General features: G+C 39.9%; 7 protein-coding genes and 2 non-coding genes across 15 annotated transcripts; 3 read left to right on the top strand and 6 right to left on the bottom strand.

Annotated features, from left to right (window-relative positions):
* The first annotated feature begins 10,027 nt into the window (after window positions 1-10,027).
* kiss2 (kisspeptin 2) lies at window positions 10,028-13,985 on the top strand. Of its 3 annotated transcripts, XM_044107531.1 has the most exons (3): window positions 10,028-10,343; window positions 11,737-12,094; window positions 13,637-13,985. In XM_044107531.1, exons 2-3 carry the CDS (start codon window positions 11,983-11,985, stop codon window positions 13,885-13,887), a joined length of 363 nt encoding a protein of 120 aa, XP_043963466.1. In that variant the 5' UTR covers window positions 10,028-10,343; window positions 11,737-11,982; the 3' UTR covers window positions 13,888-13,985. The 3 variants fall into 3 exon arrangements, 1 of the variants encoding a protein (XP_043963466.1); XR_006369724.1 differs by lacking the exons at window positions 10,028-10,343; window positions 11,737-12,094 and adding an exon at window positions 13,364-13,492 and having other exon boundaries at window positions 13,637-13,728; XR_006369725.1 differs by lacking the exons at window positions 10,028-10,343; window positions 11,737-12,094 and adding an exon at window positions 13,364-13,478 and having other exon boundaries at window positions 13,637-13,727.
* A 1,253-nt stretch (window positions 13,986-15,238) lies between these two features.
* On the bottom strand, window positions 15,239-23,269 carry ldhba (lactate dehydrogenase Ba). The gene is made up of 8 exons (XM_044107530.1): window positions 23,112-23,269; window positions 18,725-18,861; window positions 18,520-18,637; window positions 18,263-18,436; window positions 17,991-18,164; window positions 17,803-17,920; window positions 16,915-17,038; window positions 15,239-15,999 (listed from the first exon to the last, which is right to left on the bottom strand). The coding sequence occupies exons 2-8, from the start codon at window positions 18,851-18,853 to the stop codon at window positions 15,832-15,834; spliced, it is 1,005 nt and encodes a 334-aa protein (XP_043963465.1). The 5' UTR covers window positions 18,854-18,861; window positions 23,112-23,269; the 3' UTR covers window positions 15,239-15,831.
* A 12,310-nt stretch (window positions 23,270-35,579) lies between these two features.
* On the bottom strand, window positions 35,580-42,651 carry slc25a3a (solute carrier family 25 member 3a). Of its 4 annotated transcripts, none has more exons than XM_044107528.1 (8): window positions 42,317-42,651; window positions 41,743-41,899; window positions 41,027-41,151; window positions 38,276-38,455; window positions 37,368-37,549; window positions 36,758-36,930; window positions 36,338-36,448; window positions 35,580-36,015 (listed from the first exon to the last, which is right to left on the bottom strand). In XM_044107528.1, the coding sequence occupies exons 2-8, from the start codon at window positions 41,882-41,884 to the stop codon at window positions 35,855-35,857; spliced, it is 1,074 nt and encodes a 357-aa protein (XP_043963463.1). In that variant the 5' UTR covers window positions 41,885-41,899; window positions 42,317-42,651; the 3' UTR covers window positions 35,580-35,854. The 4 variants fall into 4 exon arrangements, with proteins under 4 accessions (XP_043963463.1, XP_043963461.1, XP_043963462.1 ...); XM_044107526.1 differs by lacking the exon at window positions 41,027-41,151 and adding an exon at window positions 38,834-38,958 and having other exon boundaries at window positions 42,317-42,448; XM_044107527.1 differs by lacking the exons at window positions 41,027-41,151; window positions 42,317-42,651 and adding exons at window positions 38,834-38,958; window positions 42,036-42,300.
* LOC122826829 lies at window positions 36,104-36,302 on the bottom strand. The gene has a single exon (XR_006369878.1). It is a non-coding gene; the product is annotated as a small nucleolar RNA SNORA53 (small nucleolar RNA).
* LOC122826828 lies at window positions 37,112-37,310 on the bottom strand. The gene has a single exon (XR_006369877.1). It is a non-coding gene; the product is annotated as a small nucleolar RNA SNORA53 (small nucleolar RNA).
* A 1,303-nt stretch (window positions 42,652-43,954) lies between the features above and the next one.
* Window positions 43,955-69,314, bottom strand: tmpoa (thymopoietin a). Of its 2 annotated transcripts, none has more exons than XM_044107525.1 (6): window positions 68,933-69,314; window positions 56,328-56,445; window positions 52,236-52,370; window positions 51,339-51,463; window positions 47,957-48,051; window positions 43,955-45,183 (listed from the first exon to the last, which is right to left on the bottom strand). In XM_044107525.1, the coding sequence occupies exons 1-6, from the start codon at window positions 69,173-69,175 to the stop codon at window positions 44,784-44,786; spliced, it is 1,116 nt and encodes a 371-aa protein (XP_043963460.1). In that variant the 5' UTR covers window positions 69,176-69,314; the 3' UTR covers window positions 43,955-44,783. The 2 variants fall into 2 exon arrangements, with proteins under 2 accessions (XP_043963460.1, XP_043963459.1); XM_044107524.1 differs by having other exon boundaries at window positions 51,339-51,466; window positions 68,933-69,313.
* Window positions 69,315-70,577: 1,263 nt separating this feature from the next.
* On the top strand, window positions 70,578-86,163 carry LOC122826137 (serine/threonine kinase receptor associated protein). The gene is made up of 9 exons (XM_044107661.1): window positions 70,578-71,029; window positions 72,610-72,745; window positions 74,083-74,164; window positions 79,360-79,432; window positions 80,819-80,918; window positions 81,078-81,215; window positions 81,605-81,741; window positions 84,166-84,315; window positions 85,434-86,163. Exons 1-9 carry the CDS (start codon window positions 70,918-70,920, stop codon window positions 85,493-85,495), a joined length of 990 nt encoding a protein of 329 aa, XP_043963596.1. The 5' UTR covers window positions 70,578-70,917; the 3' UTR covers window positions 85,496-86,163.
* Window positions 86,164-89,668: 3,505 nt separating this feature from the next.
* On the top strand, window positions 89,669-111,491 carry gys2 (glycogen synthase 2). The gene is made up of 16 exons (XM_044108650.1): window positions 89,669-90,031; window positions 92,747-92,928; window positions 94,345-94,536; window positions 94,674-94,859; window positions 99,741-99,885; window positions 101,859-101,976; window positions 102,129-102,249; window positions 102,343-102,449; window positions 102,606-102,665; window positions 102,746-102,824; window positions 104,471-104,584; window positions 105,660-105,786; window positions 108,443-108,538; window positions 108,620-108,783; window positions 110,047-110,127; window positions 110,351-111,491. Exons 1-16 carry the CDS (start codon window positions 89,908-89,910, stop codon window positions 110,570-110,572), a joined length of 2,118 nt encoding a protein of 705 aa, XP_043964585.1. The 5' UTR covers window positions 89,669-89,907; the 3' UTR covers window positions 110,573-111,491.
* Window positions 111,492-111,619: 128 nt separating this feature from the next.
* spx (spexin hormone) lies at window positions 111,620-114,865 on the bottom strand. Its single transcript, XM_044108651.1, has 6 exons — window positions 114,320-114,865; window positions 113,913-113,996; window positions 113,743-113,800; window positions 112,167-112,229; window positions 111,902-111,988; window positions 111,620-111,757 (listed from the first exon to the last, which is right to left on the bottom strand). Exons 1-6 carry the CDS (start codon window positions 114,338-114,340, stop codon window positions 111,702-111,704), a joined length of 369 nt encoding a protein of 122 aa, XP_043964586.1. The 5' UTR covers window positions 114,341-114,865; the 3' UTR covers window positions 111,620-111,701.
* Between the last annotated feature and the right edge of the window lie 5,153 nt (window positions 114,866-120,018).

Below are 120,018 nucleotides of genomic sequence, written 5' to 3'. Positions count from 1 at the left end.
GTCTTTCTGCATGGAGTTTGCATGTTCTCCCTGCGCATGGTGGGTTCTCTCCGGGTTCTCCGGCTTCCTCCCACAGTCCAAAAACATGACTGTCAGGTTAATTGGTCTCTCTAAATTCTCCCTAGGTGTGAGTGTGTGTGTGTGAATAGTTGTGTGTCTTGTATGTCTCTGTGTTGCCCTGCGACAGACTGGTGACCTGTCCAGGGTGACCCCGCCTCTCGCCCGGAACGCAGCTGGAGAGGAACCAGCAACCCTCCTGACCCCATTAGGGACAAAGGGTGAACAGAAAATGGATGGATGGATGGATGAACATGCTTGATTAATATATCTTAAGTGTATTATTTTTGTGATCAAATTACATTTAAAATATACTTAGAATGTATTTTAAGTATGTGAGCATTACATATTTTATGTATTAATAGCATGATCACAGTATGCTAAAATTGCACTTTTGGTTTACCATAATTCCTAAAGAAGTACACTTCTTAGTTACTTAATGTGTTTTATTATTTTTCTTTGTCACTTTGTACTTTACATGCTTCATTCACACTACAGTACTGCAAAGACATCAGGCTACCAGAACACAGAAGGATCAATTACAACACACTTTCTGGCTGAAAAAACTTACATTGTGTGTTCAATATATTATCATTTTGGTAACATTTATTTGATGGGGTGTGCATAAGATTGACATAACACTTGTCATCCAACTTTTAAAGCAATTTCTCATTAAAAGTGTCATTATTTACTGAATGAAACTCATGACACCTGTTGGTATCTTCCTATTAGGTGTCATGTTTATGACAGTATCATGTCAGTCTTATGCACACCCTCTCAAATAAAATCTTAGCCACATTTATCAAGAGTACATTGCTAATATATTATCACAGAATTATACAAATTGTCAATACATTCAAAGTTTACAGATAATATTCTTATCAAAATTAGCACAATAAAACAATAGGTACACTTTAGAGGAAATGTGAAAAATATTTTATTCCCATTCACTGGACCACTGCACTTTACAGAAACCTACAAAAAAAGTATAAAACAATAGAGCAATTAAACAGAGGAAGCACTTGTATTTTAAAGAGTACAAAAAAAAACAGCAAAGAAAAATGTAAGACTTATAATTATAAGACATTGTGGACTTGCTATGTATGTGGCATCATGAGAACTGATGATGATTGGGACCGGATGCCTGGAGTGAAAAAACATTTCTGGGTGTCTTCTTTGAAGTGGAAAAAATAGTCAGCAATATCATAAAATCAGTTGATGCTGGCATTAACTATGAAGCTGTTTTAAGTCTGGACTGAAGGGAAACAATCTATCTTGAAATCGTTCCATCCATGATCTGAACATTCTGATCATTGCAGGGTGGTGAGGGGGGCTGGTGGTGCCCATCTCCATCAGTCATCAGATGAGAGACGAGGTTCACTCTGGACAGGTCACCAGTCCATCACAGGGCCCTGAAGGCTAACAATGAATAAAATGTATGTGTCATGTTAGGCTCTATTCTTCTCACCCACATGCAGAAACACAAGACGGAGTACCCGAAATCAGTAAGAGAAGTTTATTGAAAAACAACGGTGAAATCTGGGTCGGGGAACCAAAGGTGAAAACGGCCGGGTCTGGTTCACTGGAGTGGATGAGAGAAGTGATGAGTTCAGGGGCGGTTGGAATTTGAGATTGAGAGTGAAGGAACGTTCTTACTGGATTAGGTGATGATCTGCGCCTGGGAGGTTTCGGTGGTACCGGGGTGGAGGAAAGTGATGGAGGGTTTGCTGCAGGAGACCAGGAGGTGCACGGCGTTGGAGGGCGACCAGCGGGTATTTTCCGTGGCGTCACAAGGGCAATGATATTGTGGAGGCAGCCGGAGGTTCAGGGTTCAACGGATAGTCCTCAGAGTTCTTTACGGGTCACCTGGGGAGGAGACGCACAAGAAATTACTCGGAGAGTTCACTAGGAGGAAAACACAGGGAAACGCACGATGACCTGGTGTACCATATCTGGCTAACACTCTGGCAAAAAAGTGTTGGCTGCTCCCTCCTCTTAAACTCCACCAGATGAGCTGATTGATTACAGGTGCGCAGGTAATACTGCTGCCGGTGGTCACGCCCTCCAGTCTCCACCTCATGGCGACCTCTGGTGGAGGAAAAAAAAGAAAACAGCAAAACCCAACAAAACATCCCGGATCCCAACAGTACCCCCCCCTCAACGACCGCCACCTGGCGGTCCAACAGAAGAAGAGCAAGAGGCATGAAAATCAGAAATCAAAAAGGGATCCAAAATAAAAGAACCGGACACCCAAGAACGGTCCTCCGGGCCGTAACCGTCCCAATCAACGAGGTATTGCCAGCCCCTACCCCGCCGACGGGAGGCCACGACCCGGCGAACCCCGTAAGCCGGGTGCCCATCAACGTCACGGGGGGGAGGAGGGGGCCCGGCAGGAGGGCACAAAGCGCTGGTCTGGACTGGCTTGATCTGTGAGACATGGAAGGTGGGATGTACACGAAGAGAAGCAGGCAAACGGAGACGGACGGCAGATGGACTGATGACAGATTCGATTTCATATGGACCAATAAAACGGGGAGACAGTTTCTTGGACATGGCTTTCAGGGGAATATCCCTGGAAGAAAGCCAAACTTTCTGTCCAGGTGTGTAGTCAGGGGCTGGTCGTCTCTTGCGATCTGCAAAGCGCCGATTCTGGTCAGCGGTGCGGTGGAGAGCGGAAATGGTTTTATCCCAGAAGGCTCTGCAACGACTGATGTGATGACGAACGGATGTGACAGTGATTTCCTTTTCATCAGACGGCAGCAGGGGGGCTGGTAACCGAGGGAAACTTCAAAAGGGGACAGACCTGTGGCAGCCGAGACATGTGAATTATGTGCATATTCAGCCCATGGCAGATACCGAGACCAATCGGATGGGTTAGTGGAAGTTAAACACCTGAGGGTAGATTCGAGTTCCTGATTCAGTCGTTCTGTCTGACTGAGGATGGTAACCGGATGTGAGTGAGACCTTAGCTTCTAGAGCCAAACAGAAATGCCTCCAAACCTGGGAGATGAACTGTGGGCCTCGGTCTGACAGGATTTCCTGCGGGATACCGTGAAGTCTGAAAACATGTTTAACCATAAGTTGAACTGTATGGAAGGCGGAGGGGAGTTTTCTGAGGGGTATGAGGTGACAGGACTTAGAAAAATGGTCGACAATAGTTAGGATAGTGGTCATTCCTTTGGATGGAGGTAACCCAGTGACAAAATCTAAGGCGATATGCGACCATGGGCGTTTGGGAATGGGTAAAGGTTGTAACAGAACAGAGGGGGGCTGATGGGAGGACTTACTGCATGCACAGATGGAAGAGGCAGTAACGTAATCCTTAACGTCTTTGTGCAACGATGGCCACCAGAAGCGACGGGAGACCAGAGCTATAGTACGACTAACCCCAGGATGAGCGGAGAATTTGGATGAATGTAACCAATGGATGACACGTGGGCAATGATATTGTGGTGGCAGCCGGAGGTTCAGGGGTTCAACGGATAGTAGTGATATTACGTGATGAGCCGAGGCTTCGAGGCGTGTGTCGAGTAATGAAGGGGGCGTTTCCGTAAAGCGCGTATCGAAGCTTGCTTCATTTAGGGGAGGAGCCGAAAACAATGACGTCCGAGGCCTCGCTGCCCGGCTGTACCACGTGACTGCTTCGGGAAATGGCTCAGATTTTGTCGCGCGGTTTGACAGCTTTATAACCCCCACAGGCTCCATTCAAAATGTGGGTTGTTGTAGGCGAGTTGCGGTCAGATGAGAGAGTGGATAGAGTTTTTTTTTATTTTTTATTTTTTTATTAATTTTTGATTTGATATGATACAAAGAACAAAGAAGAAAACTGTGCCACCACACACATAAAAAAAACCCCAAAACAAGACAAAAAAAAAAAAAAAAAAAAAAAAAAAGCACAAAAAACACACAACAAAATACCCCACATGAACAAGAAACAAGGTGTCAATCTTCACCTCCAGTCCACATCACCCCTTAGCCATCAAGAGAGGAAAAACAAAAGCAGGCAAGAATAAATAGAGCTACAAAACAAAACAAAACAAAAAATAAAAAACTGAAATCCTAGGAACTAAGCAGAAAAGACTCAAGGGGACCCCAAAGTGTCAAAAATGTGTCTGATTTGTGGTTAAGATCATGGGTCAGCTTTTCCAAAGGAAGGATAACAGATATCTGTGTGAGCCACATATTTACTGTGGGAACAGAAGGAGAAGTCCATTGTAACAAAATACATTTCTTGGCAAGAAATCGAAGAATTGTAAATAAGGATTTAGAATGTGCATCCAAATGATTGGGGGAAACATTTAGAAGATAAAACAAAGGAGACAAAGAAAAGCGAACGCCCAAAACCTTTTCAGTCACCAAATGTACGTCCCTCCAAAAGGTCCTTAATAAATCATATGACCAGAATAGATGGAGAAAAGTACCTCTATGCCTCAAACATTTGCAGCACAGATTGGAACGGTCGGGGAACATTCTCTGAAGACGAACAGGGGTATAGTAAGATCTATAGAAAAGTTTGAAATTCTGTTCTTGTATAGAAATAGAAGTGCATTGAGGAAAAACTCCATTACAAATCTTAAACCAATCTAAAGGACTAAATTTCATCTCCAGATCACGCTCCCACAACCGCTTCACAGAGTCAAAGCTTGATGGTACAGAGCTGAGTAACAATGCATAGAATTTGGAAATCAGACCTTTGGGAGAATTAGTTGAAACCAGAACATTTTCTAAGTCTGTCAGTTCCCTACGGAATGCATTGGACTGAAATAATGAATCCATAAAATGCCGAATTTGGAGATATTTGTAAAAATCTTTCTGAGGAATGTTGCTCTTGTCCCTGATTTGGTTAAACGATTTGATAGCACCGGAAATCAACAGATCAGAGAAATCATTCAGACCAGAACAGGACCAGTTCAATAGGCCAATACTTCTAATAGAAATTGGTAGGTCTGGGTTTAAAGTCAGGGGGGATCTAATTGAGATAAAGGGGGGAATATTCAAGTATTTCCTTATGTCTTGCCAAGCTAACAAAGTACTATGAACTATCATGTTTTCCTTCAAAGAATCCAATTGATCTAAGTTATTGATAAAAGGGAGAGAACTTAACCTTCTAGGACAGCATGATAGAGATTCAAGGCTCCACCATAAGCAGGTGTCTCTACTAGAAAACCAGTCTGACATAATTTTCAGCTGAGCAGACCAGTAGTAAAACTGTAAGTTGGGTAGAGATAAACCTCCTAACTGCTTGGGTTTAGTAAGAGTGGAGAACCTAATTCGTTGATGCTTATTGTTCCAAATAAAACGAGAAATATGACAATTAAGGGATTTAAAAAATGTAAGGGACAAGTAGCAAGGAAGGTTTTGAAAAAGGTAGTTTAAGCGAGGGAGAATATTCATTTTTATTGTATTAACCCTACCAAAAAGTGATATAGGTAAAGTGGACCATTTCAACAGATCGTTCTTAATGTTCTGAACTAGGGGGGAGTAGTTTGATGAAAATAAGTCTTTCAGATCAGGGGTAATAAAGATGCCCAAGTACTTGAAACCTCTTTTACATGTATGAAAAATAGGTTGTAGCTCCATATCTAGAGGGATATTGAAAGGAGAAGCGACAGATTTGCCTAAATTAACCTTATAGCCTGAAAGAGCACCAAATTTATCTATGGAGCTAAGTACAGCTGGGACCGAATTATTTGGGTTTTTCAGGTATAGAAGGACATCATCCGCAAAAAGAGAGATCACATGGTGATCTTCACCAATCCTAATTCCAGATATGTCTGGGTTAGATCTAATAGCCACGGCTAAAGGTTCAATAAACAACGTGAACAGCAAAGGAGACAAAGGGCAACCCTGTCTACAACCCCGCTGAACAGAAAAACCGTCTGACAGCAAACCGTTAGTATTTACCCTGGCTACTGGATTGGAGTAGAAGGCTTTAATCATGTTAATAAAATTAGGGCCCATGCCAAATTTCTGTAAAACTAGGAATAAAAATGGCCATTCTACCCGATCAAAGGCCTAGATAAGCAAAGCAGGGTCTTTATGGTGGATAGAGTTTTGATAGTTTGGATAGCAGAGTTTGGATAATGGTTATTTAGTTTGGGACAGTTAGTTTGGTGTTTGGAGAGTTTAGGAGAGAGATAGATAGATAGGAGATTTAGGAGCGCGAAGACAGGATAGGAGTAGGATGGAGCCAGCGAGAGGTAAGGTGAACTGAACATTTGCAGATGCATTAGGTTTGCTTATGAGGAACTGTATTTTTCAATGTTTCTTATTTTCTGTAAAGGTGAGGTGTTTATTGTGCACCAAGGATTTGGGGTACAATAATAACACCTCATCCATGCTAAGACACTACCGTGCCTTGCATGAGAATAGGGAGGAAACTGGAGCTTCACCCAGCCAAGGTATTTCATTACTATACTATATACTATACTATAATCATCGGTCACTGTACCCCAATCTGTACAAACTTGCACTTATTTATTTATGCACCCCGGCATTATCTGTGCCATGTGAGCGTGTCTTTTCAAAGGCTGGAGAAGTAGTGTCAAAAAAGAGAAATCGTTTGAAACATAAAACTGTGGAGAAATTGTTGTTTCTTAATAAAAATGAATGAAATCATCCAAGTTACACAAGCATTAGCCTATTCACTACCCCCTCCCTAGTTCCACAAGCACTTTCACTGTCCTCTGCCTGATTAAGCTCATGCCATTTTTCTAGAGTCACAGAAAAACATTATTACACAACATGCCATATCACATGACACTATTTTGGGAATAATTACACACAGAGAATACATTCAATAAATATTTTATTGTTCAAACAATATTTTATTGTACACATATGTACACTTTTTGTGAAGTCATTCCCAAGACCCATAATAGACAAAAATTCAATGCATCACATGTGTTAAGATACAGCGGGCTGTGATTGTACACCTGGCCAGTAGGTGGTGTCGTGTGCACATGAAGCCTCAAGAAATGAACCCTTTCTCGAACCAATTGGCTCAAGTGGCTTCAAGCCTCATGAGGCTTCATCTCACCATCACTAACGGATAGTCCTCAGAGTTCTTTACGGGTCACCTGGGGAGGAGACGCACAAGAAATTACTCGGAGAGTTCACTAGGAGGAAAACACAGGGAAACGCACGATGACCTGGTGTACCATATCTGGCTAACACTCTGGCAAAGAAGTGTTGGCTGCTCCCTCCTCTTAAACTCCACCAGATGAGCTGATAGAAAAAGGTGCGCAGGTAATACTGCTGCCGGTGGTCACGCCCTCCAGTCTCCACCTCATGGCGACCTCTGGTGGAGGAAAAAAAAGAAAACAGCAAAACCCAACAAAACTCCCCGGATCCCAACAGTATGAAAGAGAAATGATAGATTAACAAGGGGAATAAATTCTGTCCAATTATTTTTTAAATCAAATCATGTTTACTAATATGTAAAACACTTAGTACTTAGTGTACGTAAAAAGTACTTCTGCAAATGTATGTTTGAAATATACTACAGTGTTTTTTTTCACCTGGGTCGATCAGTGCAGTTGTTGACTCTCGATCAGTATCTTAACCTCCAGTCCTCCGGTGTCTTGCAGCGTTTAGTTGTTTGAACATGCCTGCTTCAATATTAGCTGATTAAGCAAAACATTCTAGAGCTGGACTGCATGCTAGTGAGGCAATTTTACCATTTAGTTCAGATGTTTAGGCCCAGGGACACACTGAAAAATTGCAGGACTCTGTAATGCATTTTGAGACCACAGTTCTAGATGAAGATCTAGATAAAAAAAAATTAAAAAAATGTTGGTGCAAAAGTGAATAACTTGAAGAAACTGTCAAAAACAATTAACAAAAAAAAGTAGCAAATTTGTTAATCTTAGTAGAGTTTGAAGAAACAGTTTTGCCAAAATATCAAAATAGGGTACTTAAGTTTTCAAGTTAGGCCACTTTGCTGTTTCCATTGCCAAATATATGGTAAATGAAAACACAAGTCAAAGATATGGTGAAGATCACAAGATAGAAGAGTACAAAGAAGTACAAAAGAAATGTTGCAGCTGTGGAGAGTAACATTGGGTCAGACATGGGGTTGTGAGTTGAGGAAGAAAGCAAACGAAATTATACAGATTAAAAAGATCAACTTTTCATAAAGAAGATGTGCACCATAATATGTCTGCATGTAATTATGTTGTTGGCTTGTTGTTTTTCGAGCATGTTAAGATTACTGTTGTTATTGCGCAACATCTGCCCCCCCTTCTTTCTCGACTCTCTACTTCCTCTTCTGAGAGGTGAGATGTGCTACCAGCTCTCCATCTAACAGATGAATTGAGTTTCCTAAATCTGCTGGGATTTACCCTGTCCAGAACTGAAGTAAACTGTGTTTAAAGTTGGCATCGAGAAACGATTCGCCTGGTTTCTGACGACCTCCATCCAGGTGTCCCACCCTTCTCCCCCCTGTGAATTAGCCAGACTGAGCAGCCTGCAGCCAACTAGTTTCACAGAGCTCACCTGTTAGCGGTCGCTCCTTCTCTTTTATTACAACTTGCTCTTGTTACTGAACCAGGTTGGATTTAGTGACCCAGATGAGTCTCAAGGATGTTGTTTTACTTATAGTTTTGGGCTAAAAGCAACCTATAAAACATTTTCTACTTTTCTTCTCCAGAATCAAACATCCTAGCTATCTTACAACCATCAAAGAACTTTCAGGTGACTCATTAATTGAATGCCCACAACATCTTTTAGATTTTCTTTATGCTAAATATTTTATTAAAGCCTATTTTTCCCTAATGCCGACACTGAGAACTAAAGAGGGAACCTTTGGGAGAGACAGACGGAGTATCGCCCAGAACTGGCCTGATGATGAAGAAGGTGTTGCAACTGGAGGAGGTTGATAAACGAAGGCAGGGGTCTCTGTTGGTCTGATGAGCTTTTGTCTCTGCATGGATGGTGAGGTCACACAAGACTTGGGTGCTGGCAGGAAGGAAGGTATCAGTTCTTCTTCTTTGCCTTTGTTCTTTACCTTGGTCTTCATCTTCGTCTTGGGGTCTGAACCCAGCTGATGAGAGAAGTGTGATTGGAAGCCACATGTTGCGGGGCAGACGGGTTGGTCCCCATGAACAGGACAGTCTTCGGCTCTGTGGCCCCGGCTCTTCTTCAGCTATAGAGTTCTTTGTCCATCTCCATCTTGACTCAAAGCTGCCTGGAGGATCTAATCAAAGGTTCCTCTTTTGCTCTCACCTTTTATAGTGTTTATCCAGCCTTTTGGTGCATTTGCATTGGCCAGCACTGATGCTGTGCTTATTTCATTGGCTGACTGCTTATGTCCATTGCCTGCACAACCTTTTCTCTGAAACATTTATGTTGTTTCACAACCCGTTTCCAAATAAGGCGCCGACCATCGCTGCTCTCCTGTTAGTTCCCATTTTTTCCCTAACTTTTCACCTTCCATCTACCTTGAACACAACATCAATGATCTTTAATTGCAGTTACACCTTTTACACCATTTCAAGTTCAATGTCACAATCACATTTATAACTTCTTTAGCTTCTCTGATTTATCATTCATTTATAATTTTATGATAACCATAACTTTTTAATTACTCTTATTTAAAATGAGTTATTAGATGTTTTCTGTAAAGAAACCAAGAATAATCCATTATTGTAATTATTTGACACCAAAGTTACAGTTACTTGTTTTACTTGTAAGAGTACCCACTAATGTAAGTGTAAATATTATTATAAGTAAACCAATATTAATATAAGTATTTTACTTTGAATCTTATCCAATTACTCAAAATGTTTAGATTTCATTCTTTAAAACATTCATGCTTTGAAATAATAATAGTCTCAACTATTTTTATAAATCTGCAAGCTGGAAACTTACTTCCTCTTTTTCCAGGAAACCTTCTCTTCCTGTCTCATGACTCTCTCTGTCTGACTATGATTTCTTATGATTAGATAGAAAAAAGAAAAAGAATTAAAGCAAAGTTTGCAGGAGACAAAAACAACACACACATAACCAGATTGATTTTATTGAAGTTTAAGTCTACTGTTGGGTCTAGATGTCACTTGAGCGATTCATTTCAAAGATAACTTTATTTATTGTTACTGTTAAACTAAAATCCAGGATGGGGAAGTGGGATGATCTCAGATTTTCTTGACACACCTTCCACGAGGTCAGACCTTTCACATGTTGGGAGTCCATCACCCTCTGCAGTTCTGCGTCGTCATTGCCTGGAAAGAGAAGAGGTTCTTCTGGGATGTGAAGATGCAGATTCTTCATCCTCAGCTGTCACAAAGGTAGTCATCAAAACTCCACTTCTCTTGACACTGTGGTACAAAAAATATCTTTTGCTTTTCTTGTTCATATGTGTTATTTTATACTGCTATCATGCTCAAAAGAAATAAATACAAATAAAATAAATTAATTAAATAATATTTTGTTGAGGGTCTGCACAGTGGCGCATTGGTAGAGCTGTTGCCTTGCAGCAAGAAGGTCCTGGGTTCGATTCCCGGCCCGGGATCTTTCTGCATGGAGTTTGCATGTTCTCCCTGTGCATGGTGGGTTCTCTCCGGGTTCTCCGGCTTCCTCCCACAGTCCAAAAACATGACTGTCAGGTTAACTGGTCTCTCTAAATTCTCCCTAGGTGTGAGTGTGTGTGTGAATGGTTGTGTGTCCTGTGTGTTTTCTGTGTTGCCCTGCGACAGACTGGCGACCTGTCCAGGGTGACCCCCACCTCTCGCCCAGGACGCAGCTGGAGAGGCACCAGCAACCCTCCCGACCCCATTAGGGAAGAAGGGTGTACAGAAAATGGATGGATGGATGGATATTTTGTTGACTATTCTTTGTAAATTCTTAACTATTTAAATCCTTTTTCCTACTAGACCTGACAAAAAGCTGCAGATCTGACCAGACTAAAGAATTCAAATCAAATGGTGACATTTGTTGAGTTGTACTGTCTTGGTCCTGAGGTGTTTGAGGTTCTTTGTGTATTCAGCCCCCTCCATGTTCATCACTGTCTACCTGTTTGTCTTCTTTTCCAGCTCAAAAACCTGCAGCTTGTCAGCATCATTCTCAGTATTTAAGCCTTTCTGTTTCTGCTGGGTTCTCCTGTTTCATGGCTCATTGCTGGTCAGCTACCATTTGTGAAATGCATCCCCACAGCATGATGCTGCCACAACCACATTTGACTGGACAAATGGTGTTTTCAGAATGATTATTTTGCTGCCACGTGTTGTTTTTTCATGTAATCCATAAATTTCAGATTTGCTCTCCTCTATAAAGGACACATGCTTCTGTGTATTGGCATAAACTGGCAAAAGGACATTGTGTGAATTTCTAGCTACAGTTTAAACAAAAAGCCAGATTTGGGGAGTACATAACTAATAGTTGTGCTGTGGCACAATGTTAACACAACTGTGTGCTTCACTCTAGAAAACTGACTAAACTTAGTTTTATAAAAGTTGTCCTAATTTGAATATGCTCACTTTGAGTTAAAGCAGTAAAAGGCCCAACAGGGTCAAACTGCTTTTTGCTTTGAATATATTCACAGCTGTTTACATTTCTCCCATGACAGAAAATTTTGTCCCACATTTTAAAAAGTTTAATTGAAAATCTTTTGTTTTTTAGAATTGGTTTTCACAATGTAAATCTAAACATTGTCTTTTTAAGAAAAATTTCCTTTTTTTTTAGCAATATCAGCATGAAGTGAGCAGCGCTGTGAGTTGTCAACATTTCCAAGAAGAGCTGATGAATGATGCATCTGAGTACTTGCAACAGCAGCAGACAGGTCTGCTGTGATTGGCTGTGAGCTTCAGGAACAAAAGGTCACCTGGTGGAGACACCAAAACTGGGTTGAATGCACGAAACACATTAGTTTCCATTGCACGGGTATAAATTAGAGTTTGGACTCAGTGAGAGCGACTGGCTTGTGGAAAGATGCGCCTGGTGGTCCTTGCTGTGGTGTGCTTGCTGTTTGTTGCAGATGATGATGGGAGTGTGGGAGCAGCTCCATTTGGACTTGATGCTGTACAGAAAACTCATGGAACAGGTGGGCTACCTGACAAAATCCATTTCATTTTAAACAGATGTATCTAGCTACAGCTTGACAAACTGCGCATGCACACGTTTTTACAGTGCACATTTTTGCTTCTTTTAATTCTTAGATTTTGAAGTTGCTAAATGTCCAGGAACATATCTTTGTGATAAACCTTCTATTTAAGACAGAATTTCTGCCTTAAATACAAGTCAGAAATGATAGCTTAAAATTTTGCATATAATTATTGTCATTACCCTGAAATAACCAATGCTTATTTGCAGGTGACTAGACTTTTCTTTGCGACTTTTGTCTTCAGATCTACTTGCATTGCTAATTTGAATTAGTTTGACTAAACTGACAGATTTTGACAGTGAAGAGAAAATATAGCTGTCCAGTAACATCAAAATGCTCAGGAAATATGAAAGGAGTGTGTATATATATTTCTGACAAGAAGAAAGGGAAAACAGCTATTTGTTAATAGTTACTGCTTTTACATTGTTATCATCACTGGTGATGCCTCTATACTTAAAAGACGAAGAAGAAGAAGAAGAAAGTGTCACTGTGAAGACTGATATGGATGGGATGAGATTCAAAAACAACCGTCCTGTTAATTCCAACATATGAACTGGACAAAAGGACAGATTACTTTTCAACAGTACAGTTGTATTTAAAGATATTTGAAATTAAAGACAGACCATGTGAGACAAGATATATGAGATAAAAAAAAAATCTAAAGAGTATAAAATTTGGAGAGTTTGGAATTATAAGACAGGAAAAGAGATGTGAATATAATCTTGGTGTGGCTCACCACAAAAAGCCATTTTACTTGAGCATGCTGCCATGGTAGAACTTTAAAATATAATATCAAAAATCGGTACAAAGTACTCACACCTCTTTACTTTTTTTTAGATTTTGCCCAGCCCTATTATTCATCGATCTCAGAAAGGTTTTTGAAATAAATTATAGAAAATAGTCCATAAGAAAAACACATTGTCATGTATTTTTGTAAATGCGTCGACAATGTATCCACCATGGATACAGGTATAAATAAATACTCTATGCTACTCTTAAACTCAGGTCAATCTGCTCCCCACTGACCATCCTTAGGATGTTTCTACTGCCTGGTCAGAGTTTGTTTAAGATACAGTCACATTTTTTTTCAAAGTCTCACAGTCCTTTTCATGTTCCACAGCAAGAACCGTGGAACATTGAATCCACATGTTCCCCTGGCAACACACATAAGGGTGTCAACAAAACAACAACTGGTTTGTTTATGTACGTATAAAAAGTTTCTGTCCCAAACAGATAAGATTGTTTAAATACTTATATTACAAAATGTGGACAAGTTAAACATTGTCTAGCTGGGACAAAACCAACCAACCAACCAACCAACCAGGTGACCTTAATTCTGTATGTGCTACTTTGGTTATTTAAAAGATTTATTTAAAAAAATATCACTTAATCATTTAAATTCATATGTAAACAGTCTTAAGTATGTAAGGATGTAGTGTCTGGTGTGGGAGGTCATTTTTATTTTTGGTGTTCTCCTCTCAGCCTTCAGGAGAAGACGTGCAGGTGACTTCCTGGCAGAAGATCCCAACCTGTGTCTCTCCCTGAGGCAGGATGAGGAGCAACAGCAGCTCCTGTGCAACGACCGCCGCAGTAAATTCAACTACAACCCATTTGGCCTCCGATTTGGGAAACGTTACAACAACTATGTGTTCAGAAGAGCTGTGAAAAGAGCCAGAACAAGAGGCTTTTTACCGCTGTCCCTTTTCTCCCGAGAGCTGGAGGTGTCCACCTAAAGAAATGTTGTGTCTTCAGGCAAGAAGTTGTGAAATTTGTGTCCGGAAGTCACAAATTAAAAATCTTACCTGTAATAAAAATGTTTCCTTGAATGAAAGTTTGATACCATTTTGTAATCTACATTCATTTTCAGACCTAATATGAAACTAGTATGTAAACAAGTACAAGTAGTGGAACTGAGAAAACAAAAGGTGATGTATGCTATTGTTTGCTGGAATAAAAATCTGACTGAGTTCATAGGACAGATGTCTAACACTATTTACCATGTTAAACCTAGTAAACACACATTTACCATCAAAAGTGATGGAAAGTTGAAATCAAGCTATCAAGTTTTTTCATCTGACAGGTAATCATACAGCTCCTCCTTCTAAAATAAAGCTGCCCACAGTGGTGACATCCACTTCACAAGGAGGAAAAACATCTGATCCTTTCTATCCCATATTAATGGTGTCATATAATTAGGTCATTAGCAGGACTTGAGTGAATGAGAAGAAAATTCAGTCCTTTGACTCGGGTGTGTTGACACGGTACACCAGCACTGATTTAACTGAATAGTGAGCAAGAATTTACTACCTCAAAGAATCCACCAGATGGCAGTGCAGTGCATAGTGGTGATCATCCAGCATCTGAATAGTGAGGACCTTTTTAGCAAATCACTTACCTTTAAGACTAGTTTCACAATGATGTACTTTTTAATTCTGAGTACTTTCATTATTAAGTACTGGTGGTCTTATTAGTACATTTCTGGATCATCTACTTATTATGAGTAACTTTACTGAATTTTTAACCAAAAATTCAGCAGACATCTGCAGTTTTGTTAGTTCATCCATCCATCCATCCATTTTCTGTTCACCCTTGTCCCTAATGGGGTCAGGAGGGTGGCTGGTGCCTCTCCAGCTACATTCTGGGCGAGAGGCGGGGTCACCCTGGACAGGTTGCCAGTCTGTTGCAGTTGTTAGTTTATAAGTTCTATTTTTTCAGAAACTGATCTGAAAAAGCTTGTTTTGTAATTATTTTATTTGGATTATTTTCCTAAAAAATTCCAAATTCAAGATCTGTTCAATATGATCTAAAGCATATTGAACAGAAATAAAAATTTGACCTACAAGTCAGTCTTCTGTAGTCTCCAAGCGGCTGTGAAACTTGTCATTGCAGCCAGCATTGCAGGTCGCATTGCAGCCAGCATTGCAGGTCGCATTGCAGCTAGCATTGCAGCAGCTAGCATTTTATCAGGCAGTTTATCTGGAGGAAGAAAACAAGATTGTTCCTAAAGGAACAGGCAGAGAAAGCTGCAGTTCAAACACACCTGGTTTGTTGGACCAGATAGAACAAGAAAAGAAGCAGACATTGTTCTTTGTGACCAAATTTATTATTCCAACATATCATTACACAGCAGTTTTCTGAGCGGCCTCTCCAGCAGATGGTTTCCAAGCACTAACATTCCCAGGTGACTGTTGCCAGTGGCAACCTGTGAACTTACAGTTTGGTTTAATGATAAGGCCAGAGCATCACTGGATGCTGTTGGAGTTCCTAAGATCTTGGATTTTTCAAGTGAGTTTGAACTCTCTATGGAGAGTGCAGCTAAAGGAACCAACTAAAGCCAGTAGGAACAACAGAAATGAATCCCTACTGAGAAACCGGAGAGAAGTCAGCTTCTATCTTCCAACACAAACACAGAAGAAGCAACCAACAAGTTGTTTGGAACGAGCATCTTACTTTAGGAATCATACCAGAGGATTTTAGAGCAAAAAGACAGGAGACAGGTTGTAACAGAATGCTGGACAGAAGTTTAAATTCTTCCTGAGAGCTGTGTGTGTGACAGCTCTAAACACACCGGTAGCTTCCTACAGTAAGAGAGAGAAAGTCTGAGAACAGGACAACAGAGGAGGAGTGCTGGGAGACACCAGGGTTCTCTGCACTGCGGGGGTCTACCAGGGGGGTGTTCACAGGTCCTTCAGGTCCTTCTGGATGCCCCACAGTGTGTCGGCGCTCTTCTTCAGCTGGGAAACCTCTGCGTCTGTCAGGGTCATGTTAACCACGCTGCCGACGCCGCTGCCGTTCAGGACGCAGGGCAGGGACAGGAAGACCTCGCCGTCGATGCCGTACATGCCCTGGAACACAGTGAGAAGGAAAACAGTCAGGCCCCAAACCTCACACTTTCACTTCTCAGCCATTCTCAGTTTACCTACAGCTGGATCCAAGGAAGCTAGAATATGATTGGAGAGTTTAAGAACGTATTTATTACATGGATCCAATCCACAGCTGGACATGCTTCAGTTCATTTTGGTGATTCTTGCTTACTAAAAAAACTCATTCAGTTTCTCTGCAAGTTAAAATATTACATCAGATCAACAAACACGGGCCTACTGTACCATACAGTATCTGCACTCAGTACTTTGACTAGGCTCGTTTTTATCACTGCAGACATACAACATGCTAAGCATGGGGTTAGCCAGTGGTTCTGCTGAGGTTCAGGAAGTCCAGGTTGCCATGGCAGCTGAAGACCATTGGATCTATGGGGGTTTAGGCCAGGCAAGTTTCATGTGGTTAACATGATGATGATTATCGCTGGCAGTGTGGGTCGGTACCAAAAGTTCTGTTAGGAAAGGAAGCATGAAGGCTGTAGATTGTTCTGGACCAGAAGCTCCAGCAGCTGGGATCCTCCTGCTTCTAACACTGTAACCCATGTCCTGGGTGTGTGTGTGTGTGTGTGTGTGTGTGGGTGTGTGTGCCCACTGCTAGTGAACCTGACTGAACTTTGCTTCACAATCTTATCAAGGCTACAGTTATTTCTTAGCTTCTATTAAATGTTCTTCTTTCATTCTACTTTGAATAAACAGCCTTAGGTAAAAGTGTTGTGTGAACAACCAGATACTTAAAAAAACAAAAGACACCAAGAAATATTCTAATCTTATTAGAACCTGAATTTTGGGTTTCTGTTCGCCAGAATGACCACAGATAACAGGAAAAACATGTGAATTTGAACATGATTTGTGTGATGCTCAGTGTGTGAGAACATGGCTGACCTTCACCATGGTGGAGACGGGGTGGACGCGGCTCAGGTTCTTCACGATGCTCTCAGTCAGGTCGGCCACGCTGAAGCCAATGGCCCAGTTGGTGTAACCCTTCAGCTTGATCACTTCATAGGCACTGGAACAGAGTGTGTCCTGTTAACACCAGCCCTCAGTAAGGAAGCATCAGTAAGGACCGTTTCTCCAACACACACACACACACACACACACACACACACACACACACACCCGGGCAGCGACTAATGATTCATTTAGTAATTCATAATTCTAACAAATAATCAGATAAATTGACATATTCTGCATATTTTGCTTTTATACACTTAAGACCATTTTATACAATGTTAATGCATAAGAAAATGAAGACAATTCAATTCACCTTTTAGTAAGAAAATGAACATTACTTAAATGCAATAACAGCATTTATTTAGCATTTGATCTTTTGCAGAGGATGAATCTGGAGCTAACAACATGTGAAGAGCTCAGTAGGGCTGATCAGGGGATTATTTTTTCAATAAGCAGATTAATATATTAACATATTCTTAATGAATCTGTCTCTACAACCCTCAACAGGTGATACTTGCAGCAACAGTACCAGTGTCTCAAGTTCTGCTCCCCCAGGACTCATCTGTAATTAGAAAGCCACTTCCACCTCAGCACACCAAGTCACTGTTCATGTTCCTAATTATGTTCCCTTCATGTTCCCTTCATGTTCCCTACATGTTCCCTACATGTTCCCTACATGTTCCCTTCATGTTCCCTTCATGTTCCCTACATGTTCCCTTCATGTTCCCTTCATGTTCCCTACATGTTCCCTTCATGTTCCCTTCATGTTCCCTTCATGTTCCCAGCTGACAGGAGGAAAAGAACACTGATCGGACCAACCTGTCCACCACAGCCTTATGTGTTGCCTTCCACTGCTCCTTGTCTGCATCGGTGCCGATCTCAGGGTTCAGCTTCTGCAGGTTGACTCCTGCGACGTTTGCACCGCTCCACACAGGAACTGTGATGCAGCACATCAGGTCAGTTTGGCTTCAGTGTGTGGAGAGCAGCTGCAGCAGAGCGACACTCACCACTGGTGTCTCCGTGCTCCCCCAGCACCCAGCCGTTGAAGGAGCTGGCGTGGATGCCGAGGCGTTCGGCCATCATGTGACGGAAGCGAGCGGAGTCCAGGTTGGTGCCGCTGCCAATGATGCGGTGCTTTGGCAGACCGCTCAGCTTCCAGGTCACATAGGTCAGCACATCAACTGGAATTTAAAAGGATAAGACAGAAAAATAAGGGGGACAGAGTGAATACAGCAGGGCTCCATGGAAACTTGTTGCTCTGACACAAAGTTGTTCTCACCAGGGTTTGAAACAACCAGGATTGTACAGTTGGGGCTGTACTTTACAATCTGTGGGATGATGGCCTTGAAGACATTGACGTTCCTTTGGACCAGATTGAGGCGGCTCTCACCCTCCTGCTGTCGAACGCCAGCCGTCACCACCACCAGACGGGAGTTTGCAGTCACAGCGTAGTCTGACAGGAGAGACAGAAGCAGACCTGTTAGCGCTCATCTGGAGAGAGGCGGACACCAGAGTGATCTCAGTGCAGCCGCTCACCTTTATCAGCAACCACCTTGGCTGTCTTCAGGAACAGCAGGCCGTGTTGCAGGTCCATCATCTCTCCTTTCAGTCGGTCCTCCATCACATCCACTAGAGCCAGCTCGTCACACAGGTCCTGGCCACAAACGGACAAAAAAAAAAAAAAAAAAAGGATGAGCCAACATTAGCAGTTCCTTGTTCACATGCAGGGGGAGGGTCTTACCCGCAGCAGGATGCTAACGGCACACGCCATGCCGACCTGGCCCACGCCAACCACGGTCACCTTGTTCCTGGGAGGCTCAGCGGAGGAGCTGGCCAGTGGGGTGATCAACTTCTGCAGGACTGAGGACATTCTTGATGCTGAAGAGACACAGGTCACACGTCCAATGAGACAACTTTACCCAGTTTGTAAAAACCAACACTTCATGTCATCCATAATCCGCCGTTCTTTCAGTTAAAGATTCTCTGGTATCTTCACTGATGTCTTCCTACGTCTCAGACGAGGTAATGTCCTCCCTCCTGACCACAGAGCTGCAGTGCAGGGCTGAGCAGCATGCAGCTATGATACCTTTAACACTTCATACATTTATAATCCAGATATGATTAAAATTAGGGCTGAGCAATATAAATATAACCCTTTCATATCACTTGATCATTATTTATTTGTTTTTTTTTATTTGTTTTAAATATCTGAAATACTGCCAAACTGGTAACAGTTTCCTCTCTAGCTTGCTGTTGCTCAACAGGTTGTTGCTAGGTAACCAATAAGTGAGCTCAACTGGCTGTGAGAGGTTGAGCAGCTAAAACCTTCCCTCTGCTGACAACACCCAGAATGCCATGAAGTTTCAAATCACATTTTAATGAAATTACACATAGTTCCTAAAAGTCTAAGTGTCGGAAGTGATCTGCTCTATCTTAGTAGGCAAGTGCAGCCAAAGCATAGCAGACCCAAAAAAAAAAAAAAGAAAAAGTATGTTGACACTCCTGACCAACGTGTGAGAGAAATATACACAAACAAAATCACTGCTGTCCAGATCGAAAACACAACAGACGATGTTGCGCACGATTTAGAATCATAAAAGAATCATAATTCTGGTGTTGACAACCCATGAGGACGGCTTACGAAAGAAAAGGACAACAAAATAACATCAGAACTAATTCTTGTACTTTATATCTAATGGTTAACGACTGATCACAGAAAATAAGCATTTAAACTAAACAGACCTTGTGAGCTGACGTCCAGGAGGGGCTATGCTGGTTGCAGCAGTAAGTTAGTTTTAACACTGGTGTCTAACTCTTTGAGAAACTTTACTGAGATCTGGTCACCTCAGTGAAAGTCTCTGCTGAAGCCTTCATGCTGTTTCATTCACAGTTGGACACCAAGCAGGCGCCTGGGGCCAGATCAAAATACATCCTGGACAACAGCTGAATGCTGGGAAATGGGCCACATCAAGGCTGTTAGAGAACATTTCTCTAATTACCATCAATCTTCCACTTCAAACCTCAGCTGACCACAGGAAGCAGGGGATACATTATGAGCTGGCCTGGCTATTTCGATGCTGTTCGCTAGATTCAAATCTTGCTTCACAGCTCTGTCTGGGCTTTCTCCCATTGACTTTGATACCCCCCGATAAAATTTCTACTGGGCCAATCAGCGAACACAAAAAGTTTTGAACTCTGACAATTTTCTGCTGTTTTACAATTGTAATGTGCCTGTAGTTTTAGTGATGGCAGCAGAAAAAGTGAACAAAGCCGTTCAGTCCATGTTGATCACACTTCCAAATATTGAATTCATATTATCAGCCACCTTATTTGGATCAACTCTTCTGTCTTTGCTGGGGCGAATGGTTGTTTACACCACAGGCAGTTTCCAGAGTTTTATAGCGTCAAACTGAGCAAATGTTAGCCACTGACTATAAAGCTTGAAGAGAGTCCACACTTTCAGAAAACAACTGTTTCTCAACAGCTGAGAGTCCAGACTGTCTGGACAAAGTGAAGTGTAGAACAGGATCATTCTGAGGCAGAGACAGGAAGAAACAGACACCATGAGGCTGAAAGTATGTCAAGTCTGCAAAGGTTACAGATCTGCTTCAGCAGAAACATCTGAGTTTTAGAATGTAGCTCTAAAGCTATCTGAAGAAATGTCCAACTGATTCTAGACAAACAATTCTATCAAAAATCACAATTCCTATTCCTGGGAATTCTGAATTGATACAAATGCTCAAAAGTCTATTATAAAATGCATTTAAGTTGCTGCTCCTATTTTCGAGTATGCTGCAATATTGCATTATGTGTCCACTCACACACCAGGTGATTGATTCTTTGATATTATTTCACTTAAGAAAAAGGCAGACAGCTAAACTAACATAATAGATAGAATAGATTGTCTGTTTGTATAAATGGCTTAAGATAATTTAACTCCCACAATTTAATGTAAACAGGATCTCTACAGCGTTTGGTTTCTGAATTAAAAATTAGTACTTAGGGATGTGCTGTAGTGGCGTAGGGGTTAAGCACAACCCACATAAGGAGGCCTTAGTCCTCAACGCGGCTGTCACAGGTTCGATTCCTTACAGGTCTTCCCCCTTCTCTCATTACTCACTTTCCTGTCAATTAACTATCAAATAAAGGCCACTAGAGCCAATTAAACCTTTAAAAAAGTGACTGCACTGTCAGCCAGGTAAAGCTCTATGGATGACTGAGCAGAAAGTTTGCGATCCTGATGCAGGGCTTAGTTGCTTAGTTGTTATTATTCCAGTTCTTTAAATTACTGCAGAAAAAGTCAAACCTCAACTGCATCGAAAAGTCAAAGTGTGTGACAACATTAACGGTGACAATGTTTCTTATTTCTGCATTTTGCAGTTCTAACCCCATCAATAAACTGAGTCTCTGTCATCACTCTCGCTCTCTTGGGCAATATTCTGTACTACACTGCAAAATCAACACTGCTAGAACACTTTTGTTTCAACATGGATCAACAAGTTTTGCAATAAAAGTCAAAGGGTCATCCAACAGCAGGCTGGGTTCAGAAATAAAACTGTTAAGAGAATCAAATCCACCACAGCAAATGTGCTTTAATAGAAGACCCATGTTAAATCTAAAAAAAAATCAGTAAAAAAAAAAAAACTACAATAATTTAAACCACAAATGACATCCAAACTTCCTAAACATCTTTTGGTCACTCACGGGATTTACATATTCTGCACATAGGGAGTAAAGATATCAGTGTGAAAATCTTACTACTCCTATTAAAAAATGAAAAAATATTTTTATTGCTGTTAAACTCAGACAGCATTATTACAGTTACAATACATTTCTTCTAAGCAAAATAAAGATGAAGTGGCTTTTTCCCCCCTGGCAGTTCACAGCAACTAGCTGGAGGGGAGCAGTCTGTGTCGGGTTCTGCAGGATTTTCTACTCAACCTTCGGTCAGATTCCCACTCAGGGAAGATGTGCCACAGTCTGTGTTAGTTGGGTCAGCATGCAGGGCGAGACAGCGCAATAATCTGTTGGTGTGAGATGAGATGAGGTGAAGAGCAGCGTCTGCATGTGTATGAGGAGAATCGAGGTCACAGCCAAACAAACATGCTTGACTTTTTTTATTGTCGGCTGTAGATGTGGGTGAACTGCTAATGGGCCCATGCATACTTGGCAGAACAATGAGAATCTGGTTTTGATCGCTTTAAAGGGAAAAAAGTAAACATGATGCAAAAGAAAACTTCATAGCTACAAGACTCATTCAGGTCCTCAGTCCTGATACAGTTAAGCCCATGGTCTAAAATATTCTGCATGTTAGCTCAGGTAGCTAACTGGCATGTCAAAGTCAAATGAACAGTGGCCCTCAGGGGAGTAAGTGCCATGTCCATACAGGGACACAAACCTCTGTGTGTCCTTGGCTGTGCAGCTCCATGCCTGTCTGACAATAGCCTGTAGGAGACAAAGGCCTGCTTTAATCTTCTGAACCTCGGGTTCATGTTACATAAGCAGTCCTTGTATCACTGTAAAACTATCTCTGTGAGCGCCAGTAGCCTGCTGAACATTTGGACTTGTTTCAAGGCAGACATGTTGGTTCTGCTGCCTTGAGATGTGGAACTTCAGAGGACGCCGGACCCGAGTCCTTCCGTTGACCTTCATCCTGAACCGAAACGGGTTACTAACAAAATGGAGGCTCCAATCATACAAACAAACTATGTATTTTGTAGGCTGCGCTAGTTGTATTATTCCTAGGTCATAATAGTCACTGTCAACTAAATAAACGTAAAACTAATTGAACTGTATTCTACAGAGTTCAAATGTTAAACAGTATTTCCGCTTTAAGTTTTTAAAAGTAAAGCAATTCTATTTCTTCTGTTTCAAGCTGACATGATGAGTTAGCATCTCTTAATTACGTTCAAAGCCCGAAGAAGTGCCGATAAAAACTCATTGACTAGCTGTAGTCTGCCATTCACTGTGACCCAACATGCTGTCTTCCTGTCGGAGGAGCATCCATTGCTGCTGCTGCCTTCAGCACGCATGACAGAGCCGCGGCCCACACACTGACTATTAGCAGCAAGGTAGCTATAAATCACAAAAAACAGAATTTGAAAGAACAACATGTTGCAAACACTCACAGATTTCAAGAAAAAAGCTGATATCAGAAACCGTGTGAAGTCTGTTGGAGCGACGAGACGGCCAGCTAAAGTGAGGCTGAACGACCTGAAGTAGGAAGAGAAGAAGGGAGGAGAAGGATGGGGCAGGGCTCCGGCGGAGGAAGGCAGGGCTCCAGCGGAAGGAGGCAGGGCTCCGGCGGAGGAAGGCAGGGCTCCAGCGGAAGGAGGCAGGGCTCCGGCGGAGGGGCTGAACAGGATGTCCGGACTGTGGTAGTTACATCACCGGATCACTTTGTCACAAGGTTTAGATTTTTCATTCTCCTTTCGTAATAAACGCTTTTATTTAAAAACTGCATTTTGCTTTTCCTTGTTTTGTGTTGACTATTTAAATTATTTTCATGTTCTGAAACACTGAAGTGTGACAAACATCCAAAACAAATAAGGATATCAGGAGAGGGCAAATACGTTTTCACATAGAATACGACAGACCATAATTATCTTAATTTATGTAAAATTCTTCTTTGTGTAATCATCTGGAGAGGTTCCACAGTCATCCCCAGAACAGAACTGGAACCAAACCAGAACAGAACCAGCCTTCTTTATCAGGCTGTTGAACCTTTTTAAGTCCCTGGTTCTGATGCTGCTGGCCCAACAGATGACAGCAGAAGAGATGATGCTCAAAAACAGACTGATAGTCCAGTGGATCCAGGCTTATTGCAGTTCAGTGTTTGCAGATTTATTTGTGGAATGTGACCCCAATTTCTTTGTGGACAATTTGTTTATTTGCAGAAATGCAACTCAGGAAACTGAAATACCTGAGTGCAGCACTACTAGACATGCTGATGGCTGGCATCTACATAGCAGTCAATCCAGGAGGGACATGCATTTTTCCTTGGTGCTAATTTATTATCTCCATGAGCAGAGATAAGGAAGACTGTGTAGATATTAGTGCTAAGACAGCTTGTACTGTCCATATTAATGCAAAGTATATTTGGTGTTTGAACTGTTAACATAGGCAGTTACAAACACCTTCAGTATTTGGGGATTTTAACTTTTCACAGAGAGCTGTGGTCTCTAATCCCTATGGATAAGCAGGGCTCCACATGAATTTTGCAAGTTGTATCAAAGCTGTTCTGATGATGCTGTTCTAGTTGTATGTTTAGGGTCCTTGTTCTGTAGAAAGGTCAACCATAACCCCAATCTCTAGACTTCTGAAACAACTAAAATGTTTGTCCTCCAGTTTATCCCATGGGTTTGGGAGGCAGGACTCCCACCTACTAAATGTAAATGGGTTCTAACCCATTTATCTTGGTAGTGACAGTCCAACATACAAGACTGATGTACTGTTATGTTTCAGAGAAGATTGAATGGAAGTAGTGGTGTGAATAAAAACAGTATTTGAGATCCCACAAAGGGAAAATCTTTTGTAGGAACAAAAAGTTTTTAAGTGTTAAAAACAATAACTCAAAAACAAGTTTAATAATAACAATAATAATAATGCGCTATCTTCACAACACGTGACTATTGTTGACAGCCAGTGAACAATGAATAAAGGTCTCCATGCAAGGTTTGCTTTTTTAACTAAAGATCTTAAACAGATTTTTTTTCTTTGTAACTAAAATACAACAGAAGGGAATATAATAATCTATATTAACGGTACACTCAAAAGGTTTTTGTAATTGAATTATAACAGAGAGGAAAATACTTTACTATTACACTTATCTAAAAGCTGTACTCAAAATGATGTACTGTTCCACATTTGATGAATCAAAGAAAAAACAGCAACATGTCAAAGTGTCTCCTAAACACAAAAATACTTACAAAGATGAAACTTTCGAAAGTACAAAGTGCATTAAGTGCATTCAGAGTGATCATGAGCCGTTTGCCTTCTCCTAACTGACCACATTCTTGCTGACAAAGTTGAGGAGAAATATAAATTAAAGACAGTTTGGTCATGTTTCCGCAAATACAAAATAGCAAAGATCGTTTGTAATACAGATTCCGACTGGTCTCATTGAGCAGATACTGTGATGGACTGGCGACCTGTCCAGGGGGACCCTGCCTCTCCCATTGACCGCTGGAGGTAGGCAACAGCTACCCCCAGGACCCCACCAGGGAGAGCGTGTAAGATAATGGATGGATGAACTAATCAGATATTCACTACATGAAAAGGAGAGGAGAGGAGAGGAGCATCCTAACCCGTTTTTTTTAACAGCCGTTAGAACAGAAAAAAAAGAACACATCCACTTCCGTTCCACAACCTTCATTTCCTAGCAACGGCGGAGTGATATTGAGCCCCTCCGCAACCACGTCAAACTGTGACACCACTAGTAAATAACACACACAACGAAACACAAAACAGTATCAATTTACCTCGACTATTCCATCAAAATGGCCTGTGTGCCATTTTGTTGGACAATCACAGTGCCAAGATATACCCTACTTTAGATATGAAAATATCTAAAAACAATATAAACTGTATATTAAGAAAGTATGTACATATAAAATAAAATCAAACAGAAACCTAAAGATCTGTCAGATTTTTAAATAGAGAATAAATAAATGCAGATTATTTTCTTTTGCATGATCATTGCACAGCTTTATAGAGCTCACATGCAGGGACCTGAAGAGGACATGTGATTTATTGTATATTATTATAACTACTTCATGGATTATTATTATTATTATTATTATTATTATTATTATTATTATTATTATTATTATTATTATTATTATTATTATTATTATTATTATTATCAATAATAATATTATTGATTATATTAATAATATAATGTTATTATATTATTAATAATATCATTTCTCAAACAACTATGTCTAAAGAAACGTTTTATGGTCATGGAAAATAATTTCATCTCTTTAAAAAGGGTCAAATTATTGGGATTTAACAACCAGGGGAGACATCTAAAGGGATTACAGAAACTACCAACAAAGTGTTGAGTACTGTCCAACTCATTATTAAAAACTGTAAGAAAATAATCTTCTTTGAGTCAAAAATGTGTTTAGAAAAAGTTGCTGAATGATCGTGACTGATGATGGCAGAAGCTTATGGAAACAATATCAGAGTGAATGAGTGTTGTAATCAAAGCTAAAGAGATTCCAAAACAATAATTTCCTATAATCTTTTCTCTGGGGGAAAATTTCTTTTTTGGACAGGTAGTGTTTATCAGAATGGCTGAAAAAGAAAGGAATCAAAGTGTTGCAATGATCTGGGTAAAGTCCAGACTTTGACCTTGCTTGTGCTGAGGTGGGACAGTCAGAAAGAAAAACAGGTTCAAGTTTGTGGATTGTTTCGCTACATGAGAGACAGAAACACAACTACTCAAAGTTGCTAAAGGAATCATTTGGCCTGCAAAGTTTCCTGCAAAATTATGAGACAGATGTTTTTTGTTGTGAATTGGCACTATATAAATAAACTGAATTGAATTGAATGTATGGTGAATAAGTGTCTTAGTTATTATTTGAAATTCTACAATCTGACCCTGAACTAGAAAAAGCAGTGCTAAAAAATTAATGAGTTATGAAAAGTTAAAATAAATGGGCTGTAAATAAGGTACGGTTTCTTACAGTGGTGTTTCAGGTCAAATATTGCAATAGTCCAGTAGTACAGTAGATACCTAATCACAGGAATGTGTTAGTGTCTCGTCTTGACAGAACTGGGTTTGGCCTTTCACCTGCAGACAAAGTAGGTTTTTACTCAACCTTCTTCTTGCTCTTCTTTGTTTTAATGGCGGTTGGCAAACAGCGGTAAGAAGCATTAAAGCCACAAACAGGTACGGGGTGTTGACCACAAAACGGCAAAAAGAAAAAACAAGATCCTACTCTATAATATACACTGCCTTAGGAAGCAAAAGCTATCACAGTAAATTAGATTTCTTGAGTCTTTCTACAATAATTGAACAATCTCTAGTTTTAGTTTCATATTGCTAAGATTTTGATTTTGTATCAAGTAATTTCTCTCCACCTGGTAATTCCTGCTATGCAAATCTCTCATCTTATCCACAATCACATTTCCCTTTCTGATATTTCCGTATTCAGAATCATGTTCTACATTGCTCTATGCTGTTTAGAAAAGCCTATCTGGGGACACGTGCTGCAAATGAGCTTATGTTACAAGCACCGCAGGCATGGGACAGCTGCTTCATTCAGTTTCTCTACTTTAATGTGCGTCTGTCCCTGTCCAATAAACTTAATAAATAAACTTCTATTAAGTACACTGTGTTCAATTCTTAGTCGTGAAATAATGATCTTTTCTCTCCGGTTCCTTTCTGTTCTCCTCATTTCCCAGATCACAGACCGCCTATTTTACATTTTGTCAACACAGATGTTGTGTGGGTGCGTAGCTTCAGAAGAAATAACATCAGAGGCATGATTGTGTGCTTGTATTGTAAACAGTAATACAATTATATATGGGAATATTACTCTTCACTAAGTACAAGGTTAGTCAACTGATCTTTGCTCAGTCTGAAAGGTCACAAGAAGCTGCTTTGATTTGTACAGCAGTATGTTAAGCAGAGCGCCTTAGCAATATTTGACAGTATTGCTAAGGGTTGTTGTTGCAAAAGTGTTGCTTAATCTTTTTATGCTTTCTTCCCTCCTCATCTGCTCATTATTGTAATTAAGAATTTGTTCTTTATGGCTCACCTGATTAAATAAAAGTTAAATAAATAAAACATGACCTGATTGTGTAAAGAGGAACCTGGATCACACAGAACAAATTTATAATATGACTGGAAGTTACTGCAAAAAATCTGGCTCATCAGTGACTGTGAAGCTGACAGTCAGGAAAAGGAGCTAATGCATCTATCTGTTTTTGACACAGCTATCAGAGAGTTCTATTCTGGTTAAACAAGTTCTATGTTTACACAGTCATCCATTGTTCTGTCACAGCAACAATATGTCACCTTCAGGTCCATCACTAGTAAGACGGAATACAATTAAGAAAACGGGAAAAAAAAAAAAAAAAAAAAACAGCGAAAGAAGAAATTTTGTTTCAGTAAAAAAAAAATGGAATCACGTCAAAAAAATGCATAGATGAACTGTTAACCAGTGTATGGAATTTTTTTAAAGGGTATGTATTATGCATTTTCTAGGCACATAGTACAATAAGATAACTATGTTACCTTCAGTTGTTATAAAAATGTTCTCTATATGAAATAAAACTAAACATATTTCACTTCATAATTTAACGCCTTGACATTGGTCCTCTGTCTCCTGCTCTTTCTGCAACTCCACCTTCAGGATATCATCACAACATGGCTCCTCTTACTTGGAGAGGGGTACTTGCATGGTTATGGTTGCTGTGGTTGATTGTAGCAACCATGGTATGGCGGCACACAGAGGTGCAGCAGCTTCTTGAGCTCCCTCAATTAAGCCTTATTGTAAAACCTATGAGGCTGATGTAGGCACTAGTTCAGTGCTAAATTCACAGCTAATGCACAGCTCAACTGAACTGATGGCCATCAAAGACAGTTTGGTTATTATTATATCACCAAAGCTGAAATTTGGACTTAGTAGACACAGCAGGTTCTGTCTGAGGACAATGGACTGCCAATCTGTGCACAGATTGGCAGGTCTTCAGAGAGGCTACTATATATGAGGGAGCGATGGACCTGAAGGAATACACGTCCTCTGTTCTGGGCTTCATCTCTAAGTGTGCAGATAACTACCAGGACAATATTCTGTTACAAAAACTAGAAAAATGCTGAGGTGAGAGCTCTGCTTATCGGTAGGGACGCCTACAGGAGGAACTGCTCCACCTCTGATGTCATCTCGTCGGTGGTCCACACAGCCCTCACTCACACGTCACAAACAATGATGAGTCCAAATACAGACAGGAGGTGTAACACCTAGTGCAGTGGTATAAAGACAATAACCTCTGCATCAATGTGTGTGTGTATATATATATATATATCAGTCAGATTTTTAATAAACATAAATTATTTTAACTTTAACTTATTTATTTAATTTAAAAATATGACATTAATTTAGACTACATAACTGCCATTGATGGCAGCCACGTGACTTGTAATGCAAAAAAGTGCTTCCATTACAGTTCTGCACAATACATCTATTTCAATATGGCTGATGTAACTTTTTATTAAAAAAAGAGTTTTTCTAAATTGTTGTGTTTCCATTAAGCTGATTTATTTTCTAATTTCAATTTGTGCAATTCTATAGGTAATGGAAATGCAATCACAGAAGCAGCTACAAGAATAGATAAAGCAGGCTGGATTCTTCAAGTTTTGCAGTAAGATGCTGAATATCGTCTATACGTCTTGCTGAAAGCCTCATCTATTCTGCCATCATTTGTTGGGGCAACAGCATCAGAGCCAAGAACTCAATGATAAACAAGGCTGGTTATGTTCTGGGGACTACTGTATGCAATTTCTAATATAGTATCTATCCACCTATTATCCTTCACGCTCATCCCTACTTGGGTCGCCAGGGGTGCTGCTGCCCATGGTGAATGGCTGAAAGGCAGGGTCACCCTGGACAAGTCGCCAGTCTATGGCAGTACGAAGTGTTTTCTATTTTGAATATTTCACTGAAGATGGTGGTGCAAAGAAAGATTTTACATAAAATAAAGATAAACCTGAGCATCCTCTTCATGAGACTGTCATACTACCAGTGAGTATGAGGCAATTGCAAGTTTGTGTCATCATAGAGGACAACCTCTATGAAAGAACTCTGCTGTAGCTTTATTATTGTAAATTTCATTTCATCATCATTAACCCTTCTGCTTCTTCAGTTCTACAATCAAAGTTTGACATTATTTCATGTTTTTTTTATGCACAAAACTTTACACATGCATACATTCCAATTTAGCTTGTTCTGTTTTCTCAAAATTGCCAAAAGATTATAGCATGTGTCAATTTTATCTTGGTTGAATAAAGTTTAAGGAAGGGAAGAAGTTGTTCTATTCATCCCTCTCCCTCTTGGATGGGATGTTAAAGCCAAGCGACTGAGACATCCTGAACTATTATTTGACCACAGAGGAGGTCCTTGTCTGTTTGGCGCCCTGAGCCAACAACTTGCTAACCTCTCCTGTTCTACCCATGTGTAGACTGGCTGGATGAACTCCCATGCCCCCTCCAGGACCCTGCTGATGGTGTAGAGCTGGTCTAGTGTTCCATGACCAAGATGAAAACTACATTGCTGTGTGTAAATCCGAGGTTTAACTATCTGGAGGACCTTCCTCTCTAGAACCCCTGAAAAAAATCCTACCCCGTAGTTGAAATGCACTCAGTGGTCCCCCTTTTCGAAGTATTCTGACCACATTTTGAGTTGAAGTCAGCATCCCATCCCCATTACAGTATAAACATTTTTGGTGGTGCATCGCTTCTCCTCACGAGACGGTGGATCAGAATCACCTCGAAGCGGAACCAAAGTCATTCTCCATGACGTCTCCAAACTCGTCCTGCCTCAGCAATCACCCGAGCTGCATGCCGTTTGAACTGCTGGTATTCATCATCTGCTTCCACAGTCTCACATACCAGAAAGACCCAATGGGACTCCTTCTTCAGCTTGACAACATACCATATCGTCAGTGGTGGAAGCAACTCATCACACAGCACATGCCCTCTCTTTACATGCTGTTGCAAATCAGATGAGACAACAAAGTTGATCATCAAACTGAAACCTAGCGGGAGCCGTGCTGTGGTGGCGTAGCGGACAGCGCAACCCACGTTTGGAGGCCTTGAGTCCTCGACACCGCCGTCGCGGGTTCGATTCCTGGACCCGACTGACATTTGCCGCATGTCTCCCCCCGTCTTCTTCCCCCTTTCCTGTTGGCCTACTGTCAGATAAGGGACACTAGAGCCCACAAAAAGACCCCCTGGAGGGGAAAAAAAACCCCCTGAAACCTAGCGCATCCTGGTACAAAGAAGACATATGGATACCCTTATGCTTGAACTTAGTGATGAGAACAGAAGTCCAATAACAGAACACCATTCAGCATCAGATCAGTGGGTCCATTCTTCCCAACCACACACCTTGTAACAGTTATGTAACAGTTATACTGCTTAGTTCCTTGTTATGAATAGGTATCACCACAAGGGGGCGCCTATTCCCTTTTCTTTGGTTGTAAGAGTGACAGAGTAAGAACTAGTCTCCTACGTGTACGTAGAGATTATGAGTGACAATAAAGAAGAGGTGTGGAAAACTTTAACAGTGCGTCGTGGCTAACCCCATTACTAACTCCTCCAGTCTCCCACCGCACCGTCACAATTGGCGCCCGAACAGGGACCTCCAGGTCTCACTTTCATAGTACACATGAGAGTTGAAGTTCCCCAGCAGAACAAGGAAGTTCACAGGAGGGGCACTCTTTAGCACCCCCTGCAAGACTCCAATAGGTATAGGTAGTCTGTACTGCTGTTTTGCAAATAAGCACAAACAACAGTGAGAATCCATCCCTCCACATGTAGAGAGAGGGATGCTACCTGTCAGGTTTAAACACCTATTAAAACAGATTAAACAAACACAAGAAAGACAAAAGAGTTAGATTCTTTTGTACTCATGAGGAGAGCAGACAGAGATGTGTTTACAGTTACATTCTCCTACCGCTCTGAAAACATATTTGTCCTCTCCTCTCTTTTTATTGCTTTCAGGATCCCTATCTCAAAGAGTGCTTCAACTCTAAAGTGTGGGGAAAACACTTCATCACATAGTTGCAGCACAAGTGTCAATCACTAACACAAACACATGGTATCTAAATACTAGATTTTTCTAGTATTTTTATTTTTTTCTAGTATTTTTCTGTTCCAGACACAGGGTAAAACAGAGCAAGCTGTACATCTTCATGGCGACAGTTTTATAGCGATCTAACAGGTCAAGGAGGCAGAGGTTTCTGCTGAGCGATAAACCCTGTTGAACACGATTGTCACTGCTTTTCTTCAGAGTCCTTCTTGAGGAAAGAAATAGAGTAATTCAACAACACAGAAATATTCTTTAGGCTAAGATGAAAAAAAAAACAATAAAGGTATATAAGACAAGAACATTATATAGGTAAAACTATAAAGCTACATGAAGCAACAAATATTTGATAATAATATATACAATTTACCTAACACCACCCTCTAATTCAGTGGGGTGAACACAAGATTCATTCAGCAAGATGGGGGCAGAAGGTATCCCCCAGTCTGCATCTCTCACTAGAGACAACTCCAGAGTCCCTGGTGAGAGATGCAGAGTCCAGAAGGAAAGTGTCCAACCCCTTGAACAAGGAGACTTGTTCCAGTGCATTGAGGTGAGTTTGACTATTTCTAGCCTAAACCTCACACACTAACTCAAGCTCCTTCCCCATCAGAGGTGACATTCTATGACCCAAGAGACAGCTTCTATGGCCAAGTATCAGAACACCAAGGTTCCAGCCATCGACCACCACCCATCCCACATTGCACCTGTACCCTTTAGCTGGGAACTTGAGTGCAGTTTTTTGATGAGTATCTGTAAAAAAGACCTTAAATTAAAAATAGTAAATTGTGTAGTTATTTAAAGAAAAAATACCAATCTTTTATTTATGCATCCATAGTTTGTTTTCTATGGATGCACAAAGATAACATTTTCAGACACTTTAATTTGCAAAGTTATAATTCAACACAATAATGCAGTCTCATTTACAAATACAGAATATTTATGAATGGAGCCTGTGCTCATACTACATCAGATTTACATATTTTCAGAAATTATGTGAGAAGTGTTGATCAGCATGTTTCTAAACCTTCCAACCAAATGAAACTTTGGTTACATTTAGATTCTTTGGAGAGAAAGCTAAGTAATTCAGAACTGGCATCATGTTTCAGACTGAATTTTAGTTAGCTTGTTTCTGTTTCATGCATAATGTAGAAGAGTATGATGCAGATGTTCCAGCTCCAGTTTCCTCTAGTGAACACATTCAGCAGATGGCCATTTGCTGGCCAAATGGCAGAATAGCCAATGGCCATTCTGCCTTTTTGAGTCCATTTGTTCTAATAAAGCATGGAGTTTGATCATCAACAACCATTCAATGTCATATTGTTTTTCCAGAAGGCTTCTGCTTGGTGTGTGCCAATTGGTCTGCTGATGGGATGGGAGTGAAGGGTCATGGGAAATGGAGTCAATTTCCATGTTCCACTGTTTGGGAGATCACAGTGTCATCGCTGTCTGATTGAATAAAACATCAGCAATGAGAGATATAAAAAGGTTTCCAGGAGCTACTGTCTGCACATGCTGTCATTTAAAGCTCTGTTCTCTGTTATTTTGCTATTTTGTGTGATAGTGTGTGAAGCTAAGGTTTCATCGCAGGTCTGACGATCCTTTGGGTGAACTTGTTAGGACCGAGCTTCCTTTTGATTACTAACCAGTTGTTGTTTTTCATTTTGGGAATGTCTGCTGTTGGACACAGATGGAGGTCAGGTTTCATATCTGCTGGGACATATTCAGAGTTTTCTGCTCCGATGGCTCAATCATCTGTGTTTCTGGATGTTTATTTATGAACATTGATTATCAGTGAGCCATTCAATTTAAATCTCTCCTTATGTTCAAACATAAAGCATTTTTTTAGATTCAGTCTTTGTCTTCCCATTAAGTGAAATAAGTCTAGTGATTTGAGCGAGCTGGCAACCCCTGGTTCCCTACACACCAACTAAGGTCAACTAGTTCCTTAAGTTGGTTAGCGGACTTGGAGAAAGGGTTTGACAAGTTGAGAAATACTACCCCAAGGTGGAGGAGTTGTCTTCAGTCACGAGTTTGTCCTCATTCAGTCTTGTTTAGAAATGAGAGAAAAATGGAGCGGGAGATTTTTAAGACAAACTGGTGCTATTCTGTCCTTTCACAGGTGTGCTGGACTGCGTTAGACAGATAGCAAACAAAAAACTCCAAACATTAAGCTGTCTGAGCTTTAATTTTTGTAAAACTGAAAAAAAGCATAAAATAAAATTATAAATGAACAGTTTGCACGTCTCCAGTACAGACATTGCTACATGAAAAACAGAATTTTAACATGTAGTGCCACGAAGACTAGACACGTTTAACAAGATTAAAGATGACACAAAAGCGTAAATAGCATATAAACTTATGTCAAACAACATTTGAGCACAATGACACTACTTACGGACAAAGTTACTTGAGGCTTGAAACAAACTGTTGCTCTACCACATTGCAGGCCGAAAACGTTAGACTGAATTTTAATGAAAACTAACCTAACTTAAATCCTCAACTAGTGGGTAGTAAAAGAACAGAAAATAGGATACTAAGAAATCTTCTTAGTACTACAACACAGGAGCGACATCTACAGTGAAGCTGATGCTGTACCAATCTGTGGTGGTGAAGAGAGAGCCGAGTCAAAAGGTACTGGTGAATCTACATTCCTAGCCCCAATCTGTGAAATCACAAAACCTAAAATGAATTTTCTCTGCATGGTGTCTGATCTCACCCTTAAAAATAGGTTGAGAAACTTGGTCATCCACGAGGGAGTCAGACTTGAGCTGCCACTTCTCCACATCAAGAGGTGCCAGTTGAGTTTAAGATGCCTGCTGAATGTGGTGTTCTAGGCTATCTCCCTGGGACAAGGTCCAGAGGAAGACCCAGGACAAGTTGGAGGGACTGTTTGTCGGCTGGCCTGAGAAGGCCTTGGATTCCCCCAGAGGAGCTGGAACAAGTGGCTGGAGAGAAGGAAGTCTGGGTCTCGTCACCTAGACAGATTCCTGCTCCCCAACATTTCCCGGATAAGCTGAAGAAAATGGCTCCTTCAGTGACATCCCTTCACTCATCCGCAAAAGTCACTATATCCAATACTCAGCTGTCCGTCTACTTATCCACTCACTCCAGGGACTACATTACCCATTTTAACTGGCTCGCCATTTATCACCACCCAATATAAAATATGATTCACCTACAAAGCCCTAAATAACTTTGGCCTCTCATATCTCATTAACCTCCTTCAACATCACTCTTAATTCTCACTGATTTGTTCCTCTGGACCAGGGGTCTCAAACTCCAGGCCTCGAAGGCCGCAGTCCTGCAGTTTTTAAATGTGCCAGAGGTACAAAACGGAATTAAGGTAATTAAATGGCTTAATTATCTCCACCTTGTGTAGATCAGTTCTCCAAAGCCTTAATTATTCTATTCAGGTGTGATGCAGCAGAGGCACATCTAAAAGTTGCAGGACTGCGGCCCTCGAGGACTGGAGTTTGAGACCCCTGAATTAGTGCCTCTGTGGTATTTACAAATTTATTTGGTCACACATTGCAGTATTTTTGGACAAATTTTTTAGGCTGCAATTTACAGCAGGATGTTTTGCTGCTTTTTCAGAGTGGAATATCAACTTATTAATTAGCATTTGTCATATTTACACATCAAAGACTCTTTTCATAGAAACACTGAGATGCAAATAAGTAATTTTTTTAATTTAAAACATTTGGCAAGGATGACTAACAGTAAATTGCACCCTCCTTCAACTCTTTTACTAAATGGAGTCAGAGAACATTGCAATCATTTTCCAGGGAAATTTTATTAGAACTCCCACATATTTATTCTAAGACAGGGATCAATAAAACCATACAGGTGTTTGTATAGAGGAATATTTACTGTCAAAACATTCAGCAAGAAGCAGCCTTCACTTCTTCTCCAGGTTGCTCAGGGAGAGAAGGAATGGTCCCCTGCTCAATGTGTAGCCAAGAACAGGACAAACTGCAGTGTGTTGTGGAAATTTCAGATGAAGACTGCAGGGCTGTGAGGGGACGATGAAGGGAGACTGGAGGAGAGTGTCACTCTGTGAGGCCAAGCTTCTTCTTCAAGGACTCTGGCATCTCTGGAGGAGGTGGGCGGGGTAAACGGAAGTACACCTTCACAGAGTCATAAATGAACCACTGCAGGGCTGTCAGAGTACCAATCATGATGATACGGGCAACCAGACCTTTCCATACACCTGCAAGAGACAGATATACATCAGAAGATTGGAACATCACAGAACCTGGTCAAAACTGTTCTAAGGCCAGACCTCATTGAACTAACTGGTTGTCTGACCCCCAGACTAGCTGCACTGGGAGTTCCTGTCTGATGACCAGGTTGCCAGTGCAGCAGGTGGGCTGGGGAACAGGTGGACTGCTCTCACACGCCAATGACTCAAGCACCTCCAACTGTACAGCCAGAAAGCTGCTGAGGAGCTCTGCTCACAGAGCAGCGCCCTCCAGAGGTGGATCTAAGGAGCGTGTTGAAAGGTTGGACTGCCAGCTCATGTTGATACAAACCTTTAGGTCCCAGCCTCTTGAGGACCTGAACAGCTGTGCTGCCTTTCTCCTTGTTCAGCACAGACACCACAGAGTCAGCAGGATGTGACACAATGGCACAAAACACACCAGCTGCAACAAGAATAGAGGTCAGAAGAGCATGAGTGGCAGCTAAGCAACATCTACATCATTGTGAAGCTCTTGTTCAGAAACAATGTGCTCTACAGATTTAGTAATGTTTGTAGAAATCCTTTCAATGTGCAGCTCTACAGCAAGTACTTCAAGCAATGCACCTACTGTTTAGTACTCTGATTACAGTTAACTGAAAGCAGCACAAACCAATCACTTCTTACAGAAGCTTTAGCTATAAAGAGTATGATCAAACTATGAGAGCTGTAGAGCACTGACTTGTTCACATGCTTGAGATGATGGGACACTCACCAATGTAGCCGGCCACAAAGGTGACGACGAGTTGCTCAGATTTGCTGCACTCGCTGCGAGGTTTGGGAACAACATACTTGTAAAGTAGCTCTACAGTACGCTCGAAGCAGGCAAACTTCATCATGGTGTAGGGGATCTGCCTCATCCACAGGGGCACCACACCCTTATAAAACCTGTCCAGATATCAAACATCAGGTTTACTGGTGAGCACTAAGAAAATACTGAAATCACAGCCAACTTTTCCATAACCCTAAAGTTTATTTTAGTACGAGTCCCAATTGAAGCACAAGTATGAGAACATTTAGTTTCATCACAATTTTATGATTCAACTGTAAATCTGTAAATATATTGATAACTATCCGTCCCCCAGACTAGCTGCACTGGGAGTTCCTGTCTGATGACCAGGTTGCCAGTGCAGCAGGTGGGCTGGGGAACAGGTGGACTGCTCTCACACGCCAATGACTCAAGCACCTCCAACTGTACAGCCAGAAAGCTGCTGAGGAGCTCTGCTCACAGAGCAGCGCCCTCCAGAGGTGGATCTAAGGAGCGTGCTGTGACCACATATTCCAACTGAAGAAGTGTTCTCACCAAAGAAAAGGTGTGTACTTACGCCCAAAGTCCTTCCTCTGCAAACATCTTAGGGACGCCCTGTCTGAGGGTGTTGGCGTAGCCGGGCTGAGTCTGGATTCGCACCTTCACAGCCTCCATGGGAGCCAGAGCAATGTCAGCAAAGAACTCTGCACTAGCTGAAGCAGCCAGGTACAGTGATGTCCTCCACAGGTAGGTATTTTCCTGGTTGGTGAGACCACAACATGACACTATGATCAACTTCAGCTGTATGTTTAAAGCCAAGGACCAGTAAAATGTTTGTCGATCCCCATAATTAAGATTAGAGAGGTTATCCCAGACTCGGGGATAACCTGTGGAGAGAGTTAACATCAACCCCTTTTCACATTAAATGAAATCAAGGTGCATATATCTGCACTATAGGCAGGGTGTTCGGATAAATATATTAACAAGTGATTGGCTGAGCTTGCTTTCTTAACAGTGGCCACCTTACTTATTTTAGTAATTGAGTAATCAATTATTCCGCTGATTAATAAAGTAATCATATAAAAAACTTTATAAAATAAAATACTGGTAACTACTGCCATAGCAGAAGTATTAATACTGCACCAGTCCATTTAAGGATGCCCCGAAAAATGTCAAAAACCCACACATGTCCAGGGAAAAGATGACGCTTGGTCACAATATGTTATGCTATTAGCACTCATCAACAACTTATTGGCAGAAGTGAGTGTTGCAAAAAAATAAGTGTCTGGCCAAAACACATGGCGCTAAATAATAAAACAAGCTAGTGAAGCTTCGAGGCCGATCATTTGCCTCAAGGATTTAATAATGGAGGTATTCGAATCATTCAATGAATCGTCACAACCTTAGTATCTGGGAAGGGGACGTGAAAGGTTGTGTGAAGGGAGCAGATGTCAGAACTGTGAGCTCCATCTGCGCTGAACTCACCTCCCCCAACAAGTCGCTGTAGAAAATCTTGAAGACCTCATAGAAGCCAAATTTGCACAGTCCCTGCATGGAGTAGCCAATGAAAGTAGGGGCCCAGCCCTTTGCTAGACCTCTCACACCATCCTCCCTGATAGTCACTGCAAAACCATTGCCGATGCTCTTGTATTTATCTGGATTCACCTAAGGAGAAGAAGATACACAGTGATCACCAAGGCAAAATAGGGAGGAAAGGTTTGAAAATCATTATGAAGTACTTCTATTTTGGAACCTGCAGTCACAGGCAAGTGTTGCTGTGAAGTCCCACATGCCTTGAGCTGTCCCACCATGTCTTACTGAGATAAATTTGTTTGTCAAGGATGAAAACTGCCAATTATAGTGACACATTGATAAAACCAGTGCAATTTAATCCTAAAATCATTGTTCTGTCAGCTTTTATATAAATCCGACTTGCATTCTGAAGTGAGTAGGGTCTCTTGCATCTCAAAGTAATGCTTACATTACTGAACACTTGGAGAAGTCGTTCACTTCCCGATAGTTAGCTTTTGTTCCCATACACACCTGCATACGGCACTTGACAAGGTCGAGGGGCACCACTGCGGTGTGTGTGATGCCGCAGCTCAGGATACCACCAAAGCCGCACAGGGCATAGTACTTGGAGGAGCCAAACTCGCAGCTGACACCCTCTGTGGTACAAGGGAGGGACACGACACACATGCAGCATGCCAGGTCACATGCAATGCAGGAAAAATAATCACAAGATATACAGGGTTATGATGGAAGAGTCACAGCAGCTGGGAAACTGAAACCATCCCTAATCATTGCTTCCATCAATGGCATGAGTTCAGTGCTAGGACTCTTCCAGCATAAACTCTGCCACCAACATGCAAATGTGTATTAGGATCACTCAAAAGAAGATTAAAAAAAAACATAAATCACTTTACAGAATCAACCACCATGGAAATTCAACAACATTGTTCTTTAAATTGATTCAGTCTTTGTTTGCCAACTTAAAATGTAGCCGTCGTTTTCTTCCCAGACAAACTGAACAGGTCCATCAAAAGAGCAATGTGTAGTTTTTAGTTCACTGAAAATCTTTTAGTTCACTGAGAACTAAAAACTGCTGCTTCATTAAAATGTTTTTTGTAGATTTAGCTGCATCACCACGTTAGGACATTAGCTAAACTCTTCAGTTATTCATTTACATGAATTCCACACAGTAATAGAAATGAAAAATGCATTTTGGTTCATTTGGCCTACTCAGACCTCAGGAAGGTTATCCAGAAGACCAGCTATTCAGTATGAGACATTAAAGCCTCTTACGGTATTAGAAAATTAAGGTGAAGACAAGCAGAGAAATGTGTCCAATTATATCAAACTTTGCTCTGTATTTAACAAGTCATAAAACACATTTGAGCAGTCAAATATCTCCAGCAATGACTTTGGAAAGCAAAAATGCCTAGACTGTACGCTTGGAATAGATTTTTGTTGTTGTAGTTATACCTTTTAGCAGCACAAATGTCTAAACAGTGACCAGTCCCACCATTTTGGATGTCGAAATTACAACGGGTGTACTGTCCCACTTGTCAAATTTTTTGCATGCTTCTAACCTGTGCACTTGAACCCTGATGTGCATGTCGAGTGAGTCCACACTTCATAGAGGGGCGCAAGGTGCATTTGAGTATTGGGAAAGAGCCACACCAGTCAATGTCACAGCTCTTTTATGTCCAGAGAATTTCTTGCAAACACTGGATAAATCACCCATCAGCAAATCACAGTAGTGAAATTGGCAGCACTAAAAACAGTAGGATTTAGACAAACTTAACACAAACACTAATTATAGTCCCTATGAATCTTTAGTTTTCCAATAACAGGTACATTAAATTGTCATATTTTCTGTCGACATTTTTTTAACTCAAAAACAACAGACTGCTGAAGGACTGCTCTACCCCAGACTTAAGATTTTCTGTGGGAAACTTTCCAGCAAGAAGGTCTTTGTTTTGAATCTCAATCTAGGCTCTTTTTGCATTAAGTTTCCATGTTTCCCCTTTTGTTCTTGGGTTCTCTATCGATTTTAAGCAGTTCTCTCTGAATTCCATGCTTGGGCATGAACATGTGCATGCATCATTGTGTGTCAGTGTTGGCCTGAGATGGACTGGAGATCTGTCCAGGATGCACCCTGCATCTCACAAGGCAAAGCGTCTCACCACAAGGATACCAAGCATAAAAAACAAAAGAGACAGTATGGAGTTCCAACATCAAGTGAGAATCACTAAAGCATAAGCAAATATACCAGTGAGGGGAATACATTTAAATAATTTAATTTAGGCGTTAAATGACATAGTAGTTCACTGAAAAAACCCCACCTGCATGACATGTAGGGAAAAGTCTCAGTCGGGCCTCTCTTTTTACCAGAAGAAAATCTAGTGGGCCATCTCATACCAACATTGTAAGGTTTGTTTTTATTTTTTACAAGTGTAATTATCTCCACTTTCAAAACATACTTCAGTGACAAACTGTGGAAATTCCCACACTTTCTACACGGGTCAGCTCCACTCACCCCTGCAGTGCAACAAAGGGTTTTATGGAATCATGCAGCGATATTGTCACGTCAACAAAATGTGATCAAAATTAAAACAAAAACAACCTCCACCATGCAGATTGATGCTTATTAACAGAAAGGAGGAGGACTGGCGGGGATGAAGTTACATTCAAAAGAAAAAAAAAAAAAAAGATCGAGCCACTGCAACAGACCTGCATTCTGCATTTGACCAGGTCGAGGGGAACAACAGCTGTGTGTGTGGTGCCACAGCTCAGAATCCCACCAAAACCACACAGGATAAAATACTTCTGAGAGCCGAACTCACAACTGTCTCCCTCTGAAGAAACAAAGGTGAGGTATTACAAATGGAGCACTTCTGCTCAGAAAGGGGAAACAAAGCAGAATTCAATACACCTGATTAAGTGTATGGGACACACTGATGAGGATGCTGTATATTTACCCTTGTCATCTGCTACAGTACTTGAAATTTTAACATTGGAAATGAAACTTGTCACCAAAATATTACAAGCTGTGACACGATTTATAGAAAAACTGTTTGTACTATACTGAACACTAAAGGTCAAATGCATTTAAGGTCCTGTTCCAGATAAATAATTACTATTCCAGTTCTTCACAAAAATGTTGTAAAGTTCATGTCCAGTAAATTATGAGTAATCTGCAACCCCTAGTCATTTGTCCTTCGTTGTCCTCGGCATGCAGCCTGGCCACAGTAGAGGCCTGATAGCAAATTGCTCCAACAATTAAACGTTTTCGTATTTTAAGGCTAGTATTCTGCTAAGAAGTTTGGCATTAGATAATCAGTAAATAAAGAAACCATTATTAGACTACATAGTAAACTATGTCTTGTCAGGGAGAATATATAGCTGGCGTGGCTACAGTTAGCTCTGCTGCTAACGAGCCGGTTTACCGTCTGCTGTTGCAGCTGCTGCCAGTCTGCGAGGCCGTTGTCCATTGAGGCTCTGTTGAGGTTCTTCCACTTTCTGGAGGCTGAACAGAGGGGCGCTGAATGGGTTGGCTCTTGCCAGCTGTGTCAGAGAAGTCGGGTACATGGTGGCGGAGCTACGCTACAGAGATCAAAATGCACACCATTAGCTTATGCTAACTAGTAATCTAATCCTTCACCGACAAACAAAAGCAAGGGATACAAAGTCATTGAGACATGAAGTGTACATCAGACCAAACAATGCAGCGTATACGTACTGGGATGTTGTCTTAAATGGATATAACGTCGGGTTGTCTGCAAATTTATACCGGCCTGTCTTTTCCTCATTCAGGCCAAGACTGAAACACTGCTAAACGATACGCTAAGCTAACTCAATGGAGCTGACCAAGGTTATAGTCCCCTTTTACCCTCCCCCCTCTCACACATACACACACATAATTCGAATACACTAAGCAGCAAACACAGATTTTATTCTTCCCGTAACAAGTACTGATGTTCTATGTAACTTAAGGGATTTATAACATGTAAATAAACTTACTTTCAGTGTCTCAAGATGGCGCCTCCGCTTTTCCGCAGCCGGCTGCTCGGAGAGACTTGATGACCTCGCGGTAAATCAATTTGTTCTTTCATGACGTCATCAACCCACCTGGGCGTGAACGCTCTCTTCTTTGTCCAGTAGGACAACGGTACATATATGTCCTTCATAATATTTGGACAAATCACAGGACAGCGCTGACAGAATTAGGGCGGTTCTTCTGGCGACCTCAGAATGACTTTCAAACGGATTGGCTTTGCACTTTGGCTTATGTCCCAGCAAAGTTAGTCTCTTATCATCCAGGAAAAATATGCAAAAAAAAAAAAAAAAAAAAAAAACATGCCATAAAAATTGGGGGTGTCCTGAATCTTTATCGGTTATTCAAATAAAAAAAATAGTCACACGCACACACAAAAGCACATTCATATGTATACCATATGTAAAATGGTTGGGGTCACACTGCCACCCACTGGGGATCTGACAAAACAAGGCTACCTGTCGAGGGCAACAAGAATCGCCAAGGTCCCCTCTCTCCGCTGTCATTGATTGTCCTCTATCCTATTGGTGGGCAGAGGCGTGCTCGTCTGCACAGGAAGTGCACTTTGACAGTGAAGTTGGTGTGCAGCGACCAGGTGAGAGTGTCTGCTATGTAGACCCTGAGGAACATTAGGTGTGTGACAATCTCCACAACAGTGTTCTGGATGTTGAACAGGGTGTGGACATGGCGTTTTCTCTTGAAGTTGATCACCAGTTCTTTGGTTTTTCCCACATTCAAAAGCAAGTTGCTGTTGCACCATTATACAAAAACGTTTTACCTCCTCTGAAGTGAAGGGGGAAAGATGGAGGTGATGAGACCTTTGACCACCATTTCATGACTTGTCTGCATTTCAAGAGTTAGTGTTGATTATGTGTGCAAGTGCTACTGAGCCCCCTCTCATATTTGACTCCTGTCCTCAAATATGTTTACAGATCTATGCCTGTTTTCCTAAATAAATTGTAATATTAATTTTATGTCATCTTTAAGTTTGTGTACAAACATCTTTGAAAATATGGCAATGCAAGATAGTTTTGAATGACATCTGTAAACAAAATTGTGTTTAACAGCAGTGAAGAAACTTTTAATGGTATGTTATGATGTAGACTTATCAGACCAAAAATGTACATAAGTCAACATTAATTTCAAACATTGAGTCAATATAAAATCAACACAAATATGCATGCAGATCCACATTCAGATGATGGTTGAATCAACATTGATATGTCAGTTATATACCCAATGTTGATTCAACATGCAAGTCACCGACCACTTTCAGTATCGTTTTAATGTCAAGCTTCAATATGGATCCAGTGTTTCTGCCCAACTTTGTTTCAATGTTGATTCACTCATTTTCCTATCTGGGTTGTTTTTGTTCTGCAAACTTGTTGAGAGGTTGAATTCTACTTTAGGTCAAGTATCTCTTATCTTGTTTAATCCGTTGTAAAATGTTCTGATGGTGCATTCATACCTTTCCCTGTTGTAACAACATTGTAGATGTTGTTACTAAAAACAGAAAGCTGATGTCTGTAGAAACAACAAAACAAATCCAAAACATCAAGTGATAAATGCAACAATTTCCAACAGGAGGAGGATCAAAAATTGCATAATGAGCAAACTGAAACACTAAAGTTTATTTAGAGAGAAATATGACTACATAAGAATAAAATAAAAGGAATTCAATTATGTTTTACAAGAAACCTCAAGAAAATATAATCAAGAATTGAACTTTTAAAAGCCTCTGGATTTTGTTTACAAGCCATCCTCTCATCAACAAAGATTGTCCAAGTACAAAAAAACTAAGCTTTACCTTTAAGCCTGAGAAGGCTAATGGATGAGAAAAACATTTCATTACAAAAGTAACACCAAACTGATGATGTTAAGATGACTTTTTTAAACATCTTCAGGAGAAAGTTCTTCTTGTTTATTCTTTTAAAAATGATCAGTGGGTAATTCTGGTAGAAATACAGGGTCAAAAATAGACCAACACAACAAGAGAAGAGTCAATCCTTTCACAGCTGCTCAAAGTAATCTTTTGGGGCAAACATCACTTCTTACACCTTTACTTGAGACTGATTAGGGAAGAAAGACACTTCCTTAAAAAATAGAATTTGACGTCAGGTAATCTTGAGGTAAGAAAAACTGGCTACACTGCAGATTCACACCTTAAAAATAAAGTAGGGGGCATGCTGTGGTGGCGCAGAGGGTTAACACGCCCCACGTTTGGAAGCCTCAGTCCTCGACGCGGACATCGCGGGTTGGACACCCGGTCCCGACAACCTTTGTCTTCCACCTTCTCCTCACCCTCTTTCTTGTTTGCCTACTGTCGGAAAAATACGAGCCACTAGCGCCGCAAAAACACTTCGGAGAAAAAATAAAATAATACAGTAGAGGCATTGACAGAGACTATGCCCCTCCAAACTATATATGCACTCTTCATGGTGTTCCACTTGCAACTGATTTTGAGTCTGAGGCTTGAAATGGGCTGACAGAGTTGGTCTCCATGGCCAGGTAAACAAAAATCACAAATGTGGCCAAAACAGCGAACAGGGCCACCTTTTTCCATAAAGTCATGCTGTGAGATACTGCTCTGGTTGGGCCTGCAGATGGAGCTGTAGCAGAAAGCTTGGAGGAGGAGGAACTAGAGGAGCTAAAAGATGTGAAGGAGGTAGAGAGATTCAAACTGGACACTCTGTTGACTACATGGCTCCCTGTGTAGGAGTAGCTGCTAGTCTTTGTGGTTTTTGGAGACAGACAGGAATTCTCATCACTCCATAAGTCACTGGAGATTAGTGGGCGTCCAGCTGCTCCTCGGATGGGCTTCCGGCAGCTGGCGCTGTGAAAAATAGAGATCAGAGTCAAGATTGTCATAAAAAAAAACATGAAGCAGGCCTAATAGAGTGTTGGTTGGAGCTATACTATAACTCTCTCTACTTAAAGGTGTAACTAAGATTACACCTGTATCAAGAAGAATTAGATCAGCTGACATGTGATAACAAAAATTATAATAGTAAAATGAAAATCAATAATATATTAACCTCTGACTGCTTTGCTGTTATTGGTTCAAAGTCCCAAAACTAAAATAAATGTGTAAAGGGAACTGGGTCTATGTGCCTCACTTTGGCATATTTGTAGCAGAGCAGAGAAGCAAAGACGAAGACCTGAGTGAACAACTTTTCTTTCACCAACATGTTGTGCTGATGTTTCTTAGCTAGCCCTGCTCAGACAGGCGATGACAGGATGCTTAGACGGAAATGGCTCCAAATCTCACAGACATACAGCTTTCAGTTCATAACCAAATCAAGTCGCTTATTTGTACATTTCAGCAACAGGCCAATTCAAAGTGCTCAACACAGTCAGTGGATCCAGGTAAACTTATGTCTCATTGAAAAGTGATTTCATTAACAATAATGAAATCATAAACCACATATAGATATTCAATCATTAATCAAGCCACACAGACACATATAACGTCCATCAAAAACAAAAACAGACAGAACAACAACAAAAAGACAATAAAAATAAAATTTTCATCCACTGCTATCTTAACTAAAGCACCAACAATTCCACAAATTAACCCTAAAACCAAACTGAGCTTTGAACAGGATTGGTCAAAGTCTGAATGATGCAGTTTACAGATCGGGTTAACCTATTTTGTACATAAGGTTTTCAAACATAGCAGCACAGGTTGGTACGCTGACATTTACAATAATCTGACTGGCACTACTCCATCGCTGTCCCTTCAGCAGCATCCTCATGCCATCATTGACCTGGAGATTATACATGCTGCTTTTTCTGCAATGCCGCCACAGCTGGCCAGTAAACAGTGGAGTAAAATATGATTTAAAGAATGCAGTTTTGACATGGAATGAGCATACAGAGAACTTTCAAAGAAGCATATTAGCGCGTCACAATGTCACATTGACAAATTTTGCTGAGCGATTAATTGTCTCAAAAATTATTGCGATAAACAATAATATTGTTTGAAGATCTTTTTACACTGTTTTAATGGAAATGACATAATAATGCAAGTGATTTCCTGCCAAAGATGGATGCACTTTATTTTCAAAAGAACATTTAACACTGGAGCTGATGAAATAAACAAAATGACCAAAAACAAAATGGATTCTCAGTCTCCATCAACAAAAATGTACTTGAATAAAAACACCAGAGTGTAAATAAATACTGGATTTAACCCAAAGAGTGCAGATTGTGAAGTCTGTAAATCATATTGCCCTTCAGTAATCATTAGATTTAAGTAGAGAAGATGGAACATCGACTACCTGATGCAATAGTTCACACTACATGTTAGTTCACACCTACATTTTCCCCTTAAGACAATCTTAGAACTTTGATCGTTCTAATATTGTCGCTTGTGATTTTATAACAGATCATCCTGTAGTGTGTGGTGTGTTACGGTAGATTGTCAGCCGCTCCATCTAAATCAGAGGTTTTCCCCAACTGGGAGCTTAACGCAGCCTGTTGAATGTGACAGGTAGCCAATCAGAAAGCACGGATTCTTTCTGACAGGAAATAACAGAGGGGAATCCCAAACAGCTGACACAGCACAACTGGAAGTCCAGCAGACATTGGAGATGATATGTGGAAACAACATTAATGTTTATAAAACATTTCGTACAAAGAATACTGAAATGATGAAGGGAGGAGTTGGAGCAAAATTGCTACACAGTTGATGAACCCGGTAACTTTTCAGCTGTTCTTCGTTAACGTGACATAAATAGGTTCTAATGATTTTCATTCAGTCAGGACGTTACACTGACACTAGAACCACATGCACTGCAGGTAGATTGTAGTAAATCATTGATTAATGCCTGGTTTTAAAATGAGTTCACTGGACTTGTAGCCATTATTTTGTGCCCATTGTTGGCACCACATGGCACGATGGAACCCGATCGAATCGTAATACCTAGGATTTCTGTCGGCTATCGTGTGATCTCTCATGTTTTGAAAATGGGCCGACAGATCTAAGATGGTGTAGTGTGAACTGGACATTACACTGAGGAAATGAGGAATGGAAGGTCAGTGGAGAGCAGTGGAGTTGAGCCTTTTTTCACTTAGTGTCATCAACAGAAAGAGAAAAAGGCTGGAAGAGACGATAAAGCCGATAATTTATATGACGTCGATAGTTTTAATTTATCGTACTATTAATTGATTTATTGTTTATCGTGACAGGCCTACTTGTACATATTACATACAAAACTGACCGTAAATGTAAATATATCTATGTGTTGGTGAGACACATAGATCATTACATTCTGGTACTCTTTTGTTTGTAGTTGCTATTTTTGATTCTTAAATAATATTGATAAGGTGTATGTAAACGAGTTAGCTTAATATTACTGAAGTATTTTGCATTGACCATTTATAGTTGAATGTGTGCATTTAGAAAGCAGAACTTGAGGCTGGACCTCGCGTGGTGAAACGTGGAAGTGTAGCTGTGATCTACAAAGAGGTAATTGTTGTCTGGGGTGCATGCACACAGTTTTATAAGTCTTGAGTTATTTGGTGGTTGGCCAATTTCAGTTTTGGAAGTATAGACACAAAGCATAGCGAACATGAAATGCTTTAGAAATGAGACCTCTGGTTACCCAATTCCAGTTGGACTGTTTATATTAGGAAAAAGCTCCTTCAGAACATCTTTCTCCACTCCTAGCGTCTGATCATTGGCAGTAATTTTCTCAACCTGCACAGAGAGAGAGCAAAATTAATTTGAACAGTAAATGTCAGCAGGTTTTATGACTGTCACATCTGTCTCTACAGTCACATTGGCACACAGCAGAGTTCTAACAATACACAATTATCATGGTTTGGTACATATCCCTGCTTTAAAGTCATAGCTTGATAAACTTTATTGTATGCTGTAATCAAGAAAAAATAAATAAATAAATGATCAATTTATTTTTACTTTGACAACAATAAAATGTTTTTTAATTTCTGAATTCCATTTCCTTTTGTGTCTTTTCAAACCCCAGTTGGTTGTAGCAGATGGCTGTTTTTACTGTGCCAGATTCTGGTTCTGCTGGAAGTTTCTTCATTTTAAAGAGTCGCTTTTCCTCTCCACTGTCGCTACATGCATTTTTGGTATGAGGGATTGTTGTAAAGTCAACAACACAATGCAAGTGATTGTCACTACATGCTGGTCCAGGGTAAGTGAATGCTGCAGGTTAATGGCTCCATGCTCTACTGGGTTTCATTAGAAAGAAACATTTTAATCTACTTTCAATACTCAACTGAGTTTAATAACTGAGTTTGATAACTAGGACTAGTTGGGATGTATCTGAATTTTAATGATTTTTTTAGACATACACACTTTGTCATTCAGTTGTACATTTATAATGTACATATTGAGCAAACTTTCATTGCAAGGCCCTAATAATAAAGTAAATAAGTAATGATAAAAAGCAGCAATATAAACATACAAAAAAAGACTAATAGGAGTTCAGTAGTGTTATTGCATTAGGGATGAAGCTGTCGCGTAATCTGGTTGTTCTGTGTTTGAAGCTGCTGAAACTTTTCCCAGAGGGCACCAGGGAGAGACCATGGTGAGGACGGAAGGGTCTTTGTGATTAGCCCAGCCCTGGACAGGCAGCGACTGTGAGCAGTGTTAAGGATGGAAGGAAGCTCAGTACCAATAATTTTCTTAGCTGTCCTCAGCGCTCTCTCCATGTGTTACATGCTCCAAACTCTACAGAGATGCTGATGGGCAGTTTGTTCTCTACTGTCCCTCTGTAGAAAGAGGTGAGGATGGGAGGGGTGAGGTTTGATCTACTTATCTGACGATAAAAAGGAGAAAAAGTGCAGACGTTGCTGAGCTTTCTTCACCAGACCAGAGGTTTGGAGGGACCAGGTCAAAGTGTCCTGGTCCCTGCGGCATCACTGATGAAGGGAGGATGTGTGACTTGATTGATTTTTCCTGAAACTCAACAAAACAAAATAAAATAAAAAATGTGGTTGACACACTGACCACATGTGTTGTATGTGGTCAGTGTCTGTCTGTCAGGAAATGTGATCCAGATCCACCAGGTATGGAAAAATAATAGATATAAAGCTTTGTTCTCAGACAAGTGGTTAGATATGTTGTATGTGCTCTGAATTAAAGGAACAGTATTATATCAAATTTAGTTATCAGAGTTTTATATTATGTTGTAATGTTTATCTCATCAAAAACACACCTGGACTGTTGCTTTGTTTACTTCATACACATTTAAGAAATCCTTGAATCTCCCATGGCAACTATTCAGTGGTTTCTAACCGCTTGATCTCATAAAGCATCAGCTGTTTCCACAAAGCTCTTCCTTGAAGCTGCAGTCTTCAGCCAAGCATCCACCTCCCAGTCTTGAGGAGCTCAGTGGGGGAGCTCCTCAAACGGCAGCAGAAATTAAACGCCTATTTGAACTTGGTCTGCTGAGCTCATCATAGAAACTATTTCTCAATACTATGCTCTAAGAATGGTTGTAAATGGCATAATGTAGGAGCATTGTTGTGATGACAAGCTGAAGGCAGAGTGTCAGAAATAGTCCAGGTGCTTCATAAAGAGACAGAGCCTCAGCCCTGGCTCCAGAGAAGTTTAACAGGGGAGGGCATAGGCACGGCTGACTCTGTGGGCAGGTAACCCCCCCCCCAATGCCCGCCCATGCTGCTGGGCCTGCAGAGCTTCAATTTCAAGGCGTCAAATCACAAAGTCAAATTTCTTCCAAGTCATGTTTGATATACACAGTATTTTTATGACAGGTGAAAGTAACTGTTTCAAAATTACCACTTGATTGTGCTATAAAATTACACTCTGTGCCTTGAAAATACATAATGTTGAAGCTTTAAAACAATGTAAAATCCAAAAAGAATTACAGAAAGGTCCTGCAGAGACAACCAGCTCCTACTCCACAGCTAAGCTCACATTAGTAGAAATAGCCAAAGATTTTCATTTGCTCGTCATTCCTCAAGGTCTCAACCCAATAGCTGTACTTTCACTGAGTGAGCAGAAGAGGAGCCTTTCATGTGTGAGATACAACTTCACCTTGCTTTCTATCTCGATAGGTTATTTTCCTTCAAATCAGTGAGTAAAGCTAAAACACAGGAAATGTAAGGAATCTCAATTAAGAGGGCAAGGACGGAGAGAAGGAACAAAGAAAACTGGTGTGTGAGCACCTCGTATGAGTGTGGCAAGAGTTAATTCACATAATGTTTTTTAATCAAGTCAGTTACCCTAAAGGTTGACATAGAGCTGGGTGAGGCTGATCTCCAGCTTAAAAGAGGAAAGAATTTGCTTCCTTTCATAGCGTCGAAGGAATGTAATGAAAAGCAGCTGCTGTTTCCTTTCCGTCTGCTGCACTCACTGCCCATCAGCCTCACGGACATGAAGAACATTTTCTGTTCAATGATCATTACTAAATAAGTAAATCAGAGAAAACTCCTGCTGACTGGAGGCAGACATGTTGCTTGCCTGCTGTCAGGAGTTTCTGTGTTTTATGGCTTATTGAAGGTTTTAGTAACATAAATCGAAAACTATACAGAGGATCTCAAAGGTCTCCACACCCTGTGAAATACCAGGTTGCTATGGAAACATGCCTGATAATGTCAAAGCATTTTTCCACAACTGTGCTATGCATTCTATCCCTGACTGCTCTTGTAAAAAATAAATATACTAAGCATATACAATTTTAGAATACTTCTGCTTACTTGAAGCCAGACTCATCAGATTTAGGAACATATTTTCAAGAGGCCTGGGTAGCATTTGTCAAAGTTGGGTCTGTGTTGTGATGCAAGACTGTCATGAAAAGATCAGATGCAGGTTGCATAAAAACAAAAAAACAAACAAATCAGATTTGGGCCACTTCAGGCTGCAGTGTGAATATAGCCTAAGACACCAGTCGGCAGCACTGGAGAAAGCAGGACTTTTGAGTTAACATAGATCTTCCCTGGTACAGCAGCTGTTCGGTTAAGCACTGTCAGATTTCTGAACCATCTTCTTACCGCCTTGTTCTGGCTGCTTCTGCTGCTGGTATGACTGCTAGCTGGGGACTTCCCTCTGCTCCTCACTTGTGTCTCCACCACTGGAACTGGTTCAGGTTCAATCACAGGTTCTGGTACTGCCATCACTACTGTAATGCACAATAAAGTCCATTACAACTGACCCACAACTTTGCGACAGACAAGATTTAGATCTGTGTCAGTCTTCCACAGGCCCAATTTGATTTGATTTATATTATTTGACTTCTAAAGGCAGACTCAGTCTGACTGTACAGAACCACTAGACATGACTCAGGCTATAACAACAAAGCCAATTGTCACGGTTACTGTGATTGTGAACGTTTTCTTCTTTTGATTTTGAAGTATGGATCCAACTAGGAATATCCCAATTGGGATTTTGTCCCTTCCGTCCAAATCCTTTCATTTTGAGTATCAACCGACACAGAGTCCCAATCCGATAATTCAAAATTACCTTTAGAAAATTAGGTAGCGCGAAGAAAGAGATACAGTAGGTCCCTTATTTTTTTGTTTTATTCTTTGCCTACTCTTGAAATACAAACCCATGCGTCCCTGCCTCCCACGTCCATCAGTACTACTGATATAACTACTGTTATGTTCCCATTTGTGTTGAGAATAAATATTCATATACATCCAATCCCTGATCAGGATGTAATGCCCGATTCCAATGAAGTCTGAAACTACGCGATCATGCCTGATTTCAGGTCACATAATCAAATCAAAGCATCTTTAGATTCAACAAATCATTACGATTTTGTGCCTGAATAGAGATCTTCATTCTGAAAAGGGAAGCCACTAGAAGGCCCTCAGAAGTGAGAACATGCAAATTTACAAAAATGCTGTGATCCATAATTCATATACAAAGAGTTCATATGTTTATACCGTCCTCTGTGTCGCTGTAGATTTCAGACTCAGAGTTGCCATTGTGGTTGACCTGTATTTCTGTGGGAAACGGCTGTGCAGGACCGTCATCCAAGAACTTCTGCAGCTTCTTCTGATACAGTTTACGGGTTGAGTCTGGATAGAACAACATGGAGAGAAACACATGGTAAAACCAGGATTGCCCTATAGAGGCTACACAAAGATGGTTTTCAGCAGAAAAACAAGTCAGAGCTCCAAGGGGCTCTATTAAAGCATGTTCAATGTTAAATGGACATAGTCAAAGTCTGGGGCTCTCATTTGCAAAGTTTGCGTATGCACAAAATGGGGTCTAAAACTTGCGAACGTCGTTTCCAAGGAAACATTCTGATTTATAAATACACGTATATATGCCTGTACAAGTTGGCGGTCAGTTTGGCATACACCGAGTTCGAAAGTAAAACTAAGGTGGACAACAAAAAGTTTAACCCTCTAGCAGCCTAAAGGGAAAGCTCAGGAGGAACGCAGCAGATGTCTGATAGCGGGGGTGGGGTGTGAGGCAGGGGGGTTTAGTACTGATAGACCAGATTCATTTATTCTCCCTCCAAACAGCACAAGACCAATGTATCTAAAAAGGGACAATATCCTGTAAAATCAACTTTTCTGAGCTTTACATCATGTTATAATGTTATTCCCTCATCATAAACACAGCTGGAATGTTGCCACCAGAACCACATCGATTCTGTTCAAATACAGCTGGGTTTCCTGACAAACATCTCCTAATAGACCTGTCACGATAACAATTAAACTTAATTGACTTTAAAGTTAATTAAACTTAATTGACTTAAGTACTGTGTCAATAAGCAATGAATAGATTTTTTGTCTCAATAAACAATGAATTGTTTAATTTCAACTCCACAGAAATTAACTAATTCCAGAGTTCTGTAACCCGTCAACAAAATCAATGAAAAGTAACTAAAAGTATCCTTAAAGGACAAATTTAGAAAAATCAAAGGGCTTATTTAATACTTTGAGGACATATTTTCTATTCGGCCACAAAATCAACAAAAAGAGAATGATCTTTTAAGCTGCAAGACCATTTTTAAGACGCCAGTACATAGATTTTAAGTGGGCATGTCGCCACAGCATTTCTACTATTAAAAAAAACAAAAACACAAAAGACATAAAATCACTCACCATCGAGTGGTTGCCAGAAAACATGCAATGTAATCTTTCGTCTGTATTAATTAGTAGTGATATTACGTGATGAGCCGAGGCTTCGAGGCGTGTCGAGTAATGAAGGGGGCGTTTCCATAAAGCGCGTATCGAAGCTTGCTTCATTTAGGGGAGGAGCCGAAAACGATGACGTCCGAGGCCTCGCTGCCCGGCTGTACCACGTTACTGCTTCGGGAAATGGCTCAGATTTTGTAGCGGGATTTGACAGCTTTATAAACCTCACAGGCTCCATTCAAAATGTGGGTTGTTTTAGGCGAGTTGCGGTCAGTTGAGAGAGTGGATAGAGTTTTGATAGTTTGGATAGCAGAGTTTGGATAATGGTTATTTAGTTTGAGACAGTTAGTTTGGTGTTTGGAGAGTTTAGGAGAGAGATAGATAGATAGGAGATTTAGGAGTATGAGGACAGGATAGGAGTAGGATGGAGCCAGCGAGAAAGAGGAGGATTTCCCCTATATGGGAACATTTCGATTTGATAAGCCCTAACAAGGTAAGGTGAACTGAACATTTGCAGATGCATTAGGTTTGCTTATGAGGAACTGTATTTTTCACTGTTTATTATTTTCTGTAAAGGTGAGGTGTTTATTGTGTACCAAGGAGTTGGGGTACAATAATAACACCTCATCCATGCTAAAGCAATACCGTGCCTTGCATGAGAATAGGGAGGAAACTGGAGCTTCACCCAGCCAAGGTATTTCATTACTATATTGCAAACACACTATCACAATTTTTGCATGCTGATGTTTGCTTGTTGTGCAAATAAAGACAGGTAACAGACACTGTATTTATTCCCTTTTAACCAGCCACCAGAAAACAAGAGCTGGATGAAGCCCTAGTCTCCATGATAGTGAAGGATACCCAGCCTTTCACTAATGTGGATGACGTTGGATTCAGGACATTTGTGTCTATTATGTTCTCCCTACAAGGCAGGTATGTGTGGGTCCATACATGAAACGAATGACTACATTATTGTATGTGTCACAATATATATATATATATATATATATATTTATATTTATTCCTTTAGGCTCTGAAGGTCATGGTGGAGGCCAAATATGAGTCTGCTAAGGAGCACGCTAAGGCTAAAGTAGAGAAGGTGGCTGCTGTTACCCTTACATCAGATATGTGGACATCCATCAACATGGATGCCTACCTAGGTCCAGCGCTACCTGTCAGAGGCAAACATAAGCAGACTGGAGAACCCCCTGGAATACTGGGCTAATCATCGGTCACTGTACCCCAATCTGTACAAACTTGCACTTATTTATTTATGCACCCCGGGATCATGTGTGTCATGTGAGCGTGTCTTTTCAAAGGCTGGAGAAGTAGTGTCAAAAAAGAGAATTCGTTTGAAACCAAAAACTGTGGAGAAATTGTTTCTTAATAAAAATGAATGAAATCATCCAAGTTACACAATCATTAGCCTATTCACTACCACCTCCCTAGTTCCACAAGCACTTTCACTGTCCTCTGCCTGATTAAGCTCATGCCATTTTTCTAGAGTCACGCAGAAAAACATTATTACACAACATGCAATATCACATGACACTACTATTTTGGGAATAATTACACACAGAGAATACATTCAATCAATATTTTATTATACACATATGTGTATACATAATTTATGTAGACAAATGATTTCGTCCTACACCTTTTGTGAAGTCATTCCCAAGAGCCATAATAGACAAAAATTCAATGCATCACATGTGTTAAGATACAGCTGGCTGTGATTGTACACCTGGCCAGTAGGTGGTTTCGTGTACACATGAAGCCTCAAGAAATGAACCCTTTCTCGAACCATTTGGCTCAAGTGGTACAATGCCTCATGAGGCTTCATCTCACCATCACTATTAATTAGGCTCGATTCAGCAATATTCTTCAGCGACTTTGGAAAACGCCAACAGAAGCAACTAGCACAGCGACAGCAGCAACAGCAATGGAGGAGATTGCTGTTGCTCACCCGGAACTTAAAGTGTGCTGTCAGTTTGACCCTCCAAAATAAAATACGGGTTGATTATTTTGTGCAGGTGACAGTGAGCGCAGCAGTGCCTATTGGAGCCTCATGTACTGATGCACTATTTCGCTATAACCCGCAGGGGGGAGTGGACAATCCCGTTTCCAAATCTCCAGATCTCAGAGGAGGTGTCTTTTGATATCAGGTGTCCCTCCCATTAAGGGTGTGTAAACTTGAATCACATGACCGTGGCTACAAAAACAACACTTTCAATTGCCACACTTCCCCAATTCCTCACATTGCTTTCTGCAATGGTGCAATTGCCTTTTTCCCCTCTTTTCCCCGTAGTTGCCATTGATAACATTTATCAGCTGGGTCACTTAAATAAGTCACTGACATTCACAAAGTGCTTTGCATTGACCATTTATGGTTGAATGGATGTGTGTTGCTAAACCTTAGTGACTGTGCAAAACCTTTAAGGTTCAGCTGTCATTTATAAAGAAAAATTGCAAACTTGTGTGCGTAAACAAGGTTTTATAAATCACAATTTTTTTTTCACTGTATGCCATTTTTCTCTTTTGGATGTATGTACACTTTTAGGAAGAATCCTATGCAAGCCTTGATAAATTAGACTACTGTTTTTTTTTATTCTGGGACATGACTTGAAAAATCATATTCACATTATGTTTCCCATCCAATCAGTTATTTTGCACATAATAATATTCACACTTTATTGAGATTAGCAGTTGACAGTGACCATGGAAGTAATGATTGATTCCGATAATTTGGATGAGTGAGCAAATACTTTTGGTAATATAGTGTATATCAAGAATCAATTATGTTTTGACTCGTCATCTGTGGGGACAGTGCATCACCCACAACAGACATTTTGTTCTGTGCAAAGTGCAGCTGGAAGAAGCACTCACCTACAATTGGCCCCACTTTCATTCCATGCTTTTGCAATTCGTCCCTCAGGCTCTCATCAGTAAGTGATGTGACGTCGACTTGCTCCAGCTGATGTTGGTTTGACTTCCTGGCGGCTTTCTGTGGCACAAAAGCAGACAGTTAAAACTCAAACTTAATGCAATCCTGGCACAAGTTTATTTTCATTCACAAGTCACTTCATCAGCATCCCTGAATGGCATGATTGAAACAACAACTATTGTTGCAACTTGTCCAAAAATATTTGGATATTTTAAAATAAATATTCCAACATGGTTGCAATAGAAAACCTTGCTTTAGCTGAACCAAAATAAATTAATTAAGTTGTGATTTTTTTCAGTTTAATAAATCCTTCTTTTTTACTTCTGGTTAGGAAAGGTCCAGATGGGTTTTTTTTCCACGGACACATTCCCGATGGACAACTGGATGTAGTCCAGTACAGTTCCTGTGAATGTCTCCAAATCCTGGTGTTCAAATATGTCCAACTTTGACTGAAACGGTTCTGCAGTTTGTTGAGTTCATCCTCAGGCCTGGTTGTAACCGTCCTCAGACGCAGAGCCAGAGGTCCTGGCTCTGCATCTGAGGGAGTGTCGATTGAGGACAGTAGGAGAGACAGATGGTCTGACTGGCCGAGGTGTGGGAGGGGTGTGCCTCTGTACGCATGCCTGATGTAAACTTGATCTAAAATGTTCTCTCCCCTTTTAGAACATTCCACATGCTGGTATAACTTTAGTACAGTCTTCAGGCTGGAATGTTAAAGTCTCCAATTATGTGAACACCTTTGGGTGTTCTAAGCCACAAACCTGCGTTTTTTGCGTGACTCTTTAGCCGGACGCGCTGTAAAAGTGGTAATGTTTGGCACACTTGGCTGGTGCATGTTTTTATTCAGCTTTGATTAACTTTGACGAGATTGAAGGTTCACAATAATCTCATGCAAGATGAGCCAGTGATGTGGCTTAATGGTGGTGAACTCACAGCTTCCCCTTTGTCTCTGCAAGACTATAACTAATTCTCTAGATCAAAGCCCGTTATGAATGCTCAGGCTAGTTGGCATGGCTCTCAATAATGGTGGGTAAACACTTTTCATACTAATGTCCTATACCTAACCCTTGGTCCAAACTTACAGTTAATTCACAGATTTGCCAGCTCTGCGCCACCCTACAGAAACCCAACGCAGAAAGGACCTGGTTGTATGTCTCCTCTCACAAGCAGACTGACAGAACAACCCACTGATGAAGTTCTTATCCCTTTTGAATTTCTTGATGTTCACAAAGGTGTGACTGCTTAGTTGAGGTACAGCAGAATTTTAACATTCTGAACCTGTTGTGGAGCATAAACCTGTCCATGTTAGTCAATTTAAATACACCCAAACCTGTTAACATCAGAGTATACTTGTTAATTAGGATAGGTTCTCAGGTATTTGTAGCCAACAGGATGGTGTATCGGTCAGGATACAGGAAAGAGGACACGAGATCAAACTTCACTTTGGATGTGAGCTGGTTTATTGTCGTGATGCTCAGTGTTGCCAGCAGTCTGTAATAACAAATAAATTGCCATTAGGCTAACATATTACAGGACCAGAGGTTCAACTAATACACTGAAATAAATATCCAATAAGGAATAAACTTAACTTTCCACTTTGCATGTAAAACCACGACATATAAGTAACTCAATTCACATAAAGGTTACATTATTAGGCGCAGCCTCTATGATAAACACGAACACAGACAGCCCTTCGGCTCAGCTGAACATAAAATGTACTTTGGCGCCATCATGTGGCTGGATAAAATCCCTGCACAATGGCGGCGGCTGGCAGCGCATGCTCTTAATAATGCCGCAATAACTCAACGGAAAACAACAACAGATACAACCGAAGTGCAGTTAAATGGTATTTAAGGTAGACCTATGAATATTAAGCAGGCTCAACTTAGTTCCCAGCGCTCAGAGCCCCCGCAACATCACATACCCGTCCTCTCGTAGCTTACACATATAACGACTGAATCTAGAATAAACAAACAGCACGCTAGGTGCGATAACTTACGTTTCGTCATCAACTTAACACTCGGAGCATCACTTATCAGAACTACACCAAGAACGCGGTCTCACATGTCGAGAATGCAGCAAACTGAACCGGAAGTATATTAAAACTGCTTTCCTGAGCGGTGGCGCAGCACTAAACTGAGGCTTACGTCACTTCCTAGAGTAAACTAAACCAATATTACAAAATAAAATACAGAAATGTCAGAGCCTTTTATACAATACTCATCTAACTTTTACTGAAAAAAACTTTGCTACAGTTGAATCGTTCAACAGCAGTCCCTTCACTGTTTGATAGGATGTGCAGAAAAAGAGCAGCAAAATCTACAGAAGCACCAAAACACTGACTGTAATTCAGTGAAGTGTGGCTAACCAACAGGAATGTGAGGAAAGCCGAAGAGGAAATGCTCTGCGTCAATGAGGAGTTAAGCTGTGGTTCTCTATGTGTGAAATGGGCGAAGAGTGTAAAGCCAGATGTTCTTCCTAAGGGCAATTTAACCTGGATGTTTCATCATCACAACCGTCTTTTCTAGAGTAAAACTGGGTGCTCTCTCCTCTGCAGCCACACCCAGCTCCAATGAAATCATATTTCTCTTTATTATCACCTTATAGAGAGCAGTCAAGTGTGTAGCATGCCAGGGCTTGTGGTTTTACACTGAACTTCTTGGCAGAGTAACAATGGACTGTGTAGTTTGTTGTCACCAAGATGGAAAATATTTTCATTATTGCCATTACATATTCTTCATATTTTACAGTAGGCTTCTTTCACAACAGTGGGACATAAAATAGGATGTATGGCAGAAGAATCCAACACTACAGCTAGACATCTGGACATGTCTGGAAAGACTTTCTGGGATTCTTACTCACTGGTGCATTCCCTCTGTAATCACACTGGCATGTGATTGCATTTTATTTGCAACACGTTGCAAATAAAATCCAACATAAAGCTGGTCTTTAACTTTTAACCACATGCACAAAGAATTTCTTCAGTAAAGAGGCTTGCCTTAGCATTTGTAATAGGGCCAGTGATTGTTCTGTGTTTGAAACCAAATGTTCCCTTTGCCTTCCCACCTACATGTCATGTCATGAAGTCAATTTAAGATCCCCCTTTTTGTTTTAACTAGTTGCAATTCTAATTAAAGGTTGAATGACACCATAATGCAAGATGCCTCCAAGGTATTTTAGATAGAAGTCTATAAGATTCAATTAGTGCAAATTAAATTTCAGATATACTGAAAATAATGACTAGGCAAAACCTACCTGGTCAAAATTTCTTTTAAGATATCTTCAAATCAATTAGAAATATCTTGAAAAAATTTTAATCTAAACTTTTCCTGCAATTTATAGGTCTTTAAACATGCTGACCAGTCAGAATGACATTACTAATATCTTGAATAAGTATTTTGTCTAATCAAAACATCCCAGAGTGTATCAATTTAGAAAGTTCAATAAAAAACTGAAAATTGTAAAAAAAAAAAGAAAAAAAAAAGTTTTTTTTTAAATGCACTCTGCTGGGTTTTCCTAAATCTAAATTTACATATGAAACTGCAGTGCTATGAATCCTGGATTACTGCTAGAGGGTGGTACTAAAAGCACTGAAATGTTCCTCTCACGCATGCGCCATTAGAGCAATAATATCAACAGACACCTGTGACATATCAGATGATCAATCAAAGGCTTTATAGCATGACGTCATCTGAAGCTCTGTTCCTACAGAATCTTCTCACGAAATGCAAGGATTCTGAGTGACAGAGAATCTCTGGCGGCCATCCGGGATTCATAGAAACGTAGTTACATACGTAGCATTCGTTCCATTTCATCCCTACTGACTGCCAGAGGGCGGTGCTGAAAGCACTGAATGACCAATACCAGCAATGTCACTGAGAAGGCCCTGGACCCTTGTAAAAGAACCTGGTCCAGAGGATGAGAGGAGGCCACATTCACATTGTAAAAGCTAGTGAACGTGCACGGAGAAGCCCATGATGCAGCAGCAAATATAGCTTCCAGTGGAACTCCTCTCAAGGCTGGCCAGGAAGTGGAATTGCTCCTGGTAGAGTGTACCTTCACGCCGACTGGCTGGGGGCGGCGCCCTGCAGCGTAGGCGTGGCAGATAACATCCACAATCCAATGGGAGAGACGCTGTTTAGAGAGAGGACAACTTAATGTAGGGCCCCCATAACACAAGAACAGCTGGTCTGAGCGTCTTATAGCAGCAGTGGCTAAAATATCTGCCTCCAGTGCCCTCACTGGGCACAGTAATTCAGAGCCTTGCAATAGGCTGAAAATGCACCAATCTCAATGGTTGGTTACAATGAGAATGAGAAAACACTTTAGGGACAAATGCTGGGTTTGGCCACAATCTGAACTCCATACGAGACGTGATGGGCTGACAGAAAGAGCATGCAGCTCACTGACCCTCTTAACTGAGACAATAGTCAACAAAAAAAGCAGTCTTGCATGACAACCATTTGAGGTCTGGCACAGAGCACTGAGGACCAAGGACAGGTCCCAAACTGGTGCTTGCGGAACCGTTGGCAGGTGCAGTCTACGAGCACCACGCAAAAAAAGAGAAACCAGATTATGGCTCCCCACTGTACAGCCATCAATGTCAGCATGACTAGATGATATAGCCGCTACATATACCTTAAGTGTTGAAGGAGAGCGGCCCTTATCAGAAGAGACTGAAGAAACTCCAAAATAGTGGGTACTGCACAGGTGACTGGATCATCATTACTGGCAGAACACCACCAGGAAAACAGACACCATCTGTTTTCATATTGTTGACAAGAGGAGAATGCCCTGGCACTCAAAATGGTGTGCCTGATAGGACCTGAATACCCAGTCAGCTGCTGTTCAAGCCTCCCAAGTGGCCACACCCACAGCCAGAGGCGTTGAGGATCGGGATGCCATATCTGATCACCCAACTCAGATAGTAAATCCCTCCTGGTTGGAAGACACCATGGGACCCTATGACACAGACTCCATAGAAGTGGGAATCATGGCCGTGCTGGCCAATACGGAGCTACCAGCAACATCCTACCAGCACTCCTCGAGAAGACTCTGAAGAGTCTGCCAAATCAGGGAAATGGGCGGAAAGGCATATCGGAGGACCCTGGGCCAAGGATAGGTCAAGGCGTCCTGGCCCAGTGCACCTGCAGCCCCTGTAAAGGAAAACCATAGAGGACAATGAGTCCACTCCTCTGTGGTAAACAGGTCATCTTCTGCCTGACCGAAAAGGTCCCAGAGCAGGCGGACTATGTCGCTGTGGAGGGACCACCCTCCCGGAGCTGGCGCCTGTTGGGAAAGGGCGTCTGCTACCTGGTTTGCAGCCCTGGCAAATACACATCCTGCAGGGTGGATATGTGAACAGACGCCCATTCCAGGAGATCCTGGAAGTCCTTCAGAAGCTGTGCTGACCTGGTGCCACCTTGGTGGTTGGTGTGGTAGACAACAGAGGGGTTGTCTAACTGAATCAGGACATGTCCCCCATCCAGATGGGGTAAAAAGTGCCTGAGAGCCAAATGCACAGCATGCAGCTCCAGCACATTTATATGCTTGGAGCGATCCTGTGGACACCACTGGTCCTGAACCACCCTGTGTTGCCAAACAGTGTCCCATCCCATGGAGCTGGCATCTGTCGTGACCACTTATCTGCGACACACAACCAGCCCCATGGACACACCCCTGGACAAATAGGCCCCGTCTCTCCATGGAGTCAGGGCATGAAAACATGGCCATGTTACCACAAGTTTGCGATGCCTGTGTAGCTTGGCATCCAGGCGGCAGCTGTTGATTCACCTCTGAAAAGGGCACAGTGACAGCAGACCTAAGGGCACAACCCGAGTAACCGATGTTAGTTTGCCCAGCAGCTGCAGGAAGCCGATGGAAGGAAGCTGCCTGCTCAGCCTGAATCAACTCACCAGCTGGAGAATGTCGTCCACCCTCTGGATAGATGGGTAGGCTGTCATGGAGGGAGAATCCAAGAGCACCCCAAGAAAAGTGGATGTCTGCAAAGGAATCAGAGAGCTTTTCTCAAAGTACACCTTGAGGCCTAACACATGAGCGAGCAGGGGACTCGTATCGCGAGATGCATGCTCTCGAGACAGGGCGCAGAGAAGCCAATCGTCGAGGTATGGCAGAACCTTCATGCCACACCTCGGTCCTGCAGAGGAGAGAGGGCTGCCTTTATGCACTGAATGAACACCCTTGGGGAAAGGGAGAGGCCGAACGGGAACTGTGATGGACAAATCCATGGCCACACTTTGTCGGTAACTCTTTATATGCACAATTTAGTTTTTCATACAAACACAACAGCACTTTAGTTTCAATAAAAACATTTATTAGTTGATTTGGATACATTTGTTCTATTTGTTAGCGCGCACATTTGGTTAACATATGTATTTATATCAACTTAAAGTTAATTTTGTTTGCTTAAGATTAATTCTGTTTGTTTTTCCCACCGGTACTTACCTGCTTTGGAGTTGCCAAACAAAGGATGGGGGCCAAGGCTTAGCAGGCTTAAATGCTGATTAGACCAAACCACTAGCTCCTGCTGGCGTTGGGAATTTGTAGTTTCTTTGTTTAGATAAGTTTTGTATTGAAGTAAATATTAGTATTTAAAGTTTACTATTTTTGATTTTCATTTTTAGATCTTTAGTCAAACTATTGTTTGACTAACTATTGTCAAACCCCTATTGTGTCTTAATTGGTCTGATCAGCCAATATTTAAACCCTTGTGTGTCATTTCTTTGTGAGGTCAGGTCAGTTATTTTTGTTTGTGCAGCCAGTTTGTTTATATTTTTTGCCTGAGTTCAGTTTTGTTTCCTTGACCTCTTTTATGACCTCAGTTTATCTTGTCCTTTATAATCTTTGGGAAAAATCCCTATTTTTCTAATATATCCTGTGACTCCTCCTATTCTTAACTCGGTCCATCACATATGGTGTCAGAAGTGAGAATTTTGAGTTGAGGAGACAGGATTTTTTTTTCTTTTTTTCTTTTTGTGAGTAATTTTTTTTTTACTACCCCCTCTAACAAATTTTTTGAGCCATAGAAAATGGTGTGTGCCCAAGAAAAGGAAACAAGGTTGAGACCAAAGAGGCTTCCCAACAGTCAGAGAGGAAGGACATTTCCTTCCTTCCATTGAAGGAGGAGCTTCAGCAGCAGCTGGAGACACTGAGCATGAGACCAGAGAGCCAACTCTGCATGATATTGCTGGAATTCTTCAGGCATTCATGGGACGACAGAAAGTTTTGGGGAAAAAGCAGAGAGAGGTTTCTGCACAAGAACAGTGTTTCAAATATTTGCAACACCAGTTTCAACTTTTGCAGATGGAAATGCATGCCAGGACAACCCCGACCCCTGAGCCCACATCAACTGATCCACAGCCTGTTGAAACTCAAACTAATCATCAGATTCAAGCTACATCTCAGCCTGAGGATTTAGATTCAGCTTCCACCTCAATAGGTCAGTTTGTGCACATCCATCATCCTAAATTGGAAAAATTAACTGTTGAAGACAGCACTTTCTGACTACTTTTGAGAGAATTGCAGCTGCTTATTGTTGTCCAAAGTCAGACTGGATTTTCCTCTCATTCCTCTTCTGATGGGTAAGGATCGCAGTGCCTTTGTTAACATGGATGTGGATGATTCCCTGGAATATGAAAAGGTAAAAGCTGCCATTTTACAAAAATATGATATAAATCCAGAAACTTACCGACAAAGATTTTGCTGCCTTGATAGTCTTGATGAGAGTCCAAAGGAAAGAACTTTATGAGAAGTGGATTCAGCCTAAAGATAAAACTGTGAAACAAGTTGGTGAACTGATTATTCTGGAACAATTTTTGAGAATGTTGTGTCCTGAGCTTCAGGTCTGGATCAAGGAGCACAATCCTAAGTCTGCTGCAGACGCTGCTACTCTGGTGGATGTGTTTGTAGCTGCCAGAAGTAGGAGTCCGCCATGGAGCAACAGTGCATGGAGAGCTGCCAAAGACTCACGTCGGTTACAACCCTTTTAGCCTCATCAAAATTTGGCAATGGGGGTGGGTAAGCCTTTTTTAAGAGAAAATCAGCCTTCCAAGACAGGAAAAAGACCACCAGTGTGTTACCTCTGTGGACAAGAAGGTCACACCAAGCCCATGTGCCCTAAGAATCAAAGTAAGCTAACTCAAATGTGTTTTATTCCTCATCAGAATATGGATATTAAACCTGAAATAAAGCAGTCAAATAAAATAATTCTAGTGAAGATTGCTGGACATGAAATGAATGCTTTAATAGATACTGGCAGCACACAGACTCTAGTGCACAAGAACCATGTACCAACTAATTGTATATGCCCTTCTGAAACAATATCAGTTTACTGTGTACATGGTGATGAGAAATCATATGCTATATTTTGCATTAATATGTTTATTAAGGTGCAGGGTCTCCCTATCTGTTGAAGGTTGGGGTAGCTGATACCCCAACCAAGAACTACTATCCTGTGGTTCTTGGGGAGGATCTGCCTGTCATTTATGATTTACTGAGGGATGTGCAGAGCTGTAATGTGGCTGTAACCAGGGCCCAAGCTAAAAATCAAGATGAGCATTTTGCTACACTCAGTGCTTTACCTTTTTTCAAGGCTGAGTTGTAGACAGAACTTGAGAAATCTCAGAAGCCACGCAGTCAAAGAAGGCATGAGAAACTTCAACATGCACTGGGTGAGACTTCAGTTGAAGTGGCTGCAGATATGCCACTGTGTTTTTCAGTACCCACAAACATCAGAGAAATGCAGCAGAATGATCTGACTTTGTCTGCCCTGTTGCTGAAGGCTAGGGGGGAGGCCTCTGTAGGGTCTGACACAAATAAAAAGCAGTATATACTGCAAGATGGAATTTTATACCGTCAACATGGTCAGTTTAAGCAGTTAGTTGTCCCTAAGAATGCTTGTGAGACAGTGCTGACTTTGGGACACTCTATTCCCTGGGCTGGCCACCTTGGGAAGTATAAGACCACTGCTTGCATTAAGCGGTACTTTTTCTGGCCTGGTTTGAGATCAGATGTTGCTCTATTTTGCAGAAGCTGCCCTGAGTGTCAGAAAACCTCAATCAGAGTCCCTACCAAAGCACCACTTCAACCCCTCCCCATCATTGGCACACCTTTTCTACGTCTTGGGATGGACATAGTTGACCCGGTGGAAAAAAGTAAATCTCGAAATCGCTTTATGCTAGTCATTACAGACTATGCGACCAGATATCCTGAAGTTTTCCCATTAAAGAATGTTTAATGGGTCATGTGGTTTCCTCACTGATTCAAATACAGGGAAAACTTGGAGTCTGAAAAAAACTTGAGACTGGGGAAGAACTGTTTTGCAAAGAAGAACAGAGAAGCTTTCGACAACTAGAAGTCCAAAGCTGGTAAAGACAAACCCTAAAGACTACTAGCTGGAATTACAGCAAACAGTGATTCCACAACGTTCTGACTCAGGGAGCCTGAATATTTTTGCACATCACACTTTTCAGTTTATTTGTAGAAAGTGCTTTGAATCATGTGTAATTTTTTCCTTCTACCTCACAACTGTATTCCACTATGTGTTCTTTCACATTAAATTCTAATAAAATATATTTGTTGACAGTTGTAATGTGACCAAATGTGGAACATTTCAAGGGGCATGCAATCAACTTTATTTATCAGAGCTTTATTTCACATTGTAAAATAATCATTGTAAATTGTGTACTCTATAATTAAAAGGCATAAATATATTTGGATCAGAACACAATAAGTGGGTCATACTCCTGGAATTTAAAGTAAAAAGCAGTCCCAACATGTAAAAACAACCTGGTCACTTTTCAGATCAACGGTGTGCAATAATTTGTACAAGATAAAAAAAATATTGCATCTTATAAACTTGAATTGAGTTATTCATGCCTGGGCAGAAAGATGTCTACTCTCTTACATCAAATAGCTTCATTTTATAAACATGTTACCAGAAAAAAATGTGTATTTTTCTTTTTACTTGTAACTTACAAATCATTATTCACATTGAAGTATGGAGGAAAAGAGCTGGATCAGTGTCCCACCCTCCAACATTCCTCTGTAAGTACACCTTTACATGGTTGCTGTTACTTCAAATTCTGAAGAACTGACAGAGGCAATAAATCCTTTATGAGCACAATCCTTTATTTCCACACTGCTGTGTTGTCAGCTGGTGAAACCTGTCTGGGCTGTATCGTTCAGCACATCTTCTGCCAACCTTTTGGTTGGGAGGTAAAAAAAAAAAAAAAAATCGGCAACACGATTCATCAGGAGCAACGTGTAAGCAGACAAAAAGCTTACATGTTAAATTCTGTGAATTCTTTCCTAATCCTGCAGGACACTAGGAAGATTTCAAGCTAGGAGTGTGTATTGTTTTCAAACTTTTAGCCATTTTATTCATAAAGACCACTTAAAAATTTGATAAAGTGGCATCACATGCAAGAAATCTTCTGCTGAAAATACCGCAGCTCAACAGTTTCCTAAATCCATATGAACCTTGAGAGGCACACTTGTAGTTCCCACCACTGCAGAGCTTGACCAACAATGGTAACAGGTGGCTCTAAGCACATCTGGACAGACAGTCAGGTAAAGATTTTCAGACAATAGCAAGTAGAGCATTTCCAGGAAAGAGATAATAAAGAATATCCTGAAATTCTACATGAAATGCAAATATAAACATCAAAACATTTTTCCTTCTTTAGGCATTTAAAAATCCTTTATCCTAAAAAGAAAATGTCAATTCTTTCTTTTGCACAGTTAATTTCCCATTCCTCTCTGCCAAATGTAAACCCTACAAAGGCTCATTTCATAAACATACAGTGGCAACTTTGGACTTAGAAATTAAATTTACTGAGAAGGTCATTTGAACTTGTATTTGTGGAATTCAACTAGTCTGTGTCTGCAGGGGTCAGTGCAAGTTCCAAAAACAACTCAACAACTCTGCGAAACAGCATCAAAGTTACACAGGTGAAGGAAAAGAGGTTACAGATGTCTACAGTGAATGCACTATTATAATACTCTTAATCTTTAAATGTAAATGGTATAAAAAAAACATTAAGACGAGCAATATTACTTCAAAGTCAGACAATGGCATTGTCTTGTGAAAAACATTTATCAAACACAGAACATGACAAGATAAAGAAAATGTGTTCGAAAACACATTTTGTTTCCGACAACTCTGGTAAGAAGAGAAGTAGAAATTCTTACATCCAACACCATCAGTTTTACCCTTATTGCAGAATAAATAAATAAATAAATAAATAAATAAATAAATAAATAAATAAATAAATAAATAAAGCAGATTTGTGTTAAATGAGAACTGGAGCAGGAAGAAGTCATTTTATGAAGCATCTTTCACCCCCTGGTAGAAATATTATCTTCAACGATAAGATTCAATATTTCTCTGTATATGTAGGTGATTTTACATTACTTCTAAATCTATGATTGACACAATTAGCCAAGAGTAGAGAAGGACTCACTTGGAAAAACTTATGGTATAGAGACTTTTAAAGCAAAATTTAGGATAGCATCAAATGCAAAGTAGCTGATTTTGTTACACAAAAAGAGAGAGACAGGTTTGACTCAACAAAGCACTGCAGCATCTACAAATGCATTCTTCTAACAGAGCAATGAACCTAAAGGTTTTCAGAAATAAAAATTTCATTCAAGTCCAGATTAATTTAATCTGATCTCCTCTGTCATCATGTTGAACTAACCCAGGCAGAACTCTTCTAACAAATCCAGCAGTGTAATTTGTTGCATTACTTTGTTAAAGTAATTGAAATAGTTTCACTGCTATCACATTTTAAATAGGGAAAATTATAACTGTAACCATTTATATTTTTTAAAGTAACCTACCCAACCCTTCTGATTCCTTGGTTTCCATTTGTGCTGATGTCCTAATGACATCAGCACAAAATCAGCAGTTTACATTTCTTTAAAAATTTTACATTTTGTGAAATTCTGCCACAAAAAGTAAACTTCATCACATACTCGTGATTTTATTGTCCATAAAAAGAAAGTGTTTCTGCAGCTGGATGGGATGCGTTGAACTGGCAGCTGCAACTGTGTTATGACAACTGAGACTAAAGTGGGAAAGTTCTGGAGGGAAGTGAAAGCTGAACAGTGACAGTTTGATCAGATCTGTGGCCATGAAGTGATTTAGTTAGTCCATAAGCTCAATCAGATGTTTGCTGTGTCTAACCAACCATTGACATCAGGAGGCGGGGCGCAGCCCCTGGATGTGGAGAAATGGAAAAAAAAAAACTTTTCATCCCGCAAAGGCAAAACTAGTCTAGGAATACCGTTAAACTGGGCTATAATGTATAAAACAATAATACAAACTGCACTCGGAGTTCTTTTCTAAGGTAAAAGTTTTCACTTCGCAGTTCCACCATAAGCGAAGTGAGCCCTTCTGAATATCAGTACCGTAAAAACTGTAATAATAATAATAATAATAATAATAATAATAATAATAATAATAATGATAATAATAATTTTAAGAGGCAGCTGGTTGACTCTGACACGGAGAAAAAAGGCTTACCCTTCCGGAGGAGTGGCTTTTGTTGGAGGCCACGACAGGCGGCAGCTCCTCGTCGCTGGAAAACGCATCCAGAACTACGGCCGCGACGTTCCTCTCATTCTGGACCGTCAGGTTCTTTAGATAAAGCTGCACATACACGTCCTTGGTCTGGTTGCCACTCGGCAGTTCCACATTGTGAGCAACAAGCTCGCTCTTTAGCTTGTCTTTGGTGAGCACAGACGGGTCGTCCAGGTACTCCGGCATGTCGAATTTAAGATGAAGGCAGAGGAGCCACAGAGCCTGGGAAAATTAGCTTGGCGACGGCACCGAAAGCAGAGCGACCAAGAAGCGTACGGCTGCAACCTGGACGCTCCAGTGCCATAGCTCTAGGCTGGAGAACTTAAACCACGCCCCCTTGTGATCTTACTTTTCAAAGTAAAACTCACATCACACGTCATCATAACATAACCCCCTATTCTTTTCCCCTGGTGACCAAATGGCTGGTTTTAATTATTATGGTCTCTCTCTCTCTCTGTCTCTCTCTCTCTCTCTCTCTCTCTCTCTCTCTCCCTCTCTCTCTCTCTTTCTCTGTCTCTCTCCCTCTCTCCCTCTCTTTTTTTTCTCTGTTTCTCAAGCAAGTTTAAGAAATCTCCCTTGGCAATGAAAAGAGATATCTAAAAGAGATAAACTTAAACATTCCTCTGTATATATACACATTCACAACATAATATATTTCGAATTAAGCACGTGCTTAATTTGAAAGAATTACAGTTGGAGTGAAATATTGAACAGAAATTTTTCAGGCTCAAATTGTCATAAAAGGAACTTTGGCGACATCTTGCGGCCAGATTACGACACGGAGTATATGCAAATCTGACATTTATTCTGGTCATGTCTCATGTATTTTCTGGAAAGACATTTGCACATTTATTTCACAAAACATTTTCGCCAACTTTTCTCTCACTTATGCAAGTATGTTGTTTGGATTCTTCACTTATTATACTAACAAGCTAAATTCATTCATTGTAAAATATCATATGCATGAATAAAAAGTTTTTAAATAACAAACCTTCCTTATAAATCTTTAAAGATTTATTCAAACAAAATATTACAACACTTTAAGATCAAAAAATAGTAAAGCCATTAAAATAATTGATAGGTGTACTTACTTTTCTCTATTTTTATTTTTATTTTATTTTCTAAATCTATTAATGTTTGCTCTATAACACCCTGGCATATTATATTGTTTCAATTCAAAACATGGTTTGATGTTGATTTTGCTCTTTTATCAACTCATTATTATTGCTCAACCCAGCGACCCCAATAATTAGCATCTTTCAAAATAAAAGCATGATTCCGGTTCGACCGGCTATCAAAGTAAAAAAAAACTTTCGTTATGACTAAGACTAAAGCTATGTAAACTAAAATTAGTTAATAAATTACGTTGTTGTTTTTTTAAACTAAGAAAACAGTAAAACACATCTTTTTTTTAAATGACATTTCACATGTAATTTTTCAAAAGCTACTGATTCAACCGACTAATTTCAGTTTATATTAATGTATGTAATTGGTTAAACTCGCTGAAAACCATCAGAAGTGAGTGATAGGAAACTGTTGACAGTATCATTCACGACAGATTTAATTTGAAAAACATGTTACCGGAAGGAAGTGTTAACCCTGCAGTGTCTGACGATGCACACCGGGCTATTTCATCGCTACGGCAGTGTATCCGTGTTGCACGTTGCTAGTTAGTTGCAATGTTGTAGCTATTAGCACGGCAGTCATTCTTTTGCTGGGACGTTTACATTGATTAATCCTTAATCCTTAACTATTTATAGTTTGGCTTTAAGCAGCTGTCAACAGAAGATTACCAACGAATCATTCGCTTTTTTGTAGTTTTGTGTTTCTACTCGCCCATTTTTCTATCCATCTCGCTAGCTTGCTAGTTAGCCATATCTTAACGTTTCCTTCCCTTGAGCGAGCTTTCTTGTGTCAGCTGGAAGACCATGGCAATGAGACAGACGCCTCTTACCTGCTCCGGGCACACCCGGCCTGTGGTTGACCTGGCCTTCAGTGGAATTACTCCCTATGGATACTTTCTCATCAGCGCCTGCAAAGGTGAGGCTTGCTTAAAAGATCCTGTTTATTAGGATCTTAATAAACAGGATCTTTTAGCCAAGGATGACTAAAATCAAGCTTGATGACTGAGTATGCTGCGTGCCTTATTTCACAACAACCCTTTTTTTTTTATTTGCATTTATTCAAATTACAGTTTTGTATTTCTAAAATTCATGTTTTGTAGTTTTGATTAAATTAACCCAAACCTGCTGTTACAAAGATTCAAATAAATCTTCTAAGTTTGTGGTTTGGCTAATTTTGCTAACAGGTTAAGGCTGTATCCCGTTTCTAAGAGTTATCTCTACCCTTTGCTTTTTCCCTCTACCTGTTGACTACTGATTCAGGAAATGGTTGAACTTTCCGACTGATTAACGGGACATTCCCTTAAGAAACTGATATTCAGGAGGAAAAAAAAGTATTTTATACATCACCGTATTTTTAAAAGTTTTTCTCCGTGCAAAAAGAAGGGAGAGTGCTGTAATTTTCATCATAGGTCCACCTATGTGTACCTATGAGACAGAATTATAAAAACCCTGGAGATTCAGGAAGTCTAATTTGTGATTAATTATTTTATTCCATTAAATAAATATTTGCAGGGATCTAGATTAACTTAAAAACAAACTCAAAAATCCCCTAAACAACAGTTTTACAAGATTTTAGTCTATGTTTAAAGATAATGTTGACTTGTAAATAATGAGCTATTTATTTGTTGTCTAATAAAGTTCTTTATTTGAAGCAGAATTAAAACAGGTAACTTACTACAAAAGTGGTAAGTGGTTCAACAAGCTTAAATTTAAATTTAAACACATCTCAAGATAAAATTATGAAGTAAAATCCAAATTATTAATATAAATGTTTTAACATCGCTTAATAGCTCATGTTCAGCTTGCGACATTCAAGCCATTTTTTCTTCTGAAGAATTAAACTGGACTTGAACCAAGTGAAAAGAAGCTTTTCTGCCATGTCGTAGCAAGGTTAACCTTGATCATCTGGGGTTGTTCAGTGTATTCTCATGTATGCATTTATGTGAGTGAATGAATTGATATTCTTTTTTTTTTTTAGTGCCTTGTGAGTTGGTATATAAATAAACTGAAATGAATAGGTCTATCACAATAACACATTTTGCTGGACGATATATATTGAAAATCAAGATTTCTCTCTCAAAAACCAATAATAATTTTAATTTTAAGAAACACTTGACTCTAGAACTAGAAGACATTTGAAATATCCAAAATAAAAACAACCAATAGCAATAAATAAAAAGGAAATAAAAAAAAACACACACACAAATGAAGAATAAATAAAATGTATTATCTCTCTGCAAAAAAAATATTTATCAAAATAGAAATTGCTGCACTCACTTTGATTTATTATGTGATTAACAGTTTATTTTGACAAGCTTCTAACTGAATTAAACTGTATAGGAATAATTATGAACTTCAGCTACTTAGTGAAGGAGCAGGAGTTCACCGAGTTGGTTAAGAGCTAAGAATACTAACCCAACTAAGGTTCAGCTCAAGACTATTGGTTAATAATTCTGTCTTTCAACCCTTTTCTTGTTTATTTTTTCTCACTTTCAGATGGCAAGCCCATGTTGCGCCAGGGAGACACAGGGGACTGGATCGGAACGTTTCTGGGTCACAAAGGTGCTGTCTGGGGAGCCACTCTGAACACAGACGCCACCAAGGCAGCCACTGCTGCTGCTGACTTCACAGCGTGAGTGAGGAATCCTTTATTGCCTGGATTCAACAAAGTAGCTGAGTTGTGTGTAGCTGATTCACTGTGCTTGTTTTGGTTTTTCTGTATAAAGGGAGATTTTTGAGGCACTTCTAAAATGTTTGTTTTTGGGGTTTATGGGTCAGCTGGAGTTAAAGCTGGACACAATTGTCACAACTTTTGAAGACTTCACAAATTTTCAAAACATGTGGTCTTGACACTAGCTGGCCAGATTCAACATATTTCTTTCCTGGACTAAAAGAGTGATGGGCCTGCTGATTACTCACGAAAAATGGTTTGGTTAGTGCATTTATCAAGCCAACTAAACTGCTAGAGTGACATTTCGAGGTAGATGTCAGTAAAGAAGAACATTCTCAGAATGTGGACAAACCATATTTCTGTTTAACTCCATCATAAAATGAAGTAAATAGTAGTGTTTTCCCCAGAAAACCCGATTAGCCTAGTGGTTTGTTGTTTGTTAGGACAGTCCACCAGCAGCCCACCATGTTGTGTTAAAAAATGCTTAAAGTCACAAAAATTCAGAGGTGCATGAGCAGGTGTAATAATTTTGAACTAATATCATATGAAGCCAACAGGCAGGTGTAGGGACAGCGCCCTCTTCAATGCATCTACTGTAGATCTAGCTTAATCTGTCTTTATTGTCACTGTTCCTGGTGTATAAAATAAATCTGTCAGGCTTATAATACATGAGGAAAACACTCAATACTCGATGCTTAAGTTTTTTTGTACAGGTAAAATTTCTCAAATAAATTTTTTTTATCTGGACAGTCCTGTTTTGTTTTTTTCTTGGTTTTTTTTTTTTTTTTTTTTTTGAGGGACTACATGAAAATAAAAGTAATAATGTACATCGGAGGAGCAGCCAAAGGCAACCAACTGGGGGAAGTGCAGAGATAATTTCTCTGGTGGGAAAATCTGTAAAATGCTCTCCACAAATTCAGTCTTTAAAAGTCCTATTTGCAGTTTCCAAAGCTTGCGTTTCTAACAGGGAAACACAGCAAAATTTATTGATTAGATTAAAATGGACTTCAAATCCTCTTCACAGTTGTACATGGTGGTGGCAGCATCATGCTGTAGAGACACTTACCCAGGAAGGCTTTGTGGTTGCAATGTGTGTTTGAAAAAAAGGCTCAGTGTTGAAAATTATACAGAGACAGATAAGTTGTGTGTAGCTCTACCACTGAATCAGGTACCTGCACCACGGTTTCTTTTGTTTTAAAGTTTCTTTGAAAATCTGACCAGATGCTGCTTTGACACTTAGATGAGTTTCATTTTGAAGTGAATCTTGGCACCTAGCCTCTTCCTCTGTGGTTTTGCAGGAAGGTTTGGGATGCTGTAAGCGGAGACGAGGTCCTCTCACTGGCACACAAACACATTGTCAAGTCCGTCAGCTTTACTCAGGTTAGTTCAGTTTTGAATCTGTGTGTTCTTACTGCTGTCATTTTACTGCAACCTGCAATATAGCCGTAATTGCTTTTATACAGACTTTAAAACAAAGCTTGCATGGGTCAAGGGCTGCATGGTATAATTGCAAATACACCTATAGTATGTTTTCAGATTTCTTTAGATAGAAATGTAAAATATTGTGCAAAATGGTTAACCCACTCTTTATTTCTTTAAAATTTCTCTTCAAACAGCATTGACTTCCTGTAATCCTTGAATGGTGCATTGGACCGTTCCCAATTCCAGTCCTCACGCCCCCCTGCCTGCATGTTTTAGATGTTTCCCTTCTGCCACACACCTGGATTGAATCTTTGGGTGATTAACAGGCTCCTGCAGGACTTGGTGGCTGCAGAAGATATCAAGCAATCATTTGAATCAGCTGTTCTGGTATAGAGGCACATCTAAAACATGCAGAGCAGGGGGGCCATGAGGACTGGAATTGGGAAACACTGTTCTAGTCTATCTAAAGCTATGTGATGTTTTCTAGGGGATAATGTCTTATTTTTCCGTGACAATTTTCTGCCCACCTACTGCTCACCAGAGGTCTGATACAAAAAACCCAGGATAGCGGATTAAGCCGGGATTTTCTGGATATCCTGGCTTAATTAAACTTCGATTCCGATGGCAGCTAGCCTGCTCCGGACCAAGCTAACAGCCAAGCTTAGTTAATCCTGGATCCTTACCTGTTCGGTCAGCGGTCACACTGATTATAAACCCTTAACTTAAAATAACATTCACAACTTAATTAACTTTATTTTTGGCATATAATTAAACACATGCACATTATAAATCACAGAATATTTAAAAAGCTGCTTATCTAAATCATAAACATATATTTTGTCTCTGTCAAGGGGGCTGCTGCTATAAGATCCATTACAACCTCTGTCTTTTGAGAGTTGCTAAGCTGCGTTTGTGCTAGTTAAACAAGAAATTGTCCCTTTAAAACAAAAACATTCATCACAACTCAAACAGGAAGTTGACTATAGGTAAAACTAATTAAAGACTTTATAGGTAGAGACTTTCTAAGTTACTAGTACAAATAATTTGCACATTGTAGTCAACATTTTATCTGTATACTTCCCAAATGCTGCCAAAAAGTTCTCATATTTAATTTTGACCTGCTGTCATGGTTGATCTACATAATTATAACACGTGGAACAAAAAAGATTAACATGAATGAATCCACTGTCAGATTCACGTATCTGATAATATGGACTTCCACTGATCATTTATAACATTAAAGCTTCTTACTTTAATGTTCTAAGTGATTACGCCTTTAATCAATCTGCTATTGTAGCAGCGTTCCTTTCTTTAGTATGATGTGCTACAGTTCCTCATAATCCTCCATCTAAAGATGTTTGGTATGAGGTATGGCGTACCCAGTTTATCTAGCATCAGCGTATCATCAGTGAATCTGTGATCGATTTCATTAGTCTGTTGAAGAAATCTGTGGACGCTATGAATGTGTTTTATTTTATTGTTTGCCTGGAACACCTCACCAGGGAGGTGTCCAGGAGTTCATCCTGACCAGATGCCCGAGCCACCTCAACTCCTCTCGACGTGAAGGAGCAGCAGCTCTACTCTGAGTCCCTCCTGGATGACTGAGCTTCTCACCCTATCTCTAAGGGAGATCCCAGACACCCTACGGAGAAAACCCATTTCGGCCGCTTGTATCCGCGATCTCGTTCTTTCGGTCATGACCCAAAGCTCATGACCATAGATGAGGATGGGAACGTAGATCGACCGGTAAATCGAGAGCTTTGCTTTTTGGCTCAGCTCTCTCTTCACCACGACGGACCGGTACAGCGCCCACTTGACGGCAGACGCGGCGCCAATCTGCCTGTTGATCTCCCTTCTTCCCTCATTCGTGAACAAGATCCCAAGATACTTGAACTCCTCCACTTGAGGCAGGACACCCCCCCCCAACCCGGAGAAGGAACTCTACCCCATGGCCTCGGATTTGGAGGCACTGATCGCCATCCCAGCCGCTTCACACTCGGCTGCGAACCGCTCCAGCGAGAGCAGCGGATCACGACCTGATGAAGCCAAAAGGACCACATCATCCGGAAAAAGCAGAGATGCAATCCTAAGGCCACCATAACGGATCCCCTCAACACCTTGGCTGCGCCTAGAAATCCTGTCCATAAAAGTAATGAACAGAATCGGTGACAAAGGGCAGCTATGGCGGAGTCCAACTCTCACCGGAAAAGAGCCCGACTTACTGCCGGCAATGTGGACCAGACTCTGACACCGATCATACAGGGACCTGACAGCCCGTATCAAAGGGCCCAGTACCCCATACTCCTGGAGAACCCCCCACAGGGCTCCCCGAGGGACACGGTCGAATGCCTTCTCCAAGTCCACAAAACACATGTAGACTGGTTGGGCGAACTCCCAGAACCCTCCAGGACCCTGCTGAGGGTGTAGAGCTGGTCCAGTGTTCCACGACCAGGACGAAAACCACACTGCTCTTCCTGAATCCGAGGTTCGACAATCTGATGGATTGTTGAACCCCCCAATGTCGCTCATGTATACATTGTAAATGGTATTTTACAATTTCTTTTGTTCCCCCTATAATTGATGTGTGTGGGTGTATATATATATATATATATATATATATATATATATATACATATATATATATATATATATACACACACAGGTAAAAGCCAGTAAATTAGAATATTTGGAAAAACTTGATTTATTTCAGTAATTGCATTCAAAAGGTGTAACTTGTACATTATATTTATTCATTGCACACAGACTGATGCATTCAAATGTTTATTTCATTTAATTTTGATGATTTGAAGTGGCAACAAATGAAAATCCAAAATTCCGTGTGTCACAAAATTAGAATATTGTGTAAGGGTTAAATTTTGAAGACACCTGGTGCCACAAACTAATCAGCTGATTAACTCAAAACACCTGCAAAGGGCTTTAAATGGTCTCTCAGTCCAGTTCTGAAGCCTACACAAACATGGAGAAGACTTCAGATTTGACAGCTGTCCAAAAGGCGACCATGGACACATTGCACAAGGAGGGAAAGACACAAAAGGTTATTGCTGAAGAGTCTGGCTGTTCTCAGAGCTCTGTGTCCAAACACATTAATAGAAAGGCAAAGGGAAGGAAAAACTGTGGTCAGAAAAAGTGTACAAGCGATAGGGATCACCGCGCCCTAGTCAAGATTGTGAAAAAAAAACCCATTCAAAAATGTGGGGGAGATTCACAAGGAGTGGACAGCTGCTGGACTCAGTGCTTCAAGATCCACCACCAAGAGACGCTTGAAAGACATGGGTTTCAACTGCCGCATACCTCGTATCAAGCCACTGTTGACCAAGAAATAGCGCGAAAAGCGTCTCACCTGGGCTAAGGAAACAAAGAGCTGGACTGCTGCTGAGTGGTCCAAAGTCATGTTTTCTGACCAAAGCAAATTTTGCATTTCCTTTGGAAATCGAGGTCCCAGAGTCTGGAGGAAGACAGGAGTGGCACAGGATCCACGTTGCCTGAAGTCTAGTGTAAAGTTTACACCATCAGTGATGGTTTGGGGTTTGGGTCATCTGCTGGTGTCGGCCCACTCTGTTTCCTGAGATCCAGGGTCAACGCAGCCGTCTACCAGCAAGTTTTACAGCACTTCATGCTTCCTGCTGCTGACCTGCTCTATGGAGATGGAGATTTCAGGTTCCAACAGGACTTGGCGCCTGCACACAGCGCAAAATCTACCCGTGCCTGGTTTACGGGCCATGGTATTTCTGTTCTAAATTGGCCAGCCAACTCCCCTGACCTTAGCCCCATAGAAAATCTGTGGGGTATTGTGAAAAGGAAGATGCAGAATGCCAGACCCAAAAACGCAGAAGAGTTGAAGGCCACTATCAGAGCAACCTGGGCTCTCATAACACCCGAGCAGTGCCAGAAACTCATCGACTCCATGCCACGCCGCATTAATGCAGTAATTGAGGCAAAAGGAGCTCCAACCAAGTATTGAGTATTGTACATGCTCATATTTTTCATTTTCATACTTTTCAGTTGGCCAACATTTCTAAAAAATCCCTTTTTTGTATTAGCCTTAAGTAATATTCTAATTTTGTGACACACGGAATTTTGGATTTTCATTTGTTGCCACTTCAAATCATCAAAATTAAATGAAATAAACATTTGAATGCATCAGTCTGTGTGCAATGAATAAATATAATGTACAAGTTACACCTTTTGAATGCAATTACTGAAATAAATCAAGCTTTTCAAAATATTCTAATTTACTGGCTTTTACCTGTATATATATATTATTTATAATCTATAAAGGTCTTGTTCATATCATTTTAATTAGCTCTGATGGTGTTTTATTAGAGAATTTATTTTTTATGGTTCCAGTAATGCCAGAATTAATAATAAATAATAAAGACTTGGTGGTGTTCTGATTTAGTAATGCAAATATATTAGTTGTGTTACCACCCCCACACCACTAGAGGCAGTAGCAAGCTCGAGAAGATGCAACTAAGGAGCAGATTTAGAAGTACCCAGAAAGTTACATAATTTATTAAAAACTGAGCTGCGCTGAAGTAAATAAAATAGAGAAATTCAAATACATAGTGAGATTGAAGCTCATTCCTAAAGAATTTCAAAAGAAAATAAAAACGGGAGGCCACAAATAATATAGGAAATGGCGCCCCCTTCATTTCCGTAGTCCAATGGTCCCGTTTCCATGTAAGGCAGGGGTGCCCAAAGTCGGTTCTCGAGAGCCGGCATCCTACATGTTTTAGTTATCTCCCTGGTGGTACCTACAACCTTTTCAGCATGTCAATGTTCTTCTCAGGCCTTCTAACGAGCCATCATTTGATCCAGATGCGTTAAACCTTCGAGGACTGACTTTGGCCACCCCTGATGTAAGGTATAAGACTGACTATGGTCTGTGTCCGTCCCTTTCTGTTTCCTGCAGCGAGGTGTACTTGAGCTCCACATAGCTGCACCTACTCAGCCTGGTTTGGTTTTTATGAAACTGACAGTCGGGATGACCTGATGCTATGTGAAGCCTGGCTTTGACTCTTATCCTGAATTTCTTAATTCTACTTTTATCAAACAGCGCTCTGTTTTACTTGCATGTGACAGACTTGAAGTAAACTACTGTGTCCATTAAATGACCTACCTCTTTTCTTCAGGATAGCAATTGTCTGCTGACTGGAGGAAATGATAAGCTGCTGCGCATCTACGATCTTAGCAAACCTGATGCTGGTAAGTCAGCCTGTTGGAAAAGAAACATGGAGATCATCCATCTTTGCCCTTCTCTTGCAAAGTGGCAGCCTTAATTTTTTTTTTTTTTTTTTTTTTTTTTATGGGTTGAAAAGTCCAAACAGTACAAGTGTTCCAAAGTAAGTTAGATAATATAAAATAAATAGTGAGACTTGACATAATAATTGGAAATTTAGACCCTCTTAGTAAATAAAGTGTCTATTTTGACTAGCTACATGGTAAATGTGTCGGTTTCAATAGGTTCAGAACAATTTAAACTATTGTTTTATTACAATGTTTAGTTTGGGAGACTTCCTTGTGGCCATTGGAATAAAGCTACGGCTGAATAGTTTGAACTAATAATAACCCACTGTCAACAAAATGTCCCTCACTAACAAATCAAATACATCCTTTCAGAGGAGAAAGGAGTTACCGGTGATCTTACATACTGACTTGCCTCTAAACCCTGGTGTTCATGAGACTCAAAACGAGAGCAAGGCTGACAAACCAGACACTCAATAGATTGCAAGCTTTTAAATTTCAAAATAATAAATGTAAACATTGGTATTTATTTTTTTCTTCTTTCACTAATCAAACTACAGGCAGACTATAATTCTAAAACAGAACAGAAAATCAATGCCTGTGTTCATAACTTTTCCTTCTGTTCACTGATTGTAGAAATTTTAGTTTAGGAATCCACTACAGTGGGAGAAATCCCAGACTGAACTGTGAAGAGATTAGAATTGAGCGGGATAGCATAGGAAGGCAATGAAAGGTTAACATAATGTCTATTTTTGCATTAAAAACAACAGACTACAGACAGATGTGCAATACCAGCAAAATCTTCCAGTGTCCCAGGTTCCAGTTGGGTCAGAGCTCTGTGCAGGAGGTAGATGATGGAGTCATTCACCTCGAGACCAGGCTGGTAGGCAAGCTTTCACCAGGACGTCACCAGGGGGTGTAAATGGCTGAACACCAGCCTGTTGATGGTCTTCATCAGATGTGAAGTCAGGCTAGTGGCTTGTAGCTGCCGAGGTCTTTGGGATGTTTACTGTCTGGTAGCGATTCCACATATGAGGTCTTCAACAGGTTCAGGCTCAGGCTGAACATGTATTCTATGCTGCCACTCTGCTGATCTGCACAGCACATCAGGAGCCTGGACCTGATGCCGTTTGGACCTGCAGCCTAGCATAGCATCATTGATAACTACCAAACATGCCATCTATGATGTAGAACCGTATGTCTTCAAGTATGCTCATGTCAGAAGAGAAACGTCCTGTACCTAAAGCTCAGCAAATGAAACGTAGTGCTTCCTGCTGCAAGTAGCAGTAGCAGTGATGTTAAGCTAGCTAGGCTGACCATTGACTTGGCTGCTTGTGTGTGTTGTAGCTCCTCAGGAGATTGCAGGTCACAGCTCAGCCATAAAGAAGTCTCTGTGGTGCAACGATGACAGTCAGATCCTCTCTGCTGCTGAAGATAAAACTGTCCGGTTTGTATTTTGTCTTCTCAGACTTCCTTTGCTACATGTTGCTGGGTGTCAGACTTGCATTTCAGACAGACTCCACTTGCATGTTGAGTGCTAAACTATCAAAACTGAAACAGTTCAGTGCTGAGAAACAATTGGACATTGGAAACTGTGTGTGTCCAGGCTCTGGGACAGTAGATCCATGGAAGAAGTGAAGACTCTCACATTTGACACGTCGGTGAGCAGCATGGAGTATCTTGCTGACGGGGAGATACTTGTGATAACATATGGAAAGACCATAGCTTTCTACAACGCTCTGAGGTACTGCTACCCTCTCACCAAGTCCATTGGTTGGGTGCTAGGACAGTCATTCGTTCAGTGACCCATTGTATTTTTGAGCTAAAAAATGTTTAAAGTTTATAGGACTTTAGAAAATATAACTTGATAATTATGTGTTTTTAAAAGATTGGAAGATTAACACCTGACCACCAACAATAAAGCCTTAATAAATGCAAACATTTTAAAAAGACTTAAATAAATAAACAATGCTAATCCTGGTGGGGGCACAAGCAAAGCTTTTTTTCCCGCCAGTCTTATAATACAGTTGTCCCCAACCCCCAGGCCGTGGACCGGTACCAGGCCATGCAAGAAATAATTAAATATTTCTGTTTTAAGTATTCCTCTAACCAGTGTTTTTTTTTTTTGTTAAGCTTGGACCTCATTAAGACGGTGGAGGCACCAGCTCCCATCAACTCAGCCTCCCTCCATCCAGAAAAGGACTTTTTTGTTGCTGGTGGTGATGACTTCAAGCTATACAAGTTTGACTATAGCACTAAGGAAGAGTTGGGTAAGAGTACTGAAACTTTTTATTTGCATGTTGTTAACCAGATTATTGTTGGGATCAGAGGATTATACAGAGGAACTTCTTTGGATGATCAGAAAGAAGGCAGTTGTGTTTCAACCTAAAAATATTTCAACATATGACCTAATTAAATAGGATCATTCTCTGGGGATGCTATGCTGATGTTATTCCTTGGCAAAATATGTGTTTATATGTAAAATTCAAACATTCTATCTCAGAGCTGTTAACTGGTTTAAAGGGAAGTAAGTAAGTTCATCTTAAAGAAGAACTTTACAGTTTCTTTATATGTTAAGGAATCCTGTTCCTAAATCAGAAAAGTTTTCTCTTGTTCATATTATTTCAGTAACAGCTTTGCAGGCTTTAAGTGACCAAGGCATGTTTGTTTATATATAACACTTCAGCAACAAGGCGGTTCAAATGCTTTACATGATAATATCCAGGGCTGGCCCAAGCCTCTATGGGGCCCTAAGCAAAATTTGGTTTTGGGGCCCTCTATCTCTGCTAACCATGTAGATTTCTGGAATCAACGATTAGATCATTTACCCAACTGCTATAAACTTATTGCATCTCTGATAGTGCTGTTTGCATTATACTTTATGCATGTATAATATAGGATACATTTATCAGCCAGTCGAATTCTTGGTAAATTTTGGGGGATCGTGATTGGTTGATACTTGCATGTGAAGCTGATCTTATCCACTAACCTTATTTTCCTCAGCAAAGGTTTAACAATCAGTTTCTGTCCTCTTCTGCTCTGCAGTGAGACCTGGCCCACCAGGTCATGTCTGCATGTTTACAGTTAACAATATTCACCCCACTGCTGCCAACTCAGTGACTTTCTTGCTACATTTGGTGACATTTCAGACAAAAAAATTCATACCAGCCAAAATTAAAATCAGCAGGTCAGACTTTTTTAAGATCGGTAACCGGCCAGAAAACCGCCATCAGTGCAACCCTACACACATATTCATGACATTCTTTGAGTAAATAAATTTCTGTTAAGCGTTACTCCACTAGCTAAAACTTTCATTTACACCAGGTGAGTTTTTCTCCCCTGAGAATGCGGACCAGTAACGGGTTGATTCTGAGCCTTGCAATGATTTCAACAGAAGTTTCACATAACTTAGAAGTTGATATAAAAATATTGTTTGTTTTAGCCACATAAATGGTCAGCAGCAAACAACATATCACCAACTACAGCTTAGAGCAGCTCATTGATATATTAATGCAGTAGCCATGTAGCCTGATGGAAAACATATTGCTAGACAATATCAAACATTGAGAAGTTTTAATTGTTATCAAACAGCATTTTGAAGCCAAAGTGACCTCAGAAATATCCAGAGCCAACCATGAGAATCAACTCATGTAAAGTTAAAACTCAGCTTCACACAAACACAAAGACCCTACCATAAATGTTAGGCTGTTGAACTGAATTGTTCAAGGTCGCTATTAAACAAATTTTCTATTAGCAGCTTCACAAATCTTTTTTATAAACATTATATTACAAAGACATATTAAGACAAACCTTTATCTTGGCTTTTTTCTATTCTTCCTCTTTTCTTTCTCCCTGAAGGAGAAGTCCTTTTTGAGACATTGCTTTGCTAACTTATCTTCTACCAGAGCTAAGGACATTTGGATGCACGTTGCACGGCAGCTCATATTACCAGCAAAGCATGCGTGACCTAACGCGGCCACCAGGGGCCCCCCAAGAGTTGTTTTTTTTTTCTTTTTGTCAATAAAATAATGATTTCTAAATACATTATCAAATGTATTATTGTAAAAACAAATCACAGAAATCACTAATCAAATCACTAAAAAATAAAAAAACCCAGCTCTATTGGGGGCCCTAAGCGGCTGCTTAGTTTGCTTATGCCTCGGGCTGGCCCTGATAGTATCACACAGTAACAAATTTTCATACAAGCAACATACATTACATTTTGTCAAGTATCAGCAAAATCATGAAACAAGTACATATCAAATGTATTAATCAATATTCCAGTTGTTTTTAATCAAAAGCAACTCTTAACAGGCTCAGTGTTTTGGCTGTTTTACAGCTTTCTGGACTGTAAAACAGCCAGTTTTACAGTCTAGATTTGTGCTGCACAGAAACTGAATACTGCTTCTCCATGTCTGGTTTGGTTCTGGGGATGCAGAGCAGAACCAGAACCAGAAGACCTGAGAGGTCTAGAAGGTTGATGCAACAACAGCAGGTCTTTAGTGTCCTGTGGTGCTGAGCTGTTCAGTGATTTATATTCAAAAGTTTTGTCATCCAGACAATTTAAATGGTGTCAACCAGGCTGATCTCGGGGTTTTTTTTTTGTTTTTTTTACACCTTTCATATGTTCCAAGAATTAATGTGGTTAATTGTTGTTAATGAGCTTCAAGCTTTCTGTGTTGTTCTCTCTGTAGAGTCATATAAAGGCCACTTTGGTCCAGTACACTGTGTGCGCTTCAGTCCTGATGGGGAGCTGTACGCCAGTGGCTCTGAGGACGGCACGCTCAGGCTGTGGCAGACGGCAGTGGGGAAAACCTATGGCCTGTGGAAATGTGTTCTTCCTGGTAAATCACTTTGATCACTAACAGATTTCTGTCACATCGTCAGTAGGATTGGAGCAAGTCTTATAATGATTTGATTAAAAAAATATTCTCTTGCCTGGATTTCTATTTAATTTATGTACTTCATACAGCTCAACTGCCCTTTCTTCTTTCTGCACATGGTGAGATGCTTTATAGGAACGTTTGTTGTGGTTGCCCATGTGATCGAGAGAGACGGGAGGCAATGAAGGGAAAGAGAGAAACCGAGCTGGTTTATCCAAGCAACACCATGTCAGCAATGGCTTCCATTCTAAATGTAGCATTGACCGAGCTTCTCACAGGAGCCTGCATGTGAAAACCAATAATGAAATAAGTTGTTAAAATAACAAATGGTTATTTGATTTGATTGATTTATTTATTTTTACACATTGTTTTGGCACTAGAGTGTTTTTGAACGAACTGAGGACGGCGTTGACCACAGCCTGTGGACACGGTGCGCCCGCTCTACCCACTCAGCCACCCAGCACCCCACTTATTTTATTTAAAATACTAAGCATTTCTCTCTTTCAGTGTCAAAAAGGATGAACAGATCTAAAAAAGTTTTATTTTCTGTTTCATATAACAAAAAATAACTGAAACAAAAAAAGGCCTGTTGTTCATATTGCATTACCAGGTATGGTCACTTACATGACAAGAGCTCCAAAGTGGGAGAACGGAAATCAAATAACCAGTTGTTAATTGTTTTATGTTAGCTTCTAAAAAGAAAATCAAATGATCAAAAGATGTCGAGATGGGCATCACATCGGTCAATCATTCCCCTGCAGGGTTTCCCCAGAAAACTAGCTAAGCCCAGGGCTTGGGGCAGGAGGGCAGTCATCAAACCACCCACCAAGTTTTTGAGTTAAAACATTTTTTTTAAATTGACAGGCAATTTGAAAATATGACTTGATAGTAATGCATTATTGGAAGACTGGAAGATTAATATCTAAACACCAACTATAAATAAAAAAAAAATGCAATATTAAAAAAAAAAATAACATAAATAGGCAATGCTAAGCCTGATGGCCCACCATGTTTATCATACACTGAGGGAAAACTTGCTTCTGCACTTCTAACTACTTGTGTTGTGGTTTTGTGTTTAGAGGACCTGGGAACAGAGAACTCTGAGCAGCTGTACAGCTCGACCCCTGAGATCAAAGCCTGAGGACGGAGGCTCAGCGGAGGAAAGAGAGAAACAAAGAGGCGATGAGCGTCATGGGGTTGCTGCAGTGTCTTTTACCAGGCCACATCAAGGAACAGAATCCAAAACATCTCCATCCACCAGGAACTGATGTTGGTATTCTGAGTGCTCTGTTTGTCATTGACCAATAATGATATACCCTTTTCTTCTTTTTTAAAGTCCTCCGAGGACAGGTCTGGCTGCAGAGGAAAACAGTAGAGCTGTGAGTCGAGGCTGACTGCTGCCTGCTTTCTCTCTGATCAGCCACGTTCTGAAGACCTCAACTTCTTTTAAATTCCTTGTTATCAGCAAAAACCCCAAATGTTAAGATGCTTGGCTCAGTTTTGGTTTCAATATTAAGCTTTTAAGAAGCTGGACCAAGGCATTTGTTTTCAGTTCAAAGTTACAGAAATACCAGAAGTAGTTGCACAGTTTGTGCTGAAGGCGAGGTGATTTCATTTCTCCAAACATGATGACTTTGAGTATTTGCTGGTGTTTTACTGGTTAAGTCATAAAAAGTGTCCGAATAAAAGAAAAATATTGTTTTGTGGTTACTTGGAAAAGGAAGAAATGTCACTGGATTTTCCATGTTGCTTTTTCATTTGTGTCCAGTATAAAATAAATGAACTTTGGTTTTATTTGTAAGTAATCTACACAGACCACTGTTTGTGTTTTTTATTAATCTGTGCATTTTTAACACAATTTGTTAAAGGTCAAATGGTGTATTTCTTTTTTGTGATTCTGTATATTGGAGTAGAGTCTGAAACTTCAGCTTTAATATTTATTGGAAGAAAAGAAATCCAAAACATTACCCAAAAGTGATTAAAAATGAATTGTTGGGTGGTAGTTCTAATTTGACTTTACTGACCCTCCAGTCCTATGGTTCTCCTGGACGTGTTTCTGCCACCAACATCCTACCAACCACTCAGTGTTGAGCCACAAACATGGAGTTCTGTCATTTTCCCCTTCAGTTGACATTTCTGTTATTCTTCGTGTTGCCTGTGAACCAATTACCACAACTTATGTTCTGTAAGTGATTATTTAACTGGAAACATGTTTCCTGAATTGAGCCTTCATTCATTAATGACCTGCTTAAGACAAGGTCATGGGAGCTGCTGCCAGTGTCCAGAAGTCCAGAGCAACAGATGGTTTTCGCCTGGATAGGAAGCCGTTCTATTAGACGAGTGGCGATGTTTGTTTAGGAAAAGGAAATTCTAAATGTCAGATTTACTTCATCGGGACATGTCATATTTACAACAGTCATTACTGTCATTACTGCAGCAGGGTGTATGTTTTAGCAAAGCCACAATGTACAGTTGGATGAAATTCCTTTGTTCTTTTGGAGACTTGCCTTTTTTGCCAGGAGCTGCTGTTGCAGGCATACACTACTTTAACCAATAGGTGGCCCTTTAACTGTCAAAGTGAGTTTACAACATGTAGATTTACTGGTACAGCTGAATGAATATGGCTGAATCTCTTCCACTGACATTCAGTTTCTCCATGATTGTTTAAAACATTTCTTTGGGAGAAGGGAAAGTCATTTTATCAACATGGTCACTGTTTAGATATTTGCAAAGAATTTCATATGCCCATTCGCTCAGTAAGACATTAATGTAAGACATTAATGTAGCATTTTTCTGCTCGTTATAAACAGATCTGCGATATGTTATGTGGCATATTGATAATGCAAAATTTTTTTCATTTAAATTCTGCATTGCCAGCTATTTTTAGAGATTTGTCAAGGCTGAAGTGTAAACAGTAAAATGTTTCAATTTTTTACTTTTTCTGTGAATATGGCTTACTGGTAAAGAAATGCCAAATTCAGTGTCTCAGAACATTAGAATTACACCAATGAAAAAAGCATATTTTAAGCACAAATGCCAGACTTCTGTGAAGACTGTACATCTGTATGAATCCAGAGCTTGGTTGGTTTTTTGCGCAAAGAGACAGCCAGCCTGCAGTTCTGCTCAGGTTTTAATGGAAACCCAGATTGCTTTGATAACTTCCATTCAGAACATCTTACTTGTTGGGTCTGGTGTGTCTCACCTTCCACCAGATCCAACCACCTCATAGATTCTCTACTGAGGTTAAAGGTCAGAGGAATTAGCTGACTAATTAACTGGAACACCATGGTCATTGAAGCAGCTTTTGGAAGTGTGTGTAGACGCTTTGAGTTCATTATAAGTTTCCATTGATGATCTTTTTCACAGTAGTCTAATATTCTGAGGCTAAATTTAGGGTTTTCATTTTCTGTAAGCAATAATTACTAAAATTTTAATGAAAAGGCTTGGAATATTTAAATGTTGATTTTATACGAGTTTCACTTTCTGAGAAATGAATTTATTTTTACATCATATTAAAATTTTCTGGAGATACATTAGTATGTTTAACAACAAAGTCTGATTCTTTTCTTTAGCTTGCTTTAGTTAGTTCCCTACCTGTAACATCCAGTTTGAACAAGCTATAGGATGTTTTAATAGGATACTAAGTCAAGAGTAATTGTTGTTAGAATATCATTGAAAAGTTTATTTATTTTTGTAAATCAATTCAAAAAGTAAAATGTATGAATTTATTTCCCTTTATATCATCCTAGAATTTTTTTTGTCAAAAACATACTTCGTTGTGTTGACTCGTTCATGGATCCTGAATCTGGTGGCAGCCAATCAGGGCTGGCTGTAGGCGCCTTTTTACCCTAAACTCTTCCTGGTTCCAGTTAAGGGGTTAAGCTAACATTTTAACTAGTTGGCAGATAATTTCTGCTCTAAAATTTGAGTGAAAGTGAAGCAACAAAACAAAATTAGTAAAAATCAAATTTAAAAACTATTTACAAAATCACGCTTTCAAAATAAAACAAATGTCCACTGTGACACAATGACCGCCTGCTTTGACATCTTTCAGTGGGGCTTCTATGCTCACCACATAAATACAAATTGTGGAAGAACCACAGTGCTGGTTCTGTTGAATGTCAGTGCAGCATTTCACACTGTTGACCATGACTGGAGAGCTGGGTCAGATTCTGGTACAGAACTTGAGTCTTACTTAAAGAACTGGGATTTCTTTGTGTCAATAGGTGCCTTCTTATTGGAGTAGGTAGAGGTCACATCTGACCTCAAGGCTCAATACATGAACCTGGTTAAATAATATGAGCATGCTCATACTTGTCCATATTATAACAAGGAATAAGATTAGTATAAGTACGCAGATGATACAAAGCTCTACAAGATTATTCCATGTAGAATAGTCATGTAGAGCTCTGACTTCATAGCTCTGTGAATAGTCAGGTGACTTCAAACCCATCCAATCACTCAACAGATGCTTAGAACAAGTAAATGTGTGGATGTGCAAAGACTTTCTCCAGCTGAACAGAAACAAAACCAAAGTTATTATCTTTGGACCTAAAGAGGAACGATCTTAAGTCAACACACAGCTTAGGTTTTCACAGCTGGAAACCAGAGATCAGGCTGAAATCTGGCTGTAGTGGTGGACTCACTACAGCCTGAACCTTCAGAGCCACAAATAGACAGTTACTAACCCTGCTATCACCTGAAGACCATTAAAGGAATAATGCCTTAGCAAGATGTATAGAGACTCATCCATGTGTTTATTTTTAATTGCATTGCAACATTGTTTTCTCAGGTCTGCCTTAAAAATCAGATCCAGGATGCTGCTGCTGGAGTTCTGACTAAAACCAGGAAGATAGAGCACATTATCCAGAAAACTGCACAGCAGACAAATCACTAAGTTCCTTCAAATCAATTTTAACTGATTTAATCTTTGATGAATATTAACTGGAAAATAGATAAATATTGGTTTGGATTACAATTTTTTATTACTTTGTCATCGGTTCTCATTATTCTGCTACTGCAGTATAAAGTGTCTTTCTTATTTTGTTTTGTATTGTGTTTATGTCAAGAAAATCACTTTACCTTGTTCCTAAAATGTGCTATGATCTTGAATTGATGCGACTCTTGCTGTGACGTAATGTTCCTCTCATACTGTCCCTACCAAAACTAAATCCTCTATATGTCTATATACACTGTGCTGTAATCACATTGTGGAGAAAATATTTGCTCAGTTTATCACATGGGTTGGTTTGTCCAATAATGCTCATCAGGCAGTCCTGCTTTCCTCTTTCCTCACTTGATCTCCAGACCATTTTCCCCTGACGTATGTGAGTGTTGGAGGTAAACGTCCCTCGTGCTGGCATCAGTGGGCGGGGTGGAAGCTCTTTACTCTCCTGACTCCCTGCTGCTTTGTCCATTCTGCTTCATGTCAGTTCTGTTCCTCCTGAGTTCAGGACCTACAAGTGCATACCCTGCAGTTCTAATAGCTTTTCTCTGAACACTACAGAGGAGTGGCTATTTTCCATTTGTTTGTATTGCACTTCAAGAAATAATATGCCATTGTCACGTTCCCTGTCCATTACATCCCTGAGTGGGCTGTTACCAGCCTGGGAGGACGATGAGCTGCCCATGGAAGACCTGATGCTTTTTGAAGTGGCATGGGAGGTCACCAACAAAGGTCAGACACACTGCAACTCAGCTGTTACTGCTTTATCTAAGGTCATTTACTTTAAGACATAGTTCTTTAAATCTTAAACAGATGAAACTGGTACAGCTTCCCAGTTGATCACAAACTTATTATAAGTATAATTCTGTTTGGAGTATGGGATAAAGGTAGAATCACTCTGGTTTGGCAAATGAAGATTTCCTCACAATAAGAAGAATACATTCTCTGGCATTATTTTGCTAAAACATAATCTTTGCTCTTCAACGTGTAAATATTGCTCCACAGAGCACAGTGTCTACTCTCTCTGTGGAGTTAAACATTAAACTCTAGATAAGCTAGATAAGTGGCAGAGATGGGGCCCTGCTCTATGTATTTGTTTTCTGTCTTCTCTTTATCCCATTTAAAAGAAGTGAATCAGTGTGGATTGTGACTTCCAGAAAAAAAAAAAAAAACACACACACATTAAAAACAAAATTAGAAAACAAACCAATGACAAAGTTAAGATTCTAAAAACTAAATGTTTATTTTTTGAGCAAATTCATAGCTTTTATTTCAAAATAAGATAAGATAATTTTATTAGTCTCCCATAGAAGAAATTTATCTTGGAAGCAGGGGCAAAATTGCAACACAACAACAAAATAAATAAATACATAAAAACAAGAATTACATAAGAGCACAAATATCAGATCGGCAGTACCCCCACTCGCATACAATACATACTCTACATGCTACTGTTGGTTATCATCTGGACCGCCTGTTACTCTGTCCAGGTCCCACTAGTCTGCCATTTATCAGGTTAATGGAGAGTGGTACAAATGAATGTTTCAGACGGTTATATTTACACAGGGGAACCCTGAACCTTCTCCCAGAGATCATAAGAACATATTCCGATGCCATGTGACCCATCAGACAAAATGTTCTGAGCTTGCCTGATGGTAGCCTGATGGTAGCCTGATGGTAGCCTGCTCAAACAGGTGCTGTGGGGATGATAGATCCAGAGTATTGATAAACTTACTTGCCACCTTCACCAGACTTTGAATTTGAGTTTTTAATTTAACAGTAAGATTTCCAAACCACCCAGTAACACCATGGTGTTACAGATATGTCATTTCTAAAACATTATTGTTTTAGAAATGACACACAATCAAAGTCGTCTAAGAAAATAAAGATGCTGGTGAACCTTTACACATACATTTGTCACATGTGTGCGCCAGCTCAGATCGCCATCTATATAAACATCTAAATTTTTAAAAGATGTAACCTGTTTGATGAAGCAGCCATGTATGGCTATGGGACTCCGGTCACTTATTGATTTAGGATCCAAAAATAATTCAACAGTTTTGACCAAAATGTTGGTCTTAGAAATAAAATTGCCACAGGTACAAATAGGATAGTTAAAAAAACCCCAAATTTCCTAATTACGGAATTTACTTTTCAGTAATTATATCCAATAATAAGAAGTTCAGCCACACTACTGACCCACAGTCATTCAACCTAAAATGGTCAACTGGTCTTTTCACACCAACCAGCTATAGCCACAGATGAGAACAGGGAATAATACTATTTGGTGGTGTTAAATTACAAAAAAAACCCTGACCACTTGTTTAATGCAAGGATACGGAGCCCCAAAGGGGACACATTGGAGTTTTTTTATATTATTGTTTTCACAGAGGTTTTCTGTTCCCTTGCAATAACGATATATTTACTAGTCAGTTCATGTGGGCCCTCGAATACTGACAGTTTTTGTGCTACTATATAAAGTTTTAAGCATGCAAGTTAATTTCTCGTTTGTGAGATATATGCAGTTTTACTTCTTTTCTTTAGGATACAAACCCACCATAAACTTAGGTGCTAGAATGATGGAGCTCAAATATGAGCTTTCTATTCCTGCTTGAAAACAAAAACATGATAGAAGCTCTCTATAAGAAAAGAACAAAGGAACACAGAAAAGAAAGAGACATCCAAACTATTTGGACTATTCTGAGTTATTTTAACAGGGTTATACCGCTGTCTGCTGACAGATTTGTTTTTGAAGTCTTTTTTCATGTTAGGGTTAGTTAGTATGACTGGTTAATAAAGGACCTGTTTTCATGTACTGACTTTATGTGTCATGGGACTTTAGTCATCCAGTCTAAAGTCCCGTGTCCTGCTATTAGTTATTTATCCACTGAGATATGACATAAACAAACACAAACACCCAGTGAATAGATTTTCAGTCATGTTTACATGCTCAGTGTCAAACATGGAATACACATTTGAGTGTGCAGAATGTATATTCATAGCTTTTGGAACTAATCACATGCACCTCTGGTATGGGGATAACTGTGGAAGATGGTGGGATCGTTGGGGGGAAGACAGGTGCAGGAATGCCCCTGGTGTGTCAGTAGGTGTATGGGCTAAATAATAATAATAACCCCCACTAGGGGCCCTGGTGGGGATCACACTCTGTTGACCTCCCTGGAACTGTCTGACTTGGAGGCATGGAACAGTGCCCTCCTCCTCTTGGTCTTTCTTGCCTCACTTCGACTGAGCCAAAATTGGAATTATAGATTTCTTCTTAATTCTAGTTAGCAGTAGAAAAAGTGCTTTTTCAGTGTCGAACTTTTGTTGGGTTGATGTTCTATAAATAGCTGTTGTAGTTATTACTCACATGAAAACAATGTGTAGCAATATACAACATATTTTTATTTATTGATGTAATTTATTTTACACTTTATGAACTTTCAGTTGGAGGAATTTACACTGTCATCCAGTCTAAAGCTAAGGTCACAGTGGATGAATGGGGAGAGAACTATTACATGATGGGACCGTACTTTGAACACAACTTCAAGACACAAGTAGAAGGCTGTGTACCACCCAACCCAGTGATCCAGAAGGCAATGGATGCTCTTATCAACAATGGATGCCAGGTGGGTGGAGAGAGGGTGTGTGTGTGTGTGTGTGTGTGTTTTCTGTTCTGGTCATAAGCTTATGTATATTTATCATATCATAAGATGCTCAATAGTACAGCAGAGACCCAATATTTGGATACAAAGAAGAAAAGTAAACAATCTTTTTTCTCATTAAGTCTGACCAAACCTTTCCTGTTGTAGATAAGTTACGATTATCAAAAGCGTTAATATTTATTTAATGAATGCTAGAATAATGATAGAGAACTTTTACATCTTTCTTTACATTTCTCTAGTGAGTGGTAGATTTCTCTTTTACGCTGAAAGAAAATGGTCAAATATTTTGAGTATCTTTCAGCAAGCTTCCGTGGTCTCTCATAGTACTTTTGTTCTCATTATATTTCAAGGTCTCAGTATTATATCTTATGTAAACTAAGAGCCTTTTTGTCTTGAATGACCAGAAGGAAAGGTATTAACACTGGATATTCTCACTGACAGTCAAAGCTGCAGGCCACCATACATTTGGGTGTGTTCTGGTAAAGATCACTGCTTGAAGATTCAATGTTCATCATATAAGTGATTGTTAAACATAATGGCGCCAATTATGAGAAGCTGTTTGTGTGTTGTTTGCAAACTATAAAGAAACATGTTAACTACAACTTTTTGGGGAAAATTCTCACTATGTTGTGACATGTAGTATGAAACAAATAATCTGTGAAAAAAATCAAGCTCCTCTTCCTTCCCTCAGTGCTTCCAGTGCTAACTAGAAACACCACTGACTTAGGTATTTTATCTTCTATGGTGTCTGCACACTTATTACTGGTTAGAAGAGTTTATACCATTCACTTCGAACATATTGTTCCCAAGGCATGCAGTCTCTTAAACAGTTCTTGGAAAAATTTGATTTTCAACTCCACAACCTACAGTTTTGTGTTAATAATAGTCTGATGAATAGTTTGACATTTTAAAGAGTTCTTTTAGTCCAAATAAATTATAGGATGTTAGGGGAATTTGCTTCTAAGTGATGAATTGACGATTCCAAACCTCTGTTGGGAACATAAATACAAGGACTGAGGCTCTGAAACAGGGATGTCCACCTCCAGTCCTACAGACCTGCTGCTATGGCAGTTTTAGATTTGTCTCTGCTCCAACACAGCTGACCAATCATCTAAAATATTTTCTAGTCTTAATTCATTAAAAACATAAGACATAAAAACTTTAGTATGGTATATTAATATGGTTATATTATATACTATGATTATATTTGTATTCAACAATATTTAACACTTTGGGGATGAATAATGTCTATTCTATTCTATTCTATTCTATTCTTCCTGTATAGGATAAGACAAATTGACAATAAAAAAAAAAAAAAAAACTTTTTTGAAAACATTTGAGCCTGGTTAAGTACTTTCTGAACTCTGTCTGCTGCTTCAGGTTCATTTTGGTCGCTGGCTGATTGAGGGCAGCCCTTATGTTATCCTGTTTGACATCGGCACAGCAGCCTGGAATCTGGACCGATGGAAGGGGGACCTGTGGGAGACCTGCCACATCGGTCTGCCATATCACGACCGAGAGGCTAATGACTCTCTCATTCTGGGCTCTTTGATTGCCTGGTTCTTTAAAGAGGTGTGGCTTTACCAGTGAAGTCTAGCAGTTTTAAAAATTCGACTTGTTCCTCCCCGGTTGAGTTTTAAATGTGTGCTTTCACAATTTGTGAACCTCTAACATCTATCTGTTTCTTTTTGCTTTTTTTTTTTTTTTAGCTAACAGACCACCTTGGAGACAAACCCAATGTCATCAGTCACTTCCATGAGTGGCAGGCAGGTCCTGGGCTTATTCTTTCTCGCTCCCGTAACATTCCTATGGCAACAGTTTTTACTACCCATGCCACACTGCTTGGAAGATATCTTTGTGCTGGGAATGTTGACTTTTACAACAACTTGGATAAGGTAGGAGATCACACTGTAAAAAATGAACTTAGGGGGTTATCAGATTAACAAAAGAATATCATGTACTTTTAACTAAATAATTTGATGTTTCAAACAAAAACGTGATACAATCATGTTGGATAAACAAGAAATTCAACAACTTCACATTTATGAAATTTAATCATGTTGTGATAACATGATTCATTATACACAGACTGATCTTGTGCTGAAGCCGAGTGAGATCATGGGATATCACGCGAGTTCACGCGAGACAATCATTTTTTGATTGTCATTTTTTGAATTTAGTCAGATTCATTTCCCTCTGAAGAGGGTCTAGCAAGATCAGGGGATCACGAGAGATTATGAGACATAACTGTTTTGTGCCTGGGAAAACTTCAAAGTGGTTTTAGTTACACATTAAACTATAGATATTTATTTTTCTCTGCAGGGCACTATTGGCATTTAAGAACTGCACTGAAACAGTTCTTAAATTTCTTTCAGCATTTAAGAACTGTAAAAAAAGTATTTTTTTAAAGAAACACTTTTTTTAAAAACGTCTTTGAATTAACGTAATTAAATCATGGAAAGGATTTTTACACGATTAAATAGCTTTCTTTTAGCATGAAGCATGTTTGTTGAGCTAACTTAATTTTCATGAGTTGGATCAACTTAATAAGTAGTGTGAAGGTATCACTGTAACATAAGTTGGTTTCTCCAGTGTTCTGTGGTGGCGCAGGGTTTAGCACACTGCACGTTTGGAGGCCTTAGTCCTCAACCCAGACGTTGCTGGTTCGACTCCCAGTCCTGGTGACCTTTGCCATGTCCTCACCCTGTCTGGTTACTGTCTCAAAAAAATATGAGCCACTAGCACTGCAAAAACTCTTTGGAGGAAAAAAAAAGTTGGTTTCAACTAAATTGCCATTAATCTTAGTCAAGTAAATTATTTGGTCCATAGCTTTACAAATTAGTTGGGCTGGCTCTTTTAAATTACATTGGGTCCAACTATAGTAAATGAGTTGAATCAACCTTAATAAATTATATTGAGCCAACACATTTGCTTTAAATTGGAATAACCATAATATATTAAGTTGAGCCAACACTTAATAACCATAATGAAATAAGTTGAGCCAACTCATTTTATTTAAATTAGAATAACCATAATATATTAAGTTGAGCCAACACGTTTGATTTAGAATCAACCATGGAATAACCATAATAACATAAGTTGAGCTAACACATTTGATTTAAATTAGATTAACCTTAATAAATTAAGTTGACCTAACACATTTGCTTTAAATAGAAGTAACAGGTATCACTATAGATATTTCTATAGATACATGATGCTGAAATAAAGCAAAGAAATCAGGTGGAAAACCTTTCCATGATTCTTTTGTTCATCCAAAGAGGTATTTTTTTCAGTGCAGTGGGTTGTGCTTGGGGCAAAGATAAGGTCAAAACCAATCAGCAGCAGCCAAAATAAAGGCATACATAACAGTACAAATGATCTAATCTCTTTTTCTGTGGAGGGACATTTGATAAGGGCTGTCCTTGTCACTGCACATAAAGACCATGTTTAGTTGTCCTCTGTTAAAGTAGTGGGTCTGCGCACAAGAACACAGTTCCTCTCTTTGGCTGACGTCTCATGCAGTTAACCTGGGCTCCTCAGAACCAACTTCAAAACTGCAACCTCTGATGGTTTTGGAACGAAGGCCTAAGCCTTAAGCCAGACTTAAACATTTACCTGAATTAGTTATTTGTGCCTTGGCATAGTCGTACTTCCTGAGCCTGGTTTGGCCTTTGTGAAACAGATGAAGCCAAGATGAACTGATGGCGTTATGACAAGCTTGAATTATGACTTATCTTTTGTGGCAGTAAAAAATAAATCCAGTTGGGAGCTGGGGTGCTGCCAGGAATCTTGGGCACCATGACAAAAAATTTAATTGGGTTCCCCTGCGTACCTGCTGTCACAGTTTCTTGAGTCTATGTAACCCATTAAAACCCAACCCTAACCCCGTCACAATTTTAAAGGTTTGTGACTGCCTTGCTTTCTTTGGTCCAATACTGATATTACGACTGTATTTACTGCTAGCTGATTTTAAATGCAACAGTCCTCATACTGTTTGTTAGTAGGTTGCTTAATTTTTTATTATTATTAGCTTTAGATAACTGAAAGGTCTCTCCCACCAACAATAGTCATAGGCAATTTGCAACATATACATAAAGCAATCCAGACTTCTCAAAAAAATGCTATATACCGGTAGTTGCATTTTGTTCAAGCTGCAGTATATAACTTTAATTAATAAAATATGTTTTTTCCATATTTGTTAAGGCTGTCACCATGTTGTGACAGTTTGCTATGAGACAGATAAATTGTGTAAAGATCAATCTCCTCCACCTACTTCCTGAACTATTATTGCTAGCTAAAGTAATACGCTTCTGACCAAAAACAACCAATCAGAATGATAAGGAGGGTCTTTGTGTTGACAATCATCCTCATTCATGCTGGTATGGTGATTAGAGCTGCTACTGACTGACTCATCTGTTTTTAAGTGTGATAAAAGGTACAGGGGTAAGTAAAATATATGAATATGTTGGTAGATTTGTTCCTTTATTCATTAAATGAAATGGAGGCAAAGGGTAGTCTGTAGCTAAGCTAACTTTGCAAAATGGTCGATAATCTCACACAGTCTACCGAACTTTTTGGAGAAAAAACTGGGTTACAAATGGACAGTCTTTCTTTTTCCCTCTCTATCTCTATTTTTGAAAACCTGACTTTATAATTTTTCTTAGCAGCATAGTAACAGCTACAGTCATTTTTGTCTTCCACTGACTGCTGCTGAATACCATCACCGTGATTAATGATATGATTAATTTTATTAACAGGGCCCTTGATTTTTTTTCTATTTCTATAACCCCCCCCCCCACCAAACAAAACAAAAAACTATTTTGTGGGGGGCTTCCCATCGGTCAGGGGCACTTGGAATTGTCCTAACTTTTTTCCCCTGTATGGCACCCATGGTAGGAGTAACTTGTACCAAGCTGAACAGAAAGTGTAATCTTTTAGGGTAGTTTTAAATTCCCTCCACACTGACAAATCCCAATCACATATTGAGCTAAAATTATTGAACAAATGCAAATTGGTGGCAATGAAATGCAAGATGTTGAGGTGCAACTTGCCTTGCCTTTTTAGTTGGTTTCAGTTTGTGTGAATAATTTGCATTATTAATGGTTCCGAAAAAAACAACAACATTTAAGTAAAATCATTCTAACACTCCCCCACATCCCAACAGAGGAAAAACAGTCAACGAGAAACGGCAACCGTTTAAAACTATTGATATTTATACCTATAATGAGTAAGAGTAAGTAACCGTAGTTCATTGAATTGTTAGAATTGGTATGAATCTGAAACTTCCCTCCATGTTCATTATTCTAAAAAATTACCCAGTTTGCTTGTAATTCAAGCAAACTGTGTTCCGACCCCCATCACAGAGCCATTAGCAACACAGGTAATCGGTAGCTGTCAGACTGATTGGCACATTCAAAGGTTTTGGTATTTTAAAGTCATTTAGAGCATGATTAGTAACGTTGAACTGTATGAGGATGGCTTACTGTGATGCTTGTAATTGGCCCCACTGCTCACATCCTAAAGGTCAGCCCAGAGCTGCAGATGGCTCACTGGCTGAATAGATAATTGACAGATGACCCCAGTCTACAGTTGCCTTTCCCATTCTATTGATAAAAACACAATAATACCTTATGAGATACCATAACTTTAAGACAAACGTCTTGAACCAATAAGTAATGTATTACTATTATTATTATTTTTAGACATTACATACAAAATTGATTAAAACTACCAGAGGAATTGCAATACATGCTCCTTTCTCTAATTTTTCTGATTTAGGGTCATCAAAAAATTTCCTGGCTTGTTTTGTGAGTCATGTCTCCTGGTTCCTGTCACATCTGGTTCCCCTTTACCAAAACCATAAAGTCCAAACCTTTTATGGCCTGATGGAACCAACTGGGATTTTGCAGATAACTTTCCACCAACTGGCAATACATAATCAAGTCTATCAAAAACAGATTGATTTCAATTTTAATCTAAATTTGACTCGATCTGAATTTGAATTGTACATGTTTATAGATGGGGCTGCACAGTGGCTCAGTTGGTAGCACTGTTGCCTTGCAGCAAGAAGGTCCTGGGTTCGATTCCCGGCCAGGGGTCTTTCTGCATGGAGTTTGCATGTTCTCCCTGTGCAAGCGTGGGTTCTCTCCAGGTTCTCTGGCTTCCTCCCACAGTCCAAAAAACATGACTGTCAGGTTAATTGGTTTCTCTAAATTCTCCCTAGCTATCAGTGTGTGTGTGAATGGTTGTTTGTCCTGTCTGTTTCTATGTTGCCCAGTCTGTTGACAGGGTGTCCAGGGTGACCCCGCCTTCACCCGGAACGTAGCTGGAGATAGACACCAGCAACCCTCCCTACCCCATTAGGGACGAAGGGTGAACAGAAAATGGATGGATGGATGTTTATAAATGAAAGAAATTGAGATTTCAGAAAAAATCTAAATAGCTGAATAAGAGTAACCAAGTAAAAATGAACAAAGAGTCCAAGGGTTCTAGTATTTAAACATAGAGTATAAGAAAAAAAGAATAATGATAAACATTATTTCATTATGTTGATTTTTACATCTTAAAAAACAGAGAAGCCAGAAAAACATCCAACAAAACAAAGGAGTTTCCAAAGTAAGGTGTTGTTGTGACCCGTTTGAAAAAGAGGAGAGTGATGTTATAACTTGCTAGGCTTTAACCTGTACAGATAGAACCTGTCCTAACAACTATTCTACTGTCATTTCTCTTTGAATTTACAGCTTAAAATTGAATCTGATATTTTTGTGTGCTGGTAGTTCAATATTGACAAGGAGGCAGGAGAGAGGCAGATCTACCATCGGTACTGCCTGGAGCGAGCAGCGGTGCACTGCGCTCACGTCTTCACCACAGTGTCCCAGATCACAGCAGTGGAGGCCAAACACATGCTGCACAGGAAGCCAGGTGGACGCCACCTACACCACAACAATGATTATTTCCATCTATACAACATGCAAATTGTATAAAATAGATATTAATACATGCAGTTGCACATACAGAGAATTTATATGGATACAATTAATGAATGGAGCCATATAATCTCAGCCCTATGACTAATGTCTACTGGCACAGTTCAGTGTTTCAGATTATTAAATACATTTGGATTTGGATAGTACATACAAAATGTAGTTTTATGATAATTTATTTATTAAGGTTGAAATGACTATCAAAACTAAACTGGTTCTGTTTGAGAAAGTACAACTGTCCTTTTTAAATCATGAATCAACTGTAATTGATTTATTACAGTTCATTACTGCCTGAAATATTGAATCAAGAAATCAATTCAGTTTATTTGATTACACTAATTCACAACAAATGTCATCTGGAGGCACTTTACAAACAAACACAGTTCATTTCAATCACAGATACATATGACTGTCCGCAGCAAAACCATGAGCAAGTCTCCTCAGGGGCGTTTCAAGATATTTACAGATTCTGAAAGTGTGGATTAGGAGCTTTCCAGTGTTGTCAAACAAAACAGCATGCTCAGTTAATTATTCAAAGTTTAAAACGTTTCTGTCTAAGGAAACCCAGTAGACTGGATTCAGTCTTGCAGCATTCACTCCTCCTGGTGAAACATGTAGCAACAATCACTTATCAAAGTCTTTACCACAATCCTTTACATGATTGAGCATGTATGTAGAGACAGTTGGGAGGGAAAACTCTTATTTAATGGGAAGAAACCTCCAGCTGAACCAAAACTGGGCTCAGTCCAAGTAACCATCTGACACAAAACGACTGGAGATTTGAGAAGAGAGAGCAGAATGCACAGTAAAAAACTGATTAATTGATGTAGGATGATTTTTGATGTTGATTAAAGTAAAAAGTTAATAGCAAGACAGAGAGAACAGTTAGCTCATGGCAGCATCCTCCTCCTCCACGAAGGTAAAACAGCCAACCGCCAGACCAGATGTAGCTCAATGGAGAGAAAAATAACTGTCTCACTGAAACTGGGAGCTGGTTCCACAGCAGAGGAGCTTGAACCACAGATCTGCCTGCCATTCTACTATCAGGAATTCTAGGAACCAGCAGCAAACCTGCAGAGAGATAAGAGCTCTGTTAGGAACATATGGACCAATCAAATGTGATGTTTGATGGAGCTGATTGTTAAAGGTTGTCAGAAGGAGAATCTGAAATTCTATTCTGGATTTCAAAGGAAATATAAAATAAGGAAATCTTTGAAACTTGTTTAATATGAACTTTAAATGACATATCCTGGTCTAACATAACACAAGAGGTTCTTTATGATCACAGGTCCATTTAATGCCATCCATGAGTCAAGGCTGAAGTGTAAATGTTAGATAGATGAACAGAGGTGAACCTTCCTGGAAGTGGCCTGCCTGCCAAAGTTAGCTGTGTGAGCAGCATGTACATGAGGGTGATTAAAAGTACTGAGACCCTCCTCCTGGCTCTGATTGGTTGTTTATGCCTGAGTGTTGTATTTCTGCAGATAGCAGCAGGACCACAGGAGCTTGATTTGTTTTTAACAGATCATCTGTCATATTATATTGTCAGAACACAGTAATTGTTTTAACAAATCTAAAAAAAAACCATATTGCTTGATAAAAGTTATCTATTGCAACTTTAACAAAAATAAAGCCCAGGAATGAGTGAGAGCTGCTGAAATGGGCACCAACTTGTGCAGCAAAGGAAGCAGGTTTTTGGGATAGTTCCCTCCTTAATAAATGAAATCATTTGAAAACTACATTTTGTATTTAGTCAGGTTATCTTTATTTATCTTTAAAATCCTCTGACATATTTAGAGTGTGGCAGTAAAGCAAAAACAGATGCAGGCAAATACTGTGTCTCAGTATTGTTTGTACCTTTCTTCCACCAGTAAAGCAAAGTCAACTCTGTTCTGTTTAACTCTGGCATAGATGTGGTGACTCCAAATGGGCTGAATGTGAAAAAATTCTCAGCCATGCACGAGTTTCAGAACTTGCACGCCACTAATAAGACTCGCATCCAGGAGTTTGTCAGAGGACACTTTTATGGGTGAGCATGAGGAGGCCTGTAGTTCAGTCAGTAAGCTGATATAGCTCTTTGATTTTCATGTTGCCTGATCCAATTCAAACAGGTCACATCATTCTGAGTTACACTGTGATACTGCCTAACTTTTGTCAGTTTGTAAAATTTCATTTTGGCAGACATCTTGACTTCAACTTGGACAAAACCCTGTTCTTTTTCATTGCTGGGAGATATGAATTCTCCAACAAGGGAGCTGACATTTTTCTTGAATCGCTGTCTAGACTCAACTACTTGCTGCGGGTGAGGACTGCAACTCAGAGAATTTGTGGTTCTCCATCTTGTGTTTTCCAGTTTTATCAAGCCCACATGAATCCCTCATGACTTTCTCAACAGGTCCACAGAAATGACTTGACTGTGGTGGTTTTCTTTATAATGCCAGCCAAAACAAACAACTTCAATGTGGAGTCACTGAAGGGGCAGGCAGTGCGCAAACAGCTCTGGTAGGTTTTTTTTTTAAATATTTCAATGTAAACGGTAACAAACCTCAGCATACCTCCATTTCCATCACCCAGCTTTCTTGTTTAAACTGTACATTAAAGTACAGTTTAATGTACTTTTAAAGAAACATTAAACTGTTTGATCTGTGTTGCTCACAGGGACACGGCTCACACTGTGAAGGAGAGATTTGGTAAAAAGCTTTATGAATCTTTGTTGACGTGAGTATAAACATTTTGTGAAGTAATTATGGTTATGTGTGAATGGAAATCTTTTAAATGTTTCTATTTTCTTTCTTCAGAGGAAACATCCCAGACATGAACACCATTCTGGATAGAGATGACTTGACGATTATGAAGAGAGCTATTTATGCTACACAGGTACAAAATCTAACTGTATGTCTTGGAATTTATTTCCATTGTGTTTTCCTGAAATAATGTTTTTAGTTTTGTAACAGGTTAATTGTCTCATCCTTAGCTTGTAGCATTTGTTTATCATACTAAAAGTTTGTATAGTCAAACTTGGGCAATAATGGGTTCACTTTGTCATCACCTTAAGATCCTTATCTCATCTGTCAGGATTTGAGTTTTCTGTGTATTTATTTTGAGTCTCCTTGTTGTCCTGTCTCCCCTTGATTGTTCCCAGGTGTGTCTCGTTCCTTGATTACCTCCTGTGTATTTAATCTCACCTGTGTCCTTTGTTCCTCGTGGGGTCCTTGTCGATTTAGTCGTTTGTGTTCTTCAGTCTGTTGTCTTCTGTCCAGTCGCTACTTATGTTGAGCATTGGTCTTCCGCTCAGCAGTGCTGCCTGGCCTTTTGGACTGTTTTTTGGATTGTTCCTCATTAAAATCACATTTATTCATCTCATCCTGAGTCTACTGCCTGCTGCCTCACTCCCTCACTCCACAGTTTATGACATCATCATTTTGAGATAATGGATGAATTTTGTTATTTGGATGTTAATGTTGGGATAATAATAACAGTTGCTCTACTCTCTGCTCTGTTTACATTTGCTCTTTTAACATAACATTGAAACACCTATTAAATTTCAAAGCATTACTTTTGTAAGGAGATATGCATTAATTAAAATTCTTTTAAAGATGAAATCTGCATTTTAACCTTCTGTCATACTGTAGAGTCTATTTGTGATATTGTGATCAGTGGCTGGAGATGCAGCCTTATTCTGGGAGGATTTACCAAAGCAAAAGTATTATTCATGTCTCTTAACTGTAATTAAAACCAGTATGGGATTAATGCCAACTTTTACTTTGGACTGTGAGTCAATACAATATCTGTGTTAGAGCTTGATATACCAACAAAGTATCAGCAAAAGGTCATTCACGATTAAATAAATGTATATTAGTGGAGAGGTTTCACGGGTTGGGGTGCAAGGCTTATTGACTACGTGTGACAATAAGAATTAAACTCTTTGACTGAAAAAGAGGAAACATTGTGGGACTTATTTTTCTCTGGTTTTAAAGGTCATGGAAGCCATGTTACAGTAAATACTGGGCAAAATATTTAAATGTAGACAGACAAAATACTTTATTGCAAGCTTTCTAATGATGCGAAATGCAGAAATAAAAAACTGAAGATGTGGCCATATGAATGGTGACATGAACACACCAATAATATTTTAACATCTGCATGCTGGGATCATCCTGCAGTCAGTGCTGACCTGGAGATTCCTCCAAACACCAGCTGGACTTCTTCTGAACTACCATTGATCTATAAATCTTTCTAAATCTGCTTTTGTGTCTGGAATTGCCACCTGTTTAAGAGTCATGTAGCAAGCAAGATGACAGTAGCAATGTGCTTAGCCTTTAAAATCACTAGACTTTACAATAACGTGATTTGATACAATGAGAAAAGATTTCTGACAAAATGACAAAAGATTCACAAATGACAGCAAATATGAGCCTGAATGTATTGGTTGAAGTTGTTTAAAAGAATTAACATTTTACTCGGTTTTCATAGCCTAAAAACTAGAAACGTTGCTCACTGTATCTCTTAATGATTTGTCTCAGAGGCACAGTCTTCCTCCAGTGACCACTCACAATATGCTGGACGACGCTGAAGATCCAATCCTGTTCAACGTCAGACGCATTGGTCTCTTCAATTCCAGAAACGACCGCGTCAAGGTACATTAAACATTCTGTCTTTTACAACCTGCAGTGCTGGAGTCAGTAAGTCCCCACATCTTCCTCCATTAGTGCACTGTTGTTACTTGATCTTCAGTTATTAAAACAATGTCATATTTTGTTGTCTAACTGCAAGTAAAATACATTCTCTTAGCAAATTGACTAAAAGTACAGAAGTTCTGGCATGGCATTCAAATATTAATCATAAAAAAATGCCAGTTTGATTGGGAATAACTGTTATTCTTTCCAAAATGTGATGATTTTCAAGCACAAATAATACAAAAATATGAATTAGGAATTTATGAAGAGGTAAGCACTAGATGTAGGAAGAACATAGCTGGAAAATCAAACACACAAATTTGGCTGAAAGTAGATGCTCTTGTTATAGAAGATTGGAAGAGAATAGTTTAAAACCTTTGTCCTGAAAAAATTACTTTCAGATTGCAAGAGAGAAAATTTGAGAAAATCTGAATGAAATATCATAGCCATGGGTGTTATGGTTTTTATTTTGCTTATGTGAAGTTAAAAAAAAAAATCTGATTTTTTTTTTTTTTTTTTTAGGCCATATCCAACTTTTTCATGGTAATCTGATCAGCCCAAGTCTGATCTTTTCAAGCCAAAAAAAGGAGAAAAAAAATCTGATTGCTGCAACTTCTATATGAGATAATAAATTGAATACATATTCGATTGTCTTTAAAACATTTGCACTCTAAAAAATATATTTTTTATAAACGTTACCCACTGCAGCTGTAAAATGCTTTACTTGATCACTCTGCCAAGGCTCAACTCACTGAGACAAGAAATCTAAACTGAGAAGACGGCCTGCTTTAGTGACTCAACGAGCTTTCAGTTCTTTAAATGCGATTATTTTATTTCGGTGTTTTCTTTTAAATGCATACCATCAAACAATAAACTGTTATATCCTAGCCGTTTACCTGCCTGGTAAATGTTAACTGTATGTGATTCAAACAAAACAAAAGTGGAAACAAGCCTGGCTTACTGAAAAACCTGCTACACTTGTGTCTCATTGTGTTCACGTGTTCATGTATTCATGTGTTTTCATGTGTTCTGTCAGATCATCTTCCATCCTGAGTTCTTGTCCTCCACCAGCCCTCTGCTGCCAATGGATTATGAGGACTTTGTTCGAGGCTGTAACCTTGGAGTTTTTCCTTCCTACTATGAGCCGTGGGGATACACACCAGGTAGACTTTTACCAGCAAACTGCAGATCATGCTGTGGGTGCATGGGACGTTTCCAATAATACAAAACTGGTGCAACAGGAAACATTAGAAAACATTCATCTTTCAGGTTATGATTTGTTGTAAGGCATCATGTACAACTGTTAGAGCTACAGTTACTAATTGGACCAAGACAAACAAATAACCATTACAGGATTATGTTACCCAAAACCACTTCTGAATTTGTTTTTGTGTTTTTCTTTTTCACATTGTCAAAAATAAAAACAAACAGTTTACTAAGTAAGTAAGTAGTAATTCTACTATGTGTCTACTATCTGTAGGCAACTTTATCATCACATTCTTCTTTTGATTTTTTTCTTTATTCACTTAGAGCAAATTTTCATTCTAATGTACGTTTTGTTCTTGGTTTATCATTATTGTTCCTTTCTGTTTTGTGTATGTCAGTTTCAGGTTTTGCTCAAGTTTATCTTTCACCTTTCCCTCAGTTTGCCAGCTTGATTCCTGTTCATCTGTTTAAAGTCCTTTATTTTCCCTCGAACCAGCATTTAACTCTAATAGAAAACAAAATAAATAAACACAAGGAAAGCTTCTGAGAGATGTTCATAGCTCGGGATTTTGTTTTCTAACATAATCCTGCTTTAAATATCCCAATAACATTCTCCCTAATGTATGCTGTGGTCCTTCATAGTAATATTTATATTCACTAACAAACCTCTGATGCCAGCAAAAGAACAGCTTTTTATTGTATGCAGTGTCGTGAGACAGGTTAGTTTTACTCTACTGATAATGCGTTGTTGCAATAGTAATCCTGCTCAGTACGGGAGGAACCGCGGGTCTGAGTGGCCCACCATGCTTCCTTCAATGAACTGATCAGATCGAGTAACCCTGTAGAACACCTCCATTAACAGTGGCTCTCCTCTGTTATGCAACATGCTCTTGACTCTGAAATTGATGTTATTTAATGACTCACATGGAGCCCCAGGGGTGTTGGTATGTTAACTTTGGGCTAAAGCAACCTTTAAAAACCTCTCATAAATCTAAGTGAAGGCTTTAGGAGGCTGAATGTCTCTTATGGAAAAGAACTTGAAGGTTTTTGAGCTGGAAAAAGGTAGAGTTCCTTCTCCGGGTCAGGGGGGTTTCCTGCCCCAAGTGGAGGAGTTCAAGTATCTCGGGATCTTGTTCATGAATGGGGGAAGAAGGGAGCGGGAGATCGACAGGCGGATTGGCGCAACGTCTGCCGTCAAGCGGGCGCTGTACCAGTCCGTCGTGGTGAAGAGAGAGCTCAGCCAAAAACTGAAGCTCTCGATTTACCGGTCGATCTACGTTCCCACCCTCATCTATGGTCATGAGCTTTGGGTCATGACCGAAAGAACGAGATCGCGGATACAAGCGGCCGAAATGGGTTTTCTCCGTAGGGTGTCTGGGCTCTCCCTTAGAGATGGGGTGAGAAGCTCAGTCATCCAGGAGGGTCTCAGAGTAGATCCACTGCTCCTTCACATCGAGAGGAGCCAGTTATGTGGCTCGGGCATCTGGTTAGGATGCCTCCTGGACGCCTCCCTGGTGAGGTGTTCTGGGCACGTCCCACTGGGAGGAGGCCCCGGGAAAGACCCAGGACACGCTGGAGGGACAATGTCTCTTGGCTGGCCAGGGAACGCCTTGGGATTCCTCTGGAGGAGCTTGAAAAAGTGGCTGGGGAGAGGGAAGTCTGGGCCTCCCTTCTGAAGCTGCTACCCCCGCAACCCGACCCCGGATTAGGGGAAGAAGATGGATGGATGGTTTTTTGTTGAAACGCAGGCTGTAGTCTACTGTCTTCTTCCTCTGATGAATTTCCTCTAGATGACCAAGTACTTTGTTGTTGTCTGAGCAGGGTGGCCAAGTCCAGTCCTCAAGAGCTACTACCCTGCAAAGTTTAGTTGCAATCCTTCTCCAAAACACCTGAATCAAAAGAAAGCCTCGTTAGCTGGTTGACCTTTTGGCTCAGGCGTGTTGGAGCATGTAAAAGTTGCAGGGTTGGAGCTCTACAGGACTGGACTTGGGCATCCCTGGTCTATAGTGTCTGAGCCACAACTGATGAGAGAGCCCAGCCTTAACCACAGTTCAGGGAGGTTAGGGGTTGAATTCTCTTCACAAGACAGTCCTCTGCTCCTCTGTGGGCCTTTGGTTCTCTTCTCTTGCTGCAGAGTTTTTTCTCCATCTTGAGCTTGGTTTGACTGCCTGGAGGATATCAACCAATATGTCTTCTTTAACACTTTGTAGCCTTTAGGGTTCTTCCACCCTACAGATGTTTTCATTGACTGGTTCTGTTGTTGTGCTCACATGCTCACTTTACTGGTTCTCTGCTAAGTTGTAAGGTGACATCTCCTTTTTCTGACAACCTGCATATAGACTCAGATTAAATTACACACAGCTGGATTCTAGTTAATAATTAGAGGACTTATAAAGACAAATGACACTCTTAGATTTTATTTGAGGAGTTAAGTAAGGTATATGAATACAAATGCTTGAAAAGCTTGAAAAGGTTAAAGGTCTATCAATACTTTACCAAGGCTCTGCTGCAGTTTTCTTATTTGTAATCATTGAGATGCAACATTTTGTTAATTTACTTGTCTTCGCAATCCAACCTTTAAGCATACAGGTGTGCTGTATGTGTCTTTTCCAGGTGAGTGTACTGTGATGGGCATACCAAGTGTCACAACCAATCTGTCAGGGTTTGGCTGTTTTATGGAGGAGCATGTCTCAGACCCTTCTGCCTATGGTAATACGCACACAAATGCTTCAATGCTCCATCTTTCTTCATCTCAGGTCAGTGTTCCTTCAAACCTCTTTTCTGTTGTAGGTATCTACATTGTGGACCGTCGGTTCAAATCTGCTGAGGAATCCTGCAACCAGCTGACCCAGTTCATGTTCAGTTTTTGTCAGCAGTCTCGACGTCAGCGCATCATCCAGAGGAACCGAACCGAGAGGCTGTCAGACCTGCTGGACTGGAGATACTTAGGAAGGGTCTGTTTCGAACACACTGAGAAACAGTTTAACTGGTTAAAACCAATGCCTCTCCTTCAGTTAAACTGTGGTTGTCACTCACAAATACGTCCCAGTAGATGAGTGTGATGGTGTTTCCAAAAACAAAAAAATATGACAATCAGTTAAAATCTAATGACTATCCTGACGCTTCCTTTTCTCTGCTGGAGATGTGCAAGTGATGCACAAGTTAACTTTGTGTTATTGTTGCCAACAAATAAATCTCAAAAACTCTTCTAGAGTGGGACTGTGTCAAGCAGCATTAATACCAAATTAAATTAACAGTCCCTACAAAAAGTACCCTTCTGATTTTTTTTTTTTACCCTATTAGTTGCTTTTGCGGATCAATCAATGATCAATAAAAAAATAAGTGATTGTATTAATATTCACCTTTTCAGTGTGTATTTATGAATTGGTCCTCTGTGTGGATTGCTGTTAGGCTGCACTTCTCCATTCTTCCAGATTAACTGTTCCATCTGTCAGCTTTGTAGTTTAGTCCCTTGTCATTGGGCATCTGTCTCTTTAAAAAGCTCCTACTCTTTCATACTCTCCGCCTTAAGAATGTTGTCACAACAATGTTCCTCCATTATCCCAATCACAAGGATTAGAAGTGATGGATGAGAAGTAGTTTGCAAGATGAGTTCAGAAAAAACCTGGTGGAACTCCTCCAGAAGTTTTCTAATTGCTGCTGCTGCTTGTCTGGTGGAGCTGAGTGGGGAAGACAGCTCCAAAAAGCAAACATTTAGGCACCCCTAAACGGTTGCCATGAGAGATACAAGGATTTCTCAAACATACAAGAAATACTCAAAGAAACACTCCATGATATTGAAGAGGAATAACATTACAACATGGTGTAAAGTTAAAAAAGTCAATTTAACATAATACTCCCCTTTTAAATAATTTTATTTGTCATTATTTTTTTTATAGAATTCAGTTTTCACTCTGAACCCTGAGGGTTTTTGGGGAAAGTTTGTTGATCATAATTATCATAATTGATTAGTAAAAGCAATAAATGATAAAACATCAAAGGGAGTGAGAATCTTGTATAGGAACTCTATAAAGACACTTGATTTTTGTTTCAAAATCAAATTGAACAGCAAGAATTTTCATAATGTTTGTGGTTCATATTTTTACTTTGTGAAAAAAGAACCTAAGTAAAAAATAAACTAATGCATGGACAAAGTAAAAAACTACATACAAGATGTTTTGATGGACTTTTTTGGCATCTATCTTTTCTTGTGACAGTTCTACACACACGCCCGTCATCTGGCACTTAGCAGAAGTTTCCCAGACAAGTACAAGATGGATAACAAAGGTCCTCTAAAGGCAAGTAAATATTCCCATGGTAAGGGAGTTGAAATGTTTCCCTTTTATGTGAAGTTTCTCCAAAGAGCAGGAACAAATTCCTATTGATTTAATAAGACATTCCCAGGTAAGATCAGACATATTCCTTTCCTATTTAAGAAACTGCTCTGGGTAAAATGATCACATAAAAGTTCTAGATGGTAAGACTGCTAATGAAAAGGCTCATTCTGTGTTGTCTTCACAGACTGAGGGTTTCCGTTATCCTCGGCCAGCTTCAGTGCCTCCGTCTCCCTCTGCCTCCCTCCATTCCACCCCGCACCACAGTGATGTGGAGGATGATGATGATGATGAGCCATACAATGAAGAAGAGGAGGCAGAGAGGGACCGGTTGAACATCAAGGCTCCTTTTATGCTGGGGTCAGTGCCAGAAGGCAAGAAAAAGCAGCCAGGAGAGTCAGGGAATTAAAATCAATAATTTAAGTTCAGAATCTTTCCTGGTTCCACTGACTGGCCAACACATTCAATAAACGTAGAGATTAAATAACAATTATCATTTTACTTCTACTTTCACACAACTTTAGTTGTACCAGTCAGGATCCATAAAGAAAAGATGCTGTTCAAAATATTTCAGGAAATGATTGGATCTAACCTTTATTTCATAAACATACACAATGTCTTTGTTTTTTTAATTATAAAAAATCTACAAACTTCTGAAATTTAAACTTCTCTTTGACTCTTGCTGTTTCTCTAAACTGATTAGTTAGCTACATCAAATAAACCATCAGACCCATTCCATAAATTAGAATATTATTGAAAAATCCATTTATTTCTGTTTCTGGTCTGCTCTGCATCCAGAACCAAACATGGAGAAGAGGAGCATTCAGTTTTCATGTTCCTCTAATCAGGATCAAACCTCTAGAAACACTAAGATCCTTTAAATCAAGACTAAAAGCCAAACGGCTCCAGGTGCTTTTGACTGATAAAACCTGGAACTTTGATCCATATATCTGATGTATATTTCATGACAACAATCCTTGATTTTGATGATGCTATTTGGAAAAATATAATGTTTGTTGCATATTTGCTGTTCCCAACATAATTACTGCGTCGTGTTTTGATCATGTAAAGCAGTGGCCCCCAGGCCCTTGTCCTCAGGGCCCACAGGGGACATGTTTCAGATGTGTCCTTCTCCAGCACAACCGAATCACTGCCTTTGCCTGCCTATAGAAACCTGGTAATCACCCATTCATTCATGCCAGGTGTGCAGCAGCAGGTCACAGTCCTGTCGGGGCCCCAAAAGGTCCTCAGAGCTCTGATGCAAACGACTTTGATCTGCGTTGTTGTTGAAATGTGCTACACAAATAAACTTGACTTTTACACATTCACTGAAATAAAATCACTGCCCATTCATACAATCTGCATTCAGTAACAAACATTTAAGTCAACCTCAGACCTAAAGTGCAATAATTCCCAAGTGTTTATTAAAATATCATTTTAAACACAGTGAGATAATTAATATTTACAATGCAGCTTTTTGACAGTGTTGCACCAAACACAAATACAAAAATTCTGAAATATGATGATTATTGTTGATGTCAGAAGTATTCTCTCTTCCACACTGGGAAATACACCTCATCTGGAGCTTCATCGGCTAGAAGAGAAAAAAGAGACAAACATCATATCATAGAACTTTAAGCATAACACCATGAAAAAACCTCAGGCAGTTCTGGAGAACAGGACAGCAAATAACTTTTGGAACAACACCAGAAAACAAGCGGTCAGACTGAGTGGTCACCTCCCTCTCTGGCTTGCTGCAGGATCTTGAGAAGCACTGTGGCTGCCTGGCCAACACTCAGCTTCTCTGTGTTTTGACTGCGGGTCTCTGAAAGAAACAAAAAACAAAAAGCACACACACATCAGAAGTATTCCAAACAGCTGAGTTCTGATTTCAGGTCTGTTGCGGAGCGTGGGAACTCTGACTGTTTTCAAACTATAAACAAAACTTACTCAGAATGAACATTAATTTAGCTCAACTGTGAACCAAATAAACATTGTTGTACCTAAGTGTAGCGTGTCATAGACATCTCCTTCCTTTCGGTCCTCAGAGATGAACCTACGGCCCTCTGACAAAAAGTATTAAAAGTCAGTTTCACTTCCTTAGAAATAAAATTTTTTCCCCCTTTAAATGTAGGCACAACAGTTTGGATCAAATATGGCCATTCTGAACACATTTTCCAGCTGTGTTAGTAAAAACAAACTATTCATTAAAATATTTGAGCTTGAATATTATGGCATAAAGTGGCTCATAAATCTTTTCATTCCTTGAACATTTTCACATTTCGTCACATGATAACCACAGGCTTCAGTTTAGTTCATTAGGGTTTTATGTGATAGATCAACACAAATATTGGAAAACTTATAAATGGTGGTGTTGGAGTTGGACCAAAATGCAGACAGGAACTCAGGATAATCATTAAATGCATGTATAAAGAAGGTATTATGCAAAATCGAAGTTTTTGAGCTACATGTTATGTTACAATGTCATTACGTCATCAAGCACATACCCAGAGTGTTGCATGACCTAATTGTTCTAAAGAGGATGCTATATTTGAGGGTTTTTAATTGTATTTAATTTTTTATTGTTGTGTTCATGTAAAGTTTTCTTTCTGGCAAGAAGACTGACTCACCCCACTGTAACCAAATCTACCTGATGGTATAAATAAAACAGAGTGATTGATAAATTGATAGATAGATTCAGTGAAGGCAGATAGTTATGAAAACATGGAGGCTTAAGACTAAAGAAGAGAAAGAGACAAAAAGTTTCCTAGTCAAGTTTCATTCTAAACTTACAAAGAATGATGAATCAAAGCTAAGACAGAACAATAAACAAGCAAGTATTTAACCATAGAGCCTAGAGAGAGATCAGTGGTTACCATAACAGTCAAATGGTTGCAGCAGTTATAATAGAAACACAATACTGGGAAGGTTTCACTCCTGTTGTTTCTATTGGCAACTCTTTTCCTTTTTCACACTGAATGATTTTTCTGATTATTATGTGCGCCTGTCCAGTCTGTGCTTTGAACCTCGCCCAGTCAGTGCAGCCCACCTGACAGTAACATAACCATGTCTTAAGAATGAACTTAATCACACATGTATTTCTATACGGTTGTCTAAATAATTTGAGTTGGCATTTTAATAATTTTATGACTCTCAAACTACTGTACTAGTTGGTTAACATGGACATAATTTTTATTTTTTCTTGAAATTTTGGAAATTTTTTTCAATCTTTAATCAATATTTTCTATTTACTGGATGTTGATTCCTGTTGGTTAATATCTAATGAACCCTCATTTTCAGACAGAACGCTCTGGTAGGACATCAGTGTCCTCATCACAGATAAGAGCTTGAGCTCACTTCCTCTCACTGCTTGTTATGGCAAATACAGACATCTTTAAAAATATTTTCCCATTATTTATTAGCCTGATAACATTACACACTTTTCAAATGACTTGTTAAAGACCAGAAATATGACAAAATGTGAAAAGGTTTCAATGATATGAATAAATGAGTACAATGATATACTTTTAAAATAATATATAACCTTGAATGTCAATCATTAAAAGACCAAATACATACGTGTTCCTTTTAAGTACAACATCGCCTGCGGTGTCCAGTTTCGTCGTTGAAATGAGCCCTGAAGACAAAACAAAGAAAGCTTTATCCAGTTTTTAATTTTGCAAATCAACACTTTTGTTCATTACAGTAAAACAAACAAACAAACAAACAAAACCAAAAGACACAGTTACTTTTGGCACGCTCCATGAATGTGAGATGAAAGATGCAAGTAACAAAAGGGTGAGCAGGTTGGTCAACGTGAACCCCCTCAGACCCTGTGGGATACAGACAAGTCAAAAGGAGAGCTGCAATCATCACCCTGCCAGCTTCTACAAAATTATTAAAAATTTTAAAAAGGCCCCTTGTTCACCCATATATGAATAAAGAATAGCTATACCATAAAATGGTTAGATAAAATATTTGCATCTGAAAGCTCAGTGAAATATTTGAAGAAATTCTAAGGTTCAGTCAATTTTCTTCAAACAATTTAAAACTTGAGTATTTCAAGAAAATGTGTTCAACCATTTTAGTACTCTGCAAATAATCACTAAATGTTCCATTAAACTAGAATGTAAAACGAACATGTGTATTTTCTTACCTTTATGGTGCCAGATGTCATGTTGTCTTGGTGTCCAGCTCAGATGACAGAAACAGGATCAGGTAACTGCTACTGCTGGTTCTCTGTATTTATACCCTGATGGGGAGCGACTCCTCTGTGCTTCACACTTTTTCATGATGCCAGCACTAATAGGTCACGCCAGTATGATAAAACGGGGGCGGGAAGGAGAGTGAAACAAAGAGCCTCACGGATCAATTTCAATCATTCTTGCTTCTTTCTATGAAAGCTGTTAACTATAAATGTTTTGCTGCAATAAGTTGCCACAAGCTATTTCATGTCCTCTGATTAGTTTTCCTAAATCACTCTTCTTATAGCTCAGCTCTCATGAAACTCAACATTTTGACTTGGTTCCAGTTTCAAACAACCAAAACTACCAGAACCTTAGGCTGGGAACCGTCACCTGGGTGACGGTTCCCAGCCTAAGGTCCATCTGTCACCCACCAGGGCAGAGCAGGGTACAGACGGGCCTTCATGGCCGGCCAGGGCCCCACCCCTGCGGCCATGGAAGCCCCCGGCCCCCTTCAGTCCTCCTTCCTCGCCCTACCAAGGGCACGACCTTCCAGGGTGTATGTACTGGTTGATGTAGTCCATTTTGCTCCAAGCCGCTTTCAGTGCTTGATTTCGGGCTTATTTATTTAATATTTGCTCCATGTGGCGCTCCAGGCCTGGTTCTCTGTGTATTTTAATGCAAAGAACCAGGCCTGGAGCTTTGCAAGGCTAAGATCTAGTACGTTAGACTGTTTTCAGGGCACATTTGCAGGATATTTATTAATATTTGCTCCATATGGAGGCAGGTGTGCAAATTACCCACTCTCGACTCGGGGAGGTAGTGACGAAAAATAACAATACAGGACTCACTCGAGGCCCTGTAATTGGAATGCGTACACTTTAAATCCTTTAACGAGGATCCATTGGAGGGCAAGTCTGTTGCCAGCAGCCGCGGTAATTCCAGCTCCAATAGCGTATCTTAAAGTTGCTGCAGTTAAAAAGCTCATAGTTGGATCTTGAGATCTAGTTGATGGTCTGCCACGAGGTGAGCCAACGTTTGTCCCACCCCTGCCTCTCGGCGCCCCCCTTTATGCTCTTAGCTGAGTGTCTTGCCGGGACTCGAAGCGTTTACTTTGAAAAAATTTGAGTGTTCAAAGCATCGCGCTGCTAGAGGTGAAATTCTTGGACCGGCGCAAGACGGACAAAAGCGAAAGCATTTGCCAAGAATGTTTTCATCAATCTAGAACGGGTTGATAAAGGTCTTTCAACATCTATAACACCAAAATAACATTTCATGCACCAGAAGGGGAACTTTGAGCGCCTGGTGACACAAAAATAAAGGTTGAATGTGTCATATAGTGGTGTGGTGAGGTTATGAGGCAGGACGGAGCAGACCCAGAATGATATGAGTAATGATGTTTTAATAATAAATTATGCTCCAAACATCCACAAGAATCTGGCGGCACGGCTGAGCAGAAACCAGGGCTCACACCGGTAGCAACAGAATACTATGCGTGGCAAACAGAACAGGCAGACTGAGTTGATGCGACAATCAACGAGGACCCGACAAAGACACAGACACACAGTTGACACTAAATACACATGAGGTAATCAGGGGACGAGACACACCCGGGAAATAATCAAAGGGAGACAGGACAACACGGAGACGTAGAAACACAGAAAACTCGAAATAAACACAAAGAAAAACACGGAACATGACAGAATGTAGTGTTCTTTAAACAAATTAATCTTTTATTGTAAATGTTGAATATTCTGTGCTATGAATTGTAAAGCCAGATAATCAAGGTAAATAAAAGTCATTTGTAAACAATTGTTATCATAAGTTGGTCATAACGGAATAAGTGAAGCTTCTTTGCTTTAAGTTTTCAGTCATATGTTCAAAGCAAAACCAACAGTCTTCACATCAAAAAGTTTAAACTGTAATTAATATCTTCAAAGCCAAAGCTGCAGAAACCAAATTTTTGCTGCACAGACGTAGCACAGTTGATTGACACCAAGTTTATTTATTTTTGCAAATGTGAACAGGGCCACAGGAGTGGTTGACCTCCGATGACCCCTTGAGAACATTTTTCTTTACATTTTTAAAATCATAGCAACACAAATTAAACTTTTTTCTGCACAAACTAGCACAAATGGAGCCAAGTTAATTTACACCCATTTCATCTGATTTGAAGAAGGTGGGGGGGCTGGTTGACCTCTGATGACCCCTAGAGAACATTTTTCTTAATTTCTTTAGCTCTAAAGATATTAAGACAAATAGAAACACAAAATTTTTGCTGCACAAACGTAGCTGAGGTGATTGACACCTATTTTGTTTGATTTTATAAAAGTGTGTTTGTGTGGGGGCGCTGGTTGACCTTTAACCTTTCATTAATATCTTCAAAGCCAAAGCAGCACAAACAAAAAATTTTGCTGCACAAACCAGTACAAATGTTTAACACCAATTTTGCTCTCATTTGAAAGAAGGTGGGGGGGCAACTTCACTCAGGTACTGCTTTTTCGTGGTTTTGGTTTCTTTGTGGGTGTCTTTGAGATGATCCAGGTTCCAGAGAGATATCTCTAGAGTTCTGGGTTGATGATGTGGCAGCTGCAGTTGAGGGTGGACAGGTAAGTTCAGGCATGTTGAAAAACAGGAGCGAGGCGACTGGCAGCTGGGAAATCCAGGAACGGTTTATGGTTAATCTGCAGCGGTAAAGAAGGGACTCAGGTGGGTAACGATCCACAGCGTCACGGGGGACAAAATCCAAAATGCCAGGACTAGGGCTTCACAAGGAAACTTCCAAGGCGTCACGAGGAAACACCTGAGAGAGAGAGAGGCAACAAGAGTCGATTACTAGAAGTATTTCTAGGGAAAACACAGAGAGCTTTCTCTAAGGGGCTCAGAGTACCATTACTGGCAAACACTCAGGTGCTGAAGTGCTGGCAGTCTGCTTCTCATATACTCCTGCATGATGAGTGATGAATCACAGATGCACCGACAGAGTCAGGGGCCACGCCCTCCAAGGTGTACAGCCTCTTGTCACCATCTGGTGGAGGAAGGTGGAAGCAGCAGGCAAACAGAGAAATCCCACAGAGAAAACCAAAACTCCAGTTCCCAACAGAGACATAAAAAATAATGATTATCCTGCTATGTAAATGGCAATTAAAGGACACTAAGTGCTGCAGGCGCTGTCCTCGCTTGGTTTCGGTAGAAACGGACCCAGCTGCTGGGAGCCGCCGGCCTCTGACTCTTATTTGTTGAAATGAGGGAGACAAAGGAAAAGAATCTGCCACTTACCATGTAATCAATTAACTTGAATTAATTTAATGGAAACAGTAATCAAAGCGATTAGAGACCACCTCCATGTTGAAACCTCTGCAGCTTTAAATGGGGATGTGAGAAGTAATGAATAGGCATCGCAGGAAAAGAGCTGCATCAGTTTTACTTTCTCATCATCATAGATGAGTTTAGAGGAGGAACAAACTAAATGTTCACTGATTGGTTTCCTCAGTAAAACAGCAGAGAAACTTTAAAGGATTTACATAGACGTGTGCTGCCATCTAGTGACGGTTTCTGTATAAACAGAAATAAAAGGAACAAAGTGGGACATCATTTTTCTGATTATTATGTTATTATGATTTTAATCTGTTCGCTCTAATGCAATTCTTTATAAACAGAAATATTGTATCAAATATATCCAAACATGTGCTTGAGCTGCAGAACACCTTTCACTGTCATCATAGCTATTACTGAAACATCACAAAGCAGTTCTTACTAGTCCATAATTTCCAAGTTGTGCATTAAAAATCTGCTTGTAAAAAAAATCAGATGGACGTATTTCATCTTTCATTGACAATAATCTGTATTCTGAGAGAACAGCATGGATATTCCAAAGAGAGAGAGAAAAAAAAGCGTGACATTTTGTTTAACCACTACACTTTCTGAAACTAGTTTTTTTCCATTTGTGTTTAGATTTGTTCTTTCACTAATTATGTGGGAAGTTCAGAAAGTCTCATAAAAATTTCGATCTGAAGCATTAAACTACATCTGATATTCACAAACTCTCAGAAGAAAATAGTTTTATGCACTTTGATTCCCCTTCCTCTCCTCATACAGAATAGGTTCTGCCTGATTGAACCATTTTGTGTTTCTGTCCCAAAGAGCTGGGCTGGGATTGGAAACAATACATAACTAGTCAAGATCCTTTTCTACAACAGTGACCTTAAGCCTCTATGGAAGCAGCAGAAAATAGATTTTAGGTTAAACAGTGAATATTGTTCTTGACAACATTTAGACTCAGAAAAAAAAATCTTATTTCTCTTAGTTACTGATAGACAACTTCTTCAGATAGATTGATAACTCAATAATCATACAGTGATTTATGGCTATTTTTATAACAGGTTTTCAATACAAAACTAAAGAAATTAAAGTAAAAGTAACTAAATGCTGTAGAAATGTTTCTGACTTCAGTCTCTCTCACACCTATAACAACCTTATTACCCATTTGTAGCCACCAAAAGCATCATTTAAACCCAGCTTTTTTATTCAGACGTCAAAGGAAAACAGTTTATTTGATATTCAGATTATCTTCTTGTCAACTGAGCTTCAATCTGGATCAATGTCACAGATCATCTTTTTTTAACCTTTTATTGAAACTAAGCTGCAGTCTGATGGAAGTGAACAAGCATCGCTAAGTGGCTAAAGCTGTTTTTGAGTCCCCCCTCCTCCTTGTGCTTGACTTTATTGCTTTGCGCTCAACAAGATGACACCAGTAATCTCAAAAAGTGAGACTAACAGTTCATTTCACAAATCAATATTTACAATTTACTTCTTACAAAGTTTCTTCTTGGAAAGGGCTCCACATTGTCCACCTCCCAAATAAGCTCATCATATCTCCATCGTCCCTGGAATCTTTCAGCTGGGTCATTAATCACAGCGGTTCACAGCCAGACCTTCCCCGTATTGGGTACCAGGGTTTTTTGGTTCTTTTTTGTGGGTTCTTTTTCTCCTGCTGCTTTACTGTTTACCCACCAGAGGGCGCCAGAGACCATCGCCTTGGTTAGGTGTGTCCACACTGCAGCGCATCTGAGTTGCATCAGCTCATTATCTCCAGGATTCAAAAGGAGTGGACTCTCAGCACTTCATCGCCTGAGTATTTTGTCAGTAATGGTGCTTTCCTGTGACTTCCTGAGAAGACTCTGTTATGGTTTCTTGGATATCCTTTCCTCGTGATGCCGTGGATTATACCCACTGGTTGCCCAAGCTCCTCTGTCTCCCTCTAGCCTTAGAGAACAAGATAGTAAAGACTAAGGCAGTGTACTAACTAATAAACACCATTTTGTGTTTCTGTACCACCCGTTATAGGAAAATGATACACAACTTGTGTTAAAGTGCTCAGCAACCATTTCTGGTACCTAAGAAATTTCCCATGATCAATAGTACAAGGCTCTTGGTTTTATCTGACCTTTGCATGCACACAGATGGTTTTTTGTTCCTCTTGAAAGCAGCTATGATCTTCCTGCTCTTCAGCCTCCCACTAACAGGAACAGGAAGTTCTCTCTGAGACCTTTAATCAAATCAATATTATCAGGTAATAAAAGGAAATTCCACGGCCTCATCAGTCGGTTTGGTTTCAGAAAACCATTTCAAGCAGCTCTTAAGGAGGACCTGGGGCAGCCTGTGGTGAAAA

Source organism: Gambusia affinis, linkage group LG23 (assembly GCF_019740435.1).
Source record: "Gambusia affinis linkage group LG23, SWU_Gaff_1.0, whole genome shotgun sequence".
NCBI lineage: Eukaryota > Metazoa > Chordata > Actinopteri > Cyprinodontiformes > Poeciliidae > Gambusia > Gambusia affinis.
The sequence above is the reverse complement of the archived record's forward strand: the minus strand, read 5'-3'. Positions and strand labels throughout refer to the sequence as shown.

Coding starts and splice junctions, on each gene's coding strand:
- slc25a3a (XM_044107528.1), bottom strand. CDS start 41,884: ATGTACCCGACTTCTCTGACACAGCTGGCAAGAGCCAACCCATTCAGC. Junction 36,449..36,757: donor CTTTGTGGCCGGCTACATTG/GTGAGTGTCCCA, acceptor TTCTTGTTGCAG/CTGGTGTGTTTTGTGCCATT. Junction 36,016..36,337: donor CAAGAGGCTGGGACCTAAAG/GTTTGTATCAAC, acceptor TGTCTCTTGCAG/GTGTATGGAAAGGTCTGGTT.
- kiss2 (XM_044107531.1), top strand. CDS start 11,983: ATGCGCCTGGTGGTCCTTGCTGTGGTGTGCTTGCTGTTTGTTGCAGAT. Junction 12,095..13,636: donor ACAGAAAACTCATGGAACAG/GTGGGCTACCTG, acceptor TTCTCCTCTCAG/CCTTCAGGAGAAGACGTGCA.
- ldhba (XM_044107530.1), bottom strand. CDS start 18,853: ATGTCCTCAGTCCTGCAGAAGTTGATCACCCCACTGGCCAGCTCCTCC. Junction 18,437..18,519: donor CAAGGTGGTTGCTGATAAAG/GTGAGCGGCTGC, acceptor CTCTCCTGTCAG/ACTACGCTGTGACTGCAAAC. Junction 16,000..16,914: donor CCGTCTCCACCATGGTGAAG/GTCAGCCATGTT, acceptor ACTGTGTTCCAG/GGCATGTACGGCATCGACGG.
- spx (XM_044108651.1), bottom strand. CDS start 114,340: ATGACATCTGGCACCATAAAG. Junction 111,989..112,166: donor CTATGACACGCTACACTTAG/GTACAACAATGT, acceptor TGTTTCTTTCAG/AGACCCGCAGTCAAAACACA. Junction 111,758..111,901: donor GCAGCAAGCCAGAGAGGGAG/GTGACCACTCAG, acceptor TTTCTCTTCTAG/CCGATGAAGCTCCAGATGAG.
- gys2 (XM_044108650.1), top strand. CDS start 89,908: ATGCCATTGTCACGTTCCCTGTCCATTACATCCCTGAGTGGGCTGTTA. Junction 94,860..99,740: donor TTTACAACAACTTGGATAAG/GTAGGAGATCAC, acceptor GTGTGCTGGTAG/TTCAATATTGACAAGGAGGC. Junction 102,450..102,605: donor GCAGTGCGCAAACAGCTCTG/GTAGGTTTTTTT, acceptor TGTTGCTCACAG/GGACACGGCTCACACTGTGA.
- LOC122826137 (XM_044107661.1), top strand. CDS start 70,918: ATGGCAATGAGACAGACGCCTCTTACCTGCTCCGGGCACACCCGGCCT. Junction 71,030..72,609: donor TCTCATCAGCGCCTGCAAAG/GTGAGGCTTGCT, acceptor TCTCACTTTCAG/ATGGCAAGCCCATGTTGCGC. Junction 81,216..81,604: donor GCTTTCTACAACGCTCTGAG/GTACTGCTACCC, acceptor TTTTTTGTTAAG/CTTGGACCTCATTAAGACGG.
- tmpoa (XM_044107524.1), bottom strand. CDS start 69,175: ATGCCGGAGTACCTGGACGACCCGTCTGTGCTCACCAAAGACAAGCTA. Junction 52,371..56,327: donor GAAAGTGGGGCCAATTGTAG/GTGAGTGCTTCT, acceptor TGTTCTATCCAG/ACTCAACCCGTAAACTGTAT. Junction 45,184..47,956: donor AACAGTCCAACTGGAATTGG/GTAACCAGAGGT, acceptor TATTTTTCACAG/CGCCAGCTGCCGGAAGCCCA.